At 41.2% G+C, this 121,896-nt stretch overlaps 1 protein-coding gene across 6 annotated transcripts; it reads right to left on the bottom strand.

Moving 5' to 3' along the window:
- Positions 1-10,880: 10,880 nt before the first annotated feature.
- runx1t1 (RUNX1 partner transcriptional co-repressor 1) lies at positions 10,881-67,951 on the bottom strand. 6 transcript variants are annotated; one of them, XM_035906526.2, is made up of 12 exons: positions 67,411-67,951; positions 45,881-45,980; positions 33,341-33,478; positions 31,558-31,799; positions 28,732-28,821; positions 24,477-24,658; positions 20,980-21,242; positions 20,301-20,398; positions 19,828-20,023; positions 18,999-19,067; positions 16,004-16,236; positions 10,881-15,183 (listed from the first exon to the last, which is right to left on the bottom strand). In XM_035906526.2, the coding sequence occupies exons 3-12, from the start codon at positions 33,453-33,455 to the stop codon at positions 14,860-14,862; spliced, it is 1,812 nt and encodes a 603-aa protein (XP_035762419.1). In that variant the 5' UTR covers positions 33,456-33,478; positions 45,881-45,980; positions 67,411-67,951; the 3' UTR covers positions 10,881-14,859. The 6 variants fall into 6 exon arrangements, with proteins under 6 accessions (XP_035762419.1, XP_035762416.1, XP_035762417.1 ...); XM_035906523.2 differs by lacking the exon at positions 45,881-45,980; XM_035906524.2 differs by lacking the exon at positions 45,881-45,980 and having other exon boundaries at positions 16,004-16,194.
- Positions 67,952-121,896: the final 53,945 nt, after the last annotated feature.

Below are 121,896 nucleotides of genomic sequence, written 5' to 3'. Positions count from 1 at the left end.
TATTACCTCACAAGAAGCAACTTGCCTCCAAAAATTGTGGTCTCATGTAAACCGACTACAGTCACTCTCAGAAAAAGTAGTCAAGGGTTGCAAATAACTGCTGCCTAATTTATAAACACAGACAAATTGCCAACATGTTACACTCAGAGTCAGTGCGATGATGACTCCAAGTCGTCTGTGATGTATTTGCAATAGGGGTCTCTACTGAACTGGTTGCCAGCTGTTTATATTCCTGCATAAAAGCAGGGTTACTTAGCACCCATGTCATTCTGCTATAAATTGCCAGCCTGCAGCAATTACTTTGAATGTGGACTTTGAGTGTGAGTGGTTAATGTGATTGCATGTAGACAACAACAGATTTGTCATTTTCACAGGTTTATCACAGTTAATCGCTGAATTATCATGAACTGATTGCATGCCAACTCGAGACTGATAGCAGACTGATTCAGTCTTATAGCCGTTTTGTCACCATCTTGACGACGTTGCTTTGAAGATGGCAACTTACTGCAAGCAGTAGCAGAACTGGTCCCCATGTTCAAAGGAACACTTGTAATAATCTATCTCTTGCCACAGTCTCCAACCACTGTATTGTATTTTTTAATTTCCAAGATATTTTTCTTGCTAATTCTAAAAAACACAATAACTGATTTTTTTGTAAAATGAATGCATTTTCCTTCGGTGTTTACCGTTAATCTAGAATGTTTGGTTATTATTGTATGTTTGTCTTGTGCTGTATAGTATAATCTTACCTTCTTGAAATCACACAGAGACAGCTTCGTGTCTACCATTTGAACTTTTTTAACAGTCTATTTAGACTGCTGCTTTGTTTCACTGTGGATCTGAATCAATGCACTCAGCAGACTTGCAGAGGAGGTACTTTGTTTTGTGATGCTTAAAAGTTTCCCAGCTGACCTTAAAAAGCGTTTCAATACAGTAAACATTCATAGTTTTCAGACTGAATGTCTTCTGCATCCATTATTGTAGCAACCCGTGTTGCCACAATTCTCGGGCTTATAAACCTTGAGACCTTCACTCGAATTTAAAAGTTCTAGGAGTTCATATTTTTTAAAAACATTTCTTTCATCTGTGGTATCTCAGAGGTTCATACAGATCAATAAATTACATTTCTTCTTTTCCCTAACCTTTGCATGTATGCTGGTTGATGCCAAACCACATCTCACTCTTGGGTTTTATTATTTTTACATCTTACCTCCCGCTTTCAGGCTCGAAATAAATACAGACATTTTTTAATGCAATAACATGGTGTTCTTAAGTTTCCTTTGGTACACATAGTTATGATTTTTAGTTAGGATTAAATAACACTGATTACAGGGGCAATCGAACAACACAAAACTACATCTTTGTCATTCAGTTTTACCCACAAACCATCGCCCATCATGTCCTTTGGCTTTCTGGAAGTGAACACACACTCACACATGTGCGCACACACCACATGTGCCCCCTTACAGAGATGGATGGCATGCATTGCTGCCTCTCCTCTAGGCTAGCATCCAGGTGCATAACAGCTGTGGAAGCCATGGAGAGTGTGCTGGGAAAGGAGAGTTGGGGACTCAGTAGACCAGGGATGGGTGGATGGAAGTGGGGCCAGGGGATGTAAAGGGTGCTTATGGCTTCTTCCTGTCCATTGCAACAGAACTACTAATCTTCACTGTTGCTGTGGTGGTGAGCTCAATTTCATCACACCCTCTTGGTCACAGCTGCTTCTCCCTCCAAGCGTAAACTTTGCACTGTGCTCTCTACTGTCTCCGTTGACGGACAAGAGTTGAAAGGAGAAAGCAGCATGGCGATTCGCTCAAAAGAAAGACAACAAAAAAGAAGCGGTAAAGCTCAAAAGAAATGTGTTGCATAAGCAGTGCTTCATTTGGGCTTCAGAGAGATACATCGCAGACACTCAAAGGCACGGTGGCTTACTGTTCAATCGGACCAACTGTCAGTCACTTTCACAACGCGGTAAAAGGCTCAGAAGTATGCAACCGCATTAACCACAAATTCTCAAGTCTCAAGCCTCAGAAAAAGGTTGATCGCACTTGTTCTAGCAGCAGGCACCTTTCAGATAAATATACTGCCATCACCTTTAAATCACAGTAATGGATACGGCTCCCTACTGCTGTTCGCAATTAAGAAAAAGAAAGTTTAAATATGCTGAATAATGTCAAGAGTTGATGTAACTTGAATAATGTTAAGTTTCTTCAGCTTGAGGTCGCAGACAGCCACGATTGATTAGTTATTATGACATTTGTTGATTGTCAAATTTATTAATTTGAGGCAATTTAACAAATCTATATATATATTTTTTTATCTCTTAGGAACAAAATTCTTTAAATGCCATGTCGATGTCGCTGGGAAAAACAATGTAAGCTATCTTATGGTTTATAATACATTTGATAGATTCAGCCGTTGGACAATTAAAAAAAACATCACAAGCAATGATGAATCTAATAATTAGTAGGGCTACTCTTGTCATTGTCTGTGTATTTTCTTAGATATGCAGGGAACTCTGTCAAGGTCAGGACTCCACACAGAACAATTAATCACCGAGCAAACCTGGAGGATAAAACACGGTTTCCTAGCTCTCCATATGTTGCAGGGTTTATACAAGGCTTCACACTGTGTATATAGGTGAAGTCTGTGGAATTTTTGAATGGTATGGGATGGATTCACTGAGCAGGAAACAGTGGGGTTCGAGATGACTGATGGGCTGTGATGTCCCACTGAGTGTCGCGGTGAACTTTCTGGATGTGATTTGGCTCAGTGGGCTTAGATTATAACCAAATGGGCTGAAGACAAGATACAACATAGCAGAAATGCTCCAGAGGTACCACAAGATTTGTTTTAACTTCCAGATGTTTTTTTTTTTCATTTTTTTCGATATCAGTATGCATATCTGATGCTGACACATCCACTAAGACCACACAAAGAAGCCTTTCCACACACACTTGGAACTGCATCATGTGTATGGGTGGGTACTGTATCCCAGCATGCTATCCATCATGTGGTAAAGCCACAGTAGGCAGTATACTGTGTGTTTGGCCTCGACTCCTCGTTCAGCCCTCATTAGCCATCAATCACCTCCTCTCTACTGGCTGCCTGCATGGGAAGAGACCTCCTGACTTCACATCCTAGCAAGATCTTCAGTTTGGCACTTAAAACACCCGCCCGCACACACACAGCCACACGTGCAAACGGTAAAAACACATACTCGCTCATTCTCAAGAAGACAATGTCAAAGAGTTTCAGAGAAATGTTTGCTTACTGAGAGCAGGTGGAAGGTCTGCATATTCCTAAAGTTAAATAGCTTGTTTGTCCTGTTTATCTTTTTCGAAATGTCCATGGATACTATGAAATCTGCAAAAGGTTAAGATTTTTCCTTTTAAAAATTATTTCAAGCTAATTTTGAACATGAAGCCAGTTTGACTACCAAGGCCTCCTTTGACTGCCGCTTTATTCACAAAGCACCCCTATGGCTTCTACTTTGAACAGGAGGTGGAGCTTGTGTGGCTTGTTTCGGCTAAGCCCAGCTAGGTACAATTGGCAGGCTGCCATCCAAGATCCAGCATGGGTTTGATGTCCCTGTTCCCAGTGAATTTGCTTGGTTTCTAGAATTTTTCTTCTTTTGAAAATTGTAGTTTGTGGGAAACCTTTAGAATAAAAACTCTAATAATTAAATGATAAGGTTTTTCTTTTTGGTCCGAGGAGCAGTGAGCTCAAGATTGCTCTTGGGTTGGTTTTCAGCCAAGTGTGAAGTTCCGGGAATAAGAATTAGCAAACAAGTTCAAAGCTTTGACAAAGGTTGGCTTGCCCGCTGGATTAGAGATAAGTTAATGCTTCAATTAGAAAAGCTAGGTTGTTCTTGTTCACATGTGGAGGAAGAGTGAAGAAGAGATCTAGAGCATCTGGGTTTATTCTTGGAGATCAGGTGAAGAGCTTGGTTATTTGGATGGATCTCAAACTTGAGACAAAGAAGAGCTCATTAAATTGGTTCAGGTATCTGACGGGGATGCTTGGTGGACACCAAATAGGTGATTCTCAGGGCATGTAAAACTGGAAGGAGAATTTAGAACGGGAATCTTGGGTATCTTATTATCACCAGAGCCAGGTGGGATGTGAGGCCATCTCCTGTGTAGTCTGTTGTACAGGAATGTATGTCCAAATTTCATTGTTTACATATCTTCCATCCATCCATCCATCCATTCGCTTCCGCTTATCCTTTTCAGGGTCGCGGGGGGCGCTGGAGCCTATCCCAGCTATCATAGGGCGAGAGGCAGGGTACACCCTGGACAGGTCGCCAGTCTGTCGCAGGGCCAACACACAGGGACAGACAACCATTCGCGCTCACATTCACTCGCACATTCACACCTAATGGCAATTTGGATTTTCCAATTAACCTATCCCCACAAGCTGCATGTCTTTGTACCCGGAGAGAACCCACACAAACACGGGGAGAACATGCAAACTCCACACAGAAAGACCCCGGCCTGATGGTGGAATTGAACTCAGGACCTTCTTGGTGTGCGGCAACAGTGCTAACCACCGTGCCCCGTGCTGTTTACATATCTTAGATTCTCTATATTCCTTAGAAAAAAACGTTTTTTTTAACTGACCAGAACTTTGTTTTCAGCATTTGTATAACTGAAAATGGGCTAAAAGCAGTTACTATATGTTCACTGTATGATCTGTTCAAGCTGCCTACCTGTGCACTGAATCAGCATGTGTGCATGAACTGAATGTGCATCTACATCTGTGTGAAACAACTGTGTTTGTTTGAACCAGAACAACCACATGGTGGATTACAGGATGCTATCACGGTTAAGGGTGAGATTGCAGGAGGTGGGATGGAGTGTAAAGAAATGAAAAGGAAAGAGTTTTTTTTGTTTTCATTGACTACTTGTGTTGAGTTTTCACTCTTCCCCGGGGACATAAGAGGCTTTGTGTATTTTTTCTACTTCACCTGCTGGGCAGTGTATGGAGGCCATTACTTAACATTGATAGCTGCAATAGCTTTTGTCCTCCACAGCTGAATACACTGTAGCGTTGAGGAGATGTAAGGCTGTGCATTCCCTGCGCACAGCAAGATACAGAGTGTCTGTGGAACTAGTGTTTGATTTTGTCTTTTACTGCAAGGACTTTCTCCATCCCATTCTGCTGGATCACCTAAACATAATGCAGGCTTTGCTTAACCAAAGTGGTTTGCAGCTCACAGTGCTCAACACAATACTCACAGGTTTGGAGTTATTTGCTTTCACTGAGTCATAAATCATTTTGAACTTTGCGATTTGGGCATTATTACCAAACCCTGCTGATAAAAGGAGAGCATTTCAGCGTCATATCCTTTACCCCTAGACTTCCCCGCGCTTCCTCGTCCTCTCTCTGCGTCTCTGATTCCTCGACTCCTATCTCTTCCACCAGCTCTGCTCATCTATCTCTGGCCCCTGTCTCTTTTGCGATTTTTTTCCCCTCTCCGCTGTTTTGCTTGTGTGTGTGTGTTTGAGGGCGAGCGAGCGGCAGACAGACACAGAGAGAGACAGACAGAGAGAGGCCTGACACACGGGCCCAGTTCCTTAATAATGTCATTCGTTGTGAACGCTATTAGCAGATTACCCTTGGCCCAGGGCAGCCTAGCCATGTGCAGGAACTAGATAACCTTGTGTTCGGTAATTTAATATCAACACTTCCCCTCTTTTCTTACCACACTTTACAACACACAAATACCCTGCTTGTCCCCTCCGGTCCTATTTCTTGAACAGAGAGGGAGGGAGGGAGAGAGGTGTGTGTGTGTGTGTGTGTCGGGGGAGGGGGGGGGGGGGGGAGATGGGGATTACACGATAGTGACTTCTTGAAGATTCCTTTCCTCCACTGAGAAGTGTGTCAAATCGCCCCTTGTCCATGGGTGTGAGAAAATACATAAACAGGCTTATAGTGAAAATTCCATCAGATTTAATGCAGCAATGCAACATCAAAGGAGCCGCCCATTTTTTTAAAGGCCTCAGATGGGGGTAATGTCACCCCCCCCTCTTAATTTTTCTTCCTCCTGGTCTATCATAGATGTAATATTTACCACATATCAGACCAATGTGAAAAGCGCAGAGGAAATTTCCTATCGCACAGTTTGATTTTGTGAGGAGTGGGTGAGTTCAGGGACATACAGGAGGGGAGAGATCTACCACTTAAAGGAACGAGCCGTTCCAGAATCAAATACCACGCTCCATCCCCCACGAGCTGATTCACAATCCCGCATTAGCGGCTATATCACACTTCGTCCTGCTGCTAGTCTTCCTCCCTCCGCCCGTGAGCCAAGCAGGGGCGAGAGGGCCAGGCGGCACAGCCCTATCACTCACCGGCACTCTCTCACACCGGCATTACCACGCCTTTATCTCATCTCCTGCAGCCCGCCACGGCCGGTCGCCTCCCGGTCCTCCAGGCTACTTTACTAATAACCTACTCCTTATCAGTCACTGTGCACCTCTGCCTGTGATCAAAGAGCCAATTAATGGAGCGGGGAAAGGTGAAGCATTCAAATAATGGAGACAGCTGTTTTTCTCTGTTTGAGAAAATCCATTTTGTATTGTTATCGGCTCCAAGCAGCTCCCCCCCCCAACTAGCGCTTAATTCAAGTTGCTGACTGCTTCTGCCTGGCTTGATAAGAGAGAGTGAGAAAAGACAGGGAAAGAGCCAGAGGAAGATGAGGGCGGGTGGGTGGTGGGGGGAAGAAGAAAAGAGCTCTGGTCACAATGAACTTTGTGTAGACGAATGTGGCAGGAATATCACAGCAGTCCAACTCATCCCTGAGCTTTATCAACTCCAAAGTGGTTGAACACAGAGATAAGGATAGGGGACGAGGTCGTAAAAAAGGAAGAGCTTCCAGAGCTGACGAGCTGCTTTGTGGCTTCACTGTCATTTGTTTTGAATGGGACCTGATTCCAGCTCTTTGACGTCCGGCAGTATCGTGTCGTGCGAAAACCTGAGGTTAGCTCAGGGTTAATTGCACTGGTGTTAGAGCAGCACATAACAAAATCTGCACCAAAGGCTCATATGGTAACTTCTTTGTTGTAATGTATATCCTTCTAGTTTAGTTTTAACACTTCACTGAGCCCTGTCACTATGTTTGGTGACATTTTAATGCATAGCAGAGGGGGCTGTTACACCAGCTGTTTGATGAGTCTTTCAAGAAGATGAGATGCTCTGTCTCCCACACTGGATAATCACTGCAGCTCGTTTCTTACACTGTATTAATAAGCACATAGATATACAGGTCACATATTAATGGGATGATAATCAATGCTTACAAGGCCACAAATTGGCTCCAGCTGGTTTTGATTACTGTTTGTCCTCTTTTAAACATCACAGCGAGCCCCAACACTTGGCCACCCGAGGCTGTGTGGCGCCCTGAAAATTAATCATTTCGTTTTCTTACCTACTTGTGCTCATTTGTCACTTGCAGCAGCTGCTCTTTGTTCTTCCAAGAGTCTGATGCAGGCGGAGATAATATGTTTCGTTTAGAGTCAGTAGAATTTTGACCACATGTCTTACTGTCTAATGGCAAAGTTACTTATTGCACCTGTTTCTGACCAGTTCACATCAGCACCTCAGTCCTCCCATCCATTTTCTTAACTGCTTATTCAACGGGAGTAGCAAGGGAGCTGGAGCCTACGCTAGCAGACGCCAGTCCATCACAGGGCCGACACGGACAGCCCAGCAACCACTCATGTTCACATCCACACCTACGAGTCATCAGTTACCAGCTCCAATAAATCAAACTTGTTGCTTAAAAACACAAAATTGTTGAAGCTTTTTGTGTTTTATACTTGTTAAACACAGCACAATATGATTTCTCACATCAGTCAGAGTCTGTCATTTAAGATAGGGCTAGAATTACTGCCTTGACTTTATTCTGTTTTGTGTCTTTTTAGACTTTATTCTAAAAATAAAGATACGTTTGTGGTTAAAGTGAGAATCCAAAGGTTTGCTTTTCACATTTTATTGCTTTTCTTGCTGTGGAGATATATGAAAGATATAACACACATTTCTGTCGGCAACAGTGTTAATAAATGAGAGAGGAAGAGTGGAGAAAAAGCAAAATCAGCACCCAGTTATGTTTACACATAACATTTGCCTTCATTAAAGCAAGAATGTTATATTTAAACTAGTGCATGTAGACTGATTTTTAAAAAAAGATTTATTACATTGCAAATGCTTAAGATGTTATTTTTTTTTTTAGCCTGCAGCTTCTAATAACAAAACCTTTGGCTTTACATACTTATGAAACTAAATTATTGACTGCAGTTTCTACTTTTGCTTTTGGGCTAAGGCCAAGCAAACCAGGAGAACGATCTTACCAGGATGCCCTGAATCTGCAGGTCAGAATCTTCAGTGTCAGACCAACTGTAAATATGGTCACAGTCCTATGTGGTGCTTTATAAAAGAAATCAGTGTGATGTCCTACAAAGTTCACTTTTTGAATATTAAAAGTTTTTCATTTGTATGATTTTTTCCCATCATAATTGACCTATAAATTTTTCAGTTATGGCCACATGAAATCACACTAACCTTGACCTTTGACCTTGACCACCAAAATCTAACCAGCCCACCTTTAAGTGGACATATTTACCACATTTTAAGACATGTTCTCGAGGTGTTGCTGCCATATCTCATTCATGAATCGGGCTAAAGTCTAAATCATCTTCTTTAAGATCACAACGAACTCTCTGATCGTTTCATCCTTAAATCCATGTAAACATTTGTTCCCATTTTGAAGAAATTCCTGAAATATGGTGTTAACGCAAGAATGCAAAGAAGGAATACCCCAAAAACACAATGCCACGAGTCGTGGATGTTATACAGACAGATAATGACATGGACATCACCATCACACACATTATAAGAAAGGTTTTTGATAATATATATTGTATTTATGATCAAGAAGTAAAACAGTATGCTGTTTCAGTATCAACATTTACTGTAGAAACTCTTCAGGATGGTTACTCTCTGTTAAAGTAAGAAAAACCCGCAATGGTCGCTGAAATAAGTTCCATCTTTTCTAGGAGAACCAACCAGGCCATTTTCCTTAGTTTACAAAAAAAAAAAGATTCTGTTGGACCACAATTTATAAGAAATGTCTGATTTGCTGTATTTCTCTGTGTAGCATGTTTAGGCTGAGTGATGTCTTTTATTTTGGAAATTGGACTTTGCCCAACTTCCCGTTCTCCACTTTTGCACTGTGCAAATTGAGGTTGCGTGTGTAAAAATGAACACTGAAGCTATTTTAAGTGACCACTGACCTTATTTTGGATGCCTCAGAAATGCACTTGAGAGTATGTGGTGGCATTGTCCTGAGTGGGTGCAATCAGCAAAGGGCGCTGTTAAGTTGTGCCTGTGGCGTCTAGTAAATAAAATGAACCAACGTGTGAACTATTATAATTGCAAGCTACCAAATAAAAGATCATAACAAAAAATATTTACAGACTTATATCATGTCACGATTAAGTAGGAACAAGCTGTTGTTTTCTATGTACATTTTAAAGACACAGTAAAAGAAATGTGCCCCTTATTAACCACCGAAAAACCATCTGTGTGGAGAAATGAAGAAGTCACTTTTGGGGTTTCGCTACAGAGAACTTAGAAATAACTATTTTTTCACTTTGCACTCCTGGGATTTCCACTTTAAAAATGACAGCTGAACAAATTAAAAGTTAACAAAATAGCAAAATAGGTTTTAAACTGCAATTAATTGCTTATATTTTAATACAAGCCCTGACACTCAAATCTGTTCATGTTTCAGCTTGTCAGGCACTCAAAGATGCAAAACACGCAATAAACTAAGAAAACTCAAGACACAAGACGTGACTTGGGCAGACTGAATGGGTGAAGTACTGACAGAAGATATACACTGGCAGGTGTATTACTTCTAGACCTCCACTCCACATTTTAGCAGCGTGTAAAGCACACCTTGAGCTAAAGTTGGCTGTGTATAAACTTTAGACGCAATGTTATAATAGGACAGGAACGGCTGCCTTATAGTTCTAATATGACTCAAGATATGCTGAATATGACCTAACGGTATCCTTCTCATCCTTCTCATCTGTTGCAGCAGTGCAGCAGTGTCTTCCCGTAGAGCCAGTCGCCCTCCTAAAGACCCCAGCATACTCGTGCACCGCTTGTATCATCACACAGCCACGTCCAAGCTTTTTTTTCACTAGTCTAATCTTTTCAGACTGGTGCAACATCTCCCTCTGTATAATCGGTGAGTCTTTGAACTTCTGTACTCCGACATGATCCTACACTTCTGTCTTCAATCCTGCTGTGGCTAAAAACCCAGCTGGGTTACAAAATCAAGAAGTGCACGACCTGTGGAAACAGCAGTGGACAGGAATTTAATTTGTTGTATGGTGCTGTTTGTTAGGCACACAACAGGAATACAATGGATCTAAATGTCTGCTTCCTTCAAATGTCAAAGGTCTACTTCTTACTCCAAGATAAGGTCATCATTATGGAGAACAGCTGTTTTAACAACAACAACAACAAAAATGCTTGTTAAAGTTGGCTTTAAGGTGATGTCCACACAGGAAACAATTTTCTCTTTGTGATGCTGACAATCAGTCACTAATGGATACTCCAGGCTCTGATCGTCTAGGTAACCCTCTAATGCAATGTGTCAAGCAGTGGCATCCTTCACGCTCACTGGTAGCTGCTTCAGAGAAAAGTTTAACTTCACACCAGCAGCTGTTATGTCACCTGTTAAAGTCGCCTAATGTCGTTGACTTTTTGTCTGTGGCCGCCACGCCACTGAAAATATTGCTTCCTGCGTGGACGCCCCTTTAGGCTTGCCGCTGTAATGAAATAACACAACTCTGAATTCTCTGGGCAGGAATTAACATATTTATTACACCGTAAAGAACAACAATACCAGAATTATACTGCAAAGTTTCACAGACTGACAGACCATAGTTTACAGCCCAAAAAAAGAAAAGAATTAAAATTAAGAAACAAAAAAAAGAAATAAAATCAACAAGAAACCACAGTTCTGACATAGTAGACTGGAAAGCTCTCTAGAGGACACTGACAGTAAGCGATGGAAAGACCGCTTAGCGTCAGCCTACCACTAACCTGTGGTTTTCATGTCTTAATTAAGTATTGCACAACAACTTCAAATTATTTGAGCTCTGTTTTATTTTCACAATAAATTTTCTCAAGAGAACGGAAAAACCCTCCCACCCCTGAAGTTCAACTCCTTCCCCCCCAAATTAATGCTACGGCCTTGCTGTTTGCTGTCGGCCCCTTCATTTCCCTATTGTTTCATGTTAAGTAGGAAATTTAAATAACGTTTCCCCCCATTGTGAAAAACAGGCATGCCTAAACTCATAGCCTCATTTTTTTTTTGTTTTCCAAGATTGACCTTTTGTATATTCCCCCAGCTGACAAATCGACAAGCACTTCCGCATGTCTTAACAACAGAGAAAAAAACAATATAAAAAGAGGAGAAAAGGCGGTGGGGAAACAGGGAAGAAAAAAGAGCAAGAGAAACATTTCTTATCTGTGACCTTAGCTTGTGCCGTCGAGATGGGAATCGACAACACTTTTCTTTAAAATTAGCACAATTTTCTCAAATCTGTTCAAACAATTCAAACTCTTGATGTACTCTAGAAATGCCACAGGCATAAAGGAACATAACAAAAGTTTTTTTTTCTGTTTTTTTTTTCTCATTTCTATTTAGGTTTCATTTATTTATGAGGTCTGCATTGTTACCAAGTAGTGATATGGTTTTGCAGCTGTATGAGCTTCGACTTTGGGTTTTATATTTTCCTGTTCTCTTGTGCCCATTTGGTTTCGACTAGACCAGTATCAGCGCCGTGACTGATGCTCTTATCGTGCTGTAAGAGGTAGAGTGAGACTTGTTTGCCACCGAGGAATTTGTAGCAAAACACACATAGAGGAGGGAAGAAAGAAAGAAAAAAAAAAATTACAATAACGCTTCTCAAAGCATCATTGAATGATCGTGTTTCCTAGCTTTTTTTTTTCTCTTTTTTTTTCTTTTTAAACCCAGATTTTGCCCTGAAAATTATGAACACATACATTATTTGTTGTATACCTTTAAATACACTAGTGTTAAAACAGCTTGGCTGTTTCTTCACAGCTTCTGAGAAGTCGCTAGTAGGGTGTCAGACACCTTTTTGGATTGTTTAACCCTTTAAAGTCAAGAATGCAAGTGTATGTTGTAGTTAGACAAGGAGGGAGAGATGAGGAAGTACAGAGGGAGCAAACTGCCCCGAAACCTTTGTGGGCCTCCACTTGTTCCTTGAGGTCAGAATTTGTAACGCGCTTCTGTGTAGCACCAAGGTGTTTGGGGTGAGTGTCGGGGTAAGTGCTCTCGTACTGCGATTGAGAGGTTTGTCTGATTTACGCTAAAGGTTTTCGACAAAATTGCGATGGATTAACCCAAATGATATAAATAAATAAATACAGTACAATGGCGTTGGTGTGAAAGCCCAGTCTCACATTTACCTCTGCGAATCAAAAACTTAACTGCTTAAAGCTGAAATGGGCACTGAATCTGACGGTTGTGTAATGACAAAATGTGTAAAAAAAAAAAAGGAAAGAAATCTCGAGAATCGCTTCAAAAATGGTTTCAGAAGTTGCGTTTGTGTCACATTAGCTATTATTGCTGCAGTTAAAGTGTATCTCCGCTCTGCACGCTCATCGGGGTCAATTCACACCTTCTTATTCCACAATGTGAGACGAGTGCTCGTGGTTTCCAGAATATGGTAAAGATAAAAGAATCTTTTTTCTTTTTGTTCATGGAAATATGAACAAAAGCTGGAGAAACGAATGCCCGAATGTCTGAGTGGACAAACCTCTTTTCAAAAATCGTTTAAATCAGGATTTTGGTCCTTGGTGTCAGTCTTTGGCTGTTTTTGGTGTTTTTATGTTTAACTCTTGTGTTAATACTGCGTGTTACCTGGTGCTTTGCAGTGTTAAAGCTGTCAATCGGAGTCTACACCTCTGCATTTGGAAAGTTAGTTTGTTAGAATATTTTTTTTTGTATTGTTTTTTTAAAATTATTATTATAATTTTTTTGGTTGTTTTTTCAGTTTTTTCTAAAAAATAACAAATATTTAACAAACGTTCAGTAATGTGCATGCACTGTTGTAACTATTTAAACAACAACAACGAAAAAAAAAGACGTTATGGCTGCTCTTCTTAGCACGCAGAGTAAAAAAAACAAAACCGAACAAAAGAGAAAAAGAAAAACGGAATTGGTTTGGTGGTTTACGTTTTTCCATCTCCTCCCATCCAGAGAAAGTGAGAATAGAAGATGCTAATACTACATACAAAATGACTTGATGAGTTATGGCTCTATACCGACAACACAAGTATGCTGAAAAGAAGCATGCCGAGATAACCTCTGTGACAGTGCAAATACATTTATGTATGTCCCTTGTACAAAACATTTAGGTTAGCATTCCGCGCAACATGCTAGTTCTCAGAAAAGATCTGGGTCGGACTCAAGTAGCAGCTCTGAGATATAGCTTGTGTCTTTTCTTGAGGACGTAGGGAAGGAAAACTTATAGAACTACAAGGAAACTACCACTTATACACAGAATAGAAAAGAAGCAGCTTGGGGAAGAAAGAAAAGAAAAGATAACACTTCTTTTTTTTTTTATCTCTTTTTGCACCAGCTAGAGAGAAAGAGTTATGAAGGACTTAGAGTTGTGACTGGTTGAAGTACTATGCATTGTCACAATTGTCCAACACATATACAATAAATAACCATCGGTGACACCACAGGACAGAAGTCTTAAACACCATGACATCTACAGAAAACGAGTAAGAATGTGAAGAAAGATGAAAAATGTTGTCAGAGTCGAGATAGGAGGGGAGGTTGTCTGGGGCGAGTCTATGTTTCCCGAGCCTGCTGTCGAGGTCATTTGACAGTCTTGCCAGTGGGTTGATGACTTCACTTCCTGTTTGAGAGCGTCTGTGACCCACCGAGCGATCGAGTTGTATTTGGTCCGTCCTCCAAGTGTGCAGTGGGCAAGGTTTTTGTATCTTATCCAAGAATTCTTCCTTTTACATCAGGGAAATGGATTTGTATTTCCCAGACCACTGACCTGGATATTATTACAAGTGAGAGGGAAATAACATCGGTTGAACAGCTGGCAATCTGCTGCACATCTGCCCGTTTCGTGGCGGTCTGTGGGCCGGAGATTCAGTCCATCCCCTCTCCCCTCTCCAGGCAGCGAACATGCTTATTCATCCTTCTGTGTGTCTTTCAGGATTCTTAAATCTAATATCTCTCTTATACCAAAGTTTTCTCCGAGACAGTTACATTCCCCGTGATATGCTGTTTGATAAATGTCTGAGGTTGACTAGTCTCGTGTACAGGAAGGAAATAACCACTGACTCCAGGATGAAAAATAAAAACGTTTGAAAAGGGCAGGTCAGATATACTTGTCTTGAGTTCACGGCTATCTCTGATCAGTCTCTTCATATTTACAGGGGAAAATAAGATAAGCTACAATGACGACAACTTTAACAACAACAGGTACAAGGACAAACAGTCAACAAGAATAGCAAGTGTAACAGTAAAAGAATGTCAACTTTTAAATTCATTCATTCAAAACAAAGAATATCTTTGTGTTTCTTTAAAGTCATGGCAAGTCAATATGACCTGATTATGGACTTCCTCCTTCTATGACTACGCTGCAAGATAGACAGAAGTATTGCCATCTCATTCTAGTATCTAAGCATCTTTGCAGGGCAATGTAGACAGCCACGGTAGTTGTCGGGTTGTGGGCTGGCCGTTACACCTGGGAAGCCTTTGCCTCCTACCTCTGTGTGAGTTTCTTAGCGTGGTGTGCCATCAAGGGCGGAGGAGGACGGGGTGCTAGGGGTGGATGAGCGAGGGGTGGCAGCAGGGGGGGTAGCAGCCGGACTCCCGGTCCCGCTGCTCGGGGTGCAAGCGGAGGAGCTGATGGGAGCGGGGGTCTCTGAACCCGGAACCCCTCCCTGCTGCTGGCTGGCCTGCTGCTGCTGCTGAGCCTGCAGGGTCTGACCGCACACATGGTGATGCTTCTCCCAGTCTTTATGCTGGCAGAAGGAGCCGCAGTAGCGTGCCGTGTTGCAGCCGCTGCATGTCTCACTGGCCTTGCGTCCGCAGTTCCAGCAGCTCTGACGGACAGAAAAAGACAAAGTCAAATAACCCCAAAAAGTAGCAGCCAGACAAAAACCAATTTGTAATGGTTTAATGCTCTTTTCACATGAAAATCTAATCACACATTGTGACCAAAAGTAAAGAAAATTCCACATTAAACTGGGAACTAGCAAATACAACGTGAAGATTAGCAGCAGAAAGTGGTACACCACACAGGATACCATGAAACAAGCCTCTACTTCTATGCTTGGCACTTAAGCCTGACCCAAACCACAGACAGATAAAAAAAAAATCTCTTGTTACACTTAGGGCCACTTATATATCTTGGAAACCGCAAGGAGAGCATGTCAGGGCGCCTGCATAGCCAGAGGAAAGCGGAGAACAAAGTTATAAACAACCTCTGAAAGTTCTCCTCTGGGGCGCTTCTCTGTTACAAACATCGCTCCTGCAATTAATGTCAGATGAACGGCAGAGTTCCCTCTCAGTTAAATGATTAAACTTTCAGGTCTCTAATGGAGATTACCAAATGCTTTTACTTATTTCCTCTCAGCTCAAATGGTAACACCCTTCCAAGCACTGTAAAGTAGCTACTTGGGGGTAATAGGTGCTTCATTATCCTTGCTTCATTTTGCTCTTCCATATGCACTAACACATAAGGGGTGGATAATCAGAATTAGGTTTTACAAAAATGTGCACTATGTAATATGTTTTCTAAAATAGTAATAAAAAACCCACAGCACCTGGATAATCTACCATAGCTTGCATCAAAAGTCAAACACAAAAAGACGATAATGACACTGATGATGAAAGACTGAGAATGTGTACATTCGCTTCTACCTCGCTGGAATCCTCCTGCTGGTTGATTATGGAGAGCGCCTCTTCAGCTGCCTGGCGCTTGGCTTCGGCCACTGTTCGCTCCATCTTGGCCCGCTCGCTGCTGATCATTTCGTGAGCCTTGCGCTCAGCCTCTGACACGGCTTTCTGCAGCTCTGACATGGCCTGCCGCTTCACCTCATTCACAGCCTCTTCTGGAAAGAGTGTGGAGACAGAGGAAGTCAAGCCTCCCGTACCTGCAATATAGCGCGTGCATTTTTCACTGGACTGTATTTTCAGTACAAGTACACCATCGTTTTTTAAACAGGAATAACATATTCGCTGCTGCTGATTCCAAATTGCTATATGCCATTCTAAACAACCCATTAGCATATTCACAGTCTCATTGTGCTTGTTTGTGTCTCTGTCAGGTTTTCGTTCTGCTCTCCAGTTGTTCATCCCGTCTACTTCAGGAGAGAGCAGTGCTGAGTCTAAAGTTGCGTGGATGAGCAGTTTTCATATTCTGGCTAGAAGCTTTTTTTTTCCCTGTTATGCTTTCAGTCAGATGCTCAGCTTCTGAGGCAGCAAGACAGGCAACTGCAAGAGACCCATAAGGGCTGACTCCACAGCAATATCTCAAAATGTGGCAACAGCAGAGACTGCAACTCACTCCCACTTTAACAACCAATGGGAGTCTGCAAAACATCTCAGTAGAAAACCTCTCTTGCGCTCTCTCTTAGCTAAAGCGCATTCAATGAGCTGCAGGCTGAGCTCGTCTTGATGTGTGTTTAAGTCCGCAGCGCGTGCTAAACTCAACTGCACACAAATGTTTTCGCTACTCAGCTCTCCTGCTGTCTGTATTTATTTATGGGAATATCAAACCAAGCAACAAATTACAACAAAAAAAAATACATATTTCTCCTGCTACAGATGAATTCAATTACTCCATCAGTCCAAACATGCATGTTTTAAATGCACACTATATCTAAACTTGCATCACTGTTTTAACACATCTAGAAGATGCACACTAGAAAACAAAATCTGCAATGGATTATTTCACACGGCAAGGAAAACTACTTTAACTATTCATGTTTATTTTATACTTCAAGGCCAACTTTCAGCTTAGAATATTTAATATTAATATTTTATCATTTATTTAATATCTGACAAGATTTAAGAGCACATCAAGTCTAAATGTTGTAGGCTGACAGGATAACGGGGACACTCGTCAGCTGATTTAATTAAACTATTACGATTTAGTTCAAACACTGATTAATTTTCTTTTTAAGAACTTTTTAAATATCTAAATAGACATATTTACATCAGTGTGTGACATATTAATGTAGTTCAATGTTCCTGGAAGATCTTGATCTTGTATATTTTAATTTGGAAAAGAATATCCCGAGGATATTCTCACGAGAACACGAGCTGATTAATCGCAGGTAATCACTCACAAAACGTGCTTTTCAGCCGGAGCAATATGTTATTTTATCCTTGTTTTGAGGAATGAATAACCTTCCGCGTGGGTGTTAAGCGGTGGAATTCCTACAGAACGTCAAAGCAAAAGGAGGGCTTTTTTGTTTGCTCCCATCAAGCCTGTAACTTGACTAATTGTGTATGCAAATCAGGCAATTTATATTTAAATTATGCATTTCCATTGTGATCCCAGAGGCCCATGCGGTGAGGGGAAGTGGGAAACCGGTAGGACACCGTGCAAGGTGCTTGAATATTTATCACCAACTGTAAACATTTTGCCCATTTCAAACAGATGTATTCGCCGCTGCACTCCATTGTGTTAAAAATCCTATTTTGCAATCCTCCCCGGGTCACATTTAAATCAGTCTCTCCTAAGCCAGAATATGAATGAAATGGATAACGGAAAATACTGAGGATAAGGCAAATAGAGTGAAAAGTAAGAGGCCCCTTTTATCCGACAGACAAAAGATAAAATAGAGCTTTATGCCTGACAAATATGCTTCACTTTCTTAGTACATATTACACTGGCGTTAAAAATGTAAAATCTGTTTTCGATATCAGACCGACTGCATGCTTTTATAAAGACAGAAACATTTTCTCTCCACTGTGATTGAGGCGAATTTTTAAACCAGGGTGCTTTTGTCTTTAACCTACTATGCTGCTTGAAGTCATGGAAATTGCCCCGGTGCCTTGTGATATATGCCTTGTGCGTGGAATTGTGATTACACACCAAATGCCTTAGATGGAAGATCGATCAAAGCTGGTGAGGGGAAAGAGAGTACCGGAGAGGAGGCACAGTCCCGATGGTGATACTCAATTCAATTTAAATGCATATTACTTGTTCTGAGTATCTCACACATCATGCTTGGTCAAGCAAGGGGACAATTTCTTTTCTCCAGGGGGTTTAAAAGGCAGATATACTGTATCACTGGTGGAGAATACAAAACCTCAAAGAGTGAACCCTCAGGTTTTCAGAGTGATAACAGTGACACAATGCTGTTTTTTTAAAAAGCTATAAAAAATGAATGCAAGTGCTGATTTTAATCGGGTTATTAAAACATTAAGGAGTTTCTAAACTCTGCGCATTTTCCTCTACAATTTTGTTAAGTAGAATAGCTGCAGTGTCTCTCATTAAGGGGATAAAAAAAGTGCCAAAAGCAAATTGAAACCAAATCTTGCCACTTTTGACAGGAGACCACTGGGCCAGCTGTAAAAGCTCCTTATGTCCCTTATTTGACTGCAATAAAATCCTTGTAAGGCCTGACATCATATTCTGAGTGTGCAGTGCATAGTGATGAAACTTCCTACAGAATCAGATATAGATAACCTGACTTTAATGCAAATCTAGCAAGGTTTTGTGTTGCAGACAATAGACTACACTGGGATGAAAAGGGGAGAGAACAGGTTTAAAGGAGCCTTTCTCATTCATCTACCTAAACATGGCCTCGAGTTCCATAAAGCATAAAGCCTTCAGACAGATTAGGGGAAAAATAGAGGAACTGTGTTTACGTGCACTGATCAGAGGCATGAAAGTGCTGCTCACCAGCTTTTTTCCAGATCTCTTCAGGGACGTAGCCAGAGACAGGCCGGTGCAGGAGCTCCCGGTGAATTTCTGGAAAGACACAAACATACAGACGTGGTAACCAGAGATCCCTCAATGGCATAGTACACAAAACTGTGAAATATTTAACATTTTGGCTTTTTTTTATGTTCCAAAGGACTTTTTGAGACCAGTGCACTGAAACTGACTTAGTATCAGCCAGTGTACACATATTTAATGTAAAAATAGGGGGCCTAGATTTGAACTCTGGGGGACTCCACACTCAATATTATTAATTCATAAAATACAACAAAGATCTTACAGCTAATAATAATTAATTTTGGACTCATTTCAGATTTGAGCTTCTTTAATAGTGGTTTAAAAACTTCCGAGCCTTAAGCCTGGGATATATTCCATTGCAGACCGGGACAGCTGGAGACCCAACAGTCATTTCTGTTTTACTTCTTTGAAGTCTCCTGGCTGGGCACATGCCTAGTTGGCACATTGTCATATAAATTCTCCACAGATAAGTCTGTGTGGTCACAGAAACAGGCAGGCACATGGAGGTCTGCACAAACCCTCTCAGAAGGTTGCAGAGTATAATCCTTGCTTTAAGAGACCTAACAGACTGCAAGGTAATGCGCATCAGCTGACACCTTTAGAGTCTGTATTTAATATAGATACCTTTAAAGAACAATTAAAGTTGCACAGATTACACTGAAAAACTGAAAATCAGTAGTCTTAAAAGATGAACAACAAGCTTAAAACCGGCAGACATGCATATTAATTATAATTTAACAATAATACTTCTAGCATGTAAGTGGATCCATACCTGAAGTTGTGTTTTCTTGTGCTGCAGGGCTCTGCTGCCTTGACTGCCCGCTAACAGCGCCTTTCTTCTGCTCCTCGGCATCGCTGTATCGTCGGATCCAGTAGTTGAGCTCCTCACGGTCAGCCTCCTGGCACCGCCGCAGTACCGTCAGTGAGCGCCTTGTTTTTTCCACCATGTCCATGATGCAGTTGAGCAGCTGGAGGTGACAGGGAGCAGACACAGCGCTGAGTTTACACATAGACAGGATGAATGGGCTGATTTGAATTCAAAGAAGGTCTTTGTCAAGGGTAGGGTTCTTCACATACATGTAATTTCAAACATCGTTTTGACTGAGCTCATAAAGAAACTTAAAAGCATCCAAACTTTAATAAAGACTCACCACAAGATCTGCTAGATAACAATTTCATACGAACTGATACTCAGAAAACTTACAAAGACAAAACTGTAGAGTATAGTAATAAAATTGTTATTACTTTTCTTACATGGTCAAGGTGCTTCCACTCCTCAGCCCATTCTCTGTCTGTCAGCCTGTGGTCAATCACTTCCTCCTGCCTGGTGCCTGCATGCATACCTGCAAGAATGAAAGATAGACAAATAGATGGACAGATAAACAAACAGCAACTCAGCATGACACAATCAATTACTCCATCAAGCCCTTGCTCCCCTTTCATTTGAATTCAGTTTGGCACTCTTTCTCTATTCATTTCTTTTCCCTGCTCCCACACTCCCCCTTTTCTCTGCTATCTCCTTATCGCTCTCCCACCCCGAGGGCAGGACTCAGATGACTGAGCTTCTCCTCCCGTAAACATCCATCACAAGGTGAGACATGCTAAATGTGTCTCCTATTTTTAAAATAGAGCCCAAGTCATTATTACAGCTTCATCAAGGCCAGCTTTATGCAAAAGAAAAAGGATCTAATATGATGATCTCACATCTAAATGTGCGTCTGCGGAGTGTTAATGTATCTCACTTTTTATGACGTCTGTGGCTTCTGAGTCTCACTGATTATAATGATAATCTGATTGATTATTGTAATAGTTATTCATCTCAGTGGACTATAAAGATATGAGAAACCGGTGAAATGTATGTAAAGTGATCTTGCGCTCTGAGATATACAGTCGTGTACACAAATGTAATCCTCAGTATCCTCACCAATGGGCCTTGCTCTCTCCCGGATCTCTCGATGATTAGACGCTGGGTGTCTGTAGGTGTCGCGGTAGTGATGGGCAATGGCCATGTCGTCTAGCCTGTAGTGCTGTGGAGGGAGTGGGCCTGGGTGAGGCAGACCATTGGGTTGGTAGGAGAGTCCATTGGATGGGCTGAAACGCTGGGCAGGACTTATAGTGCAGGGCCGTTTGCTGGGGTGAACATCCGGATGCAGAGAGCTGTCTCGTTCAAAGCCGTTCTCTTTGGTTCTGAGTGGAGACGCAGACAAATGAGTAATGTGGCTGTCGTTGTTGCTTAGACTCTTTCAAACAGTGACGTGGGATAATTCCCTTATTTAATAAGGTCGTAATTTTTTTCTTAGTTTCTTTTTTTTTTAAGTACCGGCAACATTTTTCACCTGTTTTAATATTTGAAGACAGAATACGGGGCCAAAGCTGGCATAAATCTTTGCCGTTATTACCAAGCTCGCACAATTTCTACTGACAGCTCTGCAGATAACAAAAGGCTTCCTGAGGTGCATTGGATTGGGAAAAAAGGAAATAAAAGAGAGGAAAGCGGACGACACAGGAACAAATCAGTGTGATATTTACATCACACCTATTTTGTAAAAATAAGTGATACAAAATGTGTTTGTTACAGTTATTTCATACAAGAGCCAGACCTGAAGCATAGCAGTACAACAACTGGTCCGCCCCCTTGTGCTGTCGGAAATATTTGAGTCCAACCTACCAGACAAAGCACTTGCAATGAAAGGCTACTTTTCCTGGATTCCTTTTGGAATTTTTTTTATTGAAAACATGTCTATTCACAGACACACACACACACACATAAGCCTGAATGTGTGTGCTCGCATGCTTGCATACATACTCACACAAGTAGTTTTCAGGGGATCAGGTGGATTTTTGTTAGCCTGCTTCCAAAGATTAATGTGGCCAGGTGTGTTATTGTGTGAGCACACTCTCACACGTGTGCTCTGTATGCCTTTGTGTGTGTGTTCTCACTTTTGTCACTTCACAGTTACAACTTGCCAACCTCCCCCGCTATCTGCAGTCCACCAGTTTCCTCTCTCTCTGTCTGCCTCTCTCCTCTCCGTTCCCATCTCCCTCTCTCTCTCTCCGATGAACAGATTGAACTTCTTAATGAGCTGTTTTTATGGGCTCCTAATGCTCATCCACAGCTCTCCATATGCTCTTTCCCTTGCATTCGTCCATCTCTCCGTCTCCCTCGACTCATCCATCCCCCCCCACCCCCCCCACTCTTTTCTGCCCAGCCTTGCTACTGCAACAATATTTATATCTACAGGCACTAAAGTACACGCCTGTGAACACATTTACAGTCACCTGTGCAAAACCCCGGTGTGCACGCCCTGTTAAACGATACACACGTGGTAATTTGCGCGCTTATTTTTGAATACAGTTAAAATTTTCTCCAATTTACACCAATTTATATTTTTAATATGTTTATTTAACTTTAAATTTGAAACAATGTAGGAATATTATTTACTGACTAGATTTCTTTTGGAAGGAAGAAATAGCCTGTTGTGTATGATTATGCTGTATGCCACGGATGGAATTAATATTCTGGAAATGCACTAAAATGTAATGTGCACAGAGGCATTGCTATTAGAGCACGGTCATCAGTAATACTGTACTCTCAGACGATATTTAAATATTGGCTTTTTGAGCATACACAGTATCTAAGACTATACTCTAATTTTCCTGGTCTGTTTTCTGCAGGCGATGGTATTAATCAGAATGCATTGATAGTGCATTGTTGTCTGTAATTAAGAATTCTCATTCAAATTCCAATATTCTGACACAGGCTCCAATAAGTGGGAATGCAGAGCAGGGGTAAGCAGAAACCAGAGGTGCTTAGCCAGCCATATTGGTGCTGGAGCCTCATCTGTATGTGTTATCAGCCCATCTCCCTAGGCACACACACACGCTCACGCAGAGACACACACACACACACACATACACCACACGCACGTACACACAAAGCACGCTCACACAAAGCACGCTCACACGTTCACGCAGGATCCAGAATCGTGCACAAACACAGACACATGCATTCACACAAAGACTGCGTTTTCACACTGAATACAGATGCCAACTCCCCCCCCCCCCCCCCCCCCCCCCACCTTCCGCATATTCCCTCTCACATTTATACGCGCACCTTTTCTACTAAGCTCACTCCCCTATGCACCAGACGCCCTGCAAATGTGCAGGTATTACAGAAAAAGTCTGCATATCCGAGTGTTTGGGGAAAAGAGAGGTGAGAATTATTAATATCACATTCAGCATTTTTGTCCCTCAGCAAATATAAAATGTACATTTCCGTCTCCCCTGCCTGTATTAAAAATTCTGACCCCCGGGGACTTTATTTCACAAAACAATACATACATTGTAGTCTGCAGCTCCCACAACAGATCAGATATGTTCACAAACGCCAGTGCAAAAAAACAGTTCTGTATGGGTCTGTGCATGTCTAATAGACTTTGCTGCAGGCTTGTTAGCCTCTGTTATTATTCTGATTAGAGAAGAGTGTAAAGCCAAACTCTAGATTTATAGTCTGATCTTATGGTTTGTTCATATCGCAGCTCTATCACCTCAAATTTGTTTTACTGGGGCAGCAAATGAGCTACATTCTTGAACATGCACTTACACACACCATTGGTCTGGATAGATTTTTTCTGTGCCAGACAGAGAGGAAGATAGCTTTTTTTTCCCTTTTTTTTTTACAGCGCTGTGTGTTTCTGGATGGAACGTCTCAGTGCTTGTCCATTAGAGCAAGGAACATTGAGTCATTACCAAAGTCCGTGACAGCAAACGGATGTAATGATTTGGCTCGGGTGGGGGGAGTTGAAGTGATGTGGAGACTCGTACAAACACAGGCACACACTTTGTACTTACACACCCGAGCAAGCGTGGAAATAACTTTATAAGTTTGGAATCAAAAACACACAAATCGGAGGGCTTCATACACATTCAGTGACACATCTATTCATGCTTTTCATTACGGCACAGCTGTCTTCCGTCTTTTTTCCCTGCGTATGCGTGCCTGGGTGTAGCCAGGTCTACTTTTCCCATCTCGTGTTCTCCTCAGTTCTGGCCCATTAAGAGCAGAAGCCAGGAGCTGAGCTGTCCAACGGAGCACATCATGAGGCCCGGTGGCGCACTGGCAGACGCTTCCCGTACATACATTTGCACATGACACTATTGCCTTGCGTTGGCTCAGCTTGTGTCTGTGGAGTAATGCAGGGGCTCATGGGGATGCAGGCATCCTCAAAGGGATTTATGCATGAGCTCAAACAATAGAGGGTAAAAAAAAGTTTCACCCCAGGAGCTGGTAAATGTATAAGCTCTACCCACAAATTCCAGCTATCCTCTAAGAATTCCAACCCAAATCAAGATTTATTAAACACTTAAAATGATGAAATAGTAACATTTGAGAGTGATGTTCTGGTTTTATGAGTCACCCACCTGTCTGGTGTCCTCCTTTTGCCGTTCTCATTCACATCCAGCAAGAGCTCTGAGGAGTCTACTGGGGAGGTGGTGCTGGTGTCCAGGAGTAGCTGCTCATGCTGGGCCAGGTACTGAGCCGGGTTCTGCTTGGCCAGCCTGGCACAGTGCAGCAGCTCCCTCTGAAGGAGCGGCAGGTTGGCCTGCGGGAGGAAACAACACTTGATTATTACGGGAAATTTACAAGAATGCTGATGACTGTTTCCTGAGAGCTCAAAGGAGGTACAAGAATGTGAGCAGTGTGTGCCTTTCAGCCTCACAACATATATAAAGACATTTTCAGGTAAGTCTCCTTTGGTGAACAATCATTCAGACTGTGAGCTGGTTACTGTTTACTAAAACTTCTTATCTCTGATACACAATATTGAAACTTTGGAGGTGCAAAAAGTGATAAAAATGTACTAAAAGTAATAAAAGTGGCACTTATGACTTATAGCAACACTATGCTCTGCTCTGAGTGCTTTACGTTGTAACAAAGGTAAATGTAATCATATTAATGCTCAGGAAATGTAGACAACACACAGTCCTAACACCCGACATGTTACCATCCCACACAAAGAACTGAATCACACATAAAAGCCAATGTCTTATAAGATTTTTATTCCAAATACCACTTTATTGTAAGAAGAGATCCATGTCTCCCATACCATCTCACCCCTCTTTGCTCATTATTCCTGAACCACCGCAGCTTTCTGGGACCCAGAGTGCATTAGCGGCATAGTCTCTCTGTGGCATAAAATTTTAAAAAACACAGCAGCTATTTTCAAACTCTGTGGCATACTGTAACAAGGGGGTCTACTTTCTTGTGTGGAGTTACGGGGCCATGCAGGTATGCGAACATCGACTTCAAAGACATCTGATGGCGTGCATTATGAGGCAAGAAGATGAAAGTGTTGCGTCAAGCAGGCTTAGAATGAGAGTGGGGGCTATTTTGGCGAGGCACATCACAAGAGCCTTTGGAGAGGCCATCTTTGCAAGTTTTAGGTCCGTTAATCTTTGCTTTGTCTTCACTATCATAATCTCTCTCGCAAGTCTCCTGCTTCTTTTGTGGTTCCTTTCCTTTTTGTTTTTTTTTGCTGTAATCTTCCTCACAGTCTTCACTCCTTTGTTCTTCTGTTTCCTGCAGCTGCACACAGATGTAACACTACCTGAACTGGGCCATGTTTTGTTTAGTAGTATTAATGTTGTAATCACATGAAAATCTCTCTCTAGTAATTGGCTGCAGTAAGAGAAATGCCAGCCGCTGGCCTTCGCTTTACCTGCCCGAGTTAATGGTCCGTTAATAGTTTATGATCATAATTACCCTCTGGAAAAAGGAAAAAAAAAAAGAGAGAGAGCATAAAATAAATTGCTTTGACCCTGGTGAACTCATCTTATATTAATTAGAGGTCATCCTAATTGCCAGAGGAGATGTGGAATACATTAACAAAAAGACTGAGTCAAGAAATGCAGACCAGTGAAGAGACTGGATCATTTTTCATATGATAAAGTGCGGCAATTTGCTTCCGCATACTTATGTTAACCAACATCTGCACTTGTACCAAAAAAGGCACATTTCAAGTAATGTTCAGCAGCCACAGCTAAATTCTACTTGGGGTGATTTATTGTTCAAATACTGCTTTTGTCATTTTGTCAAACGGTGCCAAAAAACAATTCAGAATATGCCACATTTAGGATGTGCTGCACTTCATCAACTTTCTGTTCTCTCTGTATAATTTGCAGTTGGAAGAGAAAGGTGACTTCGTTTTTTGCATGTCTATTTTGCCCTATTTCAATTATTTCCTATTGCAAAAGACTCTCTCCTTCTCCTTCTCTCTCATACACACACACGCACACACACACACACAGCTGTATGTGTTTATTCCCCCGTCTCGCAGCACTACTCACACTTGAATCTGACGCAAGAAAAACTAAAACTAACAAAGAGCGAACTTTAAAAAAATGGCACAACTTTAAGTGGAAGGCTGAGACGCATTCATATCTTTTAAGAATCGTGTGGCCCGCATCTCGCCAGCACATCACGTCACAGCCATTGTGTGGTTTATGATTGCCTCCTTCCAGTAAAGAATCCCAACCAATTTGCGGTTTAGCATTAAGAGAAAAGGAAAAAAGAGTTGAGTGAATTTGAGAGGGGGTGGGTAGTTGGTGGGATTGACTCGGTATAACATTAGCGTAATGAAAAACCTTGAGCCCTGACATGCATTGTTGCAGCTGTGCTTCGACGCACCTATAAAAGCTCCCCCACACCTCCAGTTGCTCTCTGCTACCATATGGTAGCTGGCATTAAAGGCCCCGCAGTGGGAAGACACTAAAATTAGACTGGGGAGAAAGAGAGGGGCTGAGAAGGAGCGATGGAGGAAAAAAAAAAAGAGAGTTGCATCTTTGATTCCGCAGCCATCCCAGTGATACAATAACCATCTGGCGAGGAGAAGAAAAGGGAAGGAGGGACTGGAGGATGGATGGATAGAGAACAGTAGATAAACAGAGAAACGAAAGGGATAAGGACAGAAGGAGGCAGAGGGAGAAAAAAAATCTTTCACAAGAAGCGAAAGAAAATGAAGAAAACTTAAGGGCAAGGGAGTGATGTAGGAAAGAGAGGGGGTGGATACAAAGCTCCTGTTTGTATCGTTAACAAAGAGTAATGGCAGTTCTAGTGGGACCAATTTCTGCTGCCCATAACCACGCTGGCCCTTGGTGGATAACATAAACTTGTGAATGTCAGTTGACACATGCACACATCTGCAAATGCAGATGTGAGTGCACCATGTAAAGTGAGAGGATATTGTGTTGGGAAAAGATGCCGCCTGTGTTTTCGAAAGTAACATTTACCCATCTGTCACTCAGAATCTCTATTAATTCAAAGTTTTTTTCTTTTTTTTAGATAATTCTAACCTTTATAAGGCGGAATCTGTAGAGAAATTACCAGATTTTTGGTAGCGCAACCTATGGTCTGATGATGATTTAGTTTTTTATTTGCTTTTAAAAAAAACTAAATAAAAAAACCTGATTTGCATTCATAAACAATGCCCAGACGGGAAGTTTTGATCCGGATATCCGCTGGCTACATTGGAAGCACTGAAATATTCACCATTGTCCCCAGAGATTAGTCATCAGACAATAGCGGATGGGTTCCCAGATTGCTCAGTTACAAATAGCAGAGAGTCCATAAAAAGTGAAGAAAGACTGATGCAAATCAAGAAGAAGACCGGAGAAGAAAACAGGAAAAAAAAGGAGCTTTTTACCTTTACAGAGGTGTGCAAAAGAATAAAAAATGAGTGATGCGTTAAATTTTACGCCCGTCACTGCTCTCCATCTTTCAGTAGCTCACTGATATTGATCTCCACTTCACCTGGACCCATTACATGGTCTAACCTTCTGCTGCTCAGTATAAACCTCAGTCCCATTTGTCATCCGTGACTATCATAACAAATCACGCTACTGCCCCCAGTCCCAGCCCCTAGTTTAGCCTTCAGAATATGCACCAAAAAGCACTACATGCACCTATCTCACACAAACCACACATTAAATAAACATTATTCCCTTTGTGGACACAAATAGAAATAATTTCATCTCCTTCACTTTTATCTTCCACAGTGTGATAGATATGAGAGATATGCTGTTGTGACTGAGGGAAGGGCACAGATGCTTAAGAAAGTGTTCTTTCCTCTAGTAACATACCATGCTAATGGTTGAAATGCAGCTTACTGGGAATACGGGAAATAATGACAAAAACAAGCCAAAGACCAATATGAAGATAAGGAGGACATAAACAGATACGTTGTCCTTGGGGATAAAACCACAGTCATTCTGCTTCAGTATATTCACTGTGTTTATCTTTAAAAAACAACAAATTCTTTCCATCCAAACACTCTTATAAGAAAAAATTCTGCCTTGTGTCAGCGTTTTGCACTATATAGACAGACTGAGCAAAAGAAAAGAAGAAAACCCTGAAAGCTTCTCGTCAACAGCAGAGAAAGTGAGTAAGAAGCAAGAAATAAACAAGTGAGGGATGGATGAAAGACGGGATAAAAGTGCAAAAAAGAAGAGAGACTCAAAAAAGAAAGAAAAGAAAAAAAGAGCAACAACAGGGATAAATATCGTGAACATAAGTATGCACATCTGGAATCTGTGCCGGCTAAATGCTTTCCAGATTTCATTGATCAAACAAACAGGCGGGCAACCTTCTTGTTGTAAATGTGTACTGAAATGCCTCTACCTTCAGAAAGGGTATGACAAAAGGTCGCAGAGGGAAGTTGGTGGCTTCTTGCAGCTTGGAGTGAAATTCTTCGATGGTCAGAGTGGAATTCTGGAGAAGAGAGAGACACAAAAAACAAACACATGAATCCATGTGGAAGGCATTAAGTGATAATATTACTTATTGGAAGCTAAGCTATATCCTGGCCTGGACTGAGCATTTTGGGTTTTGTAATAGGAAGCATATGGGCAGGCCACAGCGAAAAAGAGCCACAGAAAACAAAGGCACACATCTCCTTCCATCAGAGAAACAAACGCACATACAGGAGTCACATCATCCAAACACATCCTGCACGAAGGACAAATGTGTCTGATTAAAAAGGCTTTTGTACGAACGCTGATGGAGTTTATCATACGTGAGATACAGGCTCATTTAAAAAAAGTTATAACTGTATTTATTTAATCATTTAAGTATAGTTGCTTGTGGCTTTCCACTCTATTTTCACATTACCACATGTCTGCTCGTGAATTATAATCAGAAGCTGAAACACAATGAGGATTTTCTATATCTGGAAGACATCGGGGACATGGATAATAATGCACCGCATTTAATAATTTATGCTAATCAAACTAATCATGGGGTATTCACACAACTTTTCTGTTGTATATGTGTGAATGGCAAGCATTCTTTCCGGATCAATGCAGTGCACGACTCTATCACACTGGTGCTGTAATGCTCCTCATTTATGTACAAATCTCTCTTGATTTTTACTGACCACAGAGCAGAATAACCAAAATACATTTCAGCAGCAGGAGATTGTGAAGAAAAACACAGTGTGTGCATGTGTGTGCACTTTTATTGAGCATGTTTTGTTTTTTTCCTGTAATAGTGCAAATGTGGAGATGGTTTAAGCGTCTGAAGCAGTGGGGGGGTTGGTCAAAAAGTGGGTTAGGCATTGCAATTTGTCAACTTCGGCACCCAAATAAAGACTAGTTGCTGAAAGCTACATCAGTGTCTGACAAGACAGTGTCACTATTTTTAATTTTCAGCATCAGGTATTCCCAGAATACAAAGGAAGAGGTAAAAAAAAAGCAGAGATGGAAAAAGGTGTGCTTGCACATGGCAGAGGAATCTTCTATAAAAAAACAAAAAATAAACGGGGGGGAGGGGGAGGGGGAAGAGAAATCAAGCAACACAGAGAACATAAAAAAAGCTGCAGATATCATTTTTCCTCCCAACACTCTCAGCGTTATTTCCCAGACCTGAATTTTGTTACATTCAGTCTTACATCTGTTCGCCCAGATTGCGTAGGGGCTGTTCTTGACAGCTAGTGAAACCTCCCGAGTCTCCCTCTCTCCCTCTCCCAAGCACACAACCAGCTAATTAACGGTGTCACTCTTTTCAGCGAGGCAGGGGGAGGGACAGAGAGACAGTGAGCGGGAGAGGAAGACTGAGGGGGGTGTATGGCGGGGAGGTATGCAAACCAAAAGGACACAGGAGAGGCATGTGCGTATGCAGACGGTGAGAAAAATAAACATAGTGAAGCCAAAAGGAGGTTATGCTCTATGTGGCTAATTAAAAAAAATCCTCCCTCCTTCTCCTCCGCCTCCTCCTCTTTTCTGCACAACATTCAATCATTATTTCTGTATTCCCCTGCTCATTAGGCTCAAAATTTCTCAGATCACAAAGACGTGTGGTAAATCTTCAGATTTGCACATTGTATTTTACACCAAATCCTTTCCCTGATTAGCATAACCGTGTCAACTAAACTGGGAAACACATCTGTCTTATCAAATGTACTCGATGTATATTTTGTAGAAATGCCAATATTGACATTCGTGGTACCAATGTGAATTTCCAGTAAAGAATGTGCTGTTTTTAAAACCTTCATATCTTCAACTGCGTTCATATTTTTCAATCTTTTCCTACGTTTTTCTCATAATTGACGAACTCAGACAAATTCTGATTTACATGTTGAATATCAAATGCTGTTTTATTCCCTCTATTTGCTGGATCTTAATTAGGGTTAGAAGTGTGATTAGCAGTAATGCTTTAATTTGAGCATCCTCTTAAAGCCACAGTCATCACTTGATTGCAATTACATCTATTCATTAGCTACATAAATAACAGTTTTAATATGCAACTGGGTGAGTTATGTTAGGTTGTCAGACACCTGCACACCCTTAGTGACAACATTAGTTTGATGCTGGAATGGGAAGTCTAATCCATATCGCCGTCGTTTCCACGTTGTTACATTTCAGTTGCAATCACAGCAGTGTAGTTAAATTCATTGTAGATCAGCTGTATAAAGATGGATGCTGCCAGCCTCATGTCACTGCTGTTTGCCAGGCATTGTGTGATCCTCAAGAATGAGTTTTAATGTTACCGATCGATGTCAGTTTTGAAGGCAGAAACTCTACAAAGGTTTTGAGCCAACGATCGTCTGCTGGAGATATTTTTTTTAAGGCCTGCCACTTCTTCTTTTGTTCTTTTACTTGTCCAAAATCTTCCAAGATACACTAATATGCCTCTGAGAGTCATCTTGTTGGTGAAAACATGCTATTTAAACCTGTAAAGATATAATTTAAAATGTGTTCTTCACTAAGTTGTTTATGTGTAGACACAATTCCTTGAAATAGGTGTCTTTTTTGATTGAATGACTTACTACTGCCCAAGACCACTTTAAAAAATTACAAGAAAGTCTGACTTCTTGGAATCAAAATATAAGGAAATAAAGATTCACTCAAGATTGTTGCACAGTACTGTATTTACACATATTAACACATTTTTTTAACAGCACCAAGCAGTTACTTCCTCTTCCAGCTCACAGACACCAAAGGTTCTTACCACTAATCCCAGCACCAATGTGCGGACTCTTTCGCCAATTTCAGGTGAGATGTCGTTCCCAAACTGCTGTAGAGTAGTGAGGAAGCGCTTGAGCTTGCTGAGCTGTCGGGCACCACAGGCTGGAGGCAGCTGTTGGTTGGCCAGAGACGATGAGGAGGATGAGCTAGGACCATTGCTGTAACCATTTGGAGGAGATGGAGCGCCGTTGAGCGCCGTTGGGGAGTGGCTACTGCCGTTGGTTACTGTGTGAGATAAGGACATAGAGAATAATGTCAGCAGCAGACAGCTTATTGCTAATTGCATTTTCTTGACGTCATTTCTTATTATTTTTGTAAATTTTATTTCTGATAAAATCACATTACTGTTAAAGTAACACTGGATTTCTTCCTGCTACGTACAAATCATGGAGGAAACAACAGCTTTGTGGAGACCAGTGATTTCAAACGATGTGCATTCCCCTAAAATCATCCGCAAGCGTCCGCATTTGTTTCCAATTAGTGCGCCTCCTTTGAACCTTCGCGGCATCCTCCCATAAAAACATATTTCTGTATTTGGAGACACGTTGCCTCTCTCTACCTCCGTCTCCCTTTTCTGTTCTTCCCGAAGCTCTAAACATGCTGGTGACAGTGAGACCCCCCCTGTGCTCCACAGCGCGGAAGCTATATGTGTCTGTGTGTGTGTTGGGGGAGTTGCTGTACAAAGAGATACAAGGCAGCATAAAGCTCTCTCTCTAATGAGATTAGGTTGTGACTAGCGATCCACTCACTCCCCCTCTGGCCGCCGTCCAAACCCACCACTGTAAAGAGAGGAGAGAGACGAGATGCTCAAACTGCATCTGGTAACAATTACGTCGGATGGAAATCAAAGCATACTGCTTTGTTAAAACCTTTGGCATGTGTAATGAGAGAGTTGGGCCTTTCCTCCCTCATTGCACGGAAGCCCCAATGTTAATTGTGGTGTGTGAGCGTTTGCAGCAGAGAGAGAGAGCGAAACAGACAGACAGATGCAAAGGGAGAGAGAGAAAGTAAATAACATCAATGAAAAAAAGGGGGTATGTGATTAAAAATGAACAAAATAATTCAGCCGCTGCAAAGTACCAGCAGTACCAATGCAGACTCAAGTGCTCTGAGCACACAGGGCCTCCGATTCTTTGATTCTAGTGCTCTTCATGCAAGTGGTTAAGTATGCTCTTCTGAGTGAATACTAGGGTGTAATTTGCTCGTCACAAGCTATTTGCGCGTCATGGCATTGCTCCAACAGTTTGTAAGCATGGGTGTTAATGAACTTGTTGGGAAAGAATTGAAAAGGCTCAATGCAACTTGATAAGAGGGTCTCACGAGTCCCACACGTCCACCTTAATAACTCGCATGCTGGAACTGCGTTGTTCTGTATGAGCTTCTGCAAATCTACTGTCAATCACCATTTTTAGAGTGCAATTTTTATATGATTGTTATACCCCCAACCATACACCCAGCTGGGACATGACTGAGCTGCGACATTAGTGTAAAATATTAACTGTGTTAAGATTATTTGTTTTGTTTTTTTCTTTGTGATCTTTGAGCAATGATGGGAACATTTATAGGAAGGTAATTTTCTGACCTCCTTCCTACTCATCAGCAGGCTGTTGCTGGTTGGCCATTAATATCAAAAGTAGTCACATTATTTCTCTCACTGTAACACTGGACCATATTTGCAGCATGGTCACGGTTTGCAATAAAAGTAGGTTTTCTTATATCGCTGGACGTCTCCATCAGCAATAAACACGTCCTCTTTGCTTACTCACATGTAGTTGGCGTGTAGGAGCTGTTACGGGGTGCTCCTTGTGTACTGGGTGGGGGTGGCATGGTAGGGGGGGTCAACCTGGACTGTGTCTTGACGTCCGCAGGTGAGTCGGGCATGATGGAGCGCTTCCCAGTGCGATCTGAGCAAAGACAAAGAAGACAGAAAATATTAAAGCAAAATACCTTGAAGTAGAAAAGAGCAGCATTTTTGTCGCCTCGCATTCTGTGCCAGGTGGGATACAGTGCGGATACAAGCGGCAAAAGTGGCTTCCTCAGTAGGGTATCTGGGTTCTCTCTCAAAGATAGGATGATGAGTTCAGTTGTTTGGGAGAGGCTCAGAGTAGAACTGCTACTCTGACACATTGAAGAGAGTCACTTGACGTGGCTTGAGCATGTAACTAGGATACCTCCTGAGCACCTCCTAAATTTGCTTTTCCTCATGTGTGCTATCGAGCAGTCCCTGGGGCAGATCAAGGACACACTGGAGAGATTAAATCTCTCGGCTGGCTTGTGAACGACTTCGTGTCCAACCTCTTCAATCCATGAACAGCTGGTGAAGATGGCAGGAGGGATGGGGATCTGTGTGCCTCTGCTTTGGCTGCTTCTCCCCGTGACAGAAGATAGATGGATCATAAAAGGTATTTATATATAAATGATATAAAGAGAAGAGCCAAAAGAGCCACCAACTTCTCTTTGGCCAAGCTCATTTAAGACAGATACATTTTTGAGGGCGCCATTAATGCTGAACAGGTTTTCGAAGCAATTTATGCTGACATCCAGATGGCACTGATGTGATGACATGTCAGGAAGACAATGATAAACCAGATTCTGAACTGAAGGCATTGGTTTGCCTTCAGTTCAGACGTGTCACCAGATAAAAAGATTTGGCGCAATATGGAAAAATACAACAAATTAGCTCTCAAACTTGCAAGCAGATGAAATCGTACACCAAGCGAGAACGGGAAAAATATTTTGATTTCCAAACTATGGCAGTTCCCGATCGCTTATCGTGTTGTTAAAAGAAGAGGTGATGCAACACGGTGGTAAACAGGACCCCATCATTTTTTTTAAATATGCGTCTGAGATCAAATATAAAATGAGCATTTATTTTTCCAAATCTTCACAGTTAGAACATATGCTCTTGATAAGCTGTTGCTGTTTACAATAAGAAAAAAAGAGCTGAATTATTCTCGTTGATTAATGGAAATCGTGCAAATGTGTGCCTACAAAAACGACACAAATGCACGTACAGCACAAAGGGCAGCAGAATTTATTTTGATGACAAAATGTTTGTGAGGAGCCCCAGAGAGACTCGATGTGGAAAGCGATGGCTCCCCTCATCTTACGCATTTGGCACACAGTGTCTGACTTTGAAATGAGAAATGAGAGTGAGCAAGCAGAGACTCACAGACACACAGACAGACACCTGAGAGAGAAGCATAAATCTGCAGTGAGTCCGGGTCTCATTCTACCACCATCTGTGCCATCCTGCAGCCCACACCCCTTCCCCGTCCCAGCTAATGACTGCAGTGCTCATTACACTCAAACTAATACACATACTCACTCTCACACTGCCTTAATGCTTGAATCTCTGGATAGTATATTCACATCTGTTTGAGACAGCATCACAGCAGACAACCAGAAAGCCTATAAACTAATTAGACATTAAATAAAACAGTCAAACAAAACGCTAAAGACAACAGTTTTTTTTAAGCAAAACATTTTCACGGACACGACCGTTTTCACTTAATAAATTTGCTTTGTGCTCACCAGTTAAATGACCATATAAAATGTGCAAGACAAGATATACAACTTCTTTCTGCAACAGCAGTAACAAGTCTATCACAAAGTCAACAGACTCTTATCAAATGTACCTGTGGCACAGTGTGAAAAGGAGGAAGGAGGAGCTGCAAGGGAAAGTAAAGTACTATCTCTGAACTTTGCTGTAACCACAGTGTGAATAGATCTGAAAATGCATCACAGTGTGGTAAAAGTGCAAAGATATTGTGTATTTTTCACCACCGGGTGTTTCCCATCATTCATTTGACCAAAATCCCAAAATGTGTTTGTGAGTATGTTTTTAATGCGTATGTTGTTACATCATCTTATATTTTCACTTCTGTTCCTCTGGAATTTTTTTAAAGCATTTGTGCATTCAACTAAGTAAAGCATATACTACATACACCACAGAACACAAATAGTAAATGTTGGCCTTGGTGCTTTCTGATTGCTTGGATCCACAGTGCCATAATGTTACGTTTAGGTAAAAAGAAGGAGAAATACTGACGTGAGAGAGACAGAGGAGCCTAAGCCTGTTAGCCAGGCCCGAATCTCAAAAGCACTGCAGCCAAAGTGCACTGTGACGAAGTATGTGTGAAGTATTTTAGTCACGCCAGCTTGACTTTAGAAGGCAGGCGAGTGAGAGATGGAGATGTCACCAAAATTCTAAAAAGTGCTCCAAATCTCTGCCTGCGATTGAACGTTTAGGGCTTCTTTATTAATTCAACATGTTTGGAAAGTAAGCCGAAGGAATTTCAGGTAGCTCGATAAAAGAATCAATGCTGTAACAAGACATACAACATGTCGGCGCGAATCATCATGACCAGCAGCCTGCTCAAGAACAACGATTAGCTTCTCCAGGCTTTCACATACAAAGAAACAAAGGTTTATTTTAATTTAATTAAGCTGTAGCTGCTAGGGTAATTGTGTGTCATCACAAAGAAATAATTTTAAGTCATATTTGCCCAAGATATTCAAAACTGTAAAGGATTTTCCAGTAATCCCTAAGATTCTTACACTCAGATGATCAAAAAAGAGGAAAGGAGGGATAAAGACAGCACTTCTGCCTTCTAACTGTCCTATGATTGTCAACTGAAGAGTACCTAGGAGGATTGAATACATTTTTCTCACACCACACTGGCACATATTAGAGACTGTGTGACTCATATGGATGCAGGAAGGCAACTAAAGGCCAGATGACCTTGAGCCTAAAATGCTTTTAGGGTCACATTCAGTTACACCATCAATGCAGAACACAGAGATGTAAGATTACTACTGACTTAGCTGTAACTTGGTGATGGAGAGCTTGATTGGAATTTCGAGGAAAAGGTTGCACATTGCACAGCAGAGCACTATGAATGGATACAAAGTGCATATTAGTGGGAAAAATTTGATTAGCTAAGCAGAGAACAGAGGAAGGGAGGTTAAAGAAAAGTCAATATGAAAAGAAAAGTATAGCGAGCAGAGAGACTATTGAACCCTTTCTACTTACTGTCCTTTACATTGACTCTCCTGCTTCCACTCTCTTTCTACCTCTTTCCTTGCGCACCCACACAAACAACCTTTCTCTACATTCTGCCATCTTGCCCAGATTGTGAAAGCTTTACTGCTCCAATTTCACCATAATATGAAAAAATCTGGACTATTTATTTTATAAACTCAAGACATAGCTAGTGGAAACGTATAGTCTTACCTCTGGCTGCCAGCTATCATATCCTCTATACTTTCCTAAAATATGATCTACGAAAATACAAGGTCATTAAAAAAGATGGCTCGGTGACAGGACCCAAGGTAATTCATCATTTTCCAGTCAAACAAAAAGGCCCTGCATGTATATACTTAACAAGCATAAATTAAATAAAGCCACTATATCACACATGGTTGTGCTTATTCTGTTTCAATGGCTCTTCTGAGCTCGTGCTTTCCAAAGGTCTGTATGGTGCTTTTTTTTCTATAATTGTCTGATAATTTCTGGCTCAGTTCACTTCATCTATAGGTTCTGTATAGAAGGGCTGCAAATCAGGAATCTTTGTGATTAGTTAGGAAAATTGATACACAAAATGGCTCGCATCAGCACAACGCTATCTGAAATAGACTTTTAGTAAAGCCCTATTAATCAAAATCCATATTATAATATTATGATACAACGGGATGCACAGTTTTTCCACCAAGTAGAACAACTAGAATTGGAGCATTTTTACAGCTGCAGCATCGTGACTTAAAAAAAAAGATACAATTTTCAATATTACAAGCCTAAAACATGTCCATTTGATGCACAATATGTAATACTTAACTTCAAATCCACGTGGACCCCTGCATGGAACTGTGGGCCCTGCGGTGGTATGAAAAGATGAGTTTGGTTACAGGCTCGTAATTGGAGAATAACACCTGGGTCAGTGTCATGATTGGATGGTAGTCGTCAGCTAGAGATGAGGGAAACAAACCCTGAAAGCATTCAAAACTCATCTGCTGTCCCTCAGGTAAAGAAGATGAAGGATGAAGAATGAATTAGTGTGAAACCTTTGCACACACACACACACACACACACACATACACACACACACACATGCGTACACACACGTGTGTATCCAGGCAAGAACAGTTTCTTGCACACACAAACCCCCACACAAAGTTACAGGTATGTGACTTACAAACATCATCGTCCGTCTCTGGTTTGATTGCACAGTACATAACCAGAATAACATCAATGGCTTCATGCTAACCAACAAAGGCGGCATCCAGCTATTCACTCTACAATTGCTATGCCACTTGAATCAATGGCAATTCTCCCTACACAAGGTAATTTACCCAGTTTTGGGAAAAAAATACAGATACATCTTAAAACTCTAGCACATCCCTGAAAACAAGTCAAAGCAAACCCTACACCTGTGTGCTATCCATTTTCATGAGCCAAAATGTCACGTATACTTTTAAATTTAAAAAAATATGTATCAGCGCTGAAGGACAATCAGACAGGCTCATTTTATTACATAGCTGAACGATAGGAAGTACTCCCTCCCTCATGCATAATTCAATCCAAAAAGCACCCTTAAACAACCTTGAAAAAGTTGGGCTTCTCAAGTGTAATACACCATGTTAGAAGTTAATGGACAGGCACATGCATTGTCCATTTATTAGGCCTGTTAGTGAACCGCCGGTTACATCATGTAGGGATAGCATCAGATCTGTGGCCAGACGACGGTACTCCAGGAGTGGACAGGTATTGATGTGCGGAGCTTTAATGGAAAGGGGGGTGATGAGTGCTTTGACTTTGGCTAACTCACTTTACGGCTTCTCAGAAGTGCTGTTGTCTAGGAATTAATGGATTGAAGAGGATGAGAACAGTTGTTGAAGAGGCACCAATTAGCTATGAAGGCACACAAGAGTCTCTCCAATGTGTGCTGTTTCACTAGCACACTTTATGCATGCCGAGGTGCTGAGCTTATCGATCACGCTAGATGACAGTGATTAATGTCTCGCACAACAGCCACTTCCTGCGCAGTTTTATCTAAAGCACCCTAAAGGAGCTCTTAGCGCAAATATTTGGAATATAGGCGGCCTGAATAAAAGAAAGTTAAAAACGATGGGAATGTGTGCACAAATGCATATTTCTACCATGTTATTATATTGAAAGTGTCGAAGGTTATTTCACTGATATCTGACTGAATTAGGATTTTGCATAAGGAGTAGCCTTATATTTGCACAGTCTGCTGTGCAGTGAGTCATCTTGGAGTGTAAGCCACCATTATTCTGCTGGTAGCACTTTATATCTAAGCACTGCTTACTTGGATTGTCGTTCATTGTCATAAAGGCACACAAAAATTTGAAAAAACAACAACTGCAGACTAAGACAACAGTGACTGAATATGCTGTGTTCTTCAAATCATGCCAAACATCCCTCCTGTTAAAATAACAAAGCAAAGCTCGATCTGCTCTGGTTTGTAACTTTAATCAAACCTAGAAATGAGGCAGAGCCCTGGACAACTACCTGCCACTCACAGGGATGTCTTCACACTTACATCACCCGTTCGCATCGTCCGTGATTACGTGATCCTCAGTGTTTGCAAAAATCGCTCCATCTTTCTCGCTTTTTTTCTCCCTTCCTTCGTCTTTCTCTCCCTCTCGCCCGTACCCCCTTACAGCCGAGCTCAAAGAAAGGAGATTTTATCCCCCCGCTGACTTGTGATACATGCCTTTTCTAAGGTTACACGCAAGTTACATCACTCGCTTAAAACAAGATTGTTGCAATGAACGATATCTAGGAGGAACGTGGTCCCTGAGAAACAGTTCAATATGTTACAGGGAGGACTTTGCTAACCCATAACTCAAGGCAAAAAAAACAATGTGATATCAAAACCTCGCACATTTCATCATCGCACGCAAAACTGGGAGGTCATTTCGTATTCAAATCACCTTGCGAAATGAGAGCAACATTGCCTAACCTTGATATTTTAGATTATTCATCGAGGCCACAATGACTTCAAAGTCTATCATCAGGCGATAGAGTCAAACAATCTCTATTACACACTTCATAAGCTAGAATTGCCTCCGTGTGTACGTGTGGTTCTGCGAATGTGTATGTGTGCGCGCCGAGAGCACCAGTGGAGACCCAGAAAATGATGTGATAACAGTGGCAGTAATATGCCACTCGAGACTACTTCACACAGGCAAATCCCATTCTTCAAAACGACAATGGATTTCAATCACGCTGGGTGAATTTTCGAGAGTTGGCGGCTGTGGCATAAACAATTTACCGTGCGCTGGCGCCTGCGTGAGCGCACAATTGTATTAGTCAGACATACTGTAAGATACCATCGTTACATGGAAAAGTGCATGCACACTGGCCCACTTGTGCCTTGAACACACCGGCAACCCTGTAATCTTGATGTGCAATACCCTCACTGGGCACACCGATGTGTAGGTGCTGAAGTGAAAACCACGAGGCACCGAAGCCACAGGACGCCTGTGGCTTGAGCACTGGTCTCCACAACGTGCCCACGGCTGTGCACGATAGAGCCCCCAAGGTGGGTTATTCCAGCACATAGCGCACATTGATGTGTGAAGAGAGGGAGCATGGCGGATAGGTAATTGTGTGGTAATGAAAGAGATGAAACGATACTGAGATGGTGTGATAGTGGTGTGCGGTGATTGCTCTGTGTGCTGGGTACAGATGTGGGGAGAGGGGACCAAAGAGCGGTAAAAGAGAGAGAGAGAATGAAAGGGCAGATGTGTTAAAGAACAGCGCTGGGCGACAGGTAGGATGATTGAGATTCAGACAGAGTACGCAGAGAAACAAGAGGAATCTTATCTGTATGCAAGTGGAATATCACGCAGACACAGACGCACACACGTGCACACACACATACATGCACGCACAGCCAGATGGAGCAGTATGCAGAGCATGTCCCATCAAAGTCCACCCGCTTGTCAAGAAGATGTATGGATGCAACGCCCTACCACAAGCCCACAAAAACACAAATACATACACAGACACACAGCTGCAGGGATGCATGTACACACTGATAGCAAAACAACACAATTCTCAGTCCTTCTCACACAGACACACACACACATCTGATCTCCATTGTCTTATTTATTTTCCTCCACAGCAGATGCAGTGGATGCAAATGCAGAGGAAAGCAGTACCACCATCAGCGCATCAGTTTTGACTTTATTTTCACCGCCTTGTTCTCGCTCCTCGCCTAGTTTTTCCCCCTCCTCTTTCTCTTTCCTTCGTTACCTTCGTGCTTTTCTCCCCCCACTTTTCTTCCTGTCTTCAGTCAATCCCTTTGCAAACATTCACTGGTGATCACGTATTGTTCCTGAAAGTTCACTGTTGGTTTTTGCTTAACGCTTAATATCAGCAACGTTAAATTATGCATGTCCAGTGCACACAATGTAGTTTCTGCTTGTTAAAGTCAGCAAACTGTCAATAGCAATTATGTGTTTAATTGCTTTAAACGATTGCTTTACGTGTTCGTTTAACATTTACCACAAATGAAGAAGGTGATGTTGGTTTCCCTCGTGTTAAACATCCATCATTTATATTTCGGGGTAATCAGAGATGGGGTTAAGACATGGACTGATAGTTAAGTCATTTAACACAGTGAAGAAAAAAAATGAACTAATAACTTCCAATGTTGTCCTGACCGGCCAGCTGGTGAAGTAGTTTAAGAGTCCATCATCTTACTATTGATGTATGTTACACCCGGGTGTTTGCTTCACTGAAATATGGCTCACTGGTGATTCTGGAAGTTTGGGGGTTAAAGGTTGTGTTTACTTGCAATAGATTTGAATGATGAGAATAGGGGACCTGAACTGAATCATATTTATCATTCCCACCCTTTGTGATTATATTAATGATCAGTTTCTTGTGTGCTTGTGCTGCATGGAGGGGTTGGTTTGGATATCATTTTATAGATACCGATGCCATATTGATTAGATTATTGCTTGGTCGTGTATTATCAATTTCTGGTTAACTTTCTATGTGAAGGAAGTGCATTGACAACATTTGTACAGCTGTCTAAAAAAGAAAAACACTGTTTAAAGGAAAAGATAATCTTCCCAGGAAATTGAACAATATGGATTTCCATCCCTAATCTTTCCCCGTTGATGAGTGTAACAGTGAAAATGTGGTACAATACAGCACTAAAACTTTGCAAACAGACTGGCTCTGGATCAATGCTGACAGTCTTTTTCATCTCCCACCATATCTTTATTTTTCTCTCAGTGCAACATACGGAGATTTCTCAACTGCACACAGAGGTCTGAGCACCATCTGCTCCACCACACAAACTTTAACACACACATATACGTGCATATATGCATACAAAAACACGTCGATCTTTCAGACCTACGCTCAGGTTTGCACACATACACACACAGCGGTCAATAAAACATATGTGGTGTATAGCATCAGAAGCTCTTTTTTTTTTTTTTTTAAGTCAGATTTATAGTAATGTCTGTTTTACCCATCTGTTGAAAAGAAAAAGTCTCACTTGCACAGAGAGGGGAAGCAAGTGTTAAGGAACAATAAAAATGATTCACAGTGCCCGTTATGCATCCTCTCAAATCGAAAGTACTCCTGCCACATCTTGTTGCCAGGCAAAGCTGAACTACGAGCTCTTTTAAAAGTAAAGATGAGCAATGGATGTGTGTGACAGAAGACTAGGGTCAGCGAGAGGTAAAAGTAAAGACAGGAGCTGCAGAGTGACAAACAGCGAGTTCGGGAGATTTACCGCCATTATGAGCAGAGTTTACCATTATTAAAGTGCTGGTGGAACTAGAAATGTTAATTGCATCTGACATTTTTCCACAGCGGGGCCAAACGGGGCTCAACATATTTAGAATAGTCCATCAAAGACATCGTTTATTTATATAAAGCTGGCTTGTCATTTTCATTAACAACATTATGTCTAAATCATGATATAAATGGTGTGTTTTGGGGGGAAAAAATAGAATGATGTAAATCAGATGTAAGCCTCGGTGAGCCATGTTTGGTCACTTGATGGAAGCCAGCCTATTGGAAACTGCTTTCTGTATACAGTTTGGTTCATTTCTGATGCCATGCTGACACAGAGCAAAGTGAGCCCAAATGGGTCTGGGCGTTTTCCCAGGCAAGACTCTTCGCCAGCAAAGGACTCACACAAAACTCTCAGCACACATCCTAATGCCGATGACACATGGCTTTATTTTCTAAAGCTTCCCACACAGCCAGTCTGTAACCTCTTTAGTCCACAGTGTAGAGCAGCGAAATTGCTTTTTGAACCTCGATATAGGTTGTGCGTTTTGACATGCATATATGTCAGCGCTACAATAACCGCTATGAGAACAGGCTGCACATTTATACACAAACCCCTTATGAGAACTGTTCAGGTCTGTAGCTCAAGTACAGCTTAAAATCACTCATATAGCCACTCCATCTCTAAACACAAGCACACTAATTCACAATGATACAGGCTCGCACGCATGCCCAACAGGCATTTTTATTATTTCCATTTTATGTTCGCTCAATTGGAGATAATACATCTGAATTTCAGGAGCTGGACCACACCTCAGACACTATAAATAACGCACATTTGCTTTTGTTTCCATGAGCCACTCTTGCGCCCCTTTTTTCTCTGCTTGCCAACCTCCTTTAAAGGTATCAGGGTGAATGAGGCCTTTCCGTATCAAACCCTCTGGCCTCTGGCTTCATTATATATATATATATGTGGAGTTCCTCGCTACCAATGTGAAGGAATCATGATGATTTTTTTAGGTTGTTGCACAGAGAGAGAGGTTCAAAGCTGGTCACTGCATGGCCTGGGCCAGAGGGTACTGACATCTCACAGTTTGACTGCGGCCATGACCTACGTCTGCTAACCAGCAAACCAACCAACAGTTGCGGCGTTACGTTTGTTTGTATGATGTGTGTCCCAGCTGTTATCGTGACTGCAACAAGAAGGAAGTAGCAATACTGGAGCACAGCTGGGCACTGCAGCCCACGATTCAGTTGGTGTTATCATCACACAGTCTACATCTAACTTGATGTCCTACCCAGATTTATTAGATCCACAGTGCGGATTTCAATAAAATATATAAGATTGCTGAAAGCTTACAGTGTGTTGGAGCCGTAAGCCAGATGGAACCCAATTTGTATCTGTGTGTGTGTCCATGCTGAAAGGAATATTATATAATATATTCCAGGCCTCAGCAGCAAGATCAATTTTCAACAGACAGTAAAGGCCGTCGTGTTTTACATGACAGTTATCTCTTACCACGTGGAGAGAGACGGAGACACCCAGTTAGAGGAAGGATGGATAAAGGGGGCGCATGAGTGGAGTGATATACAATGGAGGCTAAGTGAGAGTACAGTTATTTAGCGTGACATGTAGGAAAACAGACAAGGATGAAAGGGTGAGGGTTGAAAACAGATGTGGGAAACAGATCAAGAAAGAGCTGAGAAAAGAGAGGTAAGGATGCTGAAGGGAGAGCCTGTAAACAAGAGATAACATTTAGGGCATATGAGAGACAGATGGGAAATCAAATACAGGAGGCAGAGGACAAGCACAGAAAAAAGAGGGCATAGGCTAACAGTAAGAGAGTGGGGGTTCCTGGGGGGCCAGTAGGAGAGGGAACAAGCTTGTCTGCCTGGTGTTTTCAAAATATCACATGACGGCTGCCATGTGTTGGAAATTACTGCCGGTTAACTATCTTCCCCAAAACCACTCTGAAAAAATATGTCTGCAATTTATGAAATGTGTTCCAGGGCTGTGCTAAATAGAACCAGATTTGCAAAACAGAGGGAAAAAAAAAACCTTTAGCCCTTACCACCTCTTCTCTGAAAACCACTACTCCTTTGCCTTCTTACTCTCCTTCCCCTTCTACCCCCACTGCTGCCTCCTCTGCCCTGCGGGGGAAGATGTTTAAAAACAGGGTCTTAGTCACATCTGGTGAGCAGGGAGCGGTGGTTGGTGAGACCTTGGATCGGGGCATTTCTAAGCTTACATCGCATGTGTGTGTGTGTGTGTGTGTACCTGTGTTCTTGTGGGTGACACAGTGACTGTGGTTTGCTAATGGCTCTGAGTGGCTGTGAGTAAAGTATGGCTGGAGGCGAAGGTGGCAGAGGGATGGCCTCTGCTTGCGCGCAAACACACACATGCCCAGTGTCACCACAGCCCATTTTAGGTCAGCGATGTGTCTTTGTCTCCTTTCATCTAACTGTTACATCCTTTCTACTGGGCTCTTTCACCTTTCACTGCCTCGCATCCCTGTCAGCACGCAGCCATCTGAGTCCACTGACAGGTGAGAAGAAAGGAGCTAAACATGACCTACAATACCATTGAAGCATCGTTGACAGGACTGTACAGTTCCAGTCTCTAGAATCTGCATTTTATTTAAATAATCGTGTTTTAATGTGAGATCTTAATCTTAATCTTTAGTTCAGTAAAAAATAATCATAAATTTTAGGTTTGATACTTTATTTTTAATTTTCCATATACAAATGTGAGATATTATTTGTGACAGTCCATTTGTTTTCTAGAATTTCTGGGTATTAGCATCACATGTTGTCGTCTTTGTTCAGCAGGAGGCGCCTCAGATCGCTATCCTCGCCACATCCACCCCCCGTGTCCATCAAACAGCCTCAGTTTTTCAACCAGCACATCTCTGAACTCTGTCCCCACACCCACGACTGATACTACTAATAGCATCATCAAGACAGTCCCATTGTTTTGCTTTTCTGTGGCATCAACACAAACACACACACACACACACACACACACACACACACACACACACACACACACACGCATAGACTCAGACACAGCCTAACCGCTCTCCAGTGCTACAGATGGATGCCACCACTCTCTCTGGAGCGTTGCCAGCGCCAGCTAGTGAACAGCTTGCCTGGCACAGTGCTCCACAGTGTGTGTGTGTGTGTATGTGTGTGTGACAGTGTCTGTGTGTGTATGCCTGCAGAAACAGTAGCGAAATAGCCTAGCACAGATGGGTGGCCAAATTCCCCACCCCTCCCGCATACACACAAGAATACAAACACATGCGCACTGTGACACGCGCACACACATATGCTCCAGAATAGAGACACACATGCAGACACAAGCACACACACGTGCCTCGGTTCTGCTTTAAGTGTTGTCGACCTGGCGCACACTTGCCGCTCGCACAGCTGCTTCCTCGTTCACACACGCGCGCGCGCACACACACAGAGTGCACACAGCAGAGGATCACAGTTACACACGCTTGCATACATCTGTACTTACTTTACACGTCCTGTTTATGGCATGCGAAATATAAAATCCACCATCACTCCCGCATCACCCAAGCCCACACACGTAGACAGATAAATGTATTCAAACGCATCTGCAACACAGACACACACACGAGCATTCGCACTAACATGGTCTTTTATGTTGGTAGCTATTCAGTGTTGTATGTTTCTGCTTGTTTTCTTCATGCGCACAGCGAAAACATCAAGGCGTTCAGCTGGAAAGCCTCCAGTACTGGAAACCTGCCAGCAGAGGCCTATAGATCAGCATGATCATAGCAGTGTGTTAAGACACATCGCTGTTTAGTCAGGGCACAATAAAGTTAAGACATGCAATGAATGAAAGCGCTGCCTGCCACAGCTGACTTTACTAGAATGCAGCAGCGTGCAACAGAAACCATTTAAAATGCCTAAATTGTGACGTGAACTCTTGTGACAGGTTGTCTGATATTGCCTCATGTCTTGACTTTGTGTTTCTCCATTGGCTGCAGCTTCTGTTGTAACATACTCATGAAATGATGTTCCTGAATGGCGGATTCTAAAAAAAAAACAGGAGGTTTTACATTCGTTTAGGGTCAGAGGAACGCTCTCTTGGGATCCAACAAAGCCAGAGAAACTTTACCAATGGAAAAAAGTCAGTAGTTAGACAGCCTGCCAGTCAATGAGCTTAGGCGGCTGGCAGCAGGTACTCTCGCCCCCGGTACATAGGGGAAAGCATGGTGGCGGGCAGTGCCAACTGTGCACTAGGTGGGCGTGCCAGCTCCGCCAGCCTTGCAGTGTCTGTTTGCCAGTGCCATCTGGGAAGAACAGCTCTGCGCACATACAGTACCTCTCCTCAGCTCAGAGGGCACAGACACGCACAGACACACACACATGCATGGATGCACACAAGAAAGCAAGGGCAGACATGCACTCCACATTTATGTAGCATCCACAAATATGCATGGTATGAGCAGCGCACACACATATGAAGGTACACACGCGCACACACACACAGGCACAGCCGGCCGCTGACAGCTCACCATCTGTGCGCTGCCTCTGACTTCTCCCTCTGCTTCTTTCTCTGCCCTTGTTTTTGCTTTCATAAACGCGCGGTCCCTTTCCTCCTTTCCACACTTTCTCTCATCCTTCCCCGTCTTATCAGATGAGTTCTTCAGGCCAGAGATCCCTATGTTATGTCATTGCTACCTGTGCACTGACACTTGACATGTATTTTCTTCGGATTTCTCCCCACGTATAGGATTAGGAAGTGTCATTATTTGTTTTCAGGTTGAACTGAGCAAGACAGCGAGTCTACCGAGTCTCTCTGTTTTTTACTTGAGTTGGGCAGTCTGGGCCAATCAGATATATAGATGAGGAACAATAAGATATCCTTAAGTGATTCACTAATACTGAAAAAAGTGTAAATGCAGTAAAATCAGGATTAGTCTTTCACTGAGGACACAAACCATCTCTCAGTACACCACATAAGTCATGTAAAATCAAAGAAAGATACTAAAAAAAAGTGAGAACAAGAGAAAAAAAAATATCAATCTCAGTCTTGTTACATAGTGTTCCTCTTCAGAGGAGAGTGAATGAATACGAGAGCAAAAGAGTGAAAACCAATGTAGAGAAAGAAATGAAATGACAAGAGCAGTTTAAATTGATAAGAGTAAAGGGGAGAGGAGAGGAAATAAAGAGGAGGAGGAGAACAGAAGTAGGAAGGTAATATGAGCGCAGGACTGTGGAATTCACTTCAAAGAGAAGCTAAAGCAGGTCACTGTCTTTCCCAGAGTTTTCCTTGGGTGAACCTCTCTCATATGTTTCTCATTTAAAGCCTCTGAACCACTGTTTGAAAATGAAGGCCAAAGAAAGACACAAGTGCTCTACATGCAGCTCATGTCCTTTTTTCCCCCTGCCGGAGTATATTCACAAGGGATTTAGACAATTAGCTCATTTGTTGAAAAATAGCTGTAATTTTCCAGATGCCGTTCCATTCATCTTAACATTTCTACATCGCAGTTTAACAGCTTCACATTTGGAATACCACCAAGCTATTCCTTTCCTCCTCTGCAGCACAACAGCTGTAATATTTTCAGTCACAAATCTCCCCTCTCTTTCTATTCCATGTTCCATTTATTTCTTTCCCTCTCACTGGTCACCACTACCTGCAGTAACTGATTGTTTCTCCCACCATCTATCCTTTCCTACCTCCCTTTCTCCCCATTCTCTCCCTCCCCCCACCCTTTGGCAACTGCATAACATCATCAGAAAGATCTATGACCGAACACTATTGCACTCCTATTATTCTTTCTCTCCGCAGCCTCTTTCTCCTTCAGTTGCAATCCCTCCTCCTTGTGCTTCCTACTCCCTGCCCTCTCTTTACAACTTCCAACCATTTTCACCCTCTTACTCCTCTATCTGCTCGCCTTGCTGTCTTTCTTTCTGTCCAACTCCTCCAAAAGCGCCACATGCACTGGAAGAAGTAGCCTCATTACAAACAAGGAAAATCCATTTGGAGCAGGCTTCTCCGACCCCCTCTGAACTCTCTTGAGTAAAAATGGCCCACATCTCTGCTCTTGCCTCCTCTCCATCGTGGATTCCCCCTCTTTCCCCCTAATTATTTATCCCTGTTTCTCTGCCTTTTCTGTTTCCTAAGCAACTCACTCTCTCGCCACTATGGTCCCTGTGTTCTCACACAAATAGGTAAGGTGTCGACATTACAATACAGAGTAGAATTTAAATACCAATTCATGCGTTTAAGTGTAAAATAGATGAAAAATTAGATGAAGTTATTCAGTTTTTTAATTGATTTTCAGTTACTAGGACAGGCCATGATAAAGTAACAATCCATTCACACAATCTAGACACCAAACCAAGTATTATCTATCTATCTATCTATCTATCTATCTATCTATCTATCTATCTATCTATCTATCTATCTATCTATCTATCTATCTATCTATCTATCTATCTATCTATCTATCTATCTATCTATCTATCTATCTATCTATCTATTATTCCTTATACCTGGATCATGCACACACATTTCAAATGGTGGCATTACTTCAACCGAAGCATTGGTTGAAAACTGCTATAAACACAAAGGAGAAAATCAGCAGGGTTAGTTGGTAATTAGCAACAGTTGACAGTATTTGAAGAGAACGACAGACCTCCAGCAAATAAATGATATGATAATGGATAGCCATGAACATAACAAAGGACAAACAAAGTTTAAAATGTGTCCAATGACTCAACTCATGAGTTGCCTTCATGACCCAAGAGTCATCACAGAATACACGAGCTATGTCAAAAACAGCTGTCGGAGCTCCCGACGACGCTCGTGCTTACGGCTGAATCATAACCAGGTGTTAGAGCCCTGTTGTTAGGATGAACAGCGGACACTGGATTCATGAAATCTGAGAAGAGACATCAAGCTGGGTAGTGTGCAGAATTCTTCTGAATTCAAACAAAATAAAGCAACCAACTCACCACAGTCCACAGAACACACCTGCAGCGAAACGACAGCTGAGATTTGCGATTAACTGCAATTAAGAATCACGTACGTTTTTTTTCCCCATCTCGTGTCAGCGCTGTCAGTTAAATAAGACTCATCCCACCTATAAAACTGAAACTCTATCTTATCCCCTATTTACTTTTAATTTTATCGCTTTGAATGATTGCTTTTGGCAACTGAAGTTATCACAATTTAATTTTTTTTAAAACTGATAAAGTTTTCAGCTCACGAGAATAGAAACAAACAGTTAGCAGCCTTTCCATGGTGCAAAGGGAAGCTGCATATCTGGAGGCTCACTTGAAGATATAGTTTTTAATACAAAGAAATGATTTCAGCAGCTTTAATAGTGAATGTTCAGCCCTTCATTAAGCTTCAATTGTCTGATCCTTAAGGCAGACAATTAAATGGTGCTACTGGGTTTAAATTGGGCAGCAATGTCATACTAAAAATCTAAAGAAACAAAAAACACCTCCTTGTGCACTGTGTGTGTTAGTATGTATATCTCATGTGCCTACAGGAAACATTAATCACTTTTGTTTAGTGACCTGAAACTTATTGTGTGGGCCCCTTCAGTTAAACTAATCGATTCTCAGCAGTGGTTTAGCAGTAAGAAAATTAATCACTGCAGCACTTCCTGTCATTTTCTCCAGACTACTCCTGAAATCTTCTCTCCGCATCCTTCTTCTTCAGCTGGCTCTCATTTCTCTCCCCTCTCTCACTCTGTCTTTAAGAGCCTTTCCTTTCTTTTTACCCCTCATTCCTCCCTCCAGTGCTCTTTCTCCCTCTCTCGCTCTCTCCTTCTGCTCTGCCATCATCGCAACATCTGATTAACATATGTCTGGGCTTTCACTCCCTGTCAGCTTGCAGGCATCTGCACACATGCGAACTAACAGAGGCGCTCGCATTCACGCAGCCTCGTAAACCGTGTCTCAGGTTCAAGAGTGTAAAGGACAAAAATGGCAGCAGATCTTCACGATCCTCCTTTTAGCTACATTTACGTCCCACGCCGCCTGAGCGTGAACGTGTGCGTGCCCACAACAGGGAGGATCAGAGACAAAGCGTCTTAATGTTAGTGCAAGACAACAAGCACTAATGTTCCCCCAGTGAGCTGCTAAAAATGCCAGTAAGGGAGGAGAGAAAAAGAATTATATTAGGACAGAGACAAAGACGAGATGAAAGAGAGAAGATGTGAGTATGGGAGCGTATAAACAAAAGCAATAGCTGCTCCAGCTCTCCGGAGACACGTGGCCCCTAAAAGCACTAGCAAACCCAGTCTCTCTCTCTAAGCTCAAGTTTCATTTCAGAGACAGGAATTGATAGAATGCATTTGAGTTTATTCAATAAAACGTTGGGAGCTTAACTTCATATCCCACTTCCAGTTACTGCAATCAGAGAACTCGTACTGATTAGCTTCGGCAGTAGCAACAGGAAGACATCTCATCCTAACTATCACCAGCCCATACCAGTCAAGCTACATGATCAGGTTTTTTACCCGATGAGGTTTTACCGGCTTAAAGCATCAATGAAATCATCTCATATGTGTTGCAGGATGCTAAAGCCTCTTTTCAAATCATCTGTTCTCCTCTGTCCAAAACTGCCTGGAATCAGGCCCACTTTCACGGCCTCATCTGCAACAAAAGCAGGTAACAACAGCAGCCGAGGTAGGCAACCAAACAACTACTTTGTCGAGAGGCTTGCCAAAACGCATAATCCAGCTGACTGCAACAAAAGCTTTGCAAAACCCTGCAGACAGACACTGATGGTTGTTTGCATTGGTCTATGTTTGTAATACCCATAATCTGACCAGTTTGTTATAATGGCATCCCCTGCCATTTGAACACTTTTGTAAAAAAATAAAATAAAATAAAGACACACATACATCAGTGGCACCAGCACCGCAAACTGGGATACAAACCATGCTGAGTTAAATTACTCCCTCTGTGTGTGAGTGTGTCTGTGAATGAGCATCACGGGCTTATTTCATTCAAGAATTAAACAAGTCAATACTGTGGCTTTAAGTAAGCTTGCATATACTGTACTGTATAGCCTTCTTTCTGTGTCCTCCTGCAACCTCCTGACACCTCCCCCACGCAGGCTAATAAGGACTCATTCTCTATATATGGGTTAATATATGTGCTTAAATTCAAAACAGGCAAATAAAAGGCTTTCTTAATACGAGCGCATTAACGCACTGAATAGTCACACAATACTGATGAGGAGAAACCGTTTTGCTAAGGAGATTTCAATGGAGCGTCAAAGCTGTTTTGTGTGGGGTGGAGCCATCCTGTGTATATCATTTTGTGGGTGAAGGGTGTGTGTGCGTATGTGTGTGTGAGGAGGGGTTCTATTGGAAGGAACTGAAGTGACTTTTTTTGTGGAAGACTTGGTAAACTCAATGGGGCTTTGGAGGGCCAACTCAATGATAAGTCAATGAGGTGCACTTGAATGGCGGAGTTGATGGAGTGAGACACACAGAAAATAATCTCTTTCTCTCACAGACACATACAAAGCAAAGTCCCACGGGACAGCTCCTGGCCACTCAGCGTCTGCATGTTTAATGGCACAGGGTGATATGTGCGTGAGAGAACAGAGTTAGCTAGTCGCAGAGAGCAATGCATGTTTGTACACCATCACCAATAAGCTAGACAGTTCTGCCTCCATTCTGCTACACCCTTTTCTGTCTTCCCTGCACACTAACCCCTGCTTGTGTGCTGTCTCCATGCGAGGAGTGCCCGTGTGTGTGTGTGTGTGTCTGCACAGGCTACAGAATACACAGAACCTCACACAGTTTACACCCCAGTGGAGACTATTAGTGATCCTCTACCAGACACAGAGGGAACACATAGTCTGAGAGAGACACAGGCAAAGAGTCAAAAGTGTAGAGGAGAGAAGGGGAGAGAGAGGGTGGGGTGGCTGCGGGGGGAGAATCAAGAGGAGAAGGATGAGAGAAAGAGACAGTGACAGACTGGCACACTGATACGCAGACACACACAGATGGGAAGATAAATGAACAGATATTCTGGCAGTGCTACATAATACAGAAAGAAAGGGAAAGGGAACATCAGGGCAAACGTCAGTTCTCTTCCTCTCGCAAACCGACCAAAGATGGCCTCAGCTTTAGTGCAATCTGATGTAACTCGCCAGAAACAGTTTCAATGCTGCACATCAAACATAGTCATACCACAGTCATCAGACTGAAGAGAGAGGATATGTGAAATCTCTCCAAAATGTGTCACACTTTAAGGTGAACACTTAGTGTTATCTAACAAACTCGAGTGTATATCTTTAATTAAGCGCATATCGGCATACACGCGTCACCCCATTTGAGAGGAGAAGAGAAAAGAAGGAATAAAGAGACGCCTGAAGAAAAACAAAGGTCGAATGACAAGGTGGAAGCCAGAAAAATTGATGTAGAGGATGCAGGAGGAGGTGGTTAAAAGAGACGCGAAGGCGGAGAAAAGGGAAAGAAGGTGACCAGCTTGTATAGAGGTGCAGTTGGCCACAACAGGCGCTCCACTGGGCTGCACTCAACTGCTCTCTGCCTCCTGGACACACATTACCTCTGAGAATATTTGATGTGTGCGTCCGCGTGCACGCGCGGGCACGACGGCTGCATCTGAGCAGCAACTCTGGAGGAAGGGAGGTTACATATGGGCTTGGCCTTTGTGTGCCTGTGTGTTGATGGAAGTGAGAAAAAGGCGAGCGAACTGCAAAAGGAGAGCGAGTGAAAGTGAGTGTAGTCGAAAAGGTGCAATCAGCAGAGGGGCGGAAAAAAAAAAAAAGCGAGCAAGAGGCTCCCTGTGTGTGCGGCAGGTCCCCAGCCATCTGGACACTCCCCTCCTCCCCCCCCCCCCCCAACCCACCCCGCCCTCCACACCCACCATTCTCCTCCACCCTCCTTTTCCTCCCCTCTCCTCTGCCGACTGGTGTGCTATTCATGGCGGACCCATTTCACCTTTCAGTGTGTTACGCCCGCTCACCACAATACATGCTAATGAGGTAGAACAAATGACTTTTTTTCAGTGGGTGCATGCATGTGTGCGGCCCTGTGTGTGTGTGTGTGTGTGTGTGGGTGGGTGGATGGGTTGCTGAATTCTTCCAATCTCGACTGCTCGTTTCCAAACCACTTGCTTAACTGTCGAAAGAGTTGTTAATGGTTGTGCACAAACCAATTTTGTTTTCTCACCTGAAGGCACAAAATAGCTCCAGATTACTGACACCTGATCTGATGTTGCTTTGCACCGATGCTTGATTTCTAGAGCACCGCAAACATAGGCTCAGGAATCCGCAGTCTTAATGCATTTACCACTGTGTCTCAAGGACCTATAGCAAACAAACCATATAAACACAATGGCATTTAATTCCAGCTGGGGTAACCTCCACCAGTCCTATATATCCTCACACCCAGCCACCTTCTATTTATCCTCCACTGAGTGACTTGGCCCAGTTCCAATCTGATCTGCTCGGCGATGATAAAGTGGAGAGGAGACAGAGGAGGGGAGAGAGAGCGCACATTTACAGTTCTCTGTAGCACAGATGACAGGAGATGAATGGAGCACTTGATTTGTCGCAACAGAACACAAGACACCACAACTGACATCGGCAAGAGGAGTGGTGACAGGGAGAAAAAATAAGAAACAAGCAGGCAAGAAAAGGGAGTGCCAGGGTGCTGAAAGATTGAGGAGCAATACAGAAGACGGGAAGGGAAGAGAAGAGGAGAGGAAAGTGAAAAAGGGGACGTTTGAAAAGAACAGATGATAGCGAGAAAACAAGGGGAAAGAAAAATGCATAGCAATACAGACAGAATGACAAACAGTTTGTCAAAACCGAGCCTCCTTCGAGTCTTTCTTCAGCAAGAGCTGCTTTTCATTCGCCCTGCATCACTAGGTGGCGCTAACGATACATCTGTACACCTGCCAACCCTCTCCTCCCCCTCTTCCTCCCCCTTTACGTCTTTCCATAGTGAATCATTGTGACAGCCCGGCTTGGCAGTCATAATTAACCGAGTGCACTAGCTAGTGTAGCACTCCATGCAACACACCACAGTGAGCCAAGCACAGAGAGGACTGCTCATAGTGAGAGCTGCCACCAGGCATGATGGTCATGTTTGTGTGTGCACGCCTCTGTGTGTGTGTGTGTGATTAATAGTGTGTGTAGTGACAGTGTGCAGTCAACTAAGCCACATACACAGGTGGGGAAAGGCGAAGGACTTTTTGAGGCTTCTTCGAGGATCACTGCCTCCGGTGAGGTCAGACATTGCTGATTAAATCAGCGTCGGGCCAAAGGTAACAAATTATCCTTTAAAATACAACTCTCTGTGTCTGTTATTGTTGCAAGGAATTAAAATTTTTAAGGCATCGGTTTAGAGGTTTGCTGATTTAATTATGCAAAACAAACAAACAAAAATCATAAAGAAATATTTCAAAGGTGGTGTCTTTTTAAAAACAACAAAAATATCTGCCAGCGCGAGATTTATATATCATCGCTGCCTATTTGTGTCTCTCCCACTAAATCCTGCTCAAGAGGAAAACCATCCATTTTGGGGGCTGCATTTTGCACATGTAAAACACAGATTTGTCCTGCAACAGCTGTGGAACAAATTGTGTTATTAAGTCATTTTAACACCCAAGGCATCCAATTAAGCTACCCAATTCCCCTTATCAAAGCCACAGTTCCCCCAAAACGAGGAAAACAACTTGCATGGATGTGACTGTTTCTACAAAAATAGCCCTAAAATCAGCTTCATAGCCATTATGTGGGACTAATGGAAATGGTGCCACAGTTCCTTTAACTAGTACAGAAACAGGAACCAGGCCATTCCTGGCTCCCCTCCCGGCCTCTGGGGCCCAGGGCCCAGCCCAGCTCGCCACACAATGGGCCAGCAGAATGAGAGGAACCTCCGGCCATCCAGAGATAGCCCTGCTGGTCAGGAACCAGAAGAAACCTGGGAGGGAGAAGAGGAGGTGGTTGTGTGTGTGTGTGTGTGTGTGTGTGTGTGTAAGCCTTAAGGATGCAAACCCAAGCAGCAAGGGAAAGGGTGGGGATGGTTGGTTGGGGTCAGGATGTGTGTAAAGGGGACAATGTTTGTGTCTGTGTGAAAGAAAGTAGAGCTGTTCAGATAAATGCCTTGCTCCCATACAAAAATAACACAAACGCGCGCACACACACACACACACACACACACACTGCTACTCTTCTCTCTAAGGAAGTTAAAGCTTGTTTACAGGTAATTAACGCTGGGACAGCAACAGTAGGATGCAAGGTGCATGGGGGAGTGGTTGATATAAGAGGGAAGCAGGATTGGAGAATGGCGATGGGATCAGTGGCCTTTGGACCTGGCACCCACCCTGGCAAGTGAAGTGTCCTATCTGGCTTTCTTAAACTGCCTGGAGCCCCAAACAGTGAGTCAGTCCAGAGGAGCATTGGTCTCTGAACCTAATGATGGGAATTAACCCTGGGGACAAACTGGAAGAAGTAAATTACATAAGAGTGAGAAGCAGGTCGTGATGTGAACCTGCTCCCAGTTCTGTTTTGGGAGGGGGGCTAGAGGTGGTGGGGTGGGGGTGCTCTTCAATAAAACACAGACACATGCACATGGCGCCCACTGTTTCCATGACAACAAGTGGAGCAGATATGCTCTCTCAACTGTCAAAGGACACGCGCACACACATATATACACGTGCGGTGAAAAGAAAAAGAAAGATTGTACTAAAGTGTTTTTTTAGCATTTCATAGGTGGCTGTCATCGCCGGAGTGACAGAAGAAAGAAGACTGAAGAATAAAGAGACAATGGCAGGAACCAAAAAGGAAACAGAGAAAAAGAGAAACAGGCCAGGAATGCAGGATAGATACAGCTGCTGCTGAACTTAAAAAAAATATGCTGAATATATTTTTGCACAGAAAGCCGACTTTGGCTTTGGAAGTCGTGCTTAGGAGGGGCTGCTTTATTGCCAATAATGATTACAGACACCAAAAGCAATTTTGCTAAAGCTGAATTGAAAAAAAAATTGAAAATAAGTATGAAATCTTTTTTTTTGTGAACTAGAGTCACTGGGCTTGGCTGGCAAAATAAAACACGGTGTCCTTGCTGCTTCCTCTAGCACAAGTGTGCCATAACTTCTGTTCTCAGACACTAGAGAGAGATAGAGACAAAGACAGACTGTCCTAAATCTAAACCTCTCAGCGTCATCTGAATTGATGGTTTTTAGGGGGTAGAGGGATTGTCGGCGTCACACGGCGTTACACGAATGTATAACCTACACGTATTTCTGCTTCTAAATCCGTCTGTGCCGCGCATGCATTACCCGTGTGATATGTGGTGAAAGGAAATAGATCGCTTCTGTTTCAGGTCTGTGTGTCACGTATACACCAGTGTATCCTTTCATGGGGAAATTAATACCATATCAATTTTCCTTTAGTGCAGGGGCTATTTTATGGTATTGGTGGATTCATGAATTTTCTTACACTGTCATATTCATATTCCAGATTCTGATTTAATTTGCCGCGTGGGAATGAAAGCACACATTTCAAATGAGACGAAGCAATAAATTCAAAATTGCTTTCTTCAGCGTACACACACGCACACACACACACACACACACACAAGAGCAGTTTTGTCTTTGTTCTTGTTATATAAAAAAAACACACACGCACACACAACCAACTATTCTTTATCGTGAAATAAAGCAGTCTCAGCTAAGTACTCTTAGCTGCAGGGAATGTCACATTTTACAAGCTTCCATCCACATCCACATACCATGCAGTATTTTCGCCTAACCTCACAATCCCCCCTTGTACTATAATTCTCAATTACAGTAGGGCAGATATATATATGTGTGTAGTATATACTGGTGCTCACGTGCAGTTGTGGTAAACGCTTGCTGTGTGAACTCCTTGACAGGGGCTGGTTAAATATAGCTTGAATGATTTCATGTGTTATTTTTCCCCAAATGCAGTTTAGCATTACTGGCTGTCTAAAAGAGGAGGAAGAAAAAAACGAGACAGCAGCTCAAGGTCTAAAAGCAGAAGCTTGTATCCGAGCTAAGCAATTCGAAACTCATAAATGTTATTTAACATTGTATATGAGTCATTTCTCTCTGTCCTTTGTCTGTCACTGCCTCCGTCTCTCATGGTTGCTTGACTCTGTGGCTTCTGGCTTTGGCCCTTTAGCAGTTTAAAGTAACTCACAGCTATGTCCTACTAGCTCATCTCTGTTTCCCACTTTCTTTCTTGTTCCCGAGCTGGCACAGGCAAACAAGGTGACATCAGATCTGCAAACACAAAAACCTCACTCTCCCCATCTAATAATGTGTTTTTTAAAAATCTAAAACACAGCTATTCTATCCCTGACGCCTCAAATCCAACGAAACGTGCCCTAAACAAATGCATTTAGTCTACAATAATTAGCCAAGCCCCTGTGTTTTGAATATTTCATCTCAAATAATTATTTCTTGAATATATCTGTCTCGATTTTAGACAAAAGAGAGCAAAATAGTAGATATTTTTATTCTAGAAAAGACACTTCCACTGTCTGCACCTTACATCCTCACATGATGGATATCTAATTTTTCCCCTACCGCCTCTCCCCATTTCACCTTGCTGCACTTGTCACCGTTCACCTTTCTCGCACCCCAGTATCTGCTTCTGCTCCCCACCCCTTTTGTAATCACACTCTAATCCTTTGCAATCAATTCCCCATGAAGATACTACCCGACCCAAATAACACACGCATACGGGCAAACACACAAACACGCACACTCAGTGCGCCAAGCAAACAGATGTCTGCAAGACACAAAAGCAACCAAAACCAGGATCAAAAATCATTTCAACACACTATTATTGTGTTTTGTTGCACGTTGGTTGGATCAGACAGACTGTGAACATCTTCGTTCATTCGAATCAAAACCACTTAAATTAACACCATATCAAGTATCAAATACAGAACAGATCGTCAAAGACAGAAAGCAACGAAATAAGTGTTAAGGAGTTGCACTGAATTATTAAAACATGTTGGCTACATTTAGGTAGAAATGTAATCCTTTTTTTTTATGATGGGATCAGGATGAACGTACATGCGTACTGTGTGTGTCCCTTACCCTTGATCAGCTGGTGACTTGGGTTTGTCATTGCCCTGCCAGGCAAAAGCCCGGGGCGGTGCACGACTAATGCATTAGCGTCTTTAGCAGTTCGGGGCATCTGTCATGTGTGTGTACATGCTTTTGTGTCGCTGCATCATGTAGCCTGGGGCAAAGTGGCAAATACAAAGAGTCGTGTTTTATCTAAATATAGAAACAGATGCAGATTGTCTCCGGTTCTGCTGCGCGTAGTTTTTAACTCCCCTACTTGGTTGCTTGTCTTCATTGTCTACACTCTTTTGTTACATATGGCTGGCAATAACCAAAGCTCTACTTTCTTAACAGTTTGAGACGCCTTTCATTTTGACGAAGTGGTAAAAATGTTGCATGCTGTGGTCTTAAAATGCATTTGATGCCGTATTTTAGTATAAATGTTCACTTCATGAAATTTTATGAGACGGTGTTGTGTTACAAGAACAACACTGATTTAATAGAACATAATTGGCAGTAACAATGAGCTCAGCGTGCTTTTGTTAAGTGACTAAATGACGAGAAATAGGACAAGGGTATGTGGTGGGAAAGGGTAGTGCGTGTATGTTGTGTTCATTCTGACGAGGAATGGCAGCGAAAGAATGTGTTTGTGTGTGTGTGTGCGCGTGTCTGGCTGCCTGTTAATATGGCATGCCACATAACGCTAAAAATATCACTCATCACATCAAACGCACACCAAGAAACTTGTAGACCACCTAACAAACACAAAGAGAGCTCTGCATGCCTTCACTTTAGATTGACAACCCTGCCATATGGTGCTGAGCTTTGTCTTTGTTTGCATATTCAGCCACTTACTGTCTGAGTTTATGAGAGACCAATTTAGCAAGCGCACACCTGTGTATTATTATTATTTTTTTTACATATTTGTAGTTCAGTCCTATGTGTGAGATAGCTACATTAGCAAACATAAAGTTGCAGCTGCACTCCAGTACATGATCCCTGCACAGCTGTGAATTATTATGTGGACAATTTAATGCTGCCAAAGAGGAAACAGGAAATTAAGATCGTACTTTTGTTGCACTGCTAAAGTGTCTGGCAAAATGTTTGTGTGCATCCATGCTCAAATAAAATTCCTACAAAGTGAAACGATGCAGTGCATCTCTGTTGCTATCACCCCGAGTAGCAGCTTTATGCTCGTCACTCATAAATGTGTAGAAGAGGTGCAGATGGAGACCCAGGGGTGCAACCCAAATGCTTAAGGGGAAGGGGCTTTCCACTCACTAAAGCATCCTCAAACTAACATCTAGGCAGTAATTTGTCCTCCCTCAGGGGAGGCATAAAAAAAACCCAGGGCCTCGAATTCTTTGCAGCTATGGAAAAAGTGAAGAGCGAACAAAAAAAAAAAAAGCTAAAATACTTTATCTCCGCCTCTAACTGAAAGTTATTACATTTTCTGAATGGTATGACTTTCTAATGGTTAGCATATGTGAATATGTGTGCACAGAGAGAGAGAGCAGTAGTTGAGGTTAAGTTAATAGCACAAGCAGAGGGGGAACTGGGAACCCTTGGCTTATAAAGGATACTTGTTTCCCTGCCTCACCGAAAACCAGATGTTGATAAAGAGACATAGGGGGAGGAGAGAAGACAGATGGGCAAAAAATTACCAACACTTGAGCCAAACATCTTGAAACATCTGCAAGAAAAAAAAAAAAAAGGTACCTTACAAAAGGAGATGGATTTATGCTCTCCCTCTATCTTGGATTTTCATTGCTCCGTGAGAGCCTTTCTCCCTCCTGTGCTGCTCTCAGTGTTACCAGGACTAAAAAGTTTTGCCGCAATCTGGAGCTGTTTAAGTCTTGGAAAAAAAAAAAGCTTGGATTCTTCCACAAATGGCTCTATCATGTAGAGAAGGCAAACACGTCTGCACACTGTTGGAGCCATAAAACTTCAGAGAGTGCCGCGGGATGCGGTCCACAATCATGCAGACTAACTCGATATGAAACACTATAAATGTCAAGGTACATTGCAATATAGATGCATGTGTGTACATCCCTGCACATGTGAGGCCCAAAAACATATAATTCATATCCCATTTCTAAAAGCGGAGTTCGGTTACCATGGAGACCCATCGTCTATTGCTAGTATGAAATGCGCAGCTGAGGATGGCACGTCCATATGGTTAGAGTACGACAGAGGGGAGGAACAGATGCCTTGATTAAAGGGCTGTCAATCGCAAATCCATAAGAGCAGCTGGGGTCATGGATGTATATCAGATGACACTACAGACAGCGAGCAAGCCAGACAAAAAGATATATGTTTTTATACTGTAGGCAGATATAAAAACACACACACACATTCACATGGACACTTGTGAGGAGAGGGAGCTCTACAGATCTCTATCTGTTCATCGATACACAGCTACAGCCTCGCAACTAATCTCCCAGTCTGACTGAACTGCGAGAGCTTTCTCCATTTTCAGAGACATTTTATCCCTTTTGAGAGAAACAGCAGTGAGGTCGAAGCCTGTAAGTGTAATTCTCAATTTTTGGGTGGATACAACTGCCGTTAAATATACTGTGGTTTTGTTCTGTTTCTGTTCAAACAAACACTTAGCACGGCAGCTAGCAATGAAGCAATGATTCGGGCCATTTAAGGTTAGACTGCAGTGAGCGGTCATGTATAGGGACGGAAATTTTATGGACAGGATGGACGGGACGCACTAGAAGTTAAACAAAATGGGGCTTTTTACTTGGCCCCATTTGGAGAAAATGGACCAGCTCCTTCCATTTTTTTATGTTACCCCCACTGTCCCTTCTGCCACTCTCCTTCTTTCTCTTTGAACCAATTTCTAAAATGGCCCTCCCTTGAAATAATTGACACTCTGCGTTTATCATTTGAGGCACCTGCTGTTGGTTTGACAACAAGACAATCAGATGGAGCGACCGGCCGTCGTCCCATTGTCCCATCTCCCTGTTTGTCTGTGACACTAACTGACAACAGCTGGAAGCCCTCTCTTCCTACAATACCCATCATGCAAGTCAAATTCAAGCACAAAAGAAAAGGGCCTCATTATTTGGCTGTAGTGGTGTGATTTTAACCAGCAAGGGGAGGAAACAATGATTTAGTTGTGTCTGCCCATGGGACATAAAAGGCTGGCAGCGACTGGACGTCCAAAAAAACAGCCGTGCACGTGATTGCTCTGCCGGTGCCGATTCTATTTCATTATGAATATTAAAGAAACACAGTGTAGATTGGTGCTAGCTGTTTGCACCTCCGCTTGTATACAAATACCAGAGTAGACCACCGCAATATATAACGCGCACGCTCCCGTCTGCTAACATGCATTTTTGAACACACAGCCTCCCACATCCCCATCTCTTCTTCTCTCTTCTACTCTCTAGATGTAATTGACTGAGCACGTCAATACTCGGAGGGAAAAAAACAGAGGGTCCACTGTCTGCATCTATTGATCTACACTTCTCTCTTTCTCTCTCTCTCCCTGTCTGCTGATCTTAATTACACTTCTTTTTACCAAGCCAGGGCTCCAATCTAGCGGCTGCCCTTTTCATAAAATGTACTGTCCAAATCCATACATCAAAATTAATGAGAGTGAACCGAGCTGTAAATCAAATATCCAAGCTGATAAGCCGAGGTGGTGATCGTAAATTACATAAGTCCTTTTTCGTAAAACAAAAACGAAAAGGAAAAAAGAGAGAATTATTCTCACGGGTTCATTTAGGTCAGCGTTAACAATGTGAAGTTTTTACAGAGGAAGCAACCTCAGTTTAGGTGATAAGAACCGCTAAAGCGTGACAGGGGTGAGATGATGTTTCTCACTCTCTTTGTTATCTACTTCCTCTTTCTTTGTGTCTCTCTTTGTCAATTTGTCTGATTTTCTGCCTGCCTGTTTGTTTGTTTTAAGCGCTGTCTGTCTGGGCCCACTCCACCGCCTCTCTCTCTTTTCTCTAATACACACACACACACATATACACAAAAAAACGACTTTTATGGTCAGGTTTTATGGACTGGTAGCAAAGCAAACTGGTCCATTCTTCAGCAATTGTCCTCTCGTGAACTGGGGAGAAAAAAGGCTCCTAATCGCACAGCTTCACAGCTCATACTTCCCATCAATCAAACCTCTCTGTGTGTCCTCGGGATTTGTGCGAGCGTTTGTGTGTGTGTGTGTGTGTCTGTTTGTGCTTGTAGACATTCCCACCGTATAGCATCTCAAGCCTCTGCTGAATCACGAAGAAAAGCTTAGAGATGGCAGTTCAGACTCTCTTACATACAGTACACTCTGTTCCTTTTCAGATGAATCTTTACAGAAGACATAAACCACCCCCAGCCCACCAGGTCCTCTGTTTAATCTTTAAATGTAAATTGGGCGACAGGTGAATATTGAGAAGGTGAGAGATAAAGGGTAACATCTTCACTTGGCCACTTTATCGCTGCTCCACATCACTAAGAAGCGCCCATTCAATATCATTACCTTTAGCAGAGTGTAGGGGGAAACACAGTCGTGGGTATGTCCTTTTGTATTCATTGGACATACTGTATAGACACCTGCACACACACACGCACACACACACTCACACTCACACTCACACACACAATCACATCCAGTTGCTTATCTTTTGAAATAAGAAAAGGGGCTTGTCAGGATGGCACATTGTATGTATGTGTGTTGAGTAAGTGTGTGTGTGTGTGTGTGACTAAGAGAGAGAGAGAGAGAAGGGAAGGCAATGTGCATTAGGGCGATTACAATATCAGCCGACTCCAGATGGAGGCAGGAAAATAAACAGTGGAAGAGAAAGAGAGAGAGAGCGAGGGAGAGAGAGCGAGAGCAAGGGGACAGACATCATGACAAGAAGCCTAAGAGAGAGGTTCTATATGTGTGCATTTGTTTGTGTGGAGGTCTGTCTGTGAGCGATACAGTTAGAGAAAGTAGAGTTAATTAGCAACTCAATCCGCATCTGTATACAGAGGACTGAGGAAGCGCTCTGCATGTGTGACAGTGTGTGGGTTCATATTGTCCTGGACGTGTCTATTTTGAGTGTGTACTTTAAGCCCCAGAAACCTGAGTGCAATAGATACAGCAAACCATTTACCCTAAACATATGAAAAAACTACATCTCCCATGACACGGCTGCTTTTAGATGTGCTCTGGAACCAATCTATTATCGGTTCTGGCTAAGTGAAAAATGAAGTTAAAATAATAATAAAAAAAAATGCTAGAAAGGTAAAATCCTCCATGAAAAATTATGAACTGTGAGGCCCTTCCCTGTCGGCCTCTTCTTCACTTGACCTATAAGTCTTATGTTATCCAGAGTAAAAACACGAACAAGGCCAATAAAATCAGTTTGTGGCGCTCACCGTTCACTTTGACATTAAATCAGAGCCTGTAAAGGCCATCTCACAGCTACAATAAAACAAAGACCTCTTGCTTCTGTAAGCACAAGAGAGTGTAGACACACAAGCGCCGCGTATACAATGCAAACGGACACACACGCACGCAAACACACCTACCTGCAAGTCCTTTTTATACCATCGCTGCTCTTTCATGGGCGATGAAATTCAATAAGCAGTGAGGAGAACTGCCCTCTCACTGATAACCATCAATGGGGTTATCGATCTCCAAAAGCATTCATGCGTATGTGCATGCCCATGCACGTGCACGCACACTATAATTCACTCTGGGACTTGATAACAGACAGCTCTGAATAATCAGAAAAGATCTATACATCTTAAAGGAGTGCATGCAACACTGATTTTAGTATCCGGTTCGGCAGCTGATAGTTGCCCCCTGACTGCATTGCTTCAGTTCCAATCTGTATCCAAGGCTCCACCATCTCGATCTTTAGACACATTTCTGCAGTAACAGCAGCTGAGGTAAAAGTGCAGCGAAACCCAGAGAAAAGAATGAAGAATATTGTAAAGTTTTCATGCTGTTCGTGGAGTTAGATAAGAACAGACCTTCTAGATTGACACAGCAGTTATGTGAAAATCCCAAGTAGTAGTAGCGCCAGGAAAGCCCACTTATTCTAAGCACTGAATTATACAATAAACAAACAACCAAAAATCTTTGAGAGCATACATAATTTAGAGCATATACTGTAGGCTGTATACAAACGAGGGAGCTTGTGTTAAGTTAGAATCTGGCTCTGATAGAGCCAATTGAGAATGCCGAAAACATTACAGGTGATCCGGGTTGCGCTGCTTTTGAAGGGGATTGTATTAAACTAGAGACAGTCAGCATATGAACTGTGTTGAGTCATCATCACTTATTCACCGTATAGCAAACCTGGACTGCATCCAAACGTCTGTGTGACACACTTAAAAGAAGTGCTTTGTAACTACATCGCAGCACTGGAGTCTCAGTGTAACTCTGTGCGAGACAGGAAAAAAATCTCTCTAAAAGCAGTAATTCATTGTTTGTTGCTGTGATTTAAATATGCAGTATAAATTGCTAGGAAGCTATTAGCAGCGCTTAACATGAAAAAACAGGGAAAACAGTGAAACCAAAGAGTGTGTGTGCATATGTGCGTGTGTGTGTACGATATCTATGCCACATTGTGAAAGTGTGCATGTGACACACACAGCCTTTCTCAGCATCACTTGTTCAATCTGCCAACCAGAGGTACGTCTACGTGTGATTCTCTGGCTGCGTGTGAAGGCGAGAATAAAATGGCTGCCATCATTTTTTGCAAGGCCGTCCATGTGTGTGAGCAGCGGTCTGATGCATTTGACCCTATAGCCTAAGAGCTGGGAGGAGGAGGAGGAGGAAGGAAGGAAGGAGGAGGGAGAACAGGTGTGAGGCAGGCTGGTGGCTGGGCAGATGGCCCCTGGAAGTGCAATGCTGGAGAGCATGGACCGCAGAGACTTAGCAGCTATCGTTAATACAAGCCTGTTTATACAGTGCACACACATGCAGCACGCACTCACACATGTCCAATCACGTGCGCGCACACACAAACGCAGAGATAACCTGCAAACAGCACTTATCATTTACTCTCCCCTCATCAGCAGCTTTGTTTACCTTTCATTTACTCCCACCCCCCCTCTCTTTATCTCTGTAAACACACACACTCCAGGTAATGGTCTTTTCAGTCAAGTCACTACTTTAATGGAAGTCCCAGTGTTAAAAGGATGGGAAACAAACAACTGATGGCATAATAAATGACAGCCAGAACAACCACATCACCTGGCATGGCCACTGCAGTAAATTATTAGACTAAACAAGGATTTAAAAGAAAGAAAGACAGAATGAAAAATAATCCTGAATCTTCATTTCAATGACTTAAAAGAATCACAGACACAGGATACACCTGCATCATGATATCCCAATAAAATATCTCTTCGAGAGGAGCATTTTTAAACTGCTGCCATACTTTGTTTTCTTGTTGATCAGTATATATCAGTGCCTCTTGCTCATTCTGTACCCGGTCGCCCTTATTTAGCTCATCTAAAGCCACCTCTGATCTGTTTGATGCCTTTGACAGGGCTTAACAAGCGCTCTCTTGGACGTCTACAAATGTGTACGATGCTGTGCGGGAGCATTTGGTATGCCTAAAAAATTGTCCAAAGCCCTATGGTTTTCCAGAAGATATTTTCCTCTCTCTCTAATCTGAGCCGTGAGAACAGTCGGGCATCGACAGCATGTTGTGCCATAGCAGCCTCCCTCCCTAACCCGCATGTCTGTTCTTTTCCCAGTCGGGGGAAAAGATTCCCACTGGAGTAAATATAGCCCAAAGCCTTTAATTTCAACCCTATGCCACTCCATTAAAAGAAAGGGGAAAAAAAGGAATCCGTTTTCCGTTTTTTGGAGATTTTCGGTTATGTGATGATGACAAAGTCGCAGCGGGTGGAGAAGGAAACTTCACATGGGTTTGAGAAGATGCGTTTGAGAGCTGTGTCAGCGCTCCGGATGATGTTTCTTTTCTCTCTTTCTTTTTTGTGTACTCCAAATTCAAAGTCTGAAATGCAAAGTCTCTAGAAATGCTTTCCAGGACTCCCATGCAAAGATTAGAAGAAGCAGCTCTACACTGAACAGAACTGAGAGGCTCAGGTTGAGTTCAAAGTCCTCACGCAAGTAAAACAAAACAACCCCCCCCCCCCCCCCCCAAAAAAAAAAAAAAAAAACCCAAAAAAAACATAAAGTAGTCAGTAGTAGGATTATTATTGACCACTTGCAGGAAATATTTGTAATATTTGTTTCCGTTTCTGCAGTGAGAATAATAAAAAATGTGACTTTTTATTTTTTAAACTCCCAAGACGTTGTGTATGTCTTTCGAAGATCACCACTTAATGTGAAGATTGCTCCACCTGAAACGAAGGTGATGACGAGACTTGGTCCGTAAACTTAAGTTGCCTGTTGCCCCAGAACAGCTGCGCATCTTGGGCACAAGCTCGTGAACTGGGAGCTGTTTTTTTTTTTATTAAGACAGCAGCATGCTGGTTAAACAAACTAGAAAGCCAACTGTCTTCATTAATTACATTACTAGATAATTAGCAGGCAATAGCCGGAGTATTTTCACTTTCTCTAATTTTTTGAGCGATAAATGTTATGTGAGACACATCAGCGCTGATTGCTCGGTCTTTTTCTCCCATTAGAATGAAACACGATTATGTACAAAACAAACGCACCGTTTCTATGTGAAACAGATCTGCAGATAATCTCAGACAATAAAAACATATTTCTCTAACAAAAAAGAAATGCACTCCCTGGCGATTATGTATTTATTTTATTATAATTTTTAGGGGGGTTTGGACTGCAGCGCAGTCTGCTTAATTTACATTAATATATAAATATATATCAAAGTAGAAATAAAACAAAATCTCAGTTAGGTGTGTTGGGTATTTTGTGATATATTTTGTAATTCGGGCGCACACGTGTGCATACGAAGTCACAAAACACTCCAATAATGGGAAATATTAACATTATTAATTAATAGAGAGAACACTTACACTGAAAAGAGGCAGAAATTCCCACCATGCGGCACGTCGATGTGAGAGGGCTAAATAATTTCCAGTCCTTTTGACTCCGCGCAAGGTCCCCTCGATGATCCGCCTGTATCGGGAAGACGAAAACTACAGTCCAGCCAGCTTTCAGGGGCTCTGGTGGTATACTCCCAGCAGCTCAGAAACGTGGTTCAAACTCCGACAAAAGAAAGAAAAAGGGCACCTCTCGGCTTGCAATAAGTGATCAGTCACTGGGGATATGTAGTGTGGGAGAATCGGGAATCTTGTAAAAAGCGCAGAGGCAAAGGAGGAGAGATGAGAAACAGATGCAGAGGGAGGATGCTGTACTGCGCAGGGGCACCCTGTCTGAGTTCTTCTTCTTCTTCTTTTTCTTTTTTTAAACCCGTCTTCTTACTTTCCTCCGAAATCCCTTAAGCGTCAGTTTCGATTCCGGAAAAAAAATCAGTTTTTATATGTGAGAAAAAAATCATCCACACACCCTCGGACTCGGGCTCCTTGTGTTCTGCTTCTCCGTTGGCGTGGGGAAGAGGAGTAGCGACACTCTGCCTCCAGTCGGCGGTGCGCAGCAGAGCCAGGTGGCGATGGGCGGGACTGAAGCGCTGCTGAGGAGGAGGAGGTGGGGGCGACTGGGCAGCAGCCAGCATCTGTGTGCCCTAAACAGGTTGGAAAACGCAGTTTCCGGTCAGAAGTGTTTTCTTTAGTGTCTGTGGCATTAAAGGATTTTCACTTGAAGCGAGGTAGCCCCTAAAACCCTAAAAGTCCATTAGTCATTACTGGATAGGTAGGTGATTTTCCAAGTCTGCCGTAATTTACATGCCAGTACATGTATATTCAACAGCATCATTAGCCATTGCAGTCACGATTAGCTTTCATAGTTCAGTTAAAGGGTAAGTCGGACCAGTGTAGGCTACTCTTTTAAAAATATATCCCTCAGGCGTCATCCAAGTGCTTAAAATTCCGAGTTTTTGTTAGGATACCATGCTGAAAATATTTTGAATTTGTATTTTCAATTTGCATGTAAAATGTAACCCAAGTGAAAATGTCAGAATCTCAAACGCAAAAAAACAAAAATCTTGTTATATTGACGTGGAAAATGTTCTGTAATGCTACTAAATATAGTTCCACAGGTCTGACAGGGAAAAGGATTTTGTACTTAAACAGTGACAGAAACTTCCACATTAAAACTCTAGGTATGTTTCGACCAATGAGGAGAGCTCTCATGAATTTATGCACAAAGTAAATACCATATTTTTCTGCATTGTTTCTGCATTGTTTTTGCTTGTTGGAGGTTTGGCAGGTGCTCCTTTAACTGAGTAATCACTGAGCCCTCTTCTGCTGAAAGGGCACACAGCGAGGTATCAAAATTCAATTAACAGTAGGGGATAGAAACATGCATTCATTCTTCTTATCTTCTAAATAAATGATCTAGTTTTTTGTTTTTTAGTCTGGGGAGCACTTTGACCACTGAACCACTTACACACACAGTTGAGTGTCATGGACCGAATCCAGCCAGCTGGGTGCTCGAGGACCTGGTTTACGTGTGGATGTCTGAAGCCAAAAAAAAAGAAAAAAAGTAGAGCTGTGTGAGCCATGTCTCCACTTTATGTACACTCTCTCCCTCTTGCTCTCTCTGTCTCTCTTTCACACACACACACACACACACACACATACTGCACCTCCATCTTTCTCTCAGCTGAAAAAGGCACAAGCTGGCTGGCCTGCAGTAACCTAAGGCAAACACTTTCCCGGGACCATCTGGAAATCATCTCACCCGCAGAGCCAGCGAAAGTACAGAGCAGAAGCTACGTTTACAACTCGGTGATAACAACCGGGCGACTTGAACTGCACGGTTGAACAAGTCATGCACCATTGCCTGTTCACAACATCTCATAAAGCATTCTGTTGTAATCATTTCCATTGTGTTTTATTTTATTCTGCAGTTTTTGTACACTTGTCGTCCTCTTCTATGCATCACTTAATTGGAGGACAGTGTGCTATGACGTGACAGTGTAATGTTGTGTTGTGTCACATTCTGATTTAGGTTGAAATCATGGGCCAGAAGTTACACTTCAATAACAAAATCTCATACTGTGTGTTTTTAATGGAAAACATCTGGATTTTGGAGCATCATCATAACTTACCACATTTGTCAGTTGTGTGCTGAATGTAAGGCATTTAGCGAATTGTTAATGTGAAGCTCGTGAATTCCTCAATGCAATCACCGTGCGGGAAAAATGATGCCATTAATGGCAATCGTTTGCAATAGTTTTTTCTTTGAGTTTTTCTCTTTCTCACTTTTTTCTCTCTTCTTAGTCTCATCTCTCACTTGTCATCTGCACCGTCTCAGGAGTGGGTTGTGTTCTCAAAGGCAATATCGACAGATAGTGTCACTAGCACTCGTGCTGTACTTACATTTTTGCATCTAGGTCCTTTTGCAAGCTTCTGACAAAGGCAATGGGCCAAGACGAGTGATAGGATGTGCGAATAGATATGCTGAAGGTGAGGAATGGAAAGGTAAGGAAGTGATATTGAATGATAATGAGACAGGAAAAGAAAATGAGATGTGAGTCACGATTAAAGGACGGAAGGAGGTTCTGTTGTGAGCGCATAGCTGAATAAGATACGTCAAAGGTCAGAATAGGTGCAGAAAAATGGTGCCCACTCGAGGTGAGCAACCTAATGTGGTCAGAAAAAGTGGCAGAGCTGTGAGGATGCTGTCACTCCTCGCCTATTTGTGTTCTCTAGTTTGCTCCCAGAGAGCAAGTTCTCTCATGACAATCACAGTGAAACATCTTGACAGCCGGAGGCACAAGGATAGGCGTTGAGGAAACCTGCAAGGGAAAAGAGAATAGGGCAATGATCCGTGTATGCGTGTGTGTGTGTGTCCTGTGATAATGGTGTGCGAGAGCAGGAAACACACAGTGCCTGTTTTTGCTGCAGGGGTTCCTGGAAGTCAGCCGCCCAACGTGATCGGCGACATGCATAAACACAAATGCACGCACACACATACACACACAGGATACCTCGCCTTTGAAAGGGAAAAACATGCTGCGTCTGATACATGTGGACACAGACAAGCAGACTTCCTGCATTTTCCCACCTACTGGGCGGCCACCTGTAACACAGTCACACACACACCCACAAACTCTTACAAACAAACACACTCACACACATATAGGTGGGGACAAAGACAGAATGAAGCAGATATAAGCTGAGAGTTGACAGTAAACAAGTGCTATTCAAATCCCATTTATTAACTGGCATTTGATCAACAACGCCTGAAGCCGAGCAGGCCACCGTCAACATCATTAACATAGCTGCTGACAAAGGCAAGAGGATAAAAGGAAGACAACCAATTAAAAGAAAGTAGCTGACTTATTTAGACTTATTTGGATCATTGAGATAAACAGGTTGAGGGTGAGGGCCTTTTATACCATAAGGTTATATAATGGGATTGCTTGTTAAGGATGTGCTTAAATTATGTGAAAAGCAAGAATTTTCCTGAGAACATGGCTTTGCTTAATAAACACACAAACCGCAAGCACACACACACACACACGCACACACCCATGCACACACACACACACACACACACGCACACACACACACACACACACACACACACACACACACACACACATATATATGTAAATATCAATAATACGCATAAAACACAAAACATCCAATCAGGTTCAGGTAAGCAAAGGCTCTGGTAAAGGGGCCCTTTAAAATTCAACAATCTCCCCATCAAGGGCATCTTCACATGCATGTCTGGGTAGTTTCCAGTGGAGCTGCTATTCCACAGCATTCTCTGTTTTATTTGATTCTGTTGCATCATGTTTCACCTCTAATTCTCTACTGAGTCAAAAACAGTTATCTTACAGCTTTATTTTCCATTTAAATAACAGCACGAACTCAGTCTGACAGGTGGGGTGAATGGACAGATTCTTAAGTAGCGTGCTCTACACTCCCGGATTACTTAAAGTGCTCTATACAACATGCCACAATCACACCCATTCTCTATACATCGTGCTTTCTAAGTACATTCACACTCATCATCAGAGAGCAATTTGGGGTTAGCATCTTGCCCAAGGATACTTGACAGGGATCAAACCACCAACCTTCTGATCACTAGATGACCTGCTCTACCCCATATCTATATATCTATAGCTATGTATATATATATATATATATATATATACACAGAGTAGTAGAATGACAAATGGATTGGTGTAGCACCTGTACTAGATTGACAAATGAGGAATGAGCTTTCTCTGAAGAATATCTGGGCTGTCCCTTAGAGATAGCGTGAGGACCTCCGTCATCTGGGAAGCGCTTGGAGTAGAGCTGCTACTTCTTCACACTAAAAGCAGTCAGCGGAGGTGGCTTTCTCCTATAGGTGAGATGTTTTGGGCATGTTCAACTAGAAGGATGTCCTGGGGTTACCCAGGAAGCTCAGGAGAGATAATATTAGGTTGGAAATACCTCAGTGTCCCACTAGAAAAGCTGGAGCAGGTGTCCAGGTAGAGTGACTTCTGGGTATCTCTGATTACATTGCTACCCTCATGATCTGGAGACCTGATAAGGAGCATAAAATGGACAGATATCGGAGGTTTGCTGTCAAGTCAGTCTTGGACTGACAGTGAATCTTGAGATAATCAGCTCAGTATAATGTTGGTCAGTTTTCTTCTCATGTAGTTTAAGTTAAGTAAAATTCATACAGCCTTCCAAAATTTTTACCTAACATTGATCATTGGTTTGACAATAGCAATAATTAGTATAGAGTAACAGTGACAAGACTTGATGATAATGCAGGAAGCATTATGAGTTGTGTGCATTTAAAAGCTGTAGCCATGGTTTATATAATGTAAACTACAGTCCTTAACTTTAAACCTACAAATCTATGTCAATGTGTTCATCAAATATACAATATTTATATAAATATTTAATATTTATATAATAAATATAATACAAAGTAAGTGAAATGATCAATATAGTTTCTTGTGTTGGTAACAACACATGCAAACAGACTCCAGTCCAGCTTTGCACATTACTTGTACTGTAATCACTCACACAACATCGATCAGACTGGGAGACTAAGAGAGATTTAATTTGTGTTCTTTTATGAATAGCAAAATTCCTCTGCAGATTGGATTGTCGTGAACAATTCTTTTACAGGAGAAATAATGGGTTCTACAATGGCTTCTACGTGACTCTACAACAGTAAATTCTGTTGTAGAGTCACGTCCAAGGTAACAGTAACTTTTAGAGTTGTCCTCAAGTGATTCAGCATTGTGTGAATATTTGATGAATTTGTGGCATTGATGGAGGCAGGGAGTGCAAACTTGTCAAGGAAAAAAAGAACATGGCTTTTGTTGAATGCCCTCGCGAGTTTAATTGGTTGGAATGTGCACATTAAAAGAGTCAGGCATTTTGTTAACTGCCTCAAATTTAATATCTAAAACATTTGGGGATATTTTTGCTTAACCTGAAATATTACTGACATATTGCACGACTCCTTCGTTCCATCATTTAGATGCTGCTCACATTTTTATCAACACACACAGTTATTTTTTCTTCAGCAAAACATTCAAATACTCAGATATGACATGGCATGCACATTATTTTGCAGTAACTGGAAAACACTAAATTAAATTTAACCAACAAACAAAATCCGATCTCTCCTTTGATAGAGATGGAAGTGCATTGTGAGAGGGAGGAATAAAGAGAGAGCTGCATAATGGGATATCAGCTGCAGTGCAGCATCTTATGCAGGTACGCTGTCTAGAGAGGCATCTTACACACTCACTTGGGTATTATGGAATTCTACCCGCCTTCTGGCTCATAGCAAGGAGAAGAATTAAGTAGGCGAAAACTGACAACCCCGCTTTCTTTCATGAGACTGTAAATGAGTGCCTCTAACTTCTATGGGAGACTGTTTAAATATCCTGACAGCATGCAGACATCCAAGGCAGTAACTTTCAAATCACACAGCAGATACTGACACATCATTGTGTCATGGTATATTAAAGGACAATCTTTATCTCTAAGGAAGAAATGGATAGTAGCGAAAAGATAAAAAAGCAGGGACGTCTCACACAGTGTGTGACAGTGTATCGGTATCGTGTGGCCAGTTGTGGACTGAGCAGAATCATTATTTAAAGACTTTTTTGAGTTGTCATGTGCCCTTGGGTTTATTTATGGTGATTGTAAAGGGGCCTCTAGAATGGAGTACAAAGAAACTGCTCCCACAGTACTTTGCAGGAAACATCCTTCAAGCCTTATCTGAGAATCTATGTGAGCCTTGCAGACTTGGTCACAATCTGATGTGATGACTCAGGAGTTAGGGCAGGCAGGACACTAGTCAGCTGTGGTAAAGGCTGGAAATGAGAGATTCTTAAAAACTACTTTACTGCGGTTGACTAGTTTTCTGCCTGGTCTAACTCCTGAGTCATCACATTAGCAGACTGTCATCAAGTCTACAAGCCTCATCCATGTTCTGAGCCAACTACCCGCTAACCAGAACCCCAGATGCCTATAAGTTGCTTGCCACCAGCCTATTAGCCTCCTAGCCCTCAACTCCCTTGGAGTCGACCAAGACAGTGCACATAGACACAATAGACGAGAAGGAAGCATGAAGAGTGCCTCTCCTGCTCCTGTGTCAGTTGATATTTTTTCCCCCTTCTGGAATTTGTTTGATGGTTGACACAGATCACACTGAGTAGGCTGAAGTCTGCTTTGTTCCGAAGTGATAATTGGTTGAAATTTTGTATATGTGTATGCTCAGTTTTTAAGTCTTAATTGGTGAGTGCCTATTGGACTTTAAATTGCCTTTAGTTATCCTGCTAGCATCATTGTATTGTCTTTGTGTGCATCAGTGCCCAAAATGGCAGATACATACTTCTGCCTGGGCTAACAATCCTTTGAGTTTCTATTGTTTTCCAAGTGCACTTGATCTGAGCATGTGAAAAGATTACATCTCCCTGCTTGTTTGCCACCACACGTTCTCTGTCTTTGCATCTATCTCCTCCTTTTCTTGTCACTTTTGTGTTCCCTCTGGTTGTGGAAAGAAAAAAGAAGACTCGACAGCTAAGACTAGAGACAAGATGCGAGAAATGTTCTGTTGCTTTCCTCATCAGTGGGTCTGACAGAATGTCTGCTTTATTTTTTAAGCAAGCAAAACCTCTGAAAGTTTAGACCGGATTTTACTCTTGGGATGATGGAGTGGATTAATTTGCCAGGACAGGACCGTGTTTTAACAACTGCAAATGCGCTCAATGACAACTTTACAACACATCTCATATGAAAAGTTCTCTTGTATAGCCAAAAAAACCTAGATACCTATCCTTAAAATTTTATGGGCACCATAACTCAAAAAACTATGCATTAATAGTTAATGGACATGCAGAGCTAAATTATACAAAAGATAACAACGTACTCATAGTTTTCAGTTACATAAAAGTAATTTCTAAAAATGCTATACATGCATTTTTACATCTTTGAACGCTGACCCCTGTAATTCTTAAGCTGCTTTTATGGTTACCTCATTGGCTGTTGGACACACCAGCGGTTACAACATCACAAATCTGCACCCATTCAATTTTTTTTTCTGGAAAAAAAAAAGACTGAAAACCACCTGAAATGTAATACACAACAAAACCATTAAGTGCTTAGAAAAATCAAAGCTGCTGTTAGCAGCAGTGTGGAGGAACAGCATAGAGAACAGCAGCTTCTGTAGAGGAAATGATGGAAGGACCTCTGGAAAACCGTTTTACCACTACAGCTGTTTTCACTGATCTCTATATCATTAATGCAGCAACCCATACAGACACAAACTGGTTGCATCTGGACACGCAAATCCATTTTGCAGATATCAGTGTGGACAACCGCAAAGATTTTGAATACGGTCAGAACAGAGCCTAGCTATGATATTTGTGAATAAATATCTTTTTAATGTATTTTTAATCGTCATAGAAGATGACTATCCAAGACTGATGCTAAAGCTGGAGCAATAACGCTTTCATCCGCAGCTGATGTGTCAGTGTCCTCATCACACTTCCTATTCTTGTACTGTCTTACTAAATAACACTTCTGCTGTGCTTACATTCATCAAACTTCTGAAATGTTGACACTGCATGACAGCAGCAGTCAGTGCAATGAAAGGAGAGAAGAAAGCAGAAATTTGTACACAATATAAATAGTACTACAGTGCTACTGTTCATGCCTGCATGGTCTTAGTAGTAAAACTGTTTCATCTACACATGTATAGCTACCAAAGAACACCGTGACTGGCGGTTATGCTCTCAGCCCCATCTATCATCATCACCTGCCTTGCTATACCTCACTTGCAGACTCGACTTCCCAACTTCCCCCAAATCATCAGCCAGATGGCCCTCTCCAATGCTAGCGCACTTTACCCACCTGATATGAAGCTATCCGTCATCTGATAACGACCAAGCTTTGGCGGTCCCCCAGCTGGGGCTTCTGCTGCAGCACTGGGCACTGGCAGGAATCAGGGATGGGTGGTGGAGGGGTGGCGCACAGCCTGACTGCCCCTCTGATGGATTAGTGCCAGGTAGTGAAGCTGGGGAGGGGCTGGGGTGCTGAAGGGTGTCCCCTAATAGGATTCACAGTCATCCAGTGGACCATGGAACAGGTGGAACCAGAGAAAGGGAGAACAGAGAGAAATAAAGGTGTGTGTGTGTGCTGTAATAGCAGCACCAGGTGTGGCCTTATAGAACCCCTCCTGCACCCTTCTTTTAAACCTTAACACTGTCATTTTGTGGCACAGCGCTGTAGCTAAACAAACCTTGTCAGGAAAGATTTTTTTCTTTCAAAATAGTATTTTGTACCAATTTTGGTCCTGCCATTAAGATTATAAATAAAAACAAATTCCTGTATTCTAAGTGCCAGTTATCTTTTGTCCTTGAGTTTACCTTTAGTTTACGTGAATGTGTTGCACACAGTTGATGGTTTGTATATTTACTGAAACAAATTAAAAATACCATGTGATAGCAGAAAGACTGGCTGGTTTTGTTAAAGCTGCCATGGTGAAAATGTTGTACCTACGGTGTAGATAAGGGAAAAATTACCTTTGCTGTACTAAAATGATTGCCATCCACACCTTGCATGAAACATATCTGACTGTAAATCTTGACTTTTTAAGCAGTTAGATACAAGACTTTACTTGTTAATAATATCTCGGTGTTAGGGTGACTGACAAGAGAAAAATGCCTTAATGGCTTATGCTGAGCCTAATGTAGCAGTGTTTCCGGCTTTACACATGGCAGTGCACAGCGAGGGAGACAGGCACGACGAATATCGTATACACAAATGCACACTTTTGTGCATTTACAGACATACGTTTACATTCACTCTCTCACTCTCTCTCTCTCTCTCGCACACACGCACACACAAAAACACACACACATACTTGCAGACAGGCATTTCTCATTAGTGAAGTGAGTATGCTTTAGGCAGGCAGGGTCCCTGCAGCAGTCTTCGGGAGTCAGAGGAGCCATTTGTCAGTGGAAAACAATTAGCGGGGAATGATCCGTTCCATTGGTTTTAATGAGTACAGCCGGGTCACTCTGCTCACAGCAGCAACACGCAAAGGTCATCAGAGGCTGAAAGCGACACACAACCAACTCAAATTCATTGACACAGATGCAGAAACACACGCAGTCACAAACACAGACATCTTGATTCATTTCTGCCAAAATGCACACTGAAAAGTGGTGAGTGGAGGGTTGTATCATATGGAGAAGGGATCGTGCATACAACCAGTACCCATGACATGAGGTTATACTTAGTAAATACATATTCAGAATCAAAGTGAGAATCAGCGTTATTGGCCAAGGATGTGTTCACATACAAGGAATTGGGCAGTGAGTTAGTTTTTTTCCTCTCAATGTAAACAAAATAGACAAACAGACAGTACAGACAATAGTATCATGACACACACAATAACAACATGTATGTGCAATCGTGCAGAGTGCTAAGATGTTGGAATAAATTGTTACAATTGATGGATAACTGGTTAATATATTTGAATTTGAACTGAATCTTTATTTTGAACATGTTAAAAAAATGCAACCACATAGAAATAAAAAAAGAGTCAAACAGTATATAAACAGTATATGCAGTATATACAGATATACAGTATAGACGAGACTGCCAGTGATGATACACAATACACGACACTCTGACCAAGGAATTAAAGTAATCTGTTGTAAAACACTTTTTTGATGTAAAGCAAGAGTAGAGAATCTTGGAATTTTGGAATATTAGAGCATGTTAGGAACTCTATTTCTCATTAATTAAGCTGCTTAATGGTTGTTAAGAAATAGCCTTGTGCAAAAATAATGAGCTTTAATCTGTTTATCTTTAGGTCAACTATGATTGGCCGGCATTCAGGGGACTCTCTCCATATTTGGGTCAATTACTTAACCTGAAGCACATTAACAATAACAGAGAGATGATTGCCTCTTTTTAATTCAACATGGCATGCACTTATGTTACAGGCAAATGTTACAGGTAATTTCTACACTCTTCTGTACAATGTAGAAATGAAACAGTCAGTTGCAGAATACATCCAGTTTTATGTTAGTCATGTTATATTTTAAATATATATTTATTTGACACCCACCAAACCACAAAATGGGAATAGTCACAAATGTTGTGGCTTTCACAGAAGAGATAGTGGAGATATTTCCAGATTCTGCATTTTTTTTATTTAGTTGTTGAAATGAATGTTGGCCATGCAATGAAAGACAAGCTAAATGAAGACAGGTTCATTTAGCTATTAAGTTAACCAATAAGTCAAGACTAAACAAATGAAAAATTTCTAAATAAGCAAAGCCAGACTGAATTATAAATGACAATGAAATCTCTGCCAGATCTGTCAAACAGATGTATTATGTTATAAAGATTTAACAGTATGAAAGGTTTCCTGTATCTGTACCAGTCTGTTAGAGAAGGTCCTCCGGTGTCTGTCCTGTAAGTCAGTGGTCCCCAACCCCCGGGCCTCGGACCGGTCCGTGAGTCGTTTGGTACCGGGCCGCGAGAGTTGAGGCTCAGGTGTGAAATGTATAGTTTTCAGGGCTTTTATCGGTTTTCAGCGTTATTTTATTGTTTTCTCGGTTTTCCTTGGTCTTTTCACATGTGTTATGAATAAATCTTCTTTTTTTCGGTACCGGTACTAGTTTTATTTTGTTGTATTTATCCGCGACACCTTAAAGGCCGGTCCATGAAAATATTGTCGGGGATAAACCGGTCCGTGGCGCAAAAAAGGTTGGGGACCGCTTAAGTGATGCACAGGGTGGTCAGGATTATCCAACAGTGTGTTCAGTGACCCCGTCTCCATTACAGCTTCAAGTTTGCAGCTGTTTACAGAGCCAGCCTTTCTTTATTCAGTCTGTCAGAGTATCACCAGCTCAAATGCTGCTTCCTCCAGCAGACCACAGTAATGCACACTAGGCTCGCCGTAGCTGAGCAACAGAAAACTCCATCATTTTGGTGCATGTGTGAAAGATCTCAACTTTCTTCACTTTATGCATACATCCTCTGTGTTGGTCTATCAGTTCACAACTTGTACTCTTCCACCAAGACAACATCCTGTCCCAGGATAGCCATGTGCCCTCAGTTGCCCTTGTTCTACTGAAGTCGATCACTACCTCTCTGATCTTATTCACATACAAACCTCTATACAAAAACATCCACTGCACTTCTACGCCTGAACATCAATCACACTTCCAGCTACTGTACAATTGTCAGAGTATTTCTGTTACTTTCTATTATTTATGTTATCATATTTCTGTTAAATCAACACTGAAGGAAACAACACCCTTTTCTTTCTTTCTTTAGGTGATCCATCACTCCACATTAAAATCACAGTGAAAGCTCAGTGAAACTGTTCAGGCACAATATAAATGGCTCAACACCTAAAGTACTTTAATTTGGTTTTTATGTTAATTTATTTCTTATCTGTGCATATCTGTGTAGGTGCCACAATGTATAAAGTATACAGGCCACAATTTGTTTTTATTTGATAAATGACCATGCGTGTCTCATTTGTCTCTGCCCTCTACAGCATAAACCAACATCAGTTTACTGTGTAATGGCACTTCAAACACACTGGCAAACGTGTTGAAGACTTATGTATCACATTGCAGGACTCAGGGTATAATAGGTTTGACTTGAAAGAGAGTAAGAGAAATGGAGACCACCAATGGAAACACACCAGGGTTCAAATAGTGTTCACACCGGAAAGGGTTGTCCAACAATATCACCACTTCACTTCACGTGCCGGCGGCAAGAACTGATTGAACTGCATGCAAAGTTCCCCTCCATGTCAATCATATATTCCTGCATCAACGAACGCCAAGTGTGGAGGTACAGGAATCCAAAGTACATCAAGGAAAACTGTAAACTCAGTCATGAGAAAGGCAGTTCATTCCTTTGGAGGTTTAATCATTGAACATCTCTCCCTGAGATATTATGACGACACCATGTTTGTACCGGATGGAGTTCACCTCAGCAAGAAGGGAAATGAAGTGTTTCTGACCAACATCCACTGTGGCATCAAGAAGGTCCTTCAGAACTCATCTTACAGAAAATAGACTTGAGAAAACACAAACTTCAAATAAATGAAAGCAAAAAGCAAAAAACAAAAACAAAATGCCTAGACTCATCCTTTGCTTACAGATTATGCACAAAGATTAGACACTTCCTATCATGCTGTATACATGCATGCAAATCTGCCGTCAGTTCAACCACCAGTGAGTTTTTCCTTGAATTATTCAAAATATGATGTCAAATGATATAAAATAATGTAAAAGACTTGTTTAAATCTATGCGTTAACCTCTTAATCAAAGGTGTCTAAAAGATCAGAATTGATCCCATTAAAAGTGTATGACATTGAAAGTGAGTTGATCATCCTGTGACCAGTTCTGGACAAAATAATATAAAATCAGTTTTAAAGTGGAAATGAAACACTACATGTAAAAAGGCTAATTTACACCACAGAGCCCTGCTCTCAAAAATGGACATAGATGTAACACTGTCTGTGTAGCTAGATTTAAGTAATAAGTGCTTAAGTGAGCAGCGGCTATTTAGCAGAGAGCCCACCTGGTGAAACTACATCCCCCGTGCCCCTCCCCCATCCCACTCTGAAACCAGTGGAAAAGACCTCATAATGGTTTGTGAACACAGTGACAAGTAAAATGGGTCTTTGGTAGGAGTTGGGGTGTTTAAAATGGGAAAACCCAGCCAAATATTGAATCAGTGTAGTTACACTGTGTTATCTTGCACACATTGTGTCGTAACTTTTTATGGTGACATTTAACAGGTCTGAATTAGTTGGCGCAGGAATATCTGATTGCAATAACATGCTTTTGATCCTTACAATTCGGTTATTGTGCAAGGTGTAACAGCTTTGCAGTTGTGTGTGAATAAAAAGCTGAGGCAGATTCTCTAATTGTGACCACAGGAGTTAAAAAGTGATCATTTTTTGGAGGTCTGCACGCCTTTGGCTTTGTAAATTTGGCATTGGAAACTACACGTAGGAGCTCAGCTGAAGGCTGTGCTAAATATGTGCTCTGAATAGATGTTTCATGTTCATGCCTTGTTTCTGCTCTTAAAAAATATGAGTCACAGATGAATTTCTCATGGGTCATTGTCCTTTGGTACACTGCATGTTAGTTTGCAGAGATGCTCTCAACAAAACCCTTCAATGCTAAGCTAAATAGCAATCAACTTAATCCCACTGTAGCACGATTATATTATTGTTACAATAAAACAAATACTGTGTATCCATGTGGGTTTTCTAGACATTGCAAGAATAAGAAAAGGGAACATTAAGATCAAACTAGAAATTAACATCTACTACTGCTTATCTGGGAAACAAATGCATTTAGATATGTCTCCAGCAGCCTTATAGACACATTTTAGATATAAATATTAAATTATTATGAAAATATATATATATATATTTTTTAATTTTCACACTATATCAAATATAGTCAATGCATTATCATTATTGCTATTTTCAGTTTTTCCTTTGGAAAAACTCCATTGGAAGGTTGGTGGTTGAATCCCAGCCTCCCGCAGTCTGCATCTTTGAATTCTTGGGCAAAATACTGAACCCTGAGTTTCTCCCCAGTGTTTAGGCATAAGAACAAGAACTGGTATGAAGTGTTCTATGAGGCTTATATTAAGAAAGTGCTTTAAGTGGAACACTATATAAGTACAGTCCATCCATTTAGTATAAGTGATTGTTACAGTACACCTACTGGCCCCAGCTGCTGTGTGCATAACTTCCCTTTCAATTCATTTACTCTCTGTATACATCAGAAGGTAGCAAGACACTGATTATGTATACCTTTTGTTTTTTTTTACATCTAATGCAAAATTATATGTGGTACTTCACTGAGAGCATGGCTGCGTTCAGCTGCCAAGTGAATACTGATGCTCTGATGCTTTTTTTTGTGTGTGTGTATACATATATATACATATATATATATATATGTATATATACAATGCAGTTTCTTTTATGAATGTATATAGGTGATTCCATTACAACAAATTAATATCAAATCTTTAGTCATTTATCTCGTCCCCCTTTCCGTCTCCCCTCTACTGACGAATAAAGCACAAATACCAGGAAACTATATTTAAGCAAAAATACTCATTTGACAGTTGGAAATGTCTCCAAAAAAAGATTAATTGCTGCTTCTGACAATAATACACAACTGATATTTGCACAAAATTAACCACACAGGCGTACCGCTGCTGTGTTCTCAGTATGTATTTGCTCTCGGTCTTATTCTTTGATTTTTTTTGCTTGAAACTTTTTCCTGTGTATTCACCTCCGATGGTTCAGATAAATTGTATTAATCTGTTTTAAATGTCAAGGCTTCCAAACAGAATTGTGAGTGCGCAAAAAAGGATTTAAAATATTTCTTCAATGAAGACACGCTGCGGCTTGTCTCTCCCTCTTTTGCCCTTGCTCTTTCACTACTCCTTTCTCGCTCACGCGCACATAAGCTCGCAAAGTGCATCGGCAAATGAAAGGATGTGTCATGGCAATCGGAGCAATGTAATTAGAAGTGCAAGAGAGGTGGAAAGTGCTTTACGGTGATAATGTGGCACAGTAATTAAGGGGAAATATCATGACCCTAGTGCCCACGGCATTTTTAAAAAGAGTCATTTAAGCTCGAGATTACACAGTGATTGTCAAATCAATGGAGAAGAGGGAGGGAGAAGGAATGTAGAAAATGAACCTGTCTTGATGGGGTGCATGAGTGATGAGAGAAGTAGCTTCGGCATGCATCTACAAATGGACTCGCAGATGTGTCGATGCACTGATTATAAATCTGAATCCAATAGCTATAGACTGTCAGGTTTACAGTCTGAGTTTTGAAGTTTTGCTTTTCCAAATATGTTTAGTAAATTTGCACAGTTATCTAAATATGTCTTCTTTGCATGGATCGTACAAAGCTATATAAATATTCTTTATGTGTCATGTGCTGTAAAACTCGCTGATATTTTGACTCTGCCAAGCTACAGTTGCAGAGCAACCTCGACGACCGAGACAAAGGGGAGAAGGGGAAAGAGTTAGACAAAGGGAACAAGCGAAAATAGAAGGGGAGAGATCTTGGTAATGACAAGCACTTCACAGTCAGATCCGACCTCCCTCCACCCACGCACCCCGATGAGATAATTCTTTCTCCAAATTGCAATCAAAGCTCAGAAAAACACTTGAGGAGCAGGAGCTCTTTCAGCCATTAACTCGCCAGGTCCTGGGGTGCTGCTTTTTAAATATTACATTTCTTTGAATATGTTTTTTGCATATTGTTTTTTTCCCCCACTCTTAATTATTAATCCTGTTTCCCCCTGTTTCCCTCAACGCACCATTAGCACTGGTTTTTTGGAATTATTAATATTCAAGCTGAGTAAACGCATTGACAAAAGAATACTAGAAAGTTTATGCACATAATCACCTTTCTTGTTCTTAGACAAAGAATGATATTTACAGGACGACTGCAAGTTTGGCCATTTTCTTAGTGCTGTCTCACACCTAGATTTGTGACACTGTGAAAAACAACTAATCTTGTGTGCTCATTAGACTTCAGGAAGCGCGAGTGGAACAAAATGCAACGAGTCCAGACAGCCTGTGTTATTAAGGATAGAGCCAAAGGAGCCACTGTAGCTGCATAGACTGGGAAAGTGTATCAAATTAAAGGAAATACGTATTTCTGCCATCGTCTGTATTATTTTGACAGCCTGGTTTCAATTTAGGAGCTCCTAGGAAGATTAAGCATCATATAACTAACATATTTTGACTAGTGTGGTCTCCCGTTTCTTCAGGTCATGTGGGTGTGCTGATGAGGAACTAATAAAGTGGAAAAGTCTGTCCAGAGAACTGAGGCTGAAATGGGGGTGTTTGAAATGTGGTGTGTGGGAAGAGGTAATGGCTGATGTAATGTTTTCATGAATGGTTTGGTAAAATGTGAACAACAGGTCAGTGGCCTTAAATCGCTGTATAAATAAACACTATTCCCTCAGGATGATGTGCCGTCTTGTGACCCGCCCATAGATCCCCACACAGGACTTGAAAGACGCTGAATGGCAGAGAAAAGAAAGCTCACTCCTCTGCTGTAGATTTGGTGTCAAGTGGCTCTATTTGTCATAATTATGTGGTTGTAAAAGGAAAGTCTAGAAAAGGTCTAATCAATCTGATTTAATTAAGTGCAGTCAGTCATTTGAAATGAGCAGAATAGAATTAATAAGCACATTGTAAATTTGCATTTAAACCCATGTAATTATACCAATTCAGCGGCCTCACAAGCACACTAATTTTTTTTTCTTCAAAAGAGCTGAAAAGAGGCAGAAACAATTTCTCCTTTTTCCTTTTTGATGATGAATCAATATGCAGCAAGGGGAAAGCGCCTTAAATAGTAAAAATGTTTATTGTATAAAACCTGGAACACATGTGCTGTTCAGGTGATGCTTGGTAGGGTTTTATGCATTTGTAGTAGTGAGAATTTTGTACCTTAACGTGCAAGACGATGCAAGTTTGACAGACATCAGTAGTTAATGAAAGAAAATCTTAAGAATCTCAAGCTCAAACAAAGCTAAAACCTACTGAAATTTCAGAAGACAAACTAATTTCACAGAAGAAAAGAGAACAACAACAACAACATAAAAATCCTTGATAAACAACAAATCTTGAAATAAGTAGGAGGTGGAGGGAAGAGGTCTTGGCTTGACTCGACCAAGCATTAGTAAGTGAAGGAGACAGTGGATCATTACAGGTCTGTGGAGCTTAGTTGTGGTGAGAGGATAAAGGAAGGTTGGAAGGGAAGATGAGAGAACAATACAAAGATGGATGACTGGGTCGCGGGGTGAATGCAGAACTGGCCTACCGAGTTGATGACCTAGTGTCTGACTGATTGACAAGGTGATTGACAAGGTGGCTGTTTATGTGCTGGGTCTCGCATGGGTGATTTTCTTAGATGCACTGAAGCATTTCTCCGGCTCGTGGATAACCTCCTTCACTTTGCTTTTGACCTAATTTCACTGGAATATGCCTTTCAGAAAAGGTTTGAAATTCTCAGTCACGAGAGAAACGGATCAGATGTTGAACAGTATTGCACAAATAACATTCGATCTGCTCCACATTTCACCCTAATTCCTCCCGTTTAAACAATCCAGCCGTTAAAATCTTTGTGTGATACTGCAATTTTCTCAAAGTGCGACTTTCCTTTGGTGCTGATTCTTTTTTAAACCCCCCTTTTTTCATGCATATTTTTGAACTGTGCAAAGCATGTCAAACATAATTTTACATGCTGTGAAGAGAAACATTAGCACACAAATAAACATCAGAGCCTTGCCGACGGAGCTTACCTGCCATGGAAACAGCTGAAATTAACCACCTCCCACAATCCTTTGTTCTATTTATGTTTCAAATTCCACTTGAGCGACTCCACCTCTACCCCTGAAAACCATATGTGCACGATGCAGGCCCAAGCTCGAAACAAATATTAAGATTTCTCATCAGAATTAGCCTTGCACATCTGTTTTAACTAGGAACAGCTGAAAAGGTTGTTTTTTGTTTTTGACAGAAAGTGTGTATTTGTGCATGTGTGAATGAGGAGTGACTGTTGTTGAAAAGATGCCTACGAGGATTTACTGTATCTTAAACATCTATGTTTTTGCTTTCTCCGTGATATCAGATATTCCAAGTGGCGCTGAGCTGTTTCCAAGCGCTAATCAACAAAGTTAATTTGTTTCTTCATTTATTTTTATGAATCCTCAAGCTACCACATTCGGGTTTTCACCATTCTACAATATATTTCTCCAGCTAACTGGCAAAAGCTCTCTTCATTTATCAGATCCACACAGCCGGCTTATTACAAGAGTCCTCTTATCTGTCATATTTCCTTCCAGTAGCGCTGCAGTGGTTACAAATGGGACTTAGTCTATCTGGCTTGGAGCTGATGAGGGGGGAAATGAAATTATTGCGATTAGATCTGACCCATATGCTGGAGTGCTTGGAGTGTGTGTTGGTGCATTTGTGTGTAGTGTTGGCAGAGCTAGCGCTGCTTTATTGTATGTGTGTTTCTACGGTGTGGTGGGTGACAGTGGCTAGCAGCACGATTAAGGCATTAGGCAGAGCTTGCACCACTGAAGGTGGGTGATAAAAAGAAGTGGACATTTTCGATTGGTTATATTAGCTGATTTTAAGCATTTGAATTGTTCTTTTTCACCTGTTCATCTTCTTTTATTCTCTTTTCCTGACTCTGTCATTCATTTCTTTCCTTTTACTCACGCACATGAAACACCCCCCTTCTTTCTTTCTTTCTTTCTTTTGCTCTTTCTGTGAATAATTGAACAGCTAACCCCAGCCAAGGTTTAGCACTATCGTCTAGCGTGTAGTCTGACTGCCAATCAGTTGACTCATCTACTCTTGTGGAGAAAACAAACAGGAGGGCACTGATGCAAGCCAACAGGCAGCACTCCAAATCCTGAACCAACAGAACGAATACTGGGCTGTTATCTGTAGCAATCCAACCACAATGAGAGAGATAAATGGATTCAGTAGATGCAATAAATAGATTCAGCTTTTTCTTAGACATAAACAATTCAAAAGAGATGTTGCGTTTAGGTTTTCAAGTTAAAAGAGATTCTCCGCGGCAAGAAAAATAAATTGCTTCATACTGAGACTCATTTTCTTCAAAGACAAGCTCATGTTCAAGTGTACAAATAGCGATGTTGACAACAGTACTTCAAGACTGATTTTCACCTTCAACCATGCGTCTGACCTTCCTCTCACACTGTACACCAATCTGCATTTATTTGCTTTTAGCATTTAGCCAAAGGCTATAAGGAGCAACTTAACCTGAGAGAAATTTATCATGGATGGTGTTTTTGTGCACCAACTTGAAAGTGAAATGAACTATAGCCGGACTGCTAGTACTTCAGAAACAAAGACAAAATAAAACAATGGTAAGAATAAAACTTATTATAAGTTTAATGAAAGTTTAAAGAACAAAGATTGAATGTTAACAATTGCAATATTCTGGTAGCTGTGGTACCAGAAAAATAACAGAAAATTGTCTTATAAAAAAATAGATTTTTTTTTTAATGAATAAAATAAAGCTTAAATGCATTAATCTAAAGTTACCTTTAACCTAAGGGGTCTTTGAATTTGTCTTGAAAATAGTGTTGCTGACTAAAAATATAAAAAAAACCCCACCATGATAAAAATTTAGTGGAGACATTTGACTATAGTTTTAGCATTAGCTGCTCATTACCCAAAACAATGCTGCAAATACTCAATCACAAGAATAAAATATTAGTTTCTGCAAGTCATTAAAGTCCATAATTACAGCATTGTTGAAACAAAATATGTTTCCACTTTACATTTGTGGATACTGTATTTTACTATTAGTGTTTTAACATATCTCGAGAGAAAATACGTCGAATCTCTACGCCAAGGTTGTCCTTTAGCTGGTTTTAGAATAAAGAGGTAGAGATTTTATTGCACATCAGTTATTTAGACATAGTTATATTTTTGCTCTGAAGCATTCCTTCTCGTTCATTTTGTTTCTAGTTAAGTTCTTTTGGACATGCATTTATTTTACTATATGAAATATCAACACATATTCTTCCTAAGATCCCCAGAAGTCATTTATTTTTGTTGCCCGTGAAACTGGATAGTTTTGAGGTAAACTAATGTTTAGAGTAATATGAAGCACAGTTTGCTTGATTTATGAGTTTACGAGTCATATGTAATTCAGCCGCTGCTTATTTGGTTACTGCCACCACCACACCCTGTACCACATAATGCAATGTTTGACCTTCACACTGCCTCACTAAAAGTGTGAGAGTATGAAAAATTATGATATGTGTTCTTTCTGTTAATCACCGGCGATCAACCTATTCTGTTCTTTAGGTATCTGGATGTATTGCATTATATTGATAGTAAAGTGGGTTTTCTTAAATCTTGCGTTGGAGCCCTATCAGGTGTGTTTCTTTGCACGGGAGGGTACAAGGTCTGATGAATGTCTGTAACAGACACACACAGAAAGTCTAATGTTGAACCTTCTAATACATGTACAGTTTAATTCCTTCCACTCTGCATCTTCCCATGCTAAGCTGACCCTCTAACATTTTCACCAATATTCACATGCATCCCCACACTGGTCCTCCCCCCTCCATCCATATGCCTCCCTTGACACTCAGTCAGGCTGCTGCCATAAGCAGCCTTCTCCATACTTAATATGGTCCGATCAATACCGATTGGCCAGGAGGACACAAGGACAAATAATGAGCAAACAGTGTGCATGCCACACACACACATGCACGAACATGATGTCAATATGTTGTTTTCTGAATCCACATATAAATGGATGTGCTATACACATTAGAGGGAAGGAAACACGGAGAGAAAAATGTGGAGATAGAGAGAGAAAGATGTCCTCTTTTGTTGTTTGGCTTACATAAACGTAGACAGAAAAAACAACACCATCAATTGTAAAAAAACAGTCTGTAACATTTCCTAAATATTTTTGATGAAGAAAAAAGTTGTAAAAAAACCCCCAAACATAGTATTTTGTAATCTCTGAAGCACTAATACTATAATTTCTTTTTAAATTGGAAATTGGATTCCTCTGCCAGGTTGTTCCCATATTTTCTTTCTCTCTAATGGTCTTAATGCAAGCAGGTCAATGCTGGCATTCTCCTCTCATTTCATTAGCATCAAGTCCTTGGACAAGAATAGTCAAGGTCCTTCAAATGCAGCTTGTTTTTACAATAATGGGCTACATGGCATGTAAGTAGTGAACAGAGGAAACATTAATATTTGGAGCTATTTTGAAAACCATTAAGGCTTTTTTGTGCGCGCACACGTGTGTTTCATTCTGGTAAGTACTGAGAGCTTAGAGACTGTTAAGTGAATAAAACAGAGCAGGGAGTTATTGTACCAAAATCGTTGATGTACAGGGAGCGCTGTGCCTTTAGGCCTCTTTCTTTGTATGCTGGTCTGCTTTGGAGTTTTACATTGATCTAACATGCGCTTTTCATTTTACTTATTTATTTATTTTCTGTTTGGGTTTAATTTCACAAACACTCCTGTCTGCACGAGTGTATATCTGATTTTCTTCATAAAAATATGGGTCTATGTTAAATCTTTAGGTTTGCTTTGATGCCACTGTGTGTGCATGTGCACGGCGACGCCGATCAGCATTTCTTGGCATCTAAGTGAGAACATCTGCACTGAGGGTTTAACATCTGGATTTCCCATTTTCTCCCACCACTGCTGCTCGCACTGAAAATGAGTGCACAGGAGAGAAAATGAGAGAGGGGGCAAGAGAAAAGGAAGCATTTAAACAGAGAAATCATGTGTAATTCTTTAAGGAATACTCTCCAGTTTTAAGCCTTCTTTTCTTTGCTTTTTATACATTTATTGTCGTTACCATTAACATCTTTATTTCATATTATGTAAAGTCAAATAGGGGCACGCTATCGTTAGCTTTGCATTTTTTGTTAATTGTTTAGTTTCTCGCTCGTTTCCCAAGATAAGATAAGATAAGATAAGATAAGATAAGATAAGATAAGATAAGATAGAACTTTATTAATCCCTCGGGTGGGTTCCTCTGGGAAATTCGATAATAGATAATAGATAGGGACAAATGCACTCATTAACCCATTGTGACATGGACAGATTTGAATCCTAAGGGTATATAAAAGAATACAAAGAGCACACTCAAAGATACACAAACACACATGCACAGGCGAGTCTAGATGACATATTTTCAGTGGAGCTGACTTATTGGTCACAGAGTCAAGCTGTCTGTGCTTTGGGACAGACAGTTGGTCACAGATCGCATCTAAGGCCCATTTAGCTCTCTCACCCAAAACAGATGTCAGAACACCAGTGATAGATTTCTCCATTTCACACACACACACACACACACACACTACTGACATAGTGAAAATGGCTTGTTTTAACATAAAGTCGAAGGTGTTCCTTACACGACTGCAAATTATCTGAAGTCTTGAACCAACACTTATTTCTATATATCTAGATGGAAAAGACTGGGACATAATTGCAACTACTGAATTATTGAAACATGCAAATATAAAGAGTAATAGATCCCACACTGCTTCAATAAGGTTGAGGTCCGGACTCTGATGAGGCCAATCCATGACTGAGTGTAATAGTATGTGCTTTTTTTATCCAGGTTTGCTTTTACGGCATTGGCAGTGTGTTTGGGATCATTGTTATGCTTAAAAAAATGAAACTTTTGCCAATCAGACACTTTCCAGATGGTATTGCATGGTGGCTCAACATTTGATGGTACTTTTCTGTGTTAATAATTCAGCGATGACAGCGCCTCCGCTGTGTTTTACATTCCAACATTACTGACTGTTTTAACTCTCTTCTGACCTCATGTGAACCAAATAAATTCAAATTTGGATGAACTGCTTGATAAAACCTGCTGCCACTGCTTTTCAGAAAAGTCATTATGTAATACCTCAGCCATACCTCAGCTTTTTTGCCCTGTTTCCTTTCCCTAAGAATGGCTGTTTGACAGCTTCCCTGCCAGTGAGGCCATTTCTGATGAGGCTTCAGTAAACAGTAGGTGGCTCACCTGAAGGTCCAGTGTGTGGTCTTTGCTGGATGTTTTTTCTATTTCCCCAAGACATGGCTTTCAGGTACTGTTCCTCAGTTGTAGACATTTTTTTCCAGCTTGCCACTTTTTCTTTTGTCCTTCACATGTCCAGTTTCCTCAGTTTAAGGAGACACTGCACACAAGACTAAGGCTTAGGCTTTAGGCTTTTGCCTAACAGCCATTTGAGAATCACCATGTTGGCACAAAAATACCATTTTATGCCTGTGAAACTGTATTATTTTTGCTGTTTTTGTAGATTCAGTTAAAGAACTGGGGAATTTTGGGGAACATGCTACTAGCAACAAAGTGCCTAAATATAACACTAGGATTTTCTCATTTTTATGCCATATTTTTTTTCAGGCTTGAAAAAATGCATGTCAGGTATAAACAGTTAGCAATATCTCATAACGTCGAATGTGTTAAAAAAAATAAGAGAGAAAAATCTGGTGGTTTCATTGCCCTTTATTTCCCTTCTGTTTTCCTCCTTTCTTTCATCGTGATACAACTATATTCACTTTAAAAAAACTCCCCAGGCCTTCTTTCCCCTTCCCTTCTCCTTCTGTTTCACTCCTCCTCCCTCCTGTATTTCTCTCTGGCCTCCATCTAGTAGATGACAAGGGACCGGTTCAGAGTCCATATCAAAGCCCGTCTGTCTTTCTCTGCCTTCCAGTCATCCTCTGGAGTCAATATACATCCATCCATGAACCCCCTGATGCGAGCTGTTCACAGTCCCCTTGACTTAGAAGGGTTTCTGGGACTGTGACAGCCTCAAGGTGGTTTGACGGAGGATAACCTCACTCCATGCTGGTCAGTTTCATTATACGCCGCTAATGGCAATACGTTAGGCAATGATGTGGACAAGGGGACTGCTTTATAAAGTTTTTTAATCATAAAACATATATGTCCCCATATTATACTTTTTGTAATGTGACTATGAGTTTTACCATGTTATCATCACCCTTGTCATACAGATGATGGCACGGCTGTATTTCTGCAAATAATTTTACATGAACAAGTGAATCTGATTGCGTTCATGTGAGATATAGGTGTGTGATTATGTATGCACCTGTGATGTCATCTGCCTTCTTATTTATGCGGCTTTCTGGACTGTGAATTAACATCAAAATGGATTGTATTATGTATCAGACCTGGCAAATCTCCTCAAATGGGAGAAAGCAGCTGTGAGTCTATGAGGCAGAAAAAGCCCAGAATGGCAATGTTATCCATGTGGGAGTACACACACACACACACACACACACACACACACACACACACACACACACACACACACACACACACACACACACACACACACACACAGGGAGAGAGATATTTTCTCCATACATGAAAGACTCAGGCGATATCTATATCCATCACATAAACTGTAGTTAGAAGATGGAGTCCGAAACCAATCTGGAAATGCTGGATTGTTATCCAGCTGGTGGTGACTCATCTGATTGTTAAAATCTAGTCTGACTGTAAAAAAAGTCTATGGCACAACAACCTGTCGACACATATGACCTCGCACTCAAGCATTTTCTTAAATAATTTTTTTTTAAACATAGTTTTGTTTTTAAAAGTTTAGTTTGGTCATTTTAAGCTTTTATTTGTGAGCACAGTGTAGAAATTAGACAGGAAAGCAGGGAGTATGTGGTTGGGAATGCCACACAGTAAATGGTGAGCGATAGTGGCAACTCTAGTCGGGATCTAGTTAATACAATATTACAAAGAGGTGATCATAAATTCATAAATTATGGTTGACATTAGAGACATAAAGGAGGATATACTTTAGGAGGGGCCTACTTTCTGACTGATGAGCTGCTACCACATGAGTATGCATTATCCTCAGTGTCCCTGTCAGACCCACCTACTGCTCATCTCTCGTTTCAAAACAACGAGACATTCAAGGTCGAGGCTTTAGGATGTTCTTAAACCGCTGGGTGATTTTCTTGTTTTTCTCTGTGTACGTAATATCGTTCACCAATGATGTATTGACTGAATGACAATAAAGATATTTGAATCTGAATCACAGTGGCTATGTCCATCTTTTATTTACTGCTTATGATTCAGTGTACTAGCACCATGCTGTGAGTGAAGCGTCGAGGTTTTGGATTTGTCGTGTTGCTCTAAATGTTTTTAGCTGAGCCCTGATCCACAACTGTATTTTGATGAAACAGAACAAAGATTGGGGAACTTAATAAGGAGCATCAGCAAGAGCAAGACAATTCAGACACTCTTCTCAACAAAATGTGTCCATAAGGAAATCTGCAGAGGGCACAAAAATACCTGCATCTCTTTAAACATTGGAAATGTCTGTCAAAATACAGCAACAAATATGATTTAGACTAGAAACATCTTACAGTTGTCTTGCAGAAGTAAACAAAGACAAGAATAGGGCATTCATCCATGTGGCACTGATGCAGTAACTTCTATGATGCAGTAACTTCTATTACAAGCTACTTGGTCAGGATCAGTAAATGATGGTATAAAGTATTTATATATGCATGCTGTGTTCATAAATTTGTGCATTTTTTAGTTCAGCTGCAGATCTTTCACCTCTAACTGGCGCATTTTTACAGTTGCATAAATCTGGCCCTAAATTGTTCAAGTCATTAATTACAGCGACTCCTTCATTGCAGCACCAGCAATACAGAAAACATAGCATCTTTACACTTTCTCTCAGAACTGCAAACCACGTTTAACTGCCTGGTATGACTATCACAGTACCCCTTGTCTTTGTCCCTGAGCTGAGCCACAAATCATACACTTAATAAAATTTTAATTAGATGCGTCTATTAGTGCTGCCAGCCTCAGTGAAATATTGTTGATGGATTTGCAGCTCACACAGTTCACTCCCTCTGCTTTGGTGCCCACACTCCCACCTGTCAGTATCCCTTCTTTCACCCTCCTACAGCTGTTTAAAGTGCAGCTTCAACTGAGGGTTGGGGTTAAAGACCAATGGCAGGGAGACTGTTCCTATCACACACATTTGAATAATTATGCTCCCAGCAGGTAAATGATATTGTATAATTTTATCATTCATCTTTTGGCCTTTCTTTTATGGTTCTTATATGAAATATATCATACGATTGGTGAAAAGGCACGAAGGGCTTTCTGTGGACAATAAAAAAAACAATAAAAAAGCTTAATGTTGCATGAGCTCTTGTTATTTCCAGATACTATAGGCCGCATGCTTTTCCTGTCATATTCATGTCATGGCACTAAGTTCGACAGAATCACCGTTAACTTCATACTTACACAACATAAACGCACGACCTGTGTCAGCGTGGAGAGAAATGCCAAAAGAAGACAGATGGCTGCTTTTGTGGAAATGACACAGCGCAGTTACTTAATCCACATTTCCTTTTAAGGTTCTGGTATCTAGGAGTAGCTCAGCTACATATAAATTCAGCTGGCTCCACCTCTATTCTAGGTCTTGAAGTTCCTGGCAACATGCTTATTGATGACAAAACCATTCCTAGTTGCAAGTGGTGGATGGAGTGACTGTAAGTGATCACAGACATCTAAGACAAGAATAAGTTAGCTTGCCAAAATAGCTGTAAAAGAGGCAGAAAACTGTGAGTGTAGACTCACCTACCCATAAATCCTAAAGCTTATTCTTCTCCAAACCTGAGCTCTAAATCTAAGTGAACAGTTTCCACCACTGAATCAATGTGCTACTTAAAAGAGAGGCTTTTTGTCGCTGTTAATATGATGAATAGTTTTAGCAACCTTACCATGAACCCCTGGCAGAAATTACTACACACTAAAGGCATACAGTAAAAAAAAAAAAGAAGAAGAAAAGGAAAAGTTTAGCAACTGCAAGTTGAAAGGAGGCATGAATTACTTGTCATGGTCCTGGTCTCTGACCCAGTATTTTAAGTTTTTAGTGAGTTTGGGATTCCTTTTAGTTTACAGGATTTTTTATGTTTAAGTTTGGCAGTTAATATATTCTTTGTTCATACAGTAGTCTGTTTATATTCTGGTTCATCTTATTTTGTAATATGCAGTTGTCATCCTGTTTGTCATCCCTCTCTGTCTCCCCCTGCATCTGTCCCGTCTCTGTGCTTGTTTACCTTTCTGTTTTTATGTCTATGTTTTTGGATTTGTGTGTCTGTCACCTGTTAACTTGCTTTGCTTCCCTCTATTTTGTTTTCCCTGATTTAGTTCAGCTTGTGTACTTAAGCGTCTCCACATTTAGTTTCCTAGTTAGCAAATTCTTAGTATCTACTCAGTTAAAGTCCTTTTGCATTTTTGATCCCTGTGAGTCTAGCAATAAAGCTGTATTTTAAGCCCAGTGTCGCTTCCGATTACTCCACATTGGGTCCTAATCTTGCCATTCACACAGCAACATATGACTTCACCTCACTCAAATACTACACGGCTGCAAGAGATCCTAGATAAGCATGCAGCCAGTTCTGCAGCATGCTGACAATACAGAATGAAACACCGAAACCTTTAAGTTAAAGAAGAGGAATATGTGGGAGCTACTTGTCAAATCAGGCATGTAGATCTGATGCTGATAGGCAGCAAGGTAAAGACACAGGGGAACGTAGACCAGCAATTAGTGTAGGTTGATTTAGGTCGAGAAGCCACCCACGTCTGTCTTGGCAGGAGCAAAGTCGGGCCCAGAGGCTCTGAGAAACACCAGGTTAATTGGTGGTGTGGAGATCTGTTCCAGTGTGTGCGCTGTGTACTAATATAAGTCTCCCTTCTGATGCAGAGTGCATTTGACCAGATGTGTGCTAAATCAGACACATTACTATTGCCACCCCCCCTTCAGACCTAAGCCTCTAGGTTCACATACATAAAAAAAGACACATGGATGCAAACAGCTGGCTCAATCGTACACTACCATTGGTCAGTTTAAGGGATAAATGACCTGCATGTAAAGACTCAGAGATGAGACTCAGACACACCCCTTCAGCCATAGATGTGTGCAAAAAGTCTGCATTTGCTCGTGATTCTGACTCTTTTTCTCACTGCAGTGCCTGACTCCTCATCCTTGGCAATTAAAAGGTACCAATTGTGGTTGTCATTAATCAGCATGTCTGCATGGCAGTCTCCAATTCATAACTGTCAAATGCAATGGGCAGAAAGTAATAGGTCACCAATTATACATGGGGAGTCTTGTAAGGCTTTGGAGACAGTGGGTTTAAACACGGCACATATTGAGTCACACTGAAACACATGCACACACTTGACCGAATAGACACGAACGCCCTCCGAGGTGTGTGCATGCACAGGCATTCACGAGCACGCATAAAAGCACACACGGCGTCGAGAAGCCACACACCTTCCATTTCTCCCCCAGCGAGAGGTTTGACAGGACCTGAGATGAGGAAAAGGCGAGAGAGGGGAGGAGGCTGAACGAGCGGAGAGAAGACGAGAGCGCCAGTGCTCCAAGTCCTCCCAACAACAGTGCGGCTAAAATGAAACAAGATGTTTTCCCTCTCAGAGCCAAAATGGTGTTTTAGTGAAGGTGGGAAGCAGCTGTTGAACTGGAGCCCTCATAAAAAAAAAGAAGTCACAATAGAAAGTTCAGCATTTATTTTTTCTGAAAACCAGCTCGGCTTTGTTAGTTTGGTGACAAAACCCACTGGAAATATTCTTGACTCAGACAAAGAAACTCCTAAAATACGAAGTTTTAGACTTTGCAACTACCGAGTCAAAATGTGTTTAGCTTTTGTATCACGAGTAAAACTGTGTCGTGAGTCATGTATAACCCATGCGCACACACATACAGTGCCGCACATTCTCCCGCATATGACTTAAATTCAGCGCTTGGATCGGAGAGCTGAATGATATAATTGCCACCAGATGTAACGCGCTGTCGAGCAGCAAGTTCTGGTTTCTAAATAAACAGGCTTTTATGACTCATAGCCTCATAGTGGTGACGGAGCTCCGGTTACCCCTGTTGAAACACAAATAAATAATCAAGAGCACCCCCTCAATGTTCCACCATTACCATTTTGTTCTTGGCGAGCTGTCGTGGGTGAGTGTATGGTTCATATTAGCCTGAAAGGAAGGAGGGAAATGTTCATCCTTTTCAGAATGGGTTTGTGCACTGTTTTTCGTTTTTTTTTGTTGGCATAATCTTGGAGACATAGAAACACAGTGATCACAAAAACCACGCAGTCCTACACATATTGACGGGCTGCACACTGACCTCAGCAATTTAAGGTTTCGCCTAGATTATGTTTTTCTTGCGTTTCTTTTCCTTTGGCGCATGTACTTGTGCAACTTCTGTCTGCCATTCAAAGGCAAAAGCACAATAGACTCCTGCTGCTGTTTAAGTTGCTGGGGGAAAATTTCAGCTTGGTAAATATATAAAAATGGACTGAAAAGTTAAAATGGCCACACTACTTCAGAGTAGAGAATGATGAACGCAGATTCAAACATATCAATAAACAATAAACTCACATATGCACAAAATCACACAAACTTGAAAAGCTTGGGAAAGTCAGGTAACATATAATCTCTTTCTTAGAGGTCCTGCACTGCAAAGTCCTAAACCTATGCTGTCAGAATATGTGATTTCTAAGCATTTAAATTTTATTTCCAAGTCTTGGCAGTCAGAAAAAGAATTCCAACCTTTTTCCCATCACAAAACAAAACGTACACACTATTTTTCCAAATGTACTTTTTTTTGTCTCCAAAACACGTGAGCTATGTTTCTTCTCTTTGTGCTTTTACACCTCATGAATAAGCTAGCAAGAGTGACATAAATCTTATCATTCTAGCTTTTTGTGGTTAAAGCCAGCAGGTGTCCAGCTTAGCACAAACTTAGCAACGAGCTGACAATTACTTTGCATAAATATCTCATGTTTATGAGATGAGGGGATGAGTGGAGGAGCTGAAGTACCTCTCAGTTTTGTTTGTGAATATTAGACATGGAGACTGGCTGGCAGATCAGGGCAGGAATGATAGTGATGCTCGTGGCCATGAGTTGTCAGTAGTGATAGAATAAGATTCAAAAATGAACTCCCTCTGAAGGGTGTCGGTTCATCCTTGGTGAGAGAGTGAAGAGCTTAGTTTTTTGGGAGGAACTCAAAGTAGAGCTGCTGCTCTACTTGGGACAAGATTTATTTGGAAGAACTGTGTATATATATTTGATGTACGTCAGTCAGTCACGAGGGGAACTGAATGAAGACGACGAAACAAGGTGATTGCCAAGGGTTAGAATTAGGTTTGGGGTCATCATTAGTGTAGATTAAGACCTAAAGCTGTTGATTTCAGGTGATTTGGACATTTAATGAGAATGCTTATGGACACCTTGAAGATGAGGTGGTTTGAGAGAAGCCTAGGCAAACCCAGTACATGATCATGTCTGTTGGCTAGTTTGGGAAAGCCTCAGTATTTTTCCTGGAAGAGCTGGAGGCAGAGGCTGGTGAGAGGGAGGCCTGGGCAGCTCTGCTTGGACTGCTACCCCTGTGACTTAGACGTTGATAAGCTTTGAATTCACGGGTGATTATATATCATTGTTTGACCTGTACCAAAAGCAAACTTTTTAAAATGATATGCTGCAGAAACTCTGCGGTGTCACAGCATTTTTCTGTAATGTTAAAGTACTGCATTCCTTTAGGTTTCTGCCCTTCTTTGTGCCTGTAAGTCGCTCATAATTAATACTTTTATTACATTCAAAGCACCTAATGGTGGGGGATCTCTTTGGTCATGTCAAGCCTTAAGAAAAGAAAGTAATATGCACATGTGCCCATGTCGATGCGTCCTCTATAGGCAAAGACAGTGATGGCTGCTGTAATTTTAGTACTCGTGCCACCTGCAGGTAAAGTGAATATTTATACGGCTCTTAATTTCCTTAGACTAGAAAGAACAGCTCTACTATTAGCAAATATAATTTCCCATACATCTATTTTATTAATAACTTTGCCTTCGTTTAGATATTCAAACTTAATTAAGGTACAAAATGTGTACAGTGTAGATTAAAATGGCTGACTGTACCCATTTACAGTAACACAACTGGTCGCTGTTTTATTGGCCTACGATTACATCATTCGTGCTGTTAAGCAAAAACACCGACCCTTCCATTTCACCCACCCCTCTCATCACATATACAATTATCCACTCAGTGTGCTAAGCCCAGTGTCAAATCTCCAGTACCCAGGACGTCACATTCACATTAGTCTCTGTGTTAGCAGTCAGTCCTTTCGGTGTCCAGAATGAATGCTCGGGACCTTTCTTTCTCCACGTGCCAGCAGGTAGAATTTTAGCTGCTGACGGCCAAATTATAGATATTCTGCAGAAAGCAGACAGGTTAATAGCCTGAGTAGAAGACCGCAGGAAGTGTGTACTAGAAAAGAACACGCACAGATCAGCATTGCATGAAATGACAAAGTAACATATTGTGGATGTACATTTGGCAAAAGAAAAAAACATTAAAATAACACATGAGATTTTCTTTTTTTTTTTAATAAAATGAACTCAGCCGGTTCTTTCCATTTAGGCGCGATCCATGAGCTTGCTTACTGAGAGAGGCCGTGTATTAAACTGATGAAGTGTGAGGCGGGGCTCATTTACCATTTGCTCCATGTGCATCTTAAATGGCAAATAAATCCTAATAAAACACTGACACAGAGAAAAAATGAAAACAAATGAAGATGTATTTTAAAAGGAGGCAGTGCTAGTGAGACTTGAGACATGTTCGGGTCTGTCTGCGTGCTTGCATAAATGCCCCCAAAGTAATACAATGTAGCTTGTATGACTCTGGACTATCAGTCCATCCATTTCCCTACACTTGTAGAACTTGTGGTTGTTATGAGGCCAATTTTTTCTTTAGCTTTTTAAACAAAAGAGAAACTTTTATCCTCCTCCACTATCAACACAGTGCAAAAATCCCTTATTTGGCCCATCAACCAATTTCTCTCTTTATTTGTTTGAATTTTTTCTCAAGAGTTATTGGAAATAAAACTTTTCCCCCCCGCTGTATTGGAATTGGTTAAAAAAAATTCTTTCATCTTTGCAGTTTCATTGTTCTTTAAATATAAGCAAAAACACAAACTACACAGACAAATATCGGTCTGCTCTGGGTGGAAATAAAATGATTTCTATGCTTCCCTGAGAAAGACACAAACACACTTTTCTCTGACTACAAAAGGCTGGCATCATTATCGGTATTGACAGATTTCAAAACATGCTAAAAAAAATATTCATATCTACTTTCTATGCATTGGGTGCGATCCACAGCATTGCGGCAGCATTTTCTATGCATGGGTAACAGCCAGGAAGCAATCTTTATTGTGGATGCATGGCGCTCGTAGCAAAGAAAATTGTTCAGACTGAGTTGAGACCAAATGACACCATCACGGTCGAGTGTGGAAAATAAGTTTGGACTCCGAGCAGCAACAGCAACTTCAGGTCTGGGGAAACAAACAAACAAAAAACGGAGAACTCACAACAGACATTATTTCTGGTATTTTCTGACTTGTTGATGCGGCCCAGTTAAAAAGTTGCAACTTCAATAAAAACGTGCAAATTGTTGGGTATGCCTTTTTGCATTTTATGGGGGTAATTTGTTCTTTGCAGTGGCTACCCACTCACCCTTGCACCCCCCTTCCCACACCCTCGCTTGAAAATTGCTTCGTTTGAGCCTTTTGACTGAAAAATGCAACATCTCAAATAAATTGCCTCTTCATGTAAAAGGCTTGGTTTTGATTCTGACGCATGCAATCACATTAAGAGTGCACTACTTCCCACCTGTTCGGTCCACATTCAGGCTTGTCAATTTGGCAAATTTCAAAAGCCTGTTGATTTCAGCATAAGCAACACCCCCCCCCCCCCCCCCCCCCCCCCCCATTTCCACCTCCACACCTACAGCTGAAAGAAAATTCCATACATACATTTACAAATACATCAGTCACAGGTAATGCTTGTATAAGGGAAATATCCAGTCGTAGGTGTTTAAGGAAATGATAGGTGGAATTTATACAGATTGTGTGTTGATTGACACAATAAAAATAACTATTAACTAATAACAATTTGCTTAGATAGATCACTTTGTCTTCTTGGTGATGAAGTTTTCAGTAAGTAATAATTAAATTTAAAGTAATGGAATTAATGTAGAGTTCAAAGATTTTCTTCTATTGAATCTAAAAGACAGGCATTGATGCTTACTGTTTACACTATAGCTTGACTAAACATTTAATGATGATGTTATTCATGGAGAGATGTGCATACACAATGCGCATGCCGAGTTCACCAGTTTTTTTTCCATTATTGAATCAATAGTCAACACCAATCTGTTGCTTTTTGCCTTGCATTAGTCTAGAGTTGTAAATAAACCATGAAACTACATAATCACTGGACTGGCATTTATATAGCGCTACTCTTACCGAGCACTCTGAATGCTTTTAGACGTTCATCTATTCACAAACACCTTTCACGCCTTCTGCCTGTCACACACTTACACACCTACATTTTTTTTCTTGCACATGTTTGCGTGAAAGCTCATTAACTGTATGAGCTGCAGTGCACGGTATTAGGTTTCTGGAAGTTTTGGTCAGGTGCATTCATAAAGAGCAGATCAGACTGGAATCCAACAAAGGCAAAGCTGCTGAAACTCTTTTGTTGCCTGGAGGGTCAAACTAGACTTTGACTTAGGTTTCAGCTTGGAAGGCTTTGGTTTGTTCAATTTAAGTAACAAATTCTGATCACAGTAGCTAAATAGTGAAATGCTTATAGGTTTGAATCCATAGATCTGGAAAAGACATCACTCTAAAAATGAAAGAATGCAGAATATTCTAGGCACATACACGGGTGGAGTGAGATGACTGTATGTAACGTGTAGTTTCTTTGTTTATTCTTACCAGTACATCTAACCTATAGGACCACAGTGTCCTTGCTACCTCTTGTGTGATTACTTTACTCTGCTCTTTCTTCATCACTCTCTAATTCTCCACCTTCAATGGCATCTTATTTCCCTGTCCTCTCTGCCTCCCCTCCTGCGCTCTCTCTGATACACAAATACTACAACAGCTGGAAGTGGAATGCTTCAACCAGACTTGGCCAGCCACCAACTTTCTCACTCTGCTATTTTAAGCTCCTGCCTCCTTTTCTCTCTGTTTCTCTCTCAATTTAGTGGAAAGTATAAAAGACACTGACAGATGTTGAATCCCCGCTTTACTCCTTATCCCCCTCTCTCTCTGTTTGACTCTCTTCTTTCCCCTTGCTCTCTGTTTTATTGGTGAAAATTTGTGCAACAGCCATTGACACAGATGTTGAATGTTGTTCACAGGACCCAATTGTCGCTCCCCCTTTCACTCACCCTCTTTCTCTCTCTCTCTCCCTCTCTCAGTCTGCACCTGTGCAGAGTTGGTGCCAAGCTCCTGTTGAGTCTTAGTGGGAGGTCCAAACATTCCCAGAGCTTAGCTCATGAAAGCAAATCTTCCATTATTATACACTGTATTATGGGCTGGGGCAGCCCTGTTTGGAGAGTGACCAACAACTAAATGCTAAAGTGCTTGCTCAGAGGGAATCACTGGTTTTTGCTATGTAATGTTGTAATATCTCTAACTTAAAATGTAAAGTGATGACAAATAACTGTTGTAAAATGATTTTATACAAATATAAGTGGAGTTAAATAAAAGGATGCAAAAGCATGCAAATATATACAAAGATGAAAATGGACACACACTTTTGAGCCTGAATTATGCACAGCTTTTTATGATCTCTCCATATTGCAATGCAAACCATGCAAACGTTTGCACTGATGTAAGTGAAGCTGGTGCTCCCTACAAAGGATGATGCTATCAGCTGTGCGGCTAAAGGTTTGTTAGCAAACACCATCTCAAGCTGATAAGCTACATTTATCGGACAAAAAGAGTCATGTATAAATCCAAACTCTAGATTTCGGTGCTCCTGAACGTATCCCAAGACAAAATGATATGGAGCATTTCAGTTGCCAAGTTACACTGACTCTGTTAAAAGAATTGTTTTAATGCTGCCTTGTGTTTTGCAATAGTTGTGTTAAAGCTTACATGGTTGAATATTCTATGTCTTGTGATTTTCACCCCCAATACAGCTTTTTTCCATTTAGTCTAGCAGGAGACTCCTTGTTTCCTGAAGCCACCTCAGACTTTTGCACATGATTTAGAAAATCTGTGGGAATGAGCTGCAAATCTAGCAGGACTGTACAAGTGTAATACAAATAAAGAGCACAGATTTACACCTGCTAAGGGTGCTTGGTAAGGTGTTGGGTGAGTACTTGGCATTCATTCTCTCAAATGTAGTTACTGCAATATTATACTAGGAGAACAGATGTTACACTGGAAAACTGTGATGTTTGGTGATACAGGAGTCCTGAAATGCAGGAGTCCAATAAAAAACATTTCCTGTTAAAATATTGTTATATACAATGGAATTTGTAGAAGACACATTTGTGTTTAAAACATCAATCAGGGATTATTCTATTGATTTGGAATTTACATGTGATCTTTATCTTACTTAAGGCTTTTTCTGAACACATCTGAAAATTACCTAACAAATGTATCCCGACATTCAAATGGTTCAAAGTGTTTATCAGAAGGATTTTAAGGTACTGATGTGCATTTGCTCCTGTTACAGTTAGCTTGAATTTTTCATTTGCTCTTCTTCTTTCTTTTTGACCAGTGATTTATTGTCTTTTTTCCCCATCCGAATGCCCAGCTAAGCTTTATAAAGAAGCAATTATGACATTTCTCAGTGTGACATTTTTTTTTAATCTAAGATATAATTGGAATAACTTCACATTCACTACTCACACAAAAAACACTGGAACAACATAGCAATTAAAGAGAGAAAAGTCTTCTTAAAGGGTCTACAGAGTTGACAAAATACATGTAATGGGGACATAAAACTATACTGTAGAAAAAAATGTCTTGATGCTTTAGAGTTTATAGTAAAAAGTTAGGTTAGATGGGAACTTTTCAACTTGTGTGTGTCTTGTTAATATGAAACGTGATAACTTACTTATTCATCTGGTTTAGCAAAGATTTTAAGAAGTTCTATTTAAATCCCCAGAAATTTGGCTTAACTTCTCAAGTAAGCCCAAAATTCTATCATTTTTAAAACCGGCTGAATTGTTTACTGACTGCACAGTTCAGCTTATCAGCTTTATCAGGACTGAGGTTTGATGACATATAACTATTAAACTAAGAGAGAAAAAAAACTAAAAATCCTACCTGAAAAAAAAACACCCAAGTTATATATGTTTAAACTCAACCAAGAATATAAACAAAAAAGCAAGTTGTGTCTCCGTGTTTTTGTAAACAAAGATCATCTTTTTGATAAGCCCTAAAACTATAAATCGATGCATTTCACAAGCTCATCTGCTGTTTTTTCATGTTGTGAAATATTTGGTTAGCAGCCTTGGAAACACTACAAACTGAAGTCCTCCGCGGATGACTCACGATGGCCTTCGTCTTCTACAGGTAACGGCCGTTTGATGTGAGAAACTCTTAAATAAATAACACACGGGGGTAAAAAAGAAGAGACACATAACTATGAAGGAGATGGCACAAGCTTGAGATGAAAATGAGCAAACTGCAATGTGTGTAGCAAGAGAAGGAGAGATCAGGTGTAAGACGGAGGAAGGGAAGGATGGAGGGGAGCGAGATAGCTGAAAATGAGTGTGAAACAGATCGGAGGCTGTGTGCAGAAGCAGCAGATGGACTGGGGAGCAGCAGAGCGAGGCGGAGGAACACAGCCTTTGTTCTCCCTAATGCCGGTCTTTTTTGTCTTACTGTTTCCCTACCTTGCTGTCTGTCTCCCTGCTGGTTGGTTGATTTAGAAATGTTTTAACTATCACCAGCAATGTTCTTTTACACTCATGTCTTCCCTTCATTCGTTTACTGCTAATTCCAAACTCCGCTTCCTCTCTTCCTGTCTCTTCTTGTTACATTTCCTTTTCCATGTCCTTAGTTCTCATCTCTCTCATCTCATCTGACTATTCTCCTTTTCCTTTTATACCAGTTTTCATTAATTTCCTTTCTTTCCTTTCCTTTAATTTTCCTTTCTTCTTATTAAACTCCTCTCCTGCTTTGACCTCACAATTACCTTTCTAATTTACTCCTTGTCTTGCTTCATCCTCCTCCTATACCTCCACAGCTCTTAAAGTCCCTGGGGAACTTGTATATCGCACATCTCTCCAGCTTTTTCATGTGTTTCTCTCTCCCTTTTCTCTCTGCCAATAGCCCAGATGTTACAGCACATGCCATTACACCTACACGCCATTAGTCCTAATATCTCACTGGGGCAAAAGCACGCTCATGGCAAAGCTCTTCTGTGACAGCTCTTTTCAAATGGTAACAGGCACATACACACACACACACACACACACACACACACACGTAGAAACGCAGAGTGGAAATACTAAGGTGTTGCTTTCACCTTAATGTTTACCAGTCATGACAACACTGCTGGTATCACGTCACCTCGTGATTCTATGTGTCTCTGTTGGTGTGATCCAATCTTCAGCTGGTCGCTACTTTCAAACTCTTAATATCAAGGCAACGTTTTTAAAATTGATGGATATTATTTCTGTTTTCGCAGTGGATCGAGTTATTTTTTGCCATGATTTGTTGATGCTCTGAAGTTGCCTTTTCAAATGAAATCCTCTTGAAAGTTGAAGTCACATTTATAATTTTATATCTGAAGTGTGGTATGTGTGTACGTTTGATTCTGTCTGAGGCACCCTCCAAAGATCACCACAGCTCTCCTCGCAGCAGGGTAGCGCAGCCTCATGCTGTGAACAAAGGACTAGGAGAAGACTGTATTTGTGTGTGTGCATGTGTGTGTGTGCACGCGCATGTATGGGTGTATGTGTGACTGCACACATAACCCTATATCCTCAGGGCTGACTGCTGCCTAGCCTCTACTCTCTCACCATCCATCTCTACCTCTGTGTATGCGTGAGTGTGTGTGTACGCGCGTGCGCACTGATGCTATCATCATATTAACATAGATGACAATCTGGCGCGAAGGTGCTGATCAAAGATAAATTTCCCTCCCTGGCTCGCCTCCCGTTAATTACGCCATCTGTGTAGGAACGCAGCGTCCTGAGTGTGGGGGAGGCCGATCCGTCAAATGCTCCAGCTCTCCAGCGCCGACAGGAATTCACCAGAGACTGATTGCCTCCAACTCTCAGATAGGTTACGCACACATGGCCGCGAGGGCACACACATTCTGTGCTCAGTATCCAAAGTGTTTTAGTATTATAAAACCTCAAACCCATCTCACACATGCAAACACTGATACATGTGTATACAGGCAACCCTTTGCTCACCTCTCACCACCAATCACACTCATTTCAGCACCTCTTGTACAGAATTGAACTCAAATCTCAAATGACAAGTTGCCATTTGGCTACTGTAGAGAGTTCAGATCATTAAGCATCACTTGGCTTAGTCAGAAACTGGTGATACAGTACCAACAGCAACAGCTATGCATTTACAATAAAAAAAAACTAAAAAGGTAATACAGAAAATAATTTTCAGAAACAGTATGGAGGGTAATATTTTCACCCTGTGAAACTACTTGTATTATCATGGCAAAATATGGTCCATGACATCTCTTGTGGTGTTCCACAAGGCAGTTTTCTGGGCCTGTTACTTTTCTTATTGTACCTGCTGCCCCTTGACAACCTTATCAGACAGTATAACATTCATTCAAAATAGATACGCAGATGATAAACAGCTATATGTTTCTGTAGATACAGATGATACTGTGTTTAATTTAAATTAACATATAGATGACTTCAAACTTTTTATAAGTTAATGAAAGAAAATAGAAATTCTCTTAATTTAATTCAATTACATTTTTCAGACGAATGTTTAATAATATGTTTTTATGCTTTTGAGGACCTTTGAACCTCTTTATATGATATTGGGCTATACAAATAAAATACAGAACAACTAATTAACGTTTGCAAACATATTTAGTAAGAATTGTGCTGTTTCACTTACACTTTTGATGACAATAAAGTCAAAATAATGAAATATTGTGTAATAATTGTACCTTCAAATACTTGACTGCTGAGAAATCTTTGCATAAATGTATATTTGCCTTCAGTGTGCAAACTGCAAATCATCAAGAAGTAACGTCAATCATTTTTATTGTGACTTGAAATTGCAAAGAATATACTTGTTTCACAGAACATTACCTGCTGCAGAGAACTCTTTTGAAGTCATGGCCAGTGTGCTCGCTCAGGACCATATTGTTAAATGTGTCACCCCACTAGGCTTTTTGCCTCTTTATTCTCCAGTTATTCTGACCGAGATAGTGTCTTACTACTAACTGGTTTAAAGTAATAATTTACTGCTGCATTTAGTGTTTCTCTTTTAGCTTGTCTCGGTTGTATTTAAGTCAAGACCACCATAGTCAAAAGAAGATTGCTATTCTCATCTCCATTAATTCATTTTGTAGCAAAGATCTGTTCTGAAATCTCCGCAGTCTTCCATGATCAAATAGCTGGAAAGCTAGAGCTGATGAGAGCAGTAATAAGACCCCTGTACAAAACAGATGACAACAGTAAATATGAGAGTAATTTAATCAAAACAGATGAGATGAAGGGCTGGGGTGGGTTGCAAAGCAGCTTGCGTGTGCATAGGAATTTTAGCAACATCAAAGCAGTTTCACTAGTGCCCCCAATACGATTTACAAGCTGGATGTGTAGAAGCATCTCAGCTGACACACTAGCTGATCCAGACTGACCCTAAGATCAGCTGATCTGATCTGAGGATATGTCTAAACACTGCGCTTGATATGATGGTTCTATGAATCCATCATATCTGAAAAATTCTTCTCCTGAGCTAGACATAGATTTGAAGTGGGCATATTTATCAGATGTTAAACCAGACGTTATACGTTTTGTCACACAACTTTTGTTCAGAGTCAACACGTTGAGCTTGTGAGCAACTATAAACAGAATTGTGTGTTTGAACTTGAAAAGTGACGTCATCCTCTCAGAAACTACCTTCCTGAATAGTACATGAAGCAGGAGACATCGTGCACTGGTTTTTTAAACATTTACCACCTGTGATCTTGAACCTCTAACAGCATTGTAACTAAGGTAGACTTGTGATGTAATCTTGGCACTCTGTAAAAGTGTGAATTAGTTGTGGTATGTTGTCCATTCAACTCTGAAAGAAAACAGAATGTTACAAGTGGGAAACGCAACAATAATGGTAATAAAGGTGTCTCTGATAAAGTAAATTAGGAGTATAAAAATATGAGATGGAATCCTGTCTGCTGATTGAAGATACAGCTGTACCCAAACATGTTATTGTATTCATTCGTATTCAGGATGAGAGTAATCCTATCAGTGACTAACAAGATAATTGTATTAGTGTCTTTATAAGGGTAACCTGAAATGCCATTCCCAAATGGCTGGTTACTAAGTGCTTTAATTGACAAAGGTACATCCACTGAAAAACCTCACAAAGAGGGTCCTCATCACATTGAAATATTACAAAATGTAGTTAAAACACTGAAAACTGTGAGGCCTTATAACCAATTTTCTACCAGTATCAAGTTTTCCAATGGCAGCATAAACATGCAGTATACCAGTACTATGAGGAGTTCAGTTTCTCCAGAGAAAGGGCGACACAGTGGGGATGGATGCCCCATGCCACAACAGTGCCAGATGTGTGGGGTGCGCTTTACGAGGGGGCACTCAGCACAATGTGCCACACAACGGCGAGCCACACGCCATTAATCTCCTTCCACTGGGATGCCTTGAATGCTGCTATACTTTAAGAGTCCTCCATCCCCCCCCTCTTTCCTCCACCCTTCTTTCCTTATTGCCTCCACGCTCCCATCACTCCATCAATCCTCCCATCTGTTATGCTGTAAACTGGCAACTTTTCTATTACTTCACACTTTTCAAAATTAAATTGCAAGCTTCCACATGTGCAAATATTCAGTCACTTCAGCATCCATCCATCCAGCCATCCAGCCACCCGTAATCTAATTTTGCTGCCTTTTGCCCTCTTCTGAATCTCCGATCTTCTCCTCTTCCCCTCCTCCAGCTCTCCCACTAGTCAAATGAAGCAGTCACAGCTGCGGAGCCATTTCACGGGGGGCCGCACTGATCACACCATTACGATTATTGACTACATTAAGCAAAGAAGTGGGAGGGGGCGGGGAGGTGTGGCGTGGTTGTAACATTGACCACAGAGCTGCATGATCAATATACCCTTTGAGGGAGAGAGAGAGATGAAAGAGTAAACCTAAGATTTAATGCACAAATAGTTTAACTTTGGCATCTTAATGGGACAGATAAACAGACTATGAGTGAAAACATCTAGGGGACTGTCATGCATGTACACTTGGGAAAGTAAAGGTGTGCTCTCAATTTCTACAGATTCCTTTTTAAAAATGAAAAGTGCGTCCTTTGAATCCAGAGGTCAGATAAACTGAATGAGCTGCAACCATCGAGGCAAAACAACCACAAATGCCTGCTTTGCTTAAAACACGGCTTCTAAAAGAATGCTTACATCTTCACTGATTAATTAGTATATTCACCACACTCTGGAGTCCTTGGAGACATTGTTGGACAACCAACGTTGGTTTATGTGCAGGGCGTGAAGCATTGATGTGCACTCTACACTCGTTAAAGCATTTGATCCACACCAGAATCAAGGTCATCATTAAAATTTCAAAGACTTCAAAGCGGTATAAAGTCGTAAGTACTGTGTAAATTGACCATTAAGAGAAAAAAAATTTAGTTTGGCATCTTGAAAATTCTCTTTCATCCCTTGAATCATTTTCATGTGATCAATCTATTGAGGCAAGGCTTTGTGGGGGGGAAAAAATCTATGAAGCAAAAACAACCACAGTGCACTGGGAAGCCAAAGTAGATCAGGGGTATAAGTTTTGTTCAGTGATGTATTTTCAAAGTGAACCAGCCTCAACTCTTTTTTTATATAAAAAATATTTCACTCTATTAGTATTTTTAAGCTTAATTTGGGAGTTTTCTATATTTTGAATAGGAAAAATATTGCTTAAGTAAAACAAGTGAACTTGAAGGCGTGTGTCTGTGCTCCATTATTCTTCAAGCAGTTGTGTTTATGATTATGGTGCACTTTCAGGTCCCAGAACCCATTCATGAGTGCCAGGCCCTCCCAGGATCCTCCTGGAGCTTTCCCAGATGGCTTGCAGAACTCCTACCCATATCTGGACTGGCATCGCTGCCAGGTCTGCGTTTGCTTGCAGGGCATACAGACAGGGGACTTGGCACATCATTTTCTCTCAGGACAAAGGCGCAACTTTTGGAGGTCATCTGAATGTTCTTGGACCAGCTGTACTTGTACCAAACTGGGAGTTTGCATGCCAGTTTCAAAGATCTGGCAAGACTAGGAGCATTTAAAAACTTGTACTTTATAAAAAAAAATAAGCTTACAGTCATATACCATTAAACAGTATAAAGGTACAATCAGCGGCATCTTGAGACACTAAAAGAAGACGATTTATTGTATTAGTTATTATAGCAGTACAAGTGAAATACAGATGGAAACTGTGTATTATATTTGGATAAAAGGCAAATAATGAATCCATAGGAAAAAAAAGTTGTAGTCATGATGAATAATGAGATAATTAAATTACCTAGAGTCAGAGAGACGAAACAAAATAACTGATTTCCTAAATGTGCCATCGTGATAGCTGCTGTTCAGAATTATGAAAGGAAAGAAGTGAAAATCCCTCTTTGAGCTACACTTAACTGCAAACAGATTCCATATGCTCAAGCATGCTAGCTGATTGCTAAATTGATAGCTTTCAAGTGAATTAAGGTAAACAAGAAGTTTTTAGTATCAAATCAGCAGTAAAACCTCTTGTGACATCAATGTGCCTCTCAGTGGTCACTTGTCTTGAAAGCTATAAACCACGCTGTCTTCACTGAGTCTTTGGTTGTATTTTAGGGGTTGTTAGCAGAGTTGTTTTTAACTCCAAATGTGGTGTCATGAGAAAATGGAGAGAGATGAAGATTGGAGAGATGAAGATAGGGAGGAGAATTAAATGATACGGAAATTAGAGTAGGCATAAATGACTCTGTGAGGGTGAAGGACAGAATAAATTGGATTGGACTGATTCTGGAGCCAGCAGATAAAATCCAGCAGGGATAAAAGGAGAGTCGCATAGAATAAGATGTGCATGTTTTTGTGTGTGTGTGTGTATATATATATATATATATATATATACTCTTCCTTTTTTCTCGCTCATAATATAATTTTGTGATATAATGAGTGAGAGAAAAGAAAGAGGAAAAACTGTGAGCTGAATGTAAATAAAAGGAATTGAACTTTCAGCCTTTTGCATCCACAGACACATGTACATACCTATGCAAATACAAGAATTCCCTAACATCTTGGCACGCTGCTGATCTTTCTTTGTTGTAATATTTTCAAGTTATTTTTCTGTTAGGAGGTTGGAAGTCAGGAAGTTGTGCATGTAAGTTGTGCAGCATTCTGTCACAGATCCAAGGTGTACCACACCTCTCAACATGACAGCTTGGATAGCAGAAGAAAAAGCAGATGAAAATCCCTGGATGGATGCAGTGGACACTTAGCACTGCTTCTTAGTTTTATCGTACGTGTGCTGTGCAGTTTTTCACTGCGAGCTCCAGTTTCTCCAGTCATAAAAAACATGCTATGTTAATGCTGCTTGTCTTGGTCTCCTGACTCTCTCCAAAGAGATCCTAAATCTTAAAGAGTTTTGCTTCCTGTTTAAATAAAAGTTTTTAAAAAAATAGTCATGTTGCTATTTCTGTGACCCTGGCTGCCCTACTAGTTCCTCCAGCTGGAAAGACTGAGTCTTAAGCTATGTTTCAACTGCACCTGCTTCAGTAACTAAATAAAATCGTATGTGTTTGTGTTTATGCCTCTTTCTAGAAAAGGAGGAACTAAAAACTTAAACTGAAAGCTGGATAGCAGAAACCACAAGAAACGGATACATTGGTGGGAAGAAAGGACAAAAAAAAAAAACAAAACACACACCTACATAAAATGAGAACGAGAGAGCACCCAAGAGAGGTCCAGATCAAGGAAGATACTGAAAGAGCATCCAGGGACAAACTCAAAGGGAAGCCCTTAGGTGTGTGAGGGCACAGAGTTTTTGCAGGGGTTAATCCTTTTCCCCCCAGAGAACCCACAACCCATAGCAGAGACAGACAGATTTACCCCAACCCATGCAGCCAAAGGGCTGTTCAATTAAACTTCTGATAGGAGAGAGTGAAGGAAGAGAGAGTGAGTGCAGGGTGTGTGGAGTGGGTTTTACAAAGAGGTGGCTGGTGGCACAGACTTAAAGAAGGATAGATCAAGTAGCTACTGTTTTTATCAAGAGCGCTTGAACCTTTAACTTCTTCTAGGTCAAAGGTTGTTGTTATAGTTTGACCCCTGGTGTTCCTGTAACGGATGGACAGAATCCTTCGTATGTAAATGAAGAAACACAGCATGTTTTTTCCCCCCAGCATCCATTTAACAATATGTCTGTTAGTTTTCTTCATTACTTCGCTTGCTTTCTGGTAACTGAGATCAGGCCCAAGTTGGTTCCAAATGGATTAACTAGCTCTGGTAATGTAGTGTGCACAAAAGATTGCTGAGAACAATGTGTGTGACAGAGAATGTGAACTGTGAAAAATGACACAGGCATTTCAGCCACTGTTGCTTGTCAATTTGTGGCATATCATGCTGTGGGAAATGTTTGTGTTCTTGTGTCTGTTAGAGTCAACATTTTACAAAGAGTCTAATTACTCCCGTCTACATTCATTTCAAGTCTATTCAACATGCATGAACTAAATTTATACAGCTGAGGCCCAGGTGGGCTTTTTTTTTCTTTTTTCTTTTTCTTTTTTTAATCAAATGCATAAAAACCTCAAGTGTGCATTGCATGCAATATTCTACATATGATATGTACAGTGCTGTGAAAAGGTCTTGCGCTTCTACTTGTTTCTTTGTTTGGAAAATATGTGCAGCAGTTTATTGAAGTGGAAATACAGCGTCTAAGGTGACAACAGAGTTCGTACAATTCTAATGAGCTTGAAATCACTGTTTGGTGTGAAATTTGTATAAGTAGTCTTAGGAATAGTTCTCCAGGCCTCTTGAAGGACATTCAAAGCTGTTGTTTGGGTGTTTGGTAACTTTTTGTATTGTTCTCTGTCAAGATGATCCCACACTGCTCCAACAATGTTGAGCTCCGGGCTCTGAAGATGCCAATCCATGATTGATAGTTTTCTATTGTGTGTTTTTTCTGCATTGGCACCGTGTTTGGGATCATTGTCACGCTCATTATCATGCTGAAAAATGAAGCTGCTGCCAACCATACACTTTCCAGATGGTACTGCATGGTGGATCAAAATCAGATGGTGTAAGGTTTGCTGGATCTCTTTTTTTGTTTTTTTGTTTTCTTAAGGACATGACTATCAAATGCTGTCCATCTACTATAGATGTTTTTTAAGCTTGTCATGTCTTCTTGCATCATCCATGTTTCCAGTTTCCTCAACATTTTTAAGGACATACTGCACATGTAACTAAAGAAATGGGGACAAAGTCTGTGTTTTTGTGACAGACTTCTAGTAATAATGTGCCACATGGTTCCTTATTAAGTTATCTCTTATGTCTAGACACTAAGTGTGTTTATTAGGAGCCTTAACAAACACACAAAACAAAAAGCATTCCTCTGAAAGTGGTCAGGTACAAGGACTGGGCTGAAAATGAGTGAAAAAGCAGCCAATGTCCAAAAATAGATTTGACAGACCCTCTGAAAGAATGGAAAACTATTGCTCAAGACCGCTTTAAAAAAAAGACTGACTGCTTGGAAGTGAAATATAGAGAAATGACAGGCAGCAATTTTTTGGCATAACTGTTTTATACTTATTCTATTTACTCCTGAGTTGAAAGTCTTTTTATACATTTTGTACCACAGCATTTGATGTGAAGGGGGAATAACATATTTAATAAAACATAATATAGGTTGCACACCAGTGAACCACAGTATGAACCCTTGTTGAAAAGTTGGCATGAAGTCAAAGTCAGATGACCTCTGTGCCTCCTGTTAAAAGCTGCAAGTTCTCTAACTTACCCCAAGGTACCGAGACCTCCAGAGCGAAACGAAAGACGTGCCTGGTGAGCTGCTTTAATTACTTCTCTACCTCCCTCGCTGCTAATACCTTTATTTTATTAGGTCTGATCTGATTCATATGCATAGTGCAGACATAATTTTGATTTGAAATTCTTTCTTATCTACAGTTGGTGGGACTACCACTGCATGACTGCATCCAAAATCAATTACCTTGCATGGTCTCCTAGCGAGCATTTGGCGAGGAACAGAGTGGCACAGTGTGCAGCCTCTATCACAAACTTCTAACCTTAAAGACAATGTTGTTTTCTTGCTTTGAAGGACATCTCTGATAATGGAATGATGTAGTGTTTTATGGATGAGGAGACTCTTTTATCAATTCAAACATCCCCTCATTTGAAAGCTGGTTAGAAGAACTGATTGTCATGTCATTCAGCTTGGAACAGAGACAACGGATGAATGCAAAATTTGACTTCTAAAGCCACAAGTTGCTACCCTTGCTTACTGACTCCACAAAAGAACTGCAGGGTAAAAAAAAGCAGTCTCTTTTCCACACACGCCAACGCCAGCCGCTGCCTGACAGGCTAGCAGAATCTCAAAATCATTTCTAAGTGCATGAGGGTAACACCTGTGTTAAACAAACATCCCCAAAGATGTTTGGCTATTCATTTGCAGCAACTTCTCGTTATGGATCCATTATGGAAAGCGCCCAATGCACCGGAGTGTAATGACACAGGCGATGCTTGCTGTAAAACAGTGGCATATGGCTAAACTACACAACATTAAACATTTTGGAGACTGTGCCTCCCTGGTGCCTAAATAGCACAGCGCTTTGGCAAATAAACCATTACGCAGTGTGAATGACTTATGGACTCACATACCAAGCTGAGCTTCATTTTACTGAGACAAACAAAGCGACACATAAAATGAGAGCAATCTGCATTATAAACTCATGCAAATGTACACACATGCCACATGTGAGTAAACCTAATATAAAAATATTTCGACAATATATAATTACAGCAAATGCACATGTTCAGATTTATAAACGCTGTATTTATGAATGCATATGAGTGAATCATCCAAAATTCATTATCGCTTCGCTTTTGCTTTTAGAGAAATTCTTCAGAATAAAGCTCAGTTGTCTCCTTAAGACTCTTCCATATAGAAAGAGTTCCCCTTATTGCTTTGTAGCTTACAGTATATTGCTAATTTCCATTCTAGGCTTTGGTTGTCTAGGTAACCCCCTTGCAGTGTTGGTATAATATGTTCCGAAGTAACGTGCTACTCGTGTAAACTCAGTAATCGCATTACAATTACAATTATAACTTTACTTGCATTCTTCAGGATCTTCACTTATGCACGGCAGGTCGATTGGAAGTGGAAAACAACATCAAACACACTTCCTGCACACTCACGCTACAGCTAGCTGATTTTCCAGATTAATTAAAAAATGTTTCAAACTGTTAAATTGAAGTTGTACTGTCAGCCTCATCGGTTTTGTACCCGTGATGTTTATTGAAATAATGTTGGAATGATGAATAAAAAATGAACTGAACTTCAATGGAATTTCAATTATGAAATTTCACTGAATCAGTGTTGAAGTCTGAAATGGATTTTTACTCACTTTTGCACCGTCAGCAAACATCGAAACCACGACCGATGATCAACAGCAGCTCAGTGGTTTTTCAACTTGAATTCAGCTGGCTCAATGTCGAATTCTGACATTGACTCTTGATCATTTTGCACCTTCAGTGAGTATTTTATTTTTATTGCACTAAACGACACAAGCACAATGTTAAAGTTAAAGTCCCTGCAGGACAGAAACTGCTGCATCATGCTGCTAACACGACATCTGCTCTTTGCGAGCATCTCCTCAGGTAGCATGCTAACACAAAGCTAGCGAAGAACCCTGAGTGACAAATGGTGGGTTTCAGTCTATTTTGCAAAGTAATGCAAAAGTAATGTAACGAGTAGTTTAACAAATTGCTTTCTCCAGCAAATAATTAAGTCATTTTCCAAATTACTTTAACAAAAGTAACAAGCAATGTTATTTCCCATCCAATTATATGTCAGTTACCATTATCCTGCGCTTTCATTGGTTGTTTATGAGATTCAAGAGTAAGCACCTATGCAGTCTGCAGTTATTTGCCAATGTTTAGAAATGAATCATAAAATTATTTGACAATTTCAGAAACTTTCCATCTCTACTATTTTCTCCTCTTTGTACTCTGCTTTATCGAGCGGTAGCCAGAGCCCTCGTCCAAGCCCTGCAAACGCTTTCTTTCTTCCTCTTGGTCATTGCTCAAAACGCGTGAACACCTTTGAGCACTGCAAAATCGAAAGTTTTATACATTCAACCTCAGCATTTTCTTTACCATAACAGCCTAGGAAAACAACAATATAACCCCACCAGCATGCACTTGATGGAGCTATTTTACACTCTAATAATTTCTTTTTCAGTCCAGTGAGAGCAAATTGCCTTTGGCTTCAGACTTCATTACAACCATTTAACAATGCAGCCCATGCCAGTGCACTCCGACTGCCACAGTCGGACAAAGAAAGGACTATATCATCTTCAAAAAACAAAGGAGCATCCCTGAGTCCTCATGGGTATTTACATGTCACAGTAGTGCTAAAATAAAGTCTGATTGCTGCACCTAAAGCCTAAAATATGTCATTAGGCTTCTGAAGATACACATAAACATACGAGCGTGGCGACACAAAGACGTGGAGACTGATGGTAATCATCAGCTTATATCACTACTGGCCCCACAGCCTGCATCTGCATCTACCTTTCTGTGCCTGGCATGTAAACCGCCTCAGTCATGCAGTTGTAGCCATTTCTGTGTGATTGATGTGAGTGCTTAGCTGGGCAACAGAGGTCACACTGCCTGGGAGATTGTTGTAGCCTTACCTGCTCCTCTTTATTTATTTTTTTTAACTTCTCGTTTCTTTCCCTCTCTCTCCCTTGCTCTCTCTCTCCCCACCTGGAGTGTCATGAACCCTCTCCACACTCCACCACCTAATTATATCCTGGACGTGTAAATGTATTCATATTCATGAAGGCACAGATGCTAAATTAACTGTGGCAGGGACACGTCGCACTGTGCCGACTGCACAATCTGCTTCCTCCACTTACAGAAAGGAGGGAGGGAGGAAAGGGGTGTTGTAGCTGGAGGAGAGAACACTGAGGAGGAGAAAGAGAGTTAAACAAAGAAGAGAAGAAAAGGAGAAGAAGCGTGATTAAATAAAAACCCAAAAACATAGCAGACAGCGAGGAGGGTATGGGGCTGTGGGTCCAGAGAATAATGGAGAAGTGAATAGAAGGAGAACAGAAAAGCCATAGTTGGCTTTAGCAGCATCAAGAGGTAGCAGCCATGGCTGTGGCTCAGCAAAGTCACTTATTAAACCTCAGCAGTCACCATCGCTGATCCTTTTGAATGCCCCCGCCAGGCCACTGCCATCCTGGAGTGAGCGCGCTCAGGTGGTCACATGGGCCTTGGTGGCGATAAGTGACAAATCAAAAAGCCAGAGTGCATAAAAACTTGGAGCTGGCGGCGGCAGAACGGCGCGTGGGGAACTCAGGGGCAGATGGAAGGAGGTGCAGCGGTGCGCAGCGAACAGATGGCCGCTCCAAACTTGATATATGAAATTAATAACGTTTCTCAAATAGAATTCAGAAACAGGAATACATTACCTGAATTTTAATAACTGATTTTCCTCTCTCTTTTCTTTCTTTTTTTTTTGTGAAGAGTGGGGGTAGAGAGACACATTTGCATGTCAATGAAATATGTGGTGGTAAACAAATAAGCAATGTGTCCAGTCCTGATGGCTGTTTTTCTTCTCCTCCTATGGAAAAGCGGGTAAATGATGACATTGGTGTTGTTGACAAAAAATAGCCCAGCGGTCATATACATCTGTTTTATTCACAGAGCTCAAACCTAAATGTTACTTTATGCTGCTTTTATGTTTAATCCCAGAATACTTAATAAAATAGATGCATATTGAAATGAACTCTTTTCTCCATTGCTTAAAAGGCTGAAAAATCACCTCTTAGCTAATGTTGACTTGCTAACTCTTCTAGTCAAAGTCTTTCATTCAATTCAGAAAACAGGTTTTTGTGAGAGGTTTTCGTTCTTTCGACAAAGGATGTTAGTCACTGTCTCTCCTATTTGCTCCTTTCAAAAACAGAGCCATGCATATTCATGAAGGTCATCATTGTGCGCCTAGAAAATATAGGCGCACCTACGGTATTATGAATTATGCTATCCTGACACAGTGGTTGCTCAAGGGCAGAGTCTATTCAGTTACATATAGTAGGTTTTTCTCTTTAAATGCTGAGCTCAGTAAGACTGCAAAGAAAGAAAAACTGCAGTGATATTAAATCATCCAGTAAAGTCACCTTAAAGCTAAATCAAGATTTTACTTCTCACGTTCAAAGCCCTCAATGATTTGGTACCCCCATATCTATCTTTCAGACCTCCTTCGTCCTAACATCCCTTCCCACGTTCCCTGCTCAGCTTCAGCTGCTCTCTCCTGACAGCCCCTCTCTTCAGACGTAACACCGCGGAGGCCAGAGCCTCGTCTTTAGAACCACTTCACCTTCATCAAATAGGCTCTTTGACACAAATCAAAACTCATTTGTTTCAACCAGCTAATATTCATGTTATTCCTGGGTTTTAAATCACTTTTAATGTTGTTCCAAATTTTATGTTGCAAGTTGGCCTTGAGTGCTTTGAAAGCCAACCAACAAATGAGAAAAATTACCCATCTGATTAAGACGCGAGAAAACAGTTGTCCCCTCTTCTTTAATTTCCCTTTTCATTCAATGTGGATATGTCCTAACAGTATTTGTAGATGATAAAAAAAATGGTAATATGAATTATACAGTAGATTTTTCATTTTCAGGAAGTAGTGCATATTGTGCCGTGTACTGTACAGCAAATTTGTATCTCTTGGCAAATGTCCAAAGACTCCCAGTAAATTTAATCTCCCATTACTTAAATCCAACAAGTTAAAGGAACATTTTTTTTTAAAGAACAATAATATTTCAATGCAATTTTTAGATAGTAAGATGAGGTGTTCTGTGCTATGATCTTGGGTTTTTCTGCGAATATGAAACTCCAGCCAGCTGTTTGTACAATGTACGATGAATAGATGAAGTAGGACACATGCAATGGAGCAGGACTCTGAACTTTTGTGCTAGCAGAAGCAGCTGCTTTAACCATCTCACGTCTTCTTATTTCTAACTGTTAGAGTAACAACTGAGCCAGGAATCCACAACTCAGTAAGACTTGAGAGCTGTGCAAATCGCTAACGTTTCAGCTCGTTGAAAGCAGTCGGGCAGAGCAGTAAGAGCAAATAACTGGTGGCAAGCAAAGAAAAATTACTTTTTAAATGTTTGCTAGCAGACTCGTGTGTTTTCTCAGCCTCAAAATGAGGCTATGTGTCCAGGGAATTGTGGGACCCACATGCAGAATTTGTTGGAGACTGTATAGATTTAATAACACATTTATGACTAAACCAGCTCTCTTCCCCTCTCTGCTAAAAGAAAAAAAAAAGCAGGAAGCTGTGGCTCAAGGATAAAAAATGAACAGCATATGGTTGGAGCTGCATCAGTCTGCCTCATCTCCATCGTACCAGTGAGCTGCATTAATGAAGTGAAGTTTTTTTTTTTCTCCTCGCATGTGATGGCGGAGATGATTTAAACAAACACAAGACAAATGGTTCTGATAGCTGGACACATACGAGCTGATTTGTATGGCACAGTTGTCACTTTACACGCTGCTACTCTCATTAAGTAGTTTCCCCACATTGCAAATTTCTGATACTTGTCTGCACCATTAATCAACACATTTTCACAAAGCATATTGGGATCCTTCAGTTTTCTTTCAGTTTTTCCTTTTATAACAGGATTGTATTTTGGAGTGTCTTTTTGAGAGGAAGTCAACATCAGCGATGTTGACGCTAGAACTTTGACAAAGTGCTGAAACTGATGAATATGCAGCACAAAGCTGGTGACAGTGATACTGTACCCCTGCAATATGTAGTGGGAGTGGTAGCATGAGAAACTTGGAACTGGTTCAGGAACACAGTCTGTTCACCTTCACGGGCAGAATGACAGATGGCCCGGGTAGCTTTCTGCAGTAGAGCATAGCTGAGCAAAGCTACCACGTCATGAAGAAGAAGTTTACATGAGTGGGAGTTCTGACAAGCCCCGATCTACAGCAATCTGTGCTCGCACTGAAGTTTACACCTGTGCTCATATTCACAAGAAGCGATTCAGTGAAATCTCAATGAAACAGTTTGTTTTCCTTCCCGAAGCCAAGCTAACACAAAAAATCATTTACTGGGTGCAGCATCATTAACTGTGGTTATGGGGCAAGTCAGGAGCTTCAAGGTACATCTCAATCCATGGGGGTATGTGATTCCTCCAAAAACAGAAGGTAGAAGTTGGCGAGGAATTGTGCACATGGAGAGTGTTACTTACTGGTTATTGTGGTGGTCATACTGTGTCCCGTATGGCAGCGTATAAACGAACAGCATGCAAACACCTTCTGTCCAAACATCTGCGACAGGCACATTTTTAGGCTGCCTTCCAAAAACTAAAAAAAGACGGAGGCAAAAGAAGGAAAAAAAATCTCTGCTTGGCTGAACTCGCCTGCTCTCATTCTGCTGTCTTATTACTTTTTTTGTATATTTTTTTTCCTTCTGTCATTTAATCTCTTCTCTATTCCTGAAAGAGACATAATGCAGCTTTCTATTTAGTTGTGATTTGCAGAAGGAACACCCATGTGGATAGTCTTGACTTTGTGTCATGTCACTAGAAAAACAGAAAGACTTTGAAAAACAAGTTCAGAAACACAAAATCTCACTTCCTCCCTCGGTGAGTTTACCTGAAGAATGTGACATCCCATAAAACTGCAATCACAAGTTAAACATGCACTCTGAAAGCCACCTTTAATTCTTTCGAATGTGACGGGCATTGGTCACACTCAATACAACCGTCAATTATTGCAGGTTCACTTCACAGCTGATTTATGCTACAAGCAATCAGTCTCTGTGATGAATCCTTGTGGGTCTCTGTAAGAACATTTGAGTTGTGTTGTAGATGATTTGGTTTTAACTGTGGACTGCATTGTAGTATCCATGCACAGTCATGTCTCAACAACGATGAAGTAAACAAGTAAAAGTAAAACTGCAAGTAAAAATGTGGGGCAAAATCCTGAACATCCACATATTAATAGACCAAGTATTATTTTGTTTTTAGTTTAGAGACCTAAGATTAGTAACACAGATATACAGATACTGCATGCAGTGGTAAACACTTTGTATTTTCAGTGGTAGTAGGTATGTTATACTGTACGATTCTATTAATTTCCTCAGAAGTGCTGTAGCTGGAGCGCTATCTTTCAGTTTTGAGCATTTGCCATCAGTACTACGGGATCATAGGTGAAACACAGCTAATAGTTGCTTCCTCCATTCTTTGAATAATCTGCGACAGACCTGCACTGGTCCTGTGGTAAAATACCATGACTGAGACTAAAGTTTAGTGGTAATTTGTGCCATGAAATCAAATATCCACCGGAAATTAAATACTTCTTACATTCGTATCATAATGCACAAAATTTCTGTCTGTGTTTCTTTCTTTGAACTCCTCCTAGACTATCATGAGCTGATCAGCCAAACTTATCACACAGGTACATCTTTGGCCTCTGAAGGTTCGTTAATATATCACATGGTTTGACGTCATCATATTGCCCAGCAAATAACCCATTTGGGGCATTTCTTCACAGTTTGAAGTCAATCAATCAATCAATCAATCAATAAATCAATCAATCTATCTATCTATCTATCTATCTATCTATCTATCTATCTATCTATCTATCTATCTATCTATCTATCTATCTATCTATCTATCTATATATATATAATATTAATATTATCTGGGGTGTCATAACTTATGTCGCCTTACATAAACAAGAGGTTATAAGGTGATTTCAAATTGCTGTTAAACTAATAAATTAGACATTAGGTAATATGTTTTTTTCCCAGTGTTCATATTTCCTGTGCATATATTCTGTGTTTTCCCTACTTACTGAACCTATCCTACAAAGATGTTTTTCGTCTTACATGTTACATGACTTGGCCATTGCTGTGTACACAAGTGCTTGGCACAGCCATACATAGCTGGGCAAGGAGGCGCCTGTTGTAAAAATACAC

This window comes from Neolamprologus brichardi, chromosome 22 (genome assembly GCF_056152115.1).
Source record: "Neolamprologus brichardi isolate AB-2024 chromosome 22, ASM5615211v1, whole genome shotgun sequence".
Classification (NCBI taxonomy): domain Eukaryota; kingdom Metazoa; phylum Chordata; class Actinopteri; order Cichliformes; family Cichlidae; genus Neolamprologus; species Neolamprologus brichardi.
The sequence above is the reverse complement of the archived record's forward strand: the minus strand, read 5'-3'. Positions and strand labels throughout refer to the sequence as shown.

What these genes read in the sequence shown, in the direction of transcription:
- runx1t1 (XM_035906523.2), bottom strand. Translation starts at nt 67,438, where the DNA reads ATGGTGGGAATTTCTGCCTCTTTTCAGT. An exon ending in GGAGAGAGCAAGGCCCATTG is followed by an intron (nt 20,399 to 20,979) that starts GTGAGGATACTG and finishes TCATTCTTGCAG; the next exon opens with GTATGCATGCAGGCACCAGG. An exon ending in ACAAGAAAACACAACTTCAG is followed by an intron (nt 19,068 to 19,827) that starts GTATGGATCCAC and finishes GTGTCTTTCCAG; the next exon opens with AAATTCACCGGGAGCTCCTG.